At 44.5% G+C, this 144,179-nt stretch overlaps 1 protein-coding gene and 1 long non-coding RNA gene across 2 annotated transcripts; both read left to right on the top strand.

Moving 5' to 3' along the window:
* The first annotated feature begins 34,970 nt into the window (after positions 1-34,970).
* On the top strand, positions 34,971-139,538 carry LOC113012614 (MAM domain-containing glycosylphosphatidylinositol anchor protein 2-like). Its single transcript, XM_026152907.1, has 11 exons — positions 34,971-36,761; positions 78,779-78,918; positions 91,499-91,667; positions 95,719-95,915; positions 98,029-98,161; positions 101,772-102,044; positions 121,361-121,690; positions 123,235-123,549; positions 128,859-129,131; positions 132,696-132,844; positions 138,007-139,538. Exons 1-11 carry the CDS (start codon positions 36,689-36,691, stop codon positions 138,334-138,336), a joined length of 2,382 nt encoding a protein of 793 aa, XP_026008692.1. The 5' UTR covers positions 34,971-36,688; the 3' UTR covers positions 138,337-139,538.
* Positions 139,539-141,322: 1,784 nt separating this feature from the next.
* LOC113012616 (uncharacterized) lies at positions 141,323-141,817 on the top strand. The gene is made up of 3 exons (XR_003270726.1): positions 141,323-141,404; positions 141,488-141,649; positions 141,767-141,817. It is a non-coding gene; the product is annotated as an uncharacterized LOC113012616 (long non-coding RNA).
* The last annotated feature ends 2,362 nt before the right edge of the window (positions 141,818-144,179 follow it).

The raw sequence follows: 144,179 nt of genomic DNA, 5'->3' as shown, positions 1-144,179 counted from the left end.
TCTTTTTACTTTGGCCTTTGTTTCTAACTAGTTGGCTGTTCTAGCTTGTTGTGTTGTTACCTATTGTTTGTTGTCCTGTTTTATTGTTTTGTCTTAATTGTCTCATGCTTTTACTGACTGTGAAGCACCATGGTCAACACTGTTTTTAATATGTGCTATATAAATAAATTTTGATTCTATTTGATTCTATTTACATGCTTCCAGCTCCCGTTTCTGCTCGGTGACAGCTCGTACTTTTCCTTTTCCTCCCTCGCTCACAGACACATCACGGGTACAGCAGTCCATCCTCCCTGCAGCACGGACTACACTGCCCATCAGGCTACATGCTTTAGGGCTATGCCTGTAACACTCTGCTATTGCCTTCATATTAAATAATTTTTTGAATATTAATTTTTAAAAATATTTCTTCATGTCATTATGTGGGCTGCAAGTAGAGGTGACATGGGCCGCGAGACTGAGACACAGACATTAGAGCCTCTTAATGCGTTTTCTGTTTGGGTTTCCACCAAATGTTTTGGAATCACCAAAAACAGAGAGAGCATAGCTGAACATATGAAACAGGAAAATACCGCCGTGTAATCCATGTATTTCAACAAAGTAACTGTATTCTGAATACCACCTTTTTAAATGGTAACTGTAACAGAATATGGTTACTCATATTTTGTATTTTAAATACACAACGCCGGTACATGTATTCCATTACTCCCCAACACTGTGAACAGAAACTGTCATGGTCCGCAGCCCGGTGTCCAAGGAGCTGATGGGATGCCCACGCCCACGGGTGTGGCTGTCGACTCCACACCTGCATCCCATCCCAGGCGATCATCAGGTGGACTATTTAACCCAGCTCAGCCAGCTGCTCCACGCCAGTCCGTTAGTCACCTTTCAGGGGTAACGTGGCCCCACGTGAAGGCGGTTGTGAGATTCTGACTTGCTTTAAACAACGCTAATCCTTTCCTTCTGCGCTCAGGTAACCGTTCGCCGTGTTTTGAGCCCTCACCTGCCTGTCCTCCTGCCCGCCTGGAATTCAGATCACCACCGGTCTTCATCTCCTCTGTTTTCCCTGGAGTTGCCCCGCGGATCCTCCCTCCGGTTCCCACGGCCCAGCCTTGATCGTAAGATTAACAACTCTACCCTGCTTATGCTGTTATTTCCCCGTTTCCCAGTAACTCTCTTCCTCTTTCTGTTGCAGCTTACCGCAGTCCCGACTACGGCGTTCCTGAGTTGTTTACCTCCCGGTCCCTTGGTTTTCCAGTTAATCGGCGTGTTTTCCTTTGACCCTTCCGAGACACCCTTAGTTAAAAATAAAGTTTATTTTGCGTTCACCTTGGCGTGTTGTCTCTGCTTCTGGGTCCAGCTTGTGTGCTGAACTACGGTTCGTGACAGAAACCATTAAAATAGGTGTTCTACATGCAAACACAGAGTCAAAGACTTTCATCCCTGCATACACACTCCTACAGACATTAGAAGAACAAACGACCACAGATAACGGACAAAACATAGAAATGAGTTTAAAATGAACCACATTTTCATCAGGCCCAATTTTAGGCTAGCTGCTTCAAGCTCAAGAGCGTGATCACCTCAGGTGTGTAGCAGTTAGGAGACCACGATCAGTAGGCCGGCTGCAGTTAAGGTCTCAGTAGCTCTGCGAACTATGAAGGAGGATTTATATGTTAATAATATAATTTGAAAATTCTTTCTGAATTTCACTGGAACCTGTTGAAGTGGAGGAAGAGTTGGGGGTGGTGTGCTAACTCCAGCTAGTTCTTGTTAGCAGCCTGGCTGCTGCGTTCAGAACAATAATTGAGACAGGAAAAAATGAAAGTGTGTACTAGAAGAAGGTCAGATGTTTTGCAATGAAGACAGTCCTTCAGCAGACTCACTGGGGCATGCACTACATAGAGTAAATTATCATCAGTGGGAGAGGTTCAGGCAGGGTGGCAAAACATTGCCATTTGAATCCCTCTTTTGACCGTGGACCACCACTTTAGTGCAGGACGACTAATGGGTGGATGTCGAGGACAGGTCCCACTCGGCACTGAGCAGTGCTACGTTTTTGGACCGAGTCTTTCTTCTTCAGTTCAGAGAGTCATGGACTAACCTCTTTAAGATCAGAGAGCTATTTCCTTACTTTCATAAGCAATGGATCAGCCTCACTGGTTGCCATGGTGCAGTGGAACAGTTTATACAAACATTAAGTCGAAAACATATTTAATTAAATTACATGAAAAATCAAGAAAATAACCTGAAGATTTACCAATAAACATATTATAATAATATAGTAATAATAAACTGATAAAAACGTATTATAGTGGGAGGGCTCTGGTCTATGCAGCTACAGATTGCCTGTCTGTCGCAGGTGTGAGAGAGTTGTCCTTCAAAGAGCTACTTGGTACTTTCTAACTTGACCGACAGCAGTTGTACAGATTTTATTTGTAGAAACTGTGAGTAATTGGCACGATTTCTCAACAGGAATGGGACAGGAGTTTTGGTTTGTATCTTGACTGGGACATTTGTAGGACAGCTGGCAGGCAGCTGAGTAAAAGGTGGGTCAGGTGGAGCAGTGACCCTTTGAGTGGAGTAACTGGTATTGGCCGTTAAACTGTTAAACTAAACAGGAAGCCAAGAACACAAAACAATTAAACTGTCTTTGGGTAGGCAAAACCATAATGGCTACTATCTTGCAGAGAGTAGCGGCACCAGGTAATCAATAAGTTAATGCAGAACAGGTGTGAGGGAGCAGGAAAGTCACATAACTCTACCTGCGAATGAGAGACAGATAAAGACTATGGAACAAGGGAAGAAAAACCAGGAAGGAAAAGAAGAAAAATCACTTGTCATGGCAGGACAATGGGAGTCATGGCTACACCAAAGGTTTTAAAAGGAATGCATGGAGACAAAGAGAATTAGTTGCAACCAAAGCAGACTCATTCATTCACTGAAGATGAGCTTACTATCAAGTGATTAATACATCACTGTTCACTGAGACAGAAAAACAACTCCATCCATGTTCAAATAAATAAAGAATGACTCCAATCAGAGAAGGAGGACAAGATCAGAGACAAGACTGAACTCTGGGGTGCTGACATGTACCAACACTTCACAGTAAATGATGGGAAAAATTCCTCGATGAAACCCAGCTAGAGACAACTGACAGAAGTAAAAGTTGTGCATAAGGAGACTTTTATCACAGTGGATCCAAACCAGAGAGAAACACGAGGTTTGGATCAACAAGTCTGTGTGTTTTGTGCCCTGCAGCCTGTCGATGACCAAGAAGAAGCCGTATTATGTTTTTCAAAAACATGCGCCACGCTCTAGTTTGCATATATATGAAGAGTGATTCTTCCTGCAGCAGAATAATGAATTTAAATGAACCTAAAAGCTTTGAAGAACCGTTTAAAAAGCAAGTTGGTATTTCCAACATGTTCAAGCTCGTGTTTTCTGCACAAAGATTCTTTAGGGCATTAAACTAAGGCTTGTAGGAGTTAGTATAGGTGATTATGACATGTCAACTAGCTACCCCAAACCCTAACCCCTAAATAATAAGAGGGTGGCTGGAACGAGTAAAGCATTTCTCACATTTGCAGCACACAGTATCTGCAAGTTCCATGCACAGTTACTTGTTGCTCTACACATGCTTACACTTGTTCCCACCAGTTATTGTGTGTGTTTGATACGGGACGTTTTTAGGGGGCGGCCTGTATTATTCGCTTGTTCCCCTGTGGTGGTCGAGGTTGCCCTGTCAGGATGTCTTTTTGGTTTCGTTGTTCATATTTGACTATTATTGCCGCTGCCTTCGTTAAACTGCAATTACTTTCTGCGCAGTGGGGCAACACAAATACTATCTCTTGATAAAAATATTGTTTACACCTTTTGCAGTACCTTATAATAATAATATACTTTAGTACAGAAAACATATGACATATGCTTTGTTTTTGATCTTTTATGAGAGTCAGGACAAAGGGTGTGTACAAATTATGATGGCAACAGGAGGGTTAATATTGTGAAAGATTAATTTGGCCACTTTGGCAGCCCCCTACCATTAATGCCTCCACGTTTTCCATCATATGAGCATTTATTTCATCTCTGAATGTGATCACATCCTGGGTAGTTCTCCTCCTCGCTGTCTTTTATAATTACAAATTGAATCCTGATTCCCTCACCTGATTACTGAAACTATATTAAACATTCAGACTGAAACTCAGTCGGTGTAGCGCCATGACAACACCATCCAACAGCGGTGTGATGAAGAACAGCATCGATCTGTCACATTACAACTGCTGCTTTTTATGTTCTCCTTCAGGGAACCACAGAGTTGCTCTGAGCAGAGTGTCAATGAATAAAAGATGCTTTGTTCTCGTGAACCTCAGGATCTAGTGGCACAGTGTTATCCCCCCATTCCCTCACACACACACACACACACACACACACACACACACACACACACACACACACTCCCTCAGACATGCCATGGCCTCAAGACAGGCACCATCCTCTTCAGAGTTCCTCATGAATAACCTAAAAGCCCTCAGGTTGAAAACAGGTACAAAAATCAGCTCGTTCTCCTGCATTTAATTTATAATTCAGGACAGATTTTACATTTATTTTTTACAAGTGATCATAGCTTCGAAGACAAAACCTCCTCTAGCTGAAACAAAGTCTGTTAGCAGCCAGATCAAAGGCAACACTTCCGTCAATAATTCACAGGACATGAAACAGAAGGAGGAGGAAGAGGAGGAGGAGGAGGAGGAGAGGGGTTTGCAGACAAAGGAGAAACAGAACAAAACTGATTGATAAATCGGGTCCCGTGAGAGAGGCTGCTGGTGACACTGAAAAAAAGCTCTTGGATTTATGTAAGCATCTTGCGTGTATTTAACACAATTGCCTCATGGTTTAAAGTTAAGTGTAACTATATAGTGCAGAAACTACATGATATGCAGAGCGGGTAGATTAAATTGTTCATATATAGCAATGTTAAATCTCGCGACACTGCACGGGATTTCAGTCTTGCACCTTTGGATCGTGGTGTGAGGAAGGCATCCATCTCAGTCAAGTCAAGCAGCCGCCTCTACTTCTTTTGGTAAACCGAAAAAAGTATATTGGGTGGTTGTTACATTAAAAAAGCCTACCTCGTAATTTGAACACAACATTTTCATGTTTCTATGTTGAACGTAATTAAATCACGTAGGATCTGTACGAAATTCAACAACTTAATTTGTTCTTGTTGAGATGACCTGATACAATCTAGTAAGAGTGGTTAGTTGCTGGATTAACAAGATAACATGAGATTTCAGACTGCAGGAGAATCACTGGAGTTATAAGAGGCAGATCACTACACACACCACATGTATGCTGTTGCTTTTTATTGTGGTTTAACCTGTCAAGGACAAAAACATACAGAAAATTCTGCATCAAGCCTTGAAATCATAGCTTTCCTACTTCTGTCGACCCTGGATTGGTGACATGGCGCTTAGTGCTGTTGCCTCCCAGTAAGAAGGTCATGGGTTCAAATCCACCATATGGCTAGCTTGCACTGGTTTCTCTCTGGGTATTCTGGTGTCCTCCCACAGTTAAAAGTCATGCAGTTATTAGTGCAAGGTTCTTTGGTCATTCTAAATTACCTGTGAACGTGAGTGCAAATGGTTGTTTGTCTGCATGTGATAGACTGGCGAGCTGTCCAGGGTGTATTCTGCCTCTTACCCTATCACATCTGGCCCCAACAACCTCGATAATAATACGAGGATGGAGTGACAGTTGTTGTGACTCCACTGGAGTTTTATGTAAACCAGACTCTAGACTTTGTTGAACATTATTTGATATGAAGACTACATTATGTGTTTAAGTGACCCAGTAGTATTTGGGTAAAAGTTACTGAATAGTGTTGGAATAAATATTCCAAGAGCTCATCTTAATTATGTTTCAATCATGTTTCACCTACACAAAATGCACAGGTCTATTGAATATGAGTAAGTTGTGTTGATTTAATTCAGTTGTTTAAGTGGCTGCCAAAGCAAAACATTTGTTTTCAACTAAAGTTGAATTAAGTAAATCCAACATGTTCTTTTTTTCAGTCTATAAAATTATTTAGCGTCACAAGAGGCTCAACATGCGGAAGAAAGCTCATAAAATGTGGCGGCTAGCAGGACAGTCATGGTCTAGCTTTGCAACGTGCACTGTTTCATTTAAGCCATACCATATCAATATTAACACAAGTTAATACACAACACAAGTGCATATGTAATATACATCGTGTGCTATGTGGAAGAACACTGGATGCAGTTCACGAGTCTTCCTCTAATGTGTCTCTCCGTCCAAATGTCCTTCCCACGTAAACCTGCTTATTTTCACCTCTGTTCAGTTACTCTGCTTCTTCTTCTCGTTCTCTATCAGTTCCTGTGTCAGTCCATGAATGACGTGCATGGAAGTACTTGCCAATCAGGCACTTTTCTGCATCCACAGTTTCATCAGTTTTGATCAGCTTTTAGCCAAAACCACAGACCCAAACCATGACAGAGCCGCCACTGTAGACCTTGTTGAACCTCTCTCCTGACCTCCTCTATTGATGAGAGTTTGAACCAAGAAGTTCATCACTCTAAAAGACCTGTTGACACTTCTATTCATTCAGGTTCTTGTGTACATGTCAGACTTTTCCCTGTTTTCCTTGCTTAACCCTCACGTCATACTGGGCTCTTTTTGTGCCACTTTTTTCATTCGTATGAACGCCATTTCCGCTGTGTTGGGTGTAACATAGCCAAACTTGCCAGCCGGTTTCGTTTTTGTAAAAAATTCAAAATTTCAGTCTGATTTTCTTACATCAGCCTAACACGGCTTAGCAGCAAAAATACTCACACTTGACACCCATTGAAAACCATTATAAACGCTATTTTTCACGGCAAAAAAATTACGGTCAAATCGATCGTGATCGGTTATGTTTCCGTTTCCGTTTGCAGTACTGGCCTTAGAGTTGTAATTTTTTTATTTGTCCACCGGGTGGCGCCCTTGCTCCACATTTGACCCCGGGCTGGAAAACAGCGGGCTGCTTAAACAGACCTGCGGGAAACGAAGCCTCATTTCCGGCGTGCAGCAGCGGCTTCGCCCGCTGATCGGGCGGGACCATTTTCGGCCCCTAGGACCGTTTGAGGGTGCTTTTTTTTTTTTAATCAACAGGAAATGACGTATTTGTTGTGACGTGGTACCGGACGTGTGTGTTGGAAAAAGGGGTCCGACGCAACATGCCCTGGTCATCGTCGCGAGTTAACTTGGGAATCACCTTGTTGGTGCAACACTATTACATCCTCCTGAGAATGGAGGAAATGAAAGCATTTTTCAGTTTAACTTTTATTGTGATTTGTGTCCACTACAAAGGACTTGAATGAACAGGCTGGGTCTCAGGAGGATATGCCTATCAAACTGTGTTATCATTGACTTTTTTCATAGATTCAACTAAAGCTATGGGAACAAGTCTGTTTTTGCAAGAGGCTGTTTGTAGCAAAGTGCCTATAGATGCAGTCTAAAATTAGACAACCAGTTTCCAAAGAGGATCTTTGTAAGACCATCAGAAAGCCTGGAGAACTATTACTCAAGACCACTTTTTTTTTCTTTTTTTTTTTAAATGTCAAGTATTGTTTTATTTTCATTTTATTTATTTATTTATTTAGGCAAAAGTAGATCTTAGATGTACTTGAGTCAGTTTGATTTATCATCTGCTGAGACCAGCTGAGTGCCTCCTAATGACTTAGAAAGATATAATTCTAAAATGTTTGTTTTCATCAACAAATAAATAGTCAATTAAGTGTTAGTCACACCTAATTAAAATGTTGCTGTCCATGTCTGACTTTTTTTTTTTTTTTGAGACCACTTTAAAATATTACAAGAATGTCTGGCTCCTTGGACGCAAAATATGAGATGTGGCTCACTGTCACCCAAACACCGTGATGTTAGCAGCTAAAGACGAAGAGAAATAAGCACCGAGGCACTTTTGTTGATCTGACACGGTCTGACCTCGTGGCTGAGGTTAATCGCTGGTACAAATAGAAGATGTTTCTCTCCTAAAATAAGCATCAGAAAACCAGGATATCCAGTTTCAACACTTAGAGCATCATCACAAAAGTCAACATCTGTATGTATTATTAACAGAGCAGAAATCTGGCTTTCATCAATAATTCAGAGTGCTATTAGGATGACTTTTTTCCCTGACTGAGGTCTAAAGTTTCTCCATCTATTCATCTATAAAGCGGGCGGAGGACATGGGTTAAAGTAGGCCGGACCTTGCGTTGAGTTTCCTGCGAGTTACTCTTCTGTGGGCAGCACCCTGCTTGGAAATTGAGTAGTAGAATAATGACATTCACATTTGCAACTCACACCTCAAAGTATTTCAGGTATTTTTAAACACAACTTTTCAAATATCAACCACAAACTATAATGTGCAATTTGTCTCCAACTAACTAAAGGTAGCGATACTCGACACTGACATCTCAGAACTGCATTGAGCTTCTGAAGCATGCAGAACGCTGCTCTGAAGTGTGCTTCAGTCACATCACTAGACTGTGGATAACTGGGTTTTAGTATATGTCACCCCAGTTCTGACAGGTGGTTTACCTGCTGCTTCTAATCAGACGATGAATTTAGCCTGGGCTATGATTTTAATGCTACCTCTGCTAATTATTACAGCAGACACATGCACATGTATCCATTAAAAACAAACAAACAAAAAAGATCAGTCATTATTGTTTTTGCATTACCAAAACAGGTTAGCCATTCACTTAAACACCGAGATCCAAAGTGTGATTAAATAAATGATTACTGCTGGGTGAGCTCCACTGAGTCATATCGACAGAGAGCGTGCCGCACTGCACTGCACATTCACTCAAGTGTCTCTGTAGTAAACACCTGCTTTCAGTGATAAAATAGACATTTTCAGTTTGAGGTAGAACATTTCTAACCTTGGATCTATTTGTAAGTGACAGAAGCAGATCAAACCTCATTGATGTGATCATTAAAACTGTGTTTCAAAGACTAAGATGATACATTAAAACAAATTTTCTCTCTCTGACCAACTACAAACATTTCTGTTTTGTTTCTGTTCATTTCTACAAGGTTTCAAGGACAACATCATCACTGCAGCTCATTAGTTTGTTAAAATAGATGAGACCACCACAGAAAAGTCATGTGTATCTACAGCTGAAACTCTGTGAATCACTGTTGGTCTTTAGGTCATAGATGACTGCAGTGAGCGTCTGTGATCAGTCAGTCCAGGTTTGTGTTAGTCATAAAGTCTGTAAGTTGAGTGGTATTCATTCTGTTGTTTGTAGACAATTTTGTTAAATATGTTGCTGAGAAATTAAAGATTACAAATTGCTCTATAATCATTAATTACCAATGGATCGAAGTGTTTTCTTCAGGGTGATTACAGCACATTTAAGAGAAATGGGGAACATGACCACTTAACCTTTTCACTCTTTCTCCAGGGTGTTTTTGGTGAACTGTGTACATAAATAGTTTGGAGAGGATCAATATGGTCAGTAATTTTAGACCAGACATCAGAAAACCTGTCCACACTTCATCACATGACAACAATACTATCCCCCTAGGCTGGTGGAGAGTGACCGAGCTAAGATCCTGTGGGACTTCCAGATTCAGACGGACAAAATGGTGGTGGCTAACCAACCGGACATAGTGGTGGTGGACATACAGAAGAAGACGCCGTAGTGATACCGAATGACAGCAACATCAGGAAGAAGGAACATAAGAAGCTACAGAAGTGCCAAGGACTCAGAGGAGAGCTGGAGAAGATGTGGAGGGTGAAGGTAACCGGTACCAGAGCACTTGGTGCGTTGACCCCCCCAATCTAGGCGAGTGGCTCCAGCAGATCCCAGGTTGAGGACCCGAGCTTGAAGGAGAGACCGCCCACAGGGGCGAGCGGGGAATTCTGTTGTTTGTATGCAGTGTATACGTTTAAATTTCATAATATGTGTATCCACCGTTGTTACGGTTTAGAGGAGGACTCAAGTGCAGGACTCTGGGCTCAGATGCACATAAGAAAGATTTATTTACAATTCACCAGGTGTATATACAAGAAGGTGCTGGGGGGGGGCGAAGCTATGTGCAGCTGAGTGAGGAAAAAGGGCTCCAGGGAAGTCCAGGGGAAAAGCACGCGTTCTTCAGATAATCCACACACACGATCACAGGTTCTCACTCCATCACTCGCCACACGGGAATCACACGGGGGGGAAATCCAGGGAGCTCTGTGGACAGGGAGACGGGGTTAAGTACAACGCACAAAAGAAACACACTTGACTTGACTTGCTGTAGCTTGGCTTCACTAACGCGTGGCAGACAACGATCCAGCAACGAACAGCAGTCACCTCCTGGCTTAAATGCTGATCATCTTAATGAGACCCAGGTGTCTCGTCTCCCGGGGGCGTGGGTCGCGGGCGTGGGCCGAGGGCGTGGGCTGAGTGCGTGGGCCGAGGGCGTGGGCCCACAGTGAGTTCCGCCCCGGCGAGAGAGAAGAGGAGAGAGAGAGGAAGAGAGAGAGACAGATAGAAAATGCTGATCAGCGTGCAGCTGATCCGCCTGGCCGTGACAACCGTGCCAGCATTGACATGTCACTTCTTGGTATTTGCTTTGATGATTGAACAAATGAAAATATGCACTAATGATCACCAGTTATTATAACTGTGGGAGGGGTATTGCAGTTGCAGCTTACAGACAGCTGAGAGCAACAATTTAGCTTAGATAGATGGTGACGTCAGCAAAGACATCCTTGACCTCTCCAGCACAACAGCAAAATAAAAACAGGACCAGAAATGTTGCCCAGCTTTATGTGGGCTGATCTCAGAGAGGGTCCTCTTTACAATGGCTGGAGCCAGACATACAGTGGGGGGGGGGGGGGGGTCTTCTGTACCAGTGTGTTGTGTTTCCTCACTGAGGCTGTCAAGCAATGTGACATCAAAGATCTGAGGTACGGGTTTATAGTTTGTGAGAGTTTAGATGCCACCCCAGGCAGATTGTGGTGTTACTGAAATGATCAGATATGTTCTCACTGTACTGAATACACTAGACCGGTTGGTTCTGGCTGGCTAGTCCTGCAGCGTGCATGCAGAGACCTGAGAACCTGCCAGCCATATGCATTTGGTACTGTGCTGTGACAGCCTCGGTATATTCCTCAGTGACTGTGTGGTCATTGTAGGTGGCTGCATATCTGAAGCTGCCAGTCTGTAGTGCTGAAGCAGTCCTTCAGAGCGTAGGAGGGCCCTTCTGACCACGCTCGTGTCTGATTTTGTGCATGTCTGATGACTCTCGCTGTGGGTCTGTATGTGGGTCTCAGCATCATGGTGATGTGATCAGAGAGACCAGGGCAGGGGAGGCAGGAGGCCTTGTCCCTTATAGGCTGTGTACACCAAGCCCAGTAGGCCATTTCCTCTTGTTGGAAAGTCAACATGTTGGTGCTGATTGGGCAATAAAAACCTTTAAATATGTGTGAATGAAGTCTCCTGCTCTTCCTACTAGGCACTCTATAGGGCATCAGTTACTGATGGACTCGTGTCTGTCACTGATGTTGGCAGTGGGAGGGGTGTAAACAGCAACAAGATTAACAGATGTAAATTCTCTAGGCAGGCAGAAGGGTTGGCACTTGTGACTAAGAAAACCCATCACAAGTCTTACCTTCTTCTATAAAGATGTAGTCAGCAGGATAGTTTGTCAGCCCAGCGAGCTAAATGGCAGAGTCTAGGGTGTTGTTGAAGCAGGATTCAATCAAAATAAAAACACAACGTCCCTTACATCATGCTGTGTGGATCTTAGCAGCTGTCTGGTCTGACGTCATGAGTTTGGACCTGTTTCTGGGTCCAAACTCTGCTTCAGGTCCCAAAGTCCAACGATCACTGCAGCATCACTGAAGCATCACTGAAAGTTAAAAACGGTCTAAATTCTTTCATCTGTAATAAAATGATCGGCGTTGCTGCTTTATCAGGTGTAACTATGAAGTTTAACATCCAAGCATCCATGAAAACAGAATTTATTACATTTAACAGAGTTAGAAGTTAGCAGGAAGTTAGCTCGCTAGCTTCCACCTAAACATGATATTGCATGTTCTGACTGAGAGATTTCTGAAAAATTCAAACGTACAGCTCTGTTATCACTTCCAACATAAATGAAGACAGAAAACTAAACAGCAGTGACGTTTGTAGGGTTACTGAAGTTGGACTAGCTGCTATATAATGATGTGCTACGTGGTAGCTAGCTACACAGCTATGTTAGCATAATATAAACACAGTGAAGCTGGAGGATGAACGCTAAGGTTTTTCCACTTGAAGTTAACGTGAGGGTTCCCGATGGTTAGGGACAAATGTAATCGCATGGCAGGATGCTGTAAAAGGACCAAACTTCAGTCAGGAGAACAACTGAGATAATCCATCCCAGGTTAGTCATTAATATACTGCTGCATGGGCTGGGCTGTAGCTACATCGTAAGGGTTTAAAAACTGAGCTTTAAAATGAACAGCGATGGTAAAAACCGAGAGAGGCCGACAGTGATCACTGACTGTTTTTAGAGGCTTGTTCAGATTGAATAGAACAAGATACAAAGCCTTAAAATGTGTTAAAAACACAACAGCCTCAATAAATGCAGAGTAGTTTGGACCCAGAAGCAGGATTCATCACTTAAAGACTGGATTGTGATCTATTTGGTTGTCTGCTGAGAGTGCATTGGCCAGAATAAGGGATGTTATTGGGTCCTGTTTGGGCAAACAGCTAGCCAATCCGCCGCTTTCTCTCACACCACTTCTGGCCCCTTCTATCTAAGTGAGATATGTTGGTGTAAAGACCTGGTGGAGAAGTCCCAGGCCCCAGTGAACCTCTATAACTTTCAGCTCCAAGATGAGTTGTTCGGTTTTCTTTCTTACATCCAAAAGGAAGCGGCAACAATATCTTGTAAGCAACATCATCTTGGTTAAACTACATGCACTCATTTGTAAACATGTAGACATTAAACACTATTTAAACACTGTTAAGACCCTAGACACTAAACTGTAGATAAAGTTTAGACACAGAGAGTGCAGCTGCTGCATTTGATTACGACGCCACCGTGGGATCAATTTTCTCATTGGTCCATTATGTGGTCTCAGCATATTCTGAAGAATTACAGGTAATGATGCAGATGCAGACTCAAAGTCAGGAACATATAAACAGAAAAGTCCTTGAAACGAAGAAGCAAACTAAATCAATGAAAAGATCAACTGGCAGGGAGAACACAGGAAGGAATCAGACACTGAGACAGCGACTGAGTGGAAGACACCACACCGCAGGGCAATTAAGGGAAGTGACACAGTAACAACATGCAGGTGAGAAGAGTCAAAGACAGCCAGACAGGAAGGAAAGTGAAACGGCAGCTCGGTGAATGTTTACTAGACTGTATAAAAAGATCTGTTTCTCTGATGTGATGTTTTCAGTTACTTCCTGCATGGAGTAGCTCAATGCCACTTTATGCTGACTGCAACACCATGTGAGTCTTTACACTAGACACCTGTATAGAAACAAAAACTTGAACTCTGCAAAAACCCAGTATGGTAAGGAACGAGCTAAACAACAGCTCAGACTGATTGGTGAGAGTCTCCAGGTCCCAGCATGCTACTGTATAAAAAAGAGAATCAGTCTGAGTGATATGCAGCAGCTGTGCCAGCAAACACCACCTGGCACCCTGAACTACTCTGCAAGTACATGAACCTACAGAGGAGACATAATGTCAGTGATGCTGAAATAGTTTTAATTTGCTTACAAGCATGAGCATCATCCAGTAGTGTACGACTGAGTGCAAAGACTGTGAAACAGTCCACAGTGGGGATGATCCTGAGGTAATCGATACGATGTGTGTGAAATGCCAGGAAAACCCACCACTGAATCCATATGTGGTTTGAACAGATCTGCACTCAGTCATTGAGGTATTTGTAGTAACTGTTCATTTAATGTGATCTTCTTGAGGGTGTGACTCACTATGAGGTCAAATTGCATTCTGACACAAGACTCAGGACTTAGCTTCAGTAATGGATTTGCTACAAGATTATTTTGGAGAGTGCTGATAATGGCATTGGTTTGAATTCTGCTCAGACATTGGTTGTTGTGACCCCCCCCCCCCCCCCCCCTCCACTGCTGTTTGGTGACATCATTCTCACAGGAAAATAAAAGTGTTGCTGTTGTTACTTCTGTTAATGAACACAGTCTTCCCCTTTAGGCATGACAATATATTTACAACATTTGATTGTTGAGCACCAAAAACTATTTAAAAGCTTTTATCGAGACAGAAATGTGATAGCTAAGCATCACTACCCATCTTCAATAAGGAAAGCTGACCCACTGCTGCACATGTGTTTGAGGGGGTCTAAAGGCAAACACGACATGTTTAAGACTCTTTTCAAACCTTTTAAAGCAAATCTGGAGCAAAGCTTGAAAGCATCGGTTTGCTGTAGCTTGTCACTGCGAGCCTTTAACCTCAAACAAAATGAGTTTGTTGCCAGAATGAAATGATGAGTTAAATCTGAGGGACATTTTGCTGTGTACAAAGCAGAAAGAGTCCCGCCCCCATTCTTTTCTCTTTTTTCTCCCCGTTTTCTTTTTCTTTCTTCTCTTTCTCCATTCTGGTCTGAACCCCGTCTGCTCTGCCACAACATCCACAAGACAACAATATGAATAATACAATTAAGTAAATAAATCAAATTGGTTTAAAGCGTGTTCTGTGTTAAGGCTGGCTGCATTCAGCGGAGGCCATATTTGCAGGTGATTACTAAACATTACTGATATAGCATGACAAACACAGTAGAGCTGAGACCTACCAGCGATCAACTTCTTCTACCTGTGCCTGTGCCGGTAGCTTTACACCATCATGGTGTCCAAGTGGAAGATCCACCGTTGTAGTTAATTGGAAAGCTGTATTTGTCCTGCATGTTTGCTTAAAGAGCCGACCAACATCCCTGCAGCAGCCGAACCAACATGTGCATTTTGCCTGGAGACAAAGATATGCTTACGCTTACAGTTGATTCTGAGTTTGTTTTATTTTTAACTTCTACTCTTGCACATGTCCCTCAGGTACATAAACAAACTAGACTCAAAGTGCTGATTTATGCTGTTATCAGCCTGCCAGCTGACACCCAGCTTCACCAGGAGAGCGCTACAATGCAGAGCAGTGGTGCTTCACACACTTCCGCTGTGGACTCATTCAGCCTGGACTCACTGTCCATTATAATCTTTGAATGACTTGAAGTTATCGTGACATTTAATATAATTTTTTATATTATACTCCACAATTCCACTGATTAAAACAAATCTAATAGAGTCAGAGCATGAGGCCCGCATGTCAAAGGTCACTTTCTGACCAGTCCTCATCTTTGACAGTAACCTCCTATCTTCCATGATCTGACACTTATCACACAGCAAAGCTTCGTTTCTCTCGGGAAACTACAACTGTAGTTAGTGCCTACATGTACCTCCTATTTCCTTTTCCTAACCACTTTCCTCTAACCTCCACGATGTTTTCAAGGTCAAGGGAAAGGTGGGCAGGAGAACCGATGAGGACTAGAAAAGAGAAGATCTGCTGAGAATTCGAACATTAGACTGATCTCCTGGATTCCCACTGAAAACACAATGAGCCGTGCAGACGGCCATCTTTGCAGCTGGCCTTGTGTTAGACATTTTCCTTTGAGGAAGAGAAGATTTAAATCAGTTTCCTAAGATGTGAAGCACTCGGTCTGCTGCACTGAAGTGTGACTGCTGTGGTTGTGACAGGACAGCTGACTTAATGGAATTTGAGAAGTTTTCAGATCAGGTGCATGAATGGATGGCTGACAGCTCCAGTGTTGTCTCTGTGTTGAAACTGTCAAGGATCGCTGTGTGGCAGGCTGGAGGAGGACCCAAACGCAAAACTCACAGACACGGGGATGAACTCAAAAATCACAGCTTTAATGCTGGAATGGCAGAACATAGGAAATACAAAACTAAACTGGGAAAAGTAAACTAACATACGCAGAGAGACACAGGGAGATCCACACAACATGAGGGACGACGTCACACTGAACAGAGGGAGACGCAGACAGAAATACACAGAGGGTTAACGAGGGAAGTGGGAACACACGGGGAACACAGGTGACACTGATAATCATAACGAGACAGGGCGGGGTGAACTGAACATGACATGTACGGGCGTGAGAGTCACAAGGTAAACAGGAAGTGCACAGAGGTTCAGACAGGAGGAGAGAGAGCGCGGGGAAAACACAGACATAACGGGCTGGGGAAACATGAAACAACCACAAAGGGAGACGAGGGCTCATAAATACATAGAGGGCACACAGGGGGAAGAGAGAGCACGGGGAGAACTTAGACATAATGGGCAGGGGAAGCATGGGATAAAACATAAGGAGAGACGAGGGCTCACAGATACACAGAGGGGCACACAGGGGGTAAAAGCCATGAAGGGAAAACACTTAGGGAACAACACAACAGGGCAACTCAGAAAACATGGCCTAAGCAAGGAACAAAATACAAACGTACAAGGAAACTAAGAACACTGGGCCAACATGGCCCAGGACCATGACAGAAACTCTTCAACACAGAGACAACACTGACAACTCGGTTTACTCTGGCACAGCTGGCTGCCGGCGAGCACGCCACTGCAGCCCCCTTTGGCTTCTGCTCCGTGGCTACTGGGTGACCCCTCATCTGGGGCTCTCCTCAGCTCTTCCCAGGAGGGTGGCACGGATGCCCCTCTGCTGGTCCTCCTTGGGCTCTCGCACTCTGGGGCCTGGATGTCCTCCATGCCTGCTTCATGCCCTGGGGGGCGGGGCTATGGCTCTCTACATCCTCTTGCAGACCATTACATGTGGAAACCATTTGAATACAAGCGTGCTGATCCACACAGGTGTGCACACAGGTGTTCACTGCTCGTAGACTTAAATCACACCTTTCTTGGCTGCTACTTCAAAGCACATTGTGCGCTGTCTGTCCTGCGTGCTGCACAACAACATTCAATATTTAGTATTTACTGCTGTTTACACTTAGCTAGATTAACATGATGTTGTTGTGTTTAGTATGTTGCTCTGTTTTTGTTTTGTTTTTTTTGCTTCTTTTCTTTTCTTCTTCTCTCAACAGGTGATCCAGGAGATTTTTTTTTCTCTTCTTTCTCTTTTTAAGTTTCCTTTCTCACTGTCCCTCTCCCCTTCTGTTGTTCTTTTCCTTCATCTTTCTTTCTCCCTTTCCTATCCCCCAGTCATGTCTGTCCCGTCTGTAACAACTGAAAATAAAATAAATAATAACAACAAAGGTCGGACCAATACGATCAATCGGACCAATACGATCGATCGGCCGTGATGATCCATTTGGCAAAGTAAATCCATTGGGTCTCCTTGTCGGTCTTCAGACAACAGTTCTGACGGCTGTCAAGAAAAACATGTTATTTTAATCTCACGGTGATATCATTTACATACACTGTCATTAGTTCATCATTACTTCATTAGTCTGCATCACTTACCATCAGTTATCATCAGTATTATCATGTATCATTCATTAGTTATTTCAGAGCATGCAGAATAGAACACATTTTAGATACAATACTCTATCATGTGGTGAAAAACACCAGCATAGCTGTACCTCCAGGCAGCCCAAGTCAGATGAGGATAGCGACCTTTTTCTGGCCTGAACTGACAATCTCACAAAACTACACGCTCATGTACAAAATTGGTTATATTCCCAGATACTGATGAGTGGAAACATCTGGGAAAGTGTTATTGTTCTGATAAGAGGAGTTCCAGGAATTGTCCTCCTGACGTCATTAAAGGCTATAAAGCTTTCTGTAAAGAGCAAAAGGGGAAGACCAAAGATCGAGGCTTCCCACACTTGTACTATCTGTGTGTGTGTAATAAATCACTTTTTGAGACCTTCGAGGACTCTGCTCCTGCTTATTTTTCCTTCCAAATAAAAAGAACCTTTACACGGCTAAAGAACCAAATGGGACAGGAAAAACAACTCTTCCGTCCCTTATGCTAAACAAGTGTTTAGAGTTGGCCTCACTTATTGCATCTCCTCAGGAATAATACTGGTACCGCTCGGGTCAGTTAATTTCTGCTTTATTTTGCTCAGCAGTGCACACACAGTGAGCAGCATGTTTCAGCTCAATCTGTTATAAACCAAATTAAAATGACTGATAGTAATGGGATTGTCTTATTATCTTAATGTTGCTGACAAAACTGTGGGTGTTTACACCTGCATTAATCACATGACTGGTACAATAGCTTAACTAACATAAGAGTTAAATGGATTTAGCCTATTTTTAACTGTTGTGCTAAAACCGATCAGCAGAAAGGTCTGTAAGCTGTTACAGGCTAAATGGAGAAAGATTGTTTGGCAATATCTTAGATTTTGGGAGGGGGGGGGGCATGAAGAAATCTCTTTCTCCCAAAGCTATCTTCACCTTTTAAAAACATCGTGTCTCACAAAAGCGACATGCAACTGTTTCTCAATTTCTCTGAATACATCACTTTGGACTGAAAATCTAAAAATGTCATCTCCTCTCCTCAGTTTCCAAAGATTTTTCCTCAGTTTGTGATGAAAAATATCCTAATTTTGTGAAATGTCCTGAAAAGCGGCGAAAATGGGCTTCCTCTGTGGCTGGCCTGTCCCTTAGAGATAGGGTGAGAAGGGCTCAGAGTAGAGCCGCTGCTCCTCAACATTGAACGGAGCCAGCTGAGGTGGTTCGGGCATCTGACAAGGATGCTCTCTGGGTGCCTCCAGGGCAGACCCAGGACAGGCTGGAGAGATTATATCTCTCGGCTGGCCTGGGAACGCCTTGGTGTCACCGGATAAGCTGGAGGAGGTGGCTGGGGAGAGGGAAGTCTGGGCTTCTCTGCTTGGGCTGCTGCCGCCGCAACCCAGCCCCGGATAAAGCGGAAGAAGATGGATGGATGGTGCTGAAAATGCCATCACTTGCATCACTTAATGAACTTTGAATGGTCAGCACGACAAGAAAAACAACTACAAAGTGGCAGTTCTGTCTACCTACCGTCCTTGCTTCCCAAATACATCCTGACTTTATAAAAATATTCTCACCTTTGACAGGTATTGTTACTTTCCAAATGTCACCAGGCAGAATATTGAGGTTTTGCTCTCTCTCTTGCGTCTCCTGCTCTCAGATGCTGGATGGAGGTGTGTGCTTCTGTCTGCAGCATGTGCTGCCAGCATCCTTCGGCCCGTTGTGTGGCTCTGTTTCAACTAAACCATTAAGCATGGCTCTGGCGTCGTGTTTATTTATTGCAGGAAGTGAAACATTGTTAAAGCGCCTTCCTTCCCCGTTCTTGCTTGCTTTGACCTTCAGCAGTCTGAGCTGTGTCTGCAGATATCTGCATTAATGAACAGTGGATCAGCTGATGTGTATAAAAGATGTCTGGATCCTTTGAGGATGATGTGACCTCCCATACACATCCACACAATGTCCTTTTCAGCAAATTGGTCCTTTGTGTTTAAGAATCTGTTATGAGTGTTTTCCTTCCCACATTTCTGTCTTTTCTTTTTCTCTGGATTTTATTACTGAAGTTTGATTATTCTCCCTCTCATTCTTTTACTCCTCTTGTTTTTCATCTTCATAGTCTCCCATGGTGAGACTTGATGGCTCTACAGTCCCTCCTGTTAAACAGAGAGCTGTTTGTCTATGACTAATTGCTCTGTTGTGCTCCTCTTCAGAGACCAAAATGGTAAATGGCCTGTATTTATATAGCGCTTTACTAGTCCCTAAGGACCCCAAAGCGCTTTACATATCCAGTCATCCACCCATTCACACACACATTCACACACTGGTGATGGCAGCTACATTGTAGCCACAGCCACCCTGGGGCGCACTGACAGAAGGGAGGCTGCCGGACACTGGCGCCACCGGGCCCTCTGACCACCACCAGTAGGCAACGGGTGAAGTGTCTTGCCCAAGGACACAACGACCGAGACTGTCCGAGCCGGGGCTCGAACCGGCAACCTTCCGATTACAAGGCGAACTCCTAACTCTTGAGCCACGATCGCCCCATTAGCAGCTCATACCATTCGTCAGGAGTTGGATCTCTATTATAGAGTCAAAGCCTCTGTGCAGACACGTTATTCTTGAAATGTTCGGAGGTTAAGAGCTTCTACATGAACACACACACTCGCACTTCTTCTGGCACACAGGCTTTTCCATTAATAAGCTCCTGGGAGAGTTTAAATATTCTTTGAAGCTGATTGAAGCTTCAGACGGACTGTGGGATCTATTTTTTTGGTCGTGAATCTGAAATTATCAGCTTCATTTTTTGCTTTTTGTTTAGTTTATATATGTTGCCATGAGTCTAGATGTTGGGTGTCAAGCATCCTCTTTGCGTAACCCACCCTGATCTCATTGCTTGTCCATTTATGCCTTCTTGTTTCAGCTGCCCACTCCTCACGCTGGTTCATCAACACCTCACACAGTTAATCCGGCTTCAGTTATACATCTTTCGCACATAGGACGAGTTCTTGTGATTGCAAATATTAGTTATGACTTGAGAGTCTTTGTATTTTGCTATTCATTCAGAGTGACGCTGAAAAACTAGTTCATGCATTTATTACTTCCAGGCTGGGCGACTGTAATTCATTATTATCAGGAAGTCCTAAAAACTCCCTGAAAAGCCTTCAGCTGATCCAAAATGCTGCAGCAAGAGTCCTGACAGGGACTAGAAAGAGAGAGCAGATTTCTCCTGTATTGGCTTCCTGTTAAATCCAGAATTCAAAATCCTGCTCCTCACATACAAGGTCTTAAATAATCAGGCCCCATCTTATCTTAATGACCTTGTAGTACCATATCACCCTATTAGAGCACTTCGCTCTCGCTCTGCAGGCCTACTTGTTGTTCCTAGAGTATTTAAAAGTAGAATGGGAGGCAGAGCCTTCAGTTTTCAGGCCCCTCTTCTGTGGAACCAGCTTCCAGTTTGGATTCAGGAGACAGACACTATCTCTACTTTCAAGATTAGGCTTCAAACTTTCCTTTTTGCTAAAGCATATAGTTAGGGCTGGACCAGGTGACCCTGAATCCTCCCTTAGTTATGCTGCAATAGACGTAGGCTGCCGGGGATTCCCATGATGCATTGAGTTTTTCCTTTCCAGTCACCTTTCTCACTCACTATGTGTTAACAGACTCTCTGCATTGAATCATATCTGTTATTAACCTCTGTCTCTCTTCCACAGCGTGTCTTTATCCTGTCTTCCTTCTCTCACCCCAACCAATCACAGCAGATGGCCCCGCCCCTCCCTGAGCCTGGTTCTGCCGGAGGTTTCTTCCTGTTAAAAGGGAGTTTTTCCTTCCCACTGTCGCCAAAGTGCTGCTCATAGGGGGTCATATGATTGTTGGGTTTTTCTCTGTATCTATGAAGCGCCTTGAGGCGACTTTTGTTGTGATTTGGCGCTATATAAATAAAATTGAACTGAATTCCTTGTTTATGTTAATCACAGCTAGTCCTCTCTAACTCTAAGTTGCTCATCCTTCAGTTCTCTGTTGATTGGATCCCCTTGTGTCTCAAACCCTGTGTTAAGTCTCCCGCGCCCTTCATCTGTTGCAGGTCTGCGTTTCTTGTCAAGTTCTTGTTGTCAGCTCTGTCTCATGATGTTTCCTGTTTTATTTTGAAGAGGTCACGTGGTTTCTGTGGTCATTGTGTTTGAGTTGTACTTTCCCTGTGGTGTCATCATGATCCATTTGTGTCAGCCATGTCCTCATGTGTCTCCGCTTTCCCTGATTGGCTCATGTGTGCAGCCAATCAGGTCTTCCTGTGTCTTCCTGTGTTCATTGTTGCGTCGTCTGTGTTACCACCCCCATGTCTTCATAGCTATAGTCGTCTCAGTCATAGTCACAGTTGTGTACATAGTGTACATAGTCATAGTTTTCTTCGTGATAGTCTTCTGAGTTTTCATAGTTGAATCACAGTATTTAGTTTCCCAGTTTAGTTCTAGTTTTGTTTCCACTGTGCTTATTGCTTTGACTCGCTGTCATCAGCCATAATAAAGGCTCGCTTTTGGTTTAAAGTCCAGCTCCATCTCCTCGCCTGTGTCTGCCTGTTGGACAAGCAGGTGGAAGACAGACGTAATGATGGATGCAGCTATACCGAGTGATGCAACATCAGGAAGAAGGAGCACAGGACTTTCCGAAAGTGTAGACGGGGTTGGATCGCCACAGTTTCCACATATCTCAGTTTTCTACATTCAATAATTTATTCTTAAGGCTTTTTCTAATTTTCCTTCTCCTGATTACATTATAAATTATTGATTAATCTGTACACTGTGCAGGCAATATGTTGTCGAGCTGAGCTTTAAAAAGGAAGCTCGTTGTGGATTCAGCATTAGCAGAACATTGAACTCTAACATGAATAACTGACCAACCCAATATCAAAGTGTTTAATAGACATGTGTCATGTGTGTGGGAAGCAGGCAGGATGGAGGAGCCAGAATGCAGGCTTAGACAAAACTGAACTCAAACTGGAACTAAACAAGCAGGCAGAACACTCGTGACACAGGGCGACATTTACTGTGTCCAAACCTCCTGAGGCCGCATTTGTAGACCGATTACGTCACAGCGACGCGCCCAAGGCTGTCTAAATTCGTAGACTCCTCCGAATCTGGCCGACAAATGTGTCCTCCTTTTCCCCAGGTTTGACGGATGGGTCAGATGTGTCCTTCGTGGCTTAACCTATCCCAGAATTCATAGCGCGGCCCAGCCCATTCCAGTTTCCAACAATGGCGGCAGCTAGTTAGTTTTAATATTACTCTTTCTGGGTCACAAAATAAACTTTTAACATATTTTCAGGCGAGAATGTAGCTGTGTAAACTTCAAATATCTGCTCCACCGAGACAGCGGTGACGCATATCTGAAGGCTCGTCCAATTTCACCGCCGCTCACTGCCTTCTCGGTCTTCGGAGGACCCGGCCCACGTAAACTAATATGCTACTCATTTTTATGGTGGTTTTATTTTAATGGAGAGAGACAGAAACCAAAGAAAAACACAGCTATGCTCAGCATAGTACAAAAGCTGGCCCATACTCCGACGGAGCACTGGTGTTTATACTGCACTGGCTTCTCAGGAGACAATGGGCTGTAACACTGCATTAACATGGATGTTATAGAAATCAGAGTAATAGCAGATGGTACTGCCAGTTTGCTCTACAAAGTAGCATAAAAAAGTAATGTTGTGTAATTTACCTCAACTACATTTACTCCACATGTGTAATTCTCATTATAAGCCCTGGAAATGGAAACCCAGAGAAAGATGATGAAACACTGGTTCTTAAACTACACGATTTCAAACTGCTGAAGTGGTGTTATTGACTCGCTACAGGATTCCCAGAGCGACTAAAAGATAAATGCAGGCACAAATTAAATTCAAAGAGCAGTAGAGGGAGATAGCTGGGTGTCTTTTTTAGTAATTGTATTGATTAAAGCTGGGTCCTCCTAGCTATTTGAGCAGATTCCCCCAGACGAAGCAGTGCTGCAGGGAAACTTGTTAGTATTAATGCGATTCTTCAGAATGTGGATAACATGTGAACTAAAGCTGATGGAGGAGACTGTTTGGTATTCTGCTGCTCATTTCTACTGCTTTGCTGTAATTAAAGTGTGAAATTAGAGAGGTTTGGTCACACAGTGACTGAACGTGGACGCCTGAAGAACTGAGAGCAGCTCATGGCAGCAGCTGAAAAGAGCAGCTGCAGTACACAAATACTCACATTCCTGCGTACAGTTGGCACGGTTCAAAATAATACAAAGCTTTATTGTTGCCAAATTTTATTTGGAAATTCGATAAAGCATTTCATATGAAATACTGTTTTCCTGAATTTATAAGATACTAAAGACTCTTTGAGGATTTTAGGGTAAGTTGAAACTTGAGCTATGATGATGTCACCTCAGTTTTGAAATACTGAGAGACACTGGTACCTTTGAGTAATGGAGATGGTTCAGCTACAGACTATTAGAGTGTTTTTCACTCTGTGTTCAATCATTAGTCATTATTAATCCACGGCAGGGGCGATTCTAGGATCAGAGCTTTGGGGTGCCGAGCACCCAGAGAGCTGCTCAGCCAGCAAGATAAACTTTACTCGTCACGATGAGACGTCTTCCCCGTCTCTGTCAGTCCCTGCATCCTTAAATGTCTCCAGTTGTCCCGAGTTCCCTCTGTTCCTCCCTGTCCTCATCATCTGTTGTCCTCGTCTCTGTTAACAGTCATCATAATTTTACCATCTCTGTGCAATTCTGCAAATTTCTTTCTTAAATCATAAGATTCTTAAATTCATCAGGTCTCTCTGTGCCTGGGTCCTCGTCACGAAACATGACATCACTGTTTTGTACATTTTAACACAATTTAATCCCACATCTGTGAAAGAAAAGCAAAACACTTTTTTAAAAGTCTGTAACAAAACCATCAAATCTGATAAAGGTTATTTAAATTCTGCAAGAGAAGAGTGGATTGGAATAAAATAAATACATATCCTAACCTTAATAACTGGGAGGATAATGAATGATGCTCACAGTGAGTAAGAAGTAAACTGAGTGCATTTTTTGGACAGGAATTCACTTTTAATGTGTTTGTATAATATAATACAGATACATAAATAAATACACTCCAAAAGCAACAGGACGGTCAAATGTCGCTGATTTTACTACAGAGCAGGACGGATTGTACTGATTTGGAGCTGTATAAGAAAACTGAACTGAACTGAATTTTTCCAGGATCGTGTGAATCTCAAAAGACTAAGTACTCTCCGTTAGCAGCATGTAGATTTTTACATTAACATTTCTTTAGAATGAGAGAAAAAAAATAGACTTAAAGTTAAAGAAGTGCCTACAAAGTATCTACACAGTTATGTACAACTTATATACAAGTTATAGGTGCCATATAAAGGAGCAGGTGAGATGTAATCAGTGGCACTAGAATTACTGAGCTTTTTTTCCCTGGTGCAAGTCCCTACTACTAGATTTACTAGCCCTGCGCAAATTTGCGTAAATTCCCCTGAACCTAACACCTCCTAGCACCCCGCAGAGATTTTCACAAGCCTTCAGCTCCATTGTTCTCCTGCTTTTGTTGTGCAAACACACCCTCCCCCAACCATGAGAGATTCAGGTCTTTGCTTCCCTGCAAAGCTACTTTCCTTCCTTACCTGCAGCGTACAATACACCATGGTAGCTTCTATGTTCAATATTTCTCATATGCAATATTAGTTCTTGTCAGTCCTTGTCACTACATTGCATGCCTGTCCATAAACATATATACACAGAGTTGTCCATATATTTATATATCCACACCTTACATAATATGCATAAAGTCTAGTTATACACACACACATATACAGTGGGGCAAAAAAGTATTTAGTCAGCCACCGATTGTGCAAGTTCCCCCACTTAAAATGATGACAGAGGTCAGTAATTTGCACCAGAGGTACACTTCAACTGTGAGAGACAGAATGTGAAAAAAAAATCCATGAATCCACATGGCAGGATTTGTAAAGAATTTATTGGTAAATCAGGGTGGAAAATAAGTATTTGGTCACCTCAAACAAGGAAAATCTCTGGCTCTCACAGACCTGTAACGTCTTCTGTAAGAAGCTTTTCTGTCCCCCACTCGTTACCTGTATGAATGGCACCTGTTTGAACTCATCATCTGTATAAAAGACACCTGTCCACAGCCTCAAACAGTCAGACTCCAAACTCCGCCATGGCCAAGACCAAAGAGCTTTCGAAGGACACCAGGAAAAGTATTGTAGACCTGCACCAGACTGGGAAGAGTGAATCTACAATAGGCAAGCAGCTTGGTGTGAAAAAATCAACTGTGGGAGCAATCATCAGAAAATGGAAGACATACAAGACCACTGATAATCTCCCTCCATCTGGGGCTCCACGCAAGATCTCATCCCGTGGGGTCAAAATGATCATGAGAACGGTGAGCAAAGATCCCAGAACCACACGGGGGGACCTGGTGAATGACCTGCAGAGAGCTGGGACCAAAGTAACAAAGGTCACCATCAGTAACACACTACAACGGCAGGGAATCAAATCCCGCAGTGCCAGACGTGTTCCGCTGCTGAAGCCAGTGCATGTCCAGGCCCGTCTGAAGTTTGCCAGAGAGCACATGGATGATACAGCAGAGGATTGGGAGAATGTCATGTGGTCAGATGAAACCAAAGTAGAACTTTTTGGTATAAACTCAACTCGTCGTGTTTGGAGGAAGAAGAATACTGAGTTGCATCCCAAGAACACCATACCTACTGTGAAGCATGGGGGTGGAAACATCATGCTATGGGGCTGTTTTTCTGCCAAGGGGACAGGACGACTGATCCGTGTTAAGGACAGAATGAATGGGGCCATGTATCGTGAGATTTTGAGCCAAAACCTCCTTCCATCAGTGAGAACTTTGAAGATGAAACGAGGCTGGGTCTTCCAACATGACAATGATCCAAAACACACCGCCCGGGCAACAAAGGAGTGGCTCCGTAAGAAGCATTTGAAAGTCCTGGAGTGGCCTAGCCAGTCTCCAGACCTCAACCCCATAGAAAATCTGTGGCGGGAGTTGAAAGTCCGTGGTGCTCGCCGACAGCCCCAAAACATCACTGCTCTCGAGAAGATCTGCATGGAGGAATGGGCCAAAATACCAGCTACTGTGTGTGCAAACCTGGTAAAGACCTATAGTAAACGTTTGACCTCTGTTATTGCCAACAAAGGTTATGTTACAAAGTATTGAGTTGTATTTTTGTTATTGACCAAATACTTATTTTCCACCCTGATTTACGAATAAATTCTTTACAAATCCTACCATGTGGATTCATGGATTTTTTTTCACATTCTGTCTCTCACAGTTGAAGTGTACCTCTGGTGCAAATTACTGACCTCTGTCATCATTTTAGGTGGGGGAACTTGCACAATCGGTGGCTGACTAAATACTTTTTTGCCCCACTGTATGTCTATATCTAGATATTAGGGATGGGTATGGAAACCCGGTTCTTGTTGAGAACCGGTTCCCACTGTTTCAATTCCTTGGAATTGTTTGCCATTTTTGCAAACGATTCCCTTATCGATTCCAGTCGCCCCAAATGACGTCACCACGTCGCGGAGCGTCATTTACCTGGCAGGAAACACGGCGCGTAAGCGGCTCAAACGCTCAAAAGCTTGGTTACACTTTAAGAGAACGGATGACAACAGGGCAACTTACAATACTTGCAAAGTAGATATTTCATTTAAGGGAGGAAACACTACGAATATGCAAAAGCATTTGCTCACAAAACACACGATGACCTTAAATGAATGTCGTGTTTTTAATTCCGCTCCGGACTCGTGAATCTCAACCCAGCAGCAGCGGTAACGTTTGCACGTCCTCTCCTGTTAATGCGGCAGGTAAATAATCAACTAACAGTGCATATTATGTTAGCGCGATCTGCCTTATTACAAAACCATTACTGTGCATTTAGTGACCATGATGAGAGAGACAGAGTCTGGCTCAGATGCTGGCAGTTCTCGCTGCAGTCTACCGGTAGCATCTCCTTTCAGGCCGGGATAGACGAATGTCACCGAGCAGAGACTCAGTTTGTGGTCAAAGGCTTGCACCCGTTTGCCACAGCAGATGATTTTCGGTAAGTGAATGTGTTTAATTGTAGGCAATTAAGGATCTCTTAAGATCTCACTGTTGGGTTTGTAAGGCCATGTTACTCCTAAATTTCTATCTTGTTCAAAGAGAAGATATAAAACAAAGTTCTAAGCTAATCGACCTTAGTGTTCTCCTTTTTAAAAAGAATCAATAAAGAATCGAATCGTTAAACAGAATCAAAACTGGAATCGGAATCGTGAAAATCTTATCAATACCCACCCCTACTAGATATAGATATATATCTAGATATATATTGTTTGCACTTTCCATACTGTGCTCTTTGTACAGTTTTTATTTAGCTGCTTTTGTCCACTTTTCTGCAATGACAATGCAGATTTTCCACTTGTGGGACAAATAAATGCAGATTTGCTGCGTGTGTGTGTGCGTGTGTGTGTGTGTGTGTGCAACATTGGCATTTCTTTACTCAGATTCAAGGCAGGTCAAACCTCTGTGTTACAACCTACATACAAAAGACACACGTTCACAATATATGGGTACACAAGTCTGTTTTATTTCAAAGAGTTTCAAACTTTACAGCGTTTGCAGACCCAGTGTCCATCATCCCTGGGTTTGGCACTGGTGAATTTGTGACATGTTGCACAGGTAAACAGGCCACTTCTAAGCACTGAAGTGGAGAATACCTCTCGCTGTGCAGTTTCTTTTGCAAGTTGAGGAAGTTCACGCCGGACTTTATTCACCGTGCCCCGTAACGGCGTTTTGCATTGCAGCAGTCTGTGCGACAGTGACAGTGAAGTAAAGAAATTGTCTGTTGTGACGTTTCTCCCATCATCCAAAAACGGCTCCCTCAGTTTCATGCCCACGTTCTCTGCCAGCCTCTCTCCCTTCTGGCGACTGGGGTCTTTTCCCAAGTAAGGAGATGCACTGCAGACATATTTGGTGTCCGTGGCCATCCAGAACTTGATCCCAAATTTGTCTGGCTTGGTTGCGATATACTGTGTGAATGGAAAACGAACCTTGGTAGGGAACAGCTGTTCATCTATGGTCATGTGTTCTCCTGGAGTGAAACTCTTAGCACAGTTCTTGTTGAACTTTTGAACTTCACCCGTTGCCTACTGGTGGTGGTCAGAGGGCCCGGTGGCGCCAGTGTCCGGCAGCCTCGCCTCTGTCAGTGCGCCCCAGGGTGGCTGTGGCTACAATGTAGCTGCCATCACCAGTGTGTGAATGGGTGGATGACTGGATATGTAAAGCGCTTTGGGGTCCTTAGGGACGAGTAAAGCGCTATATAAACACAGGCCATTTACCATTTCTGACCAGCAATCCACAATGGCACCAACAGGACACATGATTGCTCTTACAAACAGGATTGAAATGAATGCCATCAGTTCATGAACTGACAAATTCCAGTCCGGCTCTGTTCTGTGGGCTCGATGGACCGTACACTCCCTGATGGTCTGCAGCATTCCCACGTCTAACAGGCAAAGGAAGCTTTGGAGCACACTTGTAATCTTACGCTGTTGGAAGATAAACAAATAGAGAATGGTAAATTTACATGAACCTCACTCTAAATGGGTTTATATAAATATCATATGTAATATGGCAGTGACAAACCTTAGCAGACTCTGTGGGTCCAGCTTGTGCAATGAAGCACGAGCGATTTGCTGCTGCACTGGGCTTTCCAATGTCCTCCTCTACCCACGCAGTGCCGTCTTTTGCCGTGTGGCTCTGGCTGGGCTTCCCAGTACCACGGGGCCTCTTCATCTTCCGTGGAGGCATGTTGGGTTCTTGTTCCGTCTCCTTTTCAGATTCTTCTGAGGAGGTATCAGTGGCCTGCTGGACAAATGAAACCTCTCCTCCATCAGAAAATCTGCTTCGTCCATTTCCTGAAGCAAGGCCAAAGCCTGTTGCGTGGAGAGGTTCTTCCTGCGTGGCAGTGATACGGAGGCCATCCTGATGTGCGTTCTCAGAAATGCGAACAAGAAATGATTCTCCCGCCTGGGTCGGTCTGCTTTTATGCACAGCACTGTGCTGTAGTCAAGCAATGCCACTTCCTCACATACACAGTGGAACAATGGAAGATCTGTGCTGAGAGTCAAGGAAGCTGTGAATGTGTGTCTTTCATATCTGCAGGTCAGTCAATGTGTGGGATATTTTGTATAGATACAGCAGACATTTCTGAAAGTTGTAACACAGAGGTTTGGCCTGGCTTGGATCTGAGCAACTCTGAGTGAACAAATGCAAATGTGCCAGGCCTCAAGGATAATGGGTGGTTTGCACAACCAAAGCTGGAGGAGAAACGAGCTGACGACCTGTGAAACTCTCAGCAGGGGTGATTAACACCTCGGGACTTGCACCATAAAATAAAAACCCCAGTAATTCTAGTAGGTGTTGAGTTGAGGGAAGTTACGCAAATTTGCGCAGGTTTAGTAAATCTAGTGTTAATCCCCCTTTCTCTCCTATTCACAAATGAGGGGGAAATGCCATTAAAGTGTTGTAATGGTGCATGGAGCCGCTGCTGCTCTACATCTCTTTAGTGGGAACTGATTACTACTCGTAAAAAAGAAAAACTTCTCTGAATTCTTATTTCTGTGTCTCCATCTCATTCGGTCTTGCTCTCCTTAATGCTCCCTCGCTGCTATTTTTAATTATCAACATAAGGTGATTTGGTCACGAGCAGCCAATCCCTGGACAGGAATGGCAATAATGTCTTTAGTATTCGTTCCTTTTGAGTAAGGCTGGATTACGGTGGCCCCTAGAGACAAAGCACGTACAAACTCCAAAACACATGCAAATTCCAAAACACATGCAAACTCCAAAACACTTGCAAACTAAAGAACACATGCAAACTCCAAAACACGTACAAACTCCAAAACACTTGCAAAATCCAAAACACTTGCAAAACCCAAAACACTTGCAAAATCCAAAACACTTGCAAAACCCAAAACACGTACAAACTCCAAAACACTTGCAAAACCCAAAACACGTACAAACTCCAAAACACTTGCAAAACCCAAAACACGTACAAACTCCAAAACACTTGCAAAACCCAAAACACTTGCAACTAAAAAACACATGCAAATTCCAAAACACGTACAAATTCCAAAACACTTGCAAAATCCAAAACACGTACAAATTCCAAAACACGTACAAATTCCAAAACACTTGCAAAATCCAAAACACTTGCAAACTAAAAAACACATGCAAATTCCAAAACACGTACAAACTCCAAAACACTTGCAAAATCCAAAACACTTGCAAACTAAAAAACACATGCAAATTCCAAAACACATGCAAATTCCAAAACACTTGCAAAATCCAAAACACATGCAAATTCCAAAACACGTACAAACTCCAAAACACATGCAAAATCCAAAACACGTACAAATTCCAAAACACTTGCAAAATCCAAAACACGTACAAATTCCAAAACACTTGCAAAATCCAAAACACGTACAAATTCCAAAACACGTACAAATTCCAAAACACTTGCAAAATCCAAAACACGTACAAACTCCAAAACACTTGCAAAATCCAAAACATGTACAAATTCCAAAACACTTGCAAAATCCAAAACACGTACAAACTCCAAAACACTTGCAAAATCCAAAACACGTACAAACTCCAAAACACTTGCAAAATCCAAAACATGTACAAATTCCAAAACACTTGCAAAATCCAAAACACTTGCAAAATCCAAAACACGTACAAACTCCAAAACACTTGCAAAATCCAAAACACGTACAAACTCCAAAACACTTGCAAAATCCAAAACATGTACAAATTCCAAAACACTTGCAAAATCCAAAACATGTACAAATTCCAAAACACTTGCAAAATCCAAAACACTTGCAAAATCCAAAACACGTACAAACTCCAAAACACTTGCAAAATCCAAAACACGTACAAACTCCAAAACACTTGCAAAATCCAAAACACGTACAAATTCCAAAACACTTGCAAAATCCAAAACACTTGCAAATTCCAAAACACGTACAAATTCCAAAACACGTACAAACTCCAAAACACTTGCAAACTCAAAAACACATGCAAATTCCAAAACACAACGGAAGTGCTCCAGGACGCTAGGGGCAGTGTTGAGCTCGATTTGCAAAATAAACGGCAAGTTTGTCTGTATGGGACGGTCTAGTCTCCGTCGCGCTTCCCAGGTTGCCTAGCAACCGTGATACTAACCGCTGGAAACGTGTCATACAACTTGGTTTGACAGAAATGAGGGAGAACATATTTTGTTCATTTGTTTGTTTGTTTCTACATGAGCTTTGTGTGATTTGATAAGTATCTGAGGCTGAGACCACAGGACAGTAAAACATGATTTTTGGGCTTCATTTCTGTACTGAACAGTTATTTAAGATTAGTTAGTAAATAAGAATTAGCTAATGTTGTTCATGAGACTAAAGTCATCTCACTTTGGTAATGTAAATATAATATGGCCAATATTATAGTTATTATATTAATCATTATTAGCTATTACAGCAGTGAACATGAACTCTGTGTCAAATACTGAGCTTCAGTACAGATTCAAGTTGCAGTTATGTCTTATCACCTTAAATCTTCACTCAAAGACAAGTATCTTTGACAGTGCATATATAGATGTATCATATATAAGAGACAAATGTTGTTCCTTCATGTTGTCATTACTAAATTTGGCTCATTGCTTACATATATTTATAAAAAGAAAATGTACAAGCTGTGATAACTGTTTCTGATAAAATGAAGAGTAGACTGATATATGAAATATTCCTTTATTGGGTGAGAAAATCAGACCATGTCATAACTGCTGTAAGTCACACAGAATAGATATCAGAGCCTTAAACAGGCTGACTTCTGCTAAATGGGTCAAACTGGGCAGAAAGTCTACAAACACATAACATCCTTATAGAATATGATGTAACACTATAGATCAACTTAGCTCAGAATATATAAAGCATATAAACAGTTACAGCAATATGATGCAACACACACAGCAGCTACTGATCCAAAATACTCAAAGCTTCATAGAACTGAAACCAACATTTATTTTTAGCTCCATTCTGCTGCTGATACAGACTTTAGGTTTCTGAACATTAAACTTGTTGCTGCCTTTCATAGTGTGTAACTTGAAGGCCCTGAGTACTCTGAGTACTTTCTCCCACACTGGAAACACTGGGATGATCACATTATTTGAACATTGCCTAATAAGACTGATTCAGCACAGACAGTTATGTTAAACTTTCCTAGCAGTCCTTCACAAACAGGGAACAGTCTGTCTATTCTCTCCATCTGTCAGCTGCTGCTGGCTCTTCCTCCTCCTCTTCCTCACACACTGCTGAGTTTGTCCTGGTGGATCATCAGGGCTGCAAAGCCTCACAGATGATGTGCAGCAGTGGGTCCCTCAGTCTGTCCTCACTCTGGACACTTGCAGTCGTCACACATGGAAATCAAATGTGTGATAAGCTGCAGGATTCAAACACAAGTGTAACTTATAAACACATGTTCATACTTTTATTCCACAATCAGAGAGAAAGAAACAGAGAGAGAGTGCAGGACAGACAGACAGGTGACAGTCTCAGGTGTACACACTGCTACACAACAGCACCAGAGAAGCAGGATTTAGTGTTTGTGTTATTACGAGTGCTAAACAAGAAGAGTTCCAGATGGTGCAGTGGACACATGTGTGACTGCTGTGATTAAAGCATCTTTCTTTCAGCTTAACGAGTGAACCGTCAGCTCGTTCAAACACACGTTAAAGTGCGTTTGGCTCGACACCACCGAACAGAGGCAGCAATATAACACAGCTAACATTAACAGTGCAGTGAATCTTCCTTGTGCTGTGATATTCAGGACTGCAAACCGAGCAGCATCACTGACTTTCAGCTTGTTGTGTTTGTGGATATATGACTGACTTTAATTATCCACAAAATCATCACAATCTCTGTAAGATTAAGGTCGACTATATATATATTTATTAAAGTAAAGGCTTTAAAACCAAGTTAATTCTGAAAGTACAAACATCGCTAATGTCAACTTTCCCGACATGTGGCCAACAATAATGGTTTCATGTTCTTCATTAAAAAAACATTTGCGCATAAATAAGTGACATAATATTCAGCACTTACTTCTGAAAGTTTACTCTTCCTCCGCTCCGCTTCCACCGTTTTTTTTCGGCAAAATTATCCACACCACCACCGCACTATGAAGTCTGGGATATGTTGGGCCATGAAGGCTACACCGACCCATCCTTAAAATTCAGGGAAATTATGGACGCATTTCAGGGCCGCATTTCGGGCAGCCTTTGAATTGGGAAAGCCTTCTCTTGTCGCCTTAAAATGCGGCCTTTAAGGCTGCAAACCCCAAATCCGGTCATTGGTACTTCCTGGCTTGTGTAGTTAGTAGGTAACAAAAGCTCAACACTGCCCCTAGCGTCCTGGAGCACTTCCGTTGTGTTTTGGAATTTGCATGTGTTTTTTAGTTTGCAAGTGTTTTGGAGTTTGTACGTGTTTTGGAGTTTGCATGTGTTTTTTAGTTTGCAAGTGTTTTGGAGTTTGCAAGTGTTTTGGAGTTTGTACGTGCTTTGTCTCTAGGGGCCACCGTACTGGATAATGGGAGGAAATTAAGAATTCATCTCGGAGCATCTTTTTTAATTTAGCCTGAACTCAGACTGAGACATATTTACAACAAAGCTCTCCTGATCTCAAAGACAAAAATCCTGCACCAGTTCCTGGACCATACAAGAAGAAGCTGTGGCCTTTGTGCAGAGATCAGGTTTAAACTTGCATACAGCATCTGGAAACAAATTATGTTTTTAGCTAACAAAGGGCTAAAGATACCATTTAAAAGTGGTTCTTTGCTAATGTTATGTGCAGAGACAACACTGGCAGTCAGTTTCTCCAAGGGCCAAATGACAAACAGGGAATGGAGTGCAGGGCTGCAAAAACACACTGAACATGAATTTTGTATCTCAGCAAACCGCTGAGTGCACATTTTGTAAGAGTAGACTTTGCAGACATAATAATTGTTTTATTTATTTTAGGCTTAATTAGACTTCAGATTAGAAAAGTCTGGTTACACAGAATCAGCACGAATCATTTTAACCTACCAGTCATTTTAGCTTACAGCCCATAATAGTTTAGCAACAGGTCTGTGTCGTCGAAGAGGGGAAATCAATACAAGCACGTGTGTCCTCATCCATGTTTTATTGACATCATCTTTATTGGCGTTAAAATCCAGAGCCTGTATATAAGCCTGACAATAAGGATGGATGCATGTATAACCAACACGGGCTGGTGTAACGGAGGAAGTGTGCTCATGAGCGAGAAGATGCAGAAGCTGGATGAAAACTGGTTTTCTTTCTTTTTTAAACAAATATTTATTCAAATATATCGTTGATCGTCCGTGTTCAGCGTTAAGCACGGAGACCTGGATGCTGCCATCCCGCCACCATCGCTGAGCTCAGGCTCCCTCTGCTCTGCTGAGACCCGTGGAGGAAGCAGGAGATCGGACACGTGCGCGCTGAGGGCTCAGGCTGTCATTTCCAGCGCGCGTGCCGCCCACAGGCTCTGCGTGTCTCGTGAGGAGTGCTGTCCTTTCTCTCCCCCCACAGGTGTAAAACAGAAGCTGCTCGTGACGCTTTGCGCGGCAGATTCCTGCTCGTGTCCATCCCGCTGCAGTTTGTCAGGAAGGCACCACAAGTCACTCTTAACAATAATAGCCTCCGCCTAACACGACGACTGTCGCTATATTAACATGAACAATGAACAATATTACACCTACTTTAAAAAGGTTTCTTTACTTTATGAAACATACATTTCAGTGTTATGTGTCTCACTTATTTTATCCAAACATGAAATTATTAGATAAATGATTGTGTGACACGGGGAGAGGGGACAGGTAATCTGTGAACACTGACACGAGCAGAAACCAGGTGAGTCCTGATCCTGATGAGAGTGAATCACAACCAGACTTTGTCTAACTTTGCAGGTGGAGGTTTTGGCAAGAGAGGGGTAATTGGTCCGGGTGAAGCAGCGTGGTGTCCAGGTGAGGTGATCCGAGAGTGGTGTGACGGGAGGGCAGGCAGGTGAGCGGATCCAGGATGACTGGGGGTGTAGAACACAGGGGTAACACTGCTGTGAGCAAACATCTATGACGGTCAGCACTAACTGTGGTTACTTGAAGACCCGGTGGAGAGTTTCCAGGTGGAAACCGTTATTCGGAGGTAAAACCCCGGACTCACCCGGACCATGACACCCTGCACCAGTAATTCCCATTTAACAGCTGATTAGGGAGAAATGTATTACTTAATAATAATTATTATTATTATTTTATAATAAGCGCGATATTTTAGCACAGTGAAATCCAGAGACTGTAGATTTCGCTGCTGAATCAGCCATAAACACGGCGGATGAGCTGGCAGGTGACTTTTATTTTGATATACAAATACCGGAAGTCCTTCCGTTCTCCGTTCCCGCGACTTTACTGCTCGGTTGGCTGAGTGACGTCTCTCACCGACCGGTGAAATACACCGACAAATCGACCGGACTGACCGCTTATCCGTCTTTGCTGGAACTCACGGACTGTCCCTCTCCTCTCCCCGGCCTGAAGGGCCGAGCCGCTGACACGGAGCGGTAGCGCTTCTCCGCAGGATGATGGATGTATCTCCGGTACTGACCGACGGACGCGCATCCCGGTGGACTCGGCGGACGGTCAGCGCACACTTTTGACCAGCTCAAAGAAGACTGACGCACCGGCTGTTTGCTCCTTCAGTTTTGATCCTTTCCCCCGGAATGTCATCATCAAGGAGCGAGTGAAGCATCTGCTCTCGCCGGGTGCCGCTGGACGTCCTTCTCCTCAAGGGTTTCTGGCGCTTTTAGCAAACGTTAGCACCGGTATGAGCGGAACCGCATCTGCCCGTCATATCTAACCGGGGTCGGAGGCTGCTAGCAGGGAAATATTTGGATCTGTGGATGAGATTGTGTACGGAGCGGAGGAGGACGGAGGAAGAGCAGCGGCAGCAGCGGAGAACCGAACATCCACCCTCATCCCCGGAGGGGGGCAGAAGCAGCGACGAGGCCACAGGACGATGTGAAGATGGGGGTAGTTTTCGGTCTCCTGTGGCTGTTTACCGGCTTCCTGCAGGGCGTGCACGGCCAGGGCGTGTACGGTAAGGACGTCATTAGCATACAATTCAAATATTTTGAGTTACCACATGCACGCGCACCTTACATGTTACGTGAATGCGATTTTGAGTGCACGCGAGCGGAGTATTACAAACAGCAACTTGACCTTGTGAGGGATTTGGCTCCTGTGCGTGTGCGTGCGTGGCTGGTTCGTGGTTCATTCAGTCACACTCGTGCCTGGCATAAAGGCACAACAGGTAGGCTGCTACACAAACACAGATAAGCACACCTGTGCATACAGGGACAGCCGCAGTGCTAATCCTGCATCGTGGCCCCAGCAGTGCCGTTATTAGATGGCACTGTGGGTTCGGTGTGTGCCGGTGGGTCTGTATGAAGCAGCCTGCAGCTCCGTGCAGCAGGAGATGGCGACACGATGCTGCTGCTGCTGCTTTCACTGTGTCAGTCCTGACATGACCGGGCACTGGAAATGACTGGAAATGCCGGTTCTTTTACTGGTATGCTGCTGGTTCGTTCCTGTAGTTACTGTAACACATGCCAGCTCCTGCACGGTGGCCATTCCTCTACTGTACATAAACCCCGATCTTCTCATTTTGCCTTACTTGCACATTTCAAATAATCTGGTGTAATCTGGTGTCATAACTGTGTCCTGCTATACTTTGGTCCTCCAGTAGAAATCAAGTTGCATGTACTATAATACTGTGTTGTTTTTCTGCTTATTTCTGTGTCGTGGCTCTTAGTAAATACAGTCAGTGTGTTACTGTAGACAGTGTGCTGGTGCTCAGGCATCTGCTGTTTCAGCCTCTTACTTTATAAATGCCCTTTTTACAAAACTGCATTTTCCAATGTCTATTTTATAATTTTATATTTGACTTTTACATTTTGCCCAATTCAAAGCATGTAATGGCCAACAGTTGTATTTTGATGGTTGTGCTAGGCTGCACCCTGAACAGCAGCATCGCTGACCTGCTTTTACAGCCAGGTAACCAGAGTTTAGTCCTACACTTTTCAGTGTTTGCTCATTTTATGAAATGAAATACTATGACAACATGTCAGTGCAGCCAGCCAATCATAAGTGATAATACCCCACCACTGAGCTTATAGCCAGCAAGCTACTTTGATTTCAAATGTACAAGTCATCTCCATCTTTGTCTGACCACAGAAATTTAATACAATTTATTTATACAGCACCAAAATAAGCAGTCGCCTCAAGGTGCTTTGTATTGTAACGCAGACCCTACAATAACACAGAGAAAAACCCAACAATCATATGACCCCCTATGAGCAGCACTTTGGCGACAGTGGGAAGGAAAAACTCCCTTTTAACCTCCGGCAGAACCAGGCTCAGGGAGGGGCGGAGCCATCTGCCAGAGATTAATAACGTGTATGATTCAGCGCAGGCCACGGCCAGAGTGACCAGATCATTAGTTTAGCACATGTCCACATGTCAGAAACATGTTAGTCCTTGATATGTCTGTGTCGAGTCAAAGATCTCTGTGACATCAGTAGGTGTGTGGTGCTGTGTGTAAGTGCATGAGACATGCAGCAGGAGTGTGTGAGTGTGCTGCAGAGAAATACTAAAATGCAGCATGTGGAGGTCAGCGTGGACGCTCAGTGGACACTAGTGGATCCGTGTGTATTTACTTTTGTAAAAACACATGGCTGTGCTCAGCATAAAACACAACCATACCTTCAGAGCCTGAAAGCTGAAGCCCAGGTGGGCGCCCTTTAAAGCTCTTTTCTGTGGCCATCATTTATTTCCTGCAGAGGTTTATGGAAACTCGTCCTTGGTCTTGACCTCAGCAAACTCTTCTCTGAGGAGTTTTTGGGCCCACACACTCATTTTCTAACCCATTTTATAAATGTTGGTCATGGAGGATTAGCTGGTATGTTTACTGGCAGTGATTAGTGATTGACAGAGTGACATCACAAACCCGTGAGTTAGATTACAGTGTGAATGGTTGTCTCTGTGTTAGCCCTGTGACAGACTGGTGACCTGTCCAGGGTGCACCCTGCTCGCACCCTATGATAGCCCCCCGCAACACTGACAAGGATAAGCTGAAGAGAACGCATGGGTGGATGCATGGATGGATGGATGCATAGATGGATGGATGGATGGATGGATGGATGGATGCATGGATGGATGGATGGATGGATGGATGGATGGATGGATGCATGGATGGATGGATAGATGGATGGACGCATGGATGGATGGATGCAGGTGGATGCATGGGTGGATGCATGGATGGATGCATGGATGGATGCATGGGTGGATGCATGATGGATGCATGGACATTACTTTTGTATTTTTCGGTGACCCTGTCTCTATAATTATCAGTAAACAATGCAGTTTTTTCCCATAGACTGTATAAACCAAGTGAAGCCTTCTCGTGCAGAGGTCTGTGTGAAACTCAGTCCCCTCTTACTTCAGTAAAAAGAAGATAAGATAAAGAACTTTATTGTCATTGTAGTTATACAACGGAATTTGTGTGGTAGCTCACAGAGGCCAGCAGCAATAAAACAAGAAGCAGCATAGTAACATAATAACCATAGTAAACGTAGTAACAGTATCAAATATAAAGTAAAAAGTATAAAGTCAAACAGTGTCATATAATATAACAGTATTTACAGTGTGGTAGTTGAGTGCAAGCATCAGTGCCCAGTAAATGACTGTACATTAGCAGCAGACACGACATATTGTTGTTGACTTCATCAGCTCGGTCACCAGACTCAGGCTGTTCAGAGTTCACCGTTCTTGTTGTTTCTCTGATAAATAATTGTCCATTATGCTGGGGTGAATATATCCCAGAATCAGAATCAGAAAGGGGTTTATTGCCAAATGTTGAGCAGGTTTACAACATTAGGAAATTGCTGCGGTGCTTCAGTGCAAACATACTGTCATAAATAGCACTTAAATAGACATGAAAAAATAAAAGTAGGAATAAGAATTAAAAGTGCTACGTAGAAAGATATATGCATGAGTGCAGGTGGTGATCAGTGCCAAACATGGAATGATGCAGTGAACACAGCGTAGGGTCATGTGTTAGTGGCGGGGACAATCATGTGGTTATTGTTCATGTGTCCAACAGCAGAGGGGAAGAAACTGTTCTTATGGCGAGAGGTTCTGGTGCGAATGGACCGGAGCCTCCTGCCTGAGGGGAGCAGGTCAAACAGACTGTGTCCAGGGTGAGAAGGGTCAGCTGAGATCCGAGCTGCACGCCCCAGTGTCCTGGAGGTGTACAGGTCCTGCAGAGATGGGAGTCTGCAGCCAATCACCTTCTCAGCAGAGCGCACAACACGCTGCAGTCTCTGTTTGTCCCTGATAGTGGCTCCAGCGTACCACACGGTGATGGAGGAGGTGAGGATGGACTCGATGATTGCGGTGTAGAACTGCATCATCGTCCGTGTTGGCAGGTTGAATTTCTTCAGCTGCCTCAGGAAGTACATCCTCTGCTGGGCTTTCTTGATGACGGAGGTGATGGTGGGCTCCCACTTCAGGTCCTGGGTGATGGTGGTACCCAGGAAGCGGAATGAGTCCACAGAGGTGATGATGGGGGGGAGTGGGGCTGTGTGCTTCCTGAAGTCCACAATAATCTCCACTGTCTTCTGGGCATTCAGCACCCAGATATCCAAACTAACCAAAGAAAGTCACATCATTCTGTTATCATTCCCTTTGGCTAACCTAAACTAATGGAATAGTTTAACACTGAGAAGTTCAGTTTGAGGACTGTTTCATGTAAAAAGCTGTGTAACCAATCACACTCATCCATCATGAACCTTTAAATGCTGCCTAACTGTGTGCAGCATTAACATGTTACACCTCAAACACACAACAAAGAATAAAACAGAGGAAGGATTAAACTAATCTGTTGCTAAACATGATATGAAAACACATCATTACAGAAAGTGTTCTCAGGTTATTAAAGTTTGACAAATAACATCCGAAGAATCTCACCTGAGAAGTGTAGAGCGTTGTACTAGTTACAAGTCATAGTTACTAGTTACTCCTTCAAATAAGTAACTGAGTTAGTAACTGAGTTACAAGATTCTAAAAGTAATTAATTACTTGAAAAGTAACTATTGAGTTACTTTAAAAAAATGTTTAGCCCTCTGGGGTCCAGGGTATAATTGATTTCCCCAGTTCACCTTTAAAAAAGTGGTCGTCGGGCAGAAAGTGATCCCCGCCCGCGGGAGCGCGCAGCTGCTTAAAGCTGCAGCGCCCAGATTACTTACAGCTACTTCTGCAGCTGATGTAAGGTGCAGTCAGCTGAACACAGCTTCAGTCGTCTGTTTGTTGAAAAATAACGGTAACAGCGTTGTAACGATAGAAATAGTAATTAGTTAGATTACTCTTACTGAAAAAAGTACAAACGGTCCACGCTCACAGTGCTGGTGAATGTTTGAGCCGTGCAGCCACTGCTTCTTGTTTTGGCAGATAAATAATAAACTTGTGAAAATATTCAATGACGATCAGTGGCAGCAGATTTAGGAAATGTGTGACTGTGACATCGAGGCCTGTGGAAGAGATCGATCAGGCGTGTGACCTTTTCATGGGTGGGTTGCTGTTTTTAAGAGTTTTACAAACTGTTGTGCGTCAGCATCGCTGGTGTTGTCAGTGCCAGTATTGACATGACCTTGGGATAATATTATGATCAGATTTTGTTGTAATTGTAGATATCAGATGGTAGTTTCAGTAATCACCTGGAGCATCTGAAGAGGACGTACCTGTTTATCAGTGTGCTGACAGCAGACTGTTGAAAAACCTCACAACAAAAGAATGGTTGTTGTGCAGCAATTTTACTCATATCCAAGCAAACATGTGTGATGGTGTTGAGAGCACGATCGTGTGTCTGCTGCGTGTCGTCATAGATGCTGTGTAAAAGAGGCCAGTTTGCACATCATTTCTCAGCAGTGAGTTGTTGCTTGTGAAGCGCACTCATGTTCTTGTTGACTCTAGGTAATAAATGAGATGTGAAGCAGATGTTTTAGACCAGAGCGCTATCCCCTGCAGCACGTGTGTCACAGCCGTCGGTGTGGCACGCTGGGATGAGAGCGTGCTGTGGACACACTGTCACATGTTCTGACCTGAGGTCAACCAATCGCATAAAGTACATGAAAGAAAACAACTAATACTTTATTTGTTCATAACTGAATAACAATAAATGACTTCACTGTTTGGTCTGTGATTACTAATAATAATAATAGTAGATAAATACTTTGATATAAATGTAATTTGATTACAGATTACACCTACACCCTCAGCTTTGACGTGCTCACACCCAGCAGTGCTGGGGTCGCCACTGCAAAGAGTGTGAGTGTGTGTCAGTGTGTGAGTGTGTGTGAGTTACGAATAACCAGGATGTTTGAACTCTTCTTCGGTCCTTACAGTCTGTAAAGGAGCACATCACCACGGTGATGTTGGTGAGAAAACTGGAGATGATTTGTTGACATAAAACAAAACTTTTAATTCTTTTAAACACATTGTATATGATGCTGATTCTTTCATTTAATCTTTGCTTGTTGTCTAAATATGGATCACTAGGATTGGTGTGTAATCTGTTTAATCTAATAGTCTTATATCCAACGATAGGGAAATTCACAGCTTTGCTAACCAGTCGCCACGAGTCGTCTAAAATAGATTTTGTTTCAACTATTTATATGTGATGCAGATATTTGACAAAATATTAGATAAAAAAGCGAAGCTCTCAATTTACCGGTCGATCTACGTCCCTACCCTCACCTATGGCCACGAGCCTCTCTGCTTGGGCTGCTGCCCCCGCGACCCGGCCCCGGATAAGCAGAAGAACCACTAGTGCTGGTTAGCTGGATTAGCATATTGGCTGTCACTGATTGGTCAAGTCCATATCTGTTATCAGCTGTATTTTTGGGGATGCACGTATAACTCACAGCTATGTGTCATGTGTTTTCTGAGGTATGGCTATAGTAGCAGTGTGTTCACACCAGGCTGATGCATCTTCACACAGGCCAAGAAGAAAAGACAACAGCTGTCACAGCTCTCTGCTGTACTCGTGCTGGCTGTGATGATATCTGTGGGTTTCCAGAAAGAGTCCAGCGGCTGCATCTGTGTCAGTGACACAGGGCAAAACTCCAGGTGACTGTTGAACAAGTGAGCACGTGTATAAATGGGCTGTACCATCAGCTTTTTACATTTACTGATGTACAACAGTGAACCATGACAACTGACAGGCAGAAATCATCAAATCCAGATGTTCTTAGTGCGCCTGAGCTGTCAGGTGTTTCATGGAAAAATGTAACTTTTACAACAGAAGGAAGTTACGTTGTTGACAAATGATGTTCGTCAGTTACCTTTTTTTGATGAAAACAAGGTGATGAGATAACCCGGAGCGTGAGCATCAAAGTGCTCACCATAGCTGTTCACGTTGGTCTTCTGTGTGTTTCCCTACTAATAACACACACAGTGTGTGTTTGCTTTGGGTCTGACCGTGTGACGTCACCTCACACCCAGATTATCTGTAATCTTATATGTGACAGATTAGAGAAGAGGAGGCGTATTACATCACAGCCGATGTTACTTACATCGGTGCTGATGCGTCTGCGGGGCCGTGCAGCTAAAACTCCATTTTTACCAAAACTGGTGTTCAAACAGAAGCTGTGAGGCTGCAGGAGGACAGGGAGGAAGGACAGGAAGGGGATTAGGTAGCAACATCTGTGTGTTTGTATTGGAACATTTGGTGAATGGAGGCCTGATTGTTCTGCTGGTTTCTGCCACACAGGCTTTGGGACGAGCTGAGCTCAAATGATAAGTTGACTAATCTATGAGACAGAAAATTAATTTCAGACTTGATTATCTTTTAGCTCAATTTGAGAACGAAAGGAGGACAGTGTCTCCGGTCCAAACTACAGCACGCTGTCCACGATCAGACTTACATTATTTGAAAGTGTCGCATTTGTCTGTTGTGTTCCACGACCATCGTTTGCAGCTGCAGCAGGTAAACTGAATGTTTGTTGTATACTTGAAATTTCCTGCTGAAGTCACGTGTTTGTTTCACCACATGCCTTTGGGATGTACATCTTCCTGTCACAGATGCTTTGTACGTGTATTGCAGTGTGAGTTTAGCGCTTCTGCAGCATGCTGGTCGCTGAGCAGATGGATGTGTGCGGGATCCAAACAGCATGACCCTCCTAGTTCACTGATCCCCCTGCACTGACCTTTTCTTTTTTATGAGATAAATATTTATGAGCTTTTTAAACTGTGGATTTATTTGATGTCCATCCAATTGCTTCCGCTGATCCTTTTCTGGGTCAGGGGGGCGCTGGAGCCTATCCCAGCTGTCACAGGGCGAGAGGCGGGGTCCACCCTGGACAGGTCGCATTCGCACCCACGGACAAGTACATGTCTTTGGACACCGTGCTGCCCTTTAGTGGGTATGGTTGTTTTAAAAATGACACCACGGCTGTAACGGCTGTAGCGTTTGTTCAGTTTCAACCATCTAAGTGTGCACTGAACACATCAGCTTTCACACACGGTCACACTGACACACGGTGCTAACAACAACAAATTGTTGCTTTTAGCTTGAAACAGACCAAATGATGAAAACTGAAGGACGTGTGTACAGTTAGTAGAATCTGTCTGAAACACAGTGGCAGCTGGACTTCCCCCTGCAGCAGCTGCTGTTTGTTCACGGGCTCAGCTACTGCTGCTGATGTCCTGAGCAGAGCTTACAGCATGTAAAGGCTGCCAGCTTAGCTAGCTGGACCTCTGCTTTGTGGGTTGGATCTCATTTATAAGAAGAACGTGAGCACAAAAGCCAAAAATCCTGTGAGGAGAAAAACATTTATGAAACTTGGATGTAGGGCTGTTCGATATAACCATGCATATCGGCTCACGATATAAAAACGTCTGTCGGTTCATTTTACGCTGTCGTTTGTTTTGTGGTGTCGCAAAACAAACTGTTTACGGCAATATTCGTTCATGGCTTTGATGTCACTGTAGAAGTTCTTAAACCTCTCTCTTTCTCTTATATTTAACATAACCACACTACGGACGCACAAGCGACTGTTTTTGTGCGTTGTCGTTAGCAACAACAATCGTCTGGCTCCGCCGTCCGCTTGTTTATTTTCCACATAAACCTTTCACAATAAAGCTGAAGATCCTGCTGAGATTTTCCAAAATAAACTGACTCACGTGAAATAGTATGCAGAGTGTTTACAGACGAGAGGCTGAAAAGAGCCGTCAGGTGCTCAAAATGAACCTTAGAACGGGCCGTGTGGTAAATACTCACAAAGAAAACTGTTGTGCAACACGGGACTCCAGGTACACGACGCCCAGCTGCAAACACGTCACGGAGGCCGAGCTGCCTGACAGTCACAGAATTAGCTGAAAATGTTTGTGATGTATATCGTTGTCGGGACGATCTTATATTGAGATATGAGAGTTTGGTCATATGGCACAGCCACACCCAAATGCACACGGTGGGCCTTTATGGATCAGTCAACCTGGACATGTGTGCATGTGGGCGAGCCTTGTACGCAGAGTTTCAACCAAAACACAGCAAAGATCTTACCTGCTCACTGTTCTCTTCTTTACTTTACAACATAAAGCAGCTTGTTGTGATTTGGTCCAATAGAAATCAAATGTAATTGGATAATTGAATTTTCCCCTTTGAGAGTACATTCTCTCCCAGTGCCTTAGAAATTCCAAATATGCTGGAAAATCTTTGTAATATTGATTAAAACTTCAGTTTCCTTCAGAGGGTGAACTGCCAGATTAAACTGTTTGAACAGTGACAGCATCACTGGCTAGAAGGAGCAGCTCTCAGACCCCAGCGTTAGTCCAGGACCTGCCTGATGACACTGAAGCTGCAAGTGTGAACCTCGGTTCGTCCGATGAGTCAGCCGCTGTCATCCTTCGATGGCGGCTCAGCCTGCAGTCAGTCGGTGTTGTTGTTGCTGTGCTCGCTGGCAGTCAGATGTGTTGTTTGATCTGTTGTTGGTGACACTGATCTGATTTCACAGCCATATGGGCTCATTTTCTGCCTCATAAACTCTCCTCAGCACAATGAAGTTAAAGCTCATTTGGATGGAAAAGGTCAAACACAAACAGCCAGTCTGCCGCACACTCGCTCTGCGTTTGGCAGCCTTTCACTCAACGACTCCAAACCACAGGTTGAGGAGCCGACGGCGCCTCCTGGAGGCCGCTCCGCTCACTGCAGGCGCCACACTTACTCACACAGTCTGGAGAATCTGAGTCCAGATCCATGTGCAGGACTGAGCACAACATAAAAGCACACGAGTCATCAGACTGAACACTTTTTGTTGCCTTTTATCGTCTGATTTGAGCAAATATGAAGATTTTACAATGAGTATGTGTGTCGTGGGTGGGAGTGGGTCTAGTCGGTTTTCAGGCTTTCTATACGCATGTTATTGTAATGCAGATCAAATTCAACTGAAGCTGGTACAAGGTGTCATTTTCTCTTGTGAGATCCATGTTTCGTTCCTGACAGTTACGATTCTTAATCATAACTGAGATTAAAAATCAATCGGCCGGGTTGAACATAAAGAGGATTTAATTTAGTGAGTAGCATCCTGTATGAGCAGATGATGATTACGAGAATCGTTTGTTACTCTCTCTGGTCTGAAAATGTTTCTTTGTTTGTTTGTTGTGTGGTTTGTGGTGTGTAATGTCCCCAGTTACGCACCTTTGTTAGCCAACCAGCTTTGAACAACCAAAACATAAATAAAAGAACATTTTATCGAAGAACATCCAAACACTGGAGAACGACCGCTGTCCGGACTCCTGATCCCACACGAAGTGTTTGTGGGAAACATAACAAACGTCTTAACCGACCAATCAGCGAGCATTAGCAGAGTGCTAGCATTTTACGAGCGCTGTCAAGTCATCTCTAAAAAAGCTGAAGGATGTAAGAGTTTTTGGAGGCACTCACACTATACTCGCAATATTTATATATGTAAATATAGATATATTTGATGTTTTTCAGACAATGTCTAAAATAATTGCTCATTAATTAGCTTTTGAGTATCTGCTGCTCGACTCTGCTGCTCGACTCTGCTGCTCGACTGAAACCACCTTCTCTAAAGTGGGACCGACATCAGTTTCTGACTGCTGGAAATATGTCGGTGCAGTGGGTCCAATGCTAAAGCTAGCCTGGACACAGGTATACATAATCAGACTGAGGAGTGAAGATCTGGTACACCTGTTGTGTTCATCCCCAGCACTGACTGATCATTGTGGAGTTTAGTTGAGTTTGGAGGAGGTGGGTTTTCAGTCTGTGTGTTTCTAATGAAACCTTTGTGAGGACTGTCTTCTCCCTGCACTGAACCTGATTTGTTCCCAAACCACACAACATAAGTCTGGACCTGGTACGCTCTCCTGGCCACGTACGTCTTCATACAAGTGCAGCCTCACACTGCTCAGGAATCTACACAGAATCTGTGTGTTTGTGAAACATCTTTGGTTACACCTTCAGTTACTGCAGCAGGACCGTTCAACACACCACACACTTATGTGACAGATAGATTTCAAGGCACTTTGCCTAAAATGCAAACCTAAACCAAAACGAAGTGTAAACACTTGAAACAGCCTGACGGTGCAGACGTTTCCTCCCAACAATAAATCTGTGATTATCCGTTGTCTAGAGGACATGAGCGACTTTCTGTCCAACATTATTTAAATGTTAAAATCCCGCGACATTGTGTTTTGTAAGTAATTTAAAACAAACACATAAGATGCTATCCTCTGTGCTGTTGCATGCTGGGACAGCAGGCTGAGGGTCGCAGGCGCCAACAGACTCAAACTGATCACAGGGACAGTAAAGCTGTGTGGATGAAGCTGGACTCTGTCAGGCAACACCTCCCACACACTCTGTGACGTGCTGGCCAGTCACAGTGAGAGACTGAGATTACCCATAATGCACCACTGACCGACACAGGAAATCATTCCTGGTTATCGCTGCACAACTCCTCCATCTGATGCACAGCACACAGTGCAGCAGTTACACGTCCTCTACAGACGAACAACAGACACAACGTTTGACAGTTTAAAATCTCACTCATATTTATCTAACCTCTGTAATACTCTGGATATTTATCATCTTGCTATTCGTAGATATATTAGAGCTAATTCTTATATTTGGTAACTTTATTGTCTGTTCTCAGTCATCCAGGTCATTGTAGTCTAAGGAGCTTGGAAAGAAAAGCGTCTGGACTTCGTTAAATTGCGCCTCTCATTCGAGAAGCTTCTTCAGTTCTGTTTGTTTGTAATATGTTGTATTCATTGATTTAGTTCAGTCTGTTATTGCCGTAGAGAAACTGTAACCACATCATGCAGGAATTAATAAGATATTCTAATCCGTAACTCTTAAAACTGGAAACATTTCTGCGTAGTCTGTGGGGGTCGATTTGGTTCCTCCGAAGCCTCCAGTGGTCATTAGAGGAACTGCATGTTTTCGTACTTCACCTTTAGCTTCATTTTGCAGCTCAGGAAACCTTCACTTTGCTTTACTTTTAATAACCAGCATTTCCACCAGCATGTGAGGCAGGCTGCCAGTGGCTGACGAGCCTGGAGACAGAGGTGGCATTAGCTGATCGACAAACCTCCTACAGATATTGAACCACATCACACGCTTCTCAGGCCTTTTTTGTTACCGTATCTGTACTGTATATGATGTTTGAAACGACTCTTCAGTACTAATATGAATCTACATAATACTTCAGCCACGTACACGTGAAACATCCTCAGTTCTTTTTTAAATATATTTGAAGTAATTTGCAAACAGGGGTGAGAGGTGTAGTAATGCTATCTCCTACTAGTATTAGCAGCTCGTAGTTAGTATTATTATACAATTTACTATTTGCTTCATTCACATGTCCTGGATGGACCCTTTATAGTGTCTTACCCAGTTCTCATGGCTGCCAAAGCTTTGTTTTGGTACTCTTTGGAAGGTTGGTAGTTTGATCCCCAGCTCTGTCGTCCTTGGGCAAACTACTGAAGCCTCCTTTGAGTGGCGCTGTCACTTGGTGTTCACTCTCTATGGTAGAGATCGCCTCCTGTTCCACAGTGGTGTTTTCGTGTAGCTTATCTGCGTAGCTATTTAATGAAAAACCTTTAGATATCTATCTTCATAGTAATCTTCACATACGTCATCCCAAACACGCTCTCTGTGTACTCACTCGTTAATTTATTGTCACAGTATTCTCTCACTGTGTCTTTAGGGATTCGCTAGCTTAGCTTAGCTCGAAGCAGACTCGCTAGCACCACGGCCTCTTCACCCATCCTACCTGCACTTTCCTGCTCATTGTGTCAGATGTTTAGTTACTCCTCGGCCTCCTTTAGCAGTAATGATACTTGTAATAAATGCAGCATATTTGCAGCTCTGGAGGCCGGGATTACTGAATTGGAGACTCTCTGTAGCCGGGGGAGCCAAAGGTAGTGTAGGCCCCGCTAGCTGTCCCCCAGCAGACAGAGGTCGATCATCTTGTTAATAATTTCACCTCCTCACTACGTACGACTCTGGATACTGTAGCTCCTGTGAAAACTAAGGTCTCTAATCAGAAGTACCTGACTCCGTGGTATAATTCTCAAACACGTAGCCTAAAGCAGATGACTCGTAAGCTGGAGAGGAAATGGCGTGTCACAAATTTAGAGGATCATCATTTAGCCTGGAGAAATAGTTTGCTGCTTTATAAGAAAGCCCTCCACAGAGCCAGAACATCTTACTATTCATCACTGATTGAAGAAAATAAGAACAACCCCAGGTTTCTCTTCAGCTCTGTAGCCAGGCTGACAAACAGTCAGAGCTCTTTTGAGCCAACCATCCCTTTAACGTTAACTAGTAATGACTTCATGAACTTCTTCACAAATAAAATTTTTATCATTAGAGAAAAAATTACCAATAATCATCCCACAGATGTAATATTATCTACAGCTACTCTTAGTACCATTGATGTTAAGTTAGACTCTTTTTCTCCAATTGATCTTTCTGAGTTAGCTTCAATAATTACTTGTTTAGTGAAGGTTACAAATGATCTTCTTATGGCCTCTGACAGTGGACTCATCTCTGTAGCTTCTCTTAGGCAGTATCATCAGAAGGCATAGCATACATTTTCACTGCTACGCAGATGACACCCAGCTCTATCTATCTATGAAGTAGGGCTGCCACGATTAATCGACTAGTCACGATCATGTCAAAATCGTCGACGACTAATTTAATAGTTGACGCGTCGTTTGAAGCTTTGTAAGATCACAAAAGACGCAGGAATAAGTAATAGGATTTAAGGGTGTAATAACAGACTGAAACAGAAGATGGCAGCACTGCATGTACAAGGATGCCAGCTGCCGTTAAACCCTGAAGAAGAAGAAGCAACTCCGATATCGTAGCTGTGTCCAAATTCAGGGGCCACATCCTTCGGAGGCCGCATTTGAAGGCCGATTACGTTACAGCAACGCGACGAAGGCTGTCCAGATGCAAATGCAGCCGACAAATGCGTCCTACTTTTCCCCAGATTTGAAGGATGGGTCGGGCGTATGGCCCAACCTAACCCAGAATTCATAGCGCAGCCCAGCCAATTCCAGTTTCCAACAATGGCGGCAGCTAGTTAGTTTTAATGTTACTCTTATTATTCTTTCTGGGTCACAAAATAAACGTTTAACATATTTTCAGGCGAGAATGTAGCTGTGCAAACCTCAAATATCTGCTCAGTTTATCAAGACACCGCATATTTTCAAAAGCGCTCGGACGTTTTCGGAGACGTCTGTTACCCACTAGCTCGATAGCTAGCCGGGGTTCAAGGCTCACTAGAGCCCGTGAGAACACCGGACTCCCGGCAAATCGTTTTCAAACCCACCGCCGTCTTTCGCTACTCAGGTTACACTCAGGTTGTTTGGCTTTTTCAGTATTTTATTTGTTCCTGAGTAAATCGGTTTGGCTGAGATTAAAGTTATAGTTTTTACACAGCTGAATAAATGTCAAAAAGAAAACTGATTATCAGAAGTGTGAGATGCTGGAGAATATACTCCAGTGTCCTGTTATATTTTAGATAGCAAGGAGTTTATTAAACTTCACCGAAACAATCTGCAAATGTCATTAAAATTTAATAAACTATCATCTTGTCTTTACTTTTAGTTAGCACAGACCTTAAACACTTAAAGCTGTCAGCTAATGATAGTTATATAAGAGCAGATGCTGCTGGTGCAATAAGCTGTACGTTTTACGTCCAATGGATGATGATCTGATTAGTCGACTAATCGCAGAAATAATCGACTATCAAAATAATCGTTTGTGGCAGCCGTAGTATGAAGCCAGATAACACACACCAATGAGTTAAACTGCAGGAATGTCTTAAAGACATAAAGACCTGGATGGCCGCTAACTTTCTGCTTCTTGATTCAGATCAAACTGAGGTTATTGTACTCGGCCCTGAAAAGCCTAGAAATATGGTATCTAAGCAGATTCTTACTCTGGATGGCATTACCTTGGCCTCCAGTAACGCTGTGAGGAACCTTGGAGTCATTTTTGACCAGGACATGTCCTTCAATGCACATATTAAACAAATATGTAAGACTGCTTTCTTCCATTTGCGCAACATCTCTAAAGTTAGAAATATCCTGTCTCAGAGTGACGCTGAAAAACTAGTTCATGCATTTATTACTTCCAGGCTGGACGACTGTAATTCATTATTATCAGGAAGTCCTAAAAACTCCCTGAAAAGCCTTCAGCTGGTCCACAGCAGATGGCCCCGCCCCTCCCTGAGCCTGGTTCTGCTGGAGGTTTCTTCCTGTTAAAAGGGAGTTTTTCCTTCCCACTGTCGCCAAAGTGCTGCTCATACCTTACAAAATAAGCACCTTGAGGCGACTGCTGTTGTGATTGGATGCTGTATAGATGAACAGAGTTGAATTCCTTCATACAGCCCTGCTTGTTTCCATGCATACATGAGTTTTTTGAAAGAGGCTCTGTAGATGTGCACTCAGTGTGTGAGTGCTACATAAGTTACAGCCCATTTACCATGAGCTGAACTAGCAGAGAGCAGGACACAGAGACAACTAACCCTATGAACCTGAGAGTGTAGTTAGCCAATGAAATGAGCAGCTGCCCTTTCAGTAAGAAGAACCTTTCCAAAGACATGCTTGTCAGGTTAACTGCTGATTCTAAAGTGTGCGTTTGTGTGACAGTAAAGGGTCATTGGTCTGTCCGTGTTAGCCTGATAGAAGAAGTTGATGAGAGGATGTGCACCACGAGAGAGCTGCAGGGGAAAGGAAGTCTTCATGCGCTGGATGTTAAATGCAGAAGCTACTTCTGTGCCTCACAGTGCTACAAAGAGTCTGCATAGCTGTATGAGTGAAACCGTGCAACGACGTGGAACGTGTTGTTGTAAATTTGTTGTTCTATGTGAAAGTAAGAAGCTCAGATGAGTTTGTAAATCAGATAAAATAAAGAGCAACATTTGACTCTGACACACTGTAATGAAACAGCTGCTTCCTAACATGCAGCTAAACTGGAAAGTTTGAAAATTCAACTGGTTAATGGAATTTTTCAAACTAATGGCTCCAGATGTGCAAATGTGTGAAAGCTTGTTATCTGCTGCACCACAGATAAACATAGCTCTGAAACACGTTTTCATTTTGATGTGTTTTTGTGCGCTCCATCAATGTGTGCGTCTGTGCTTCATGCAGCAGAAACACATCAAAGGTGTCAGGCTTTGCTCGCTGCTCCTTCAGGCTTCACTATCAAAGATATAATTAAGCTAAAGAACACCTACAAGCACTTTATTATCTCCACATTTTCTTTTATCTTCCTGCTGCCTGGATTCCTGCAGTTTGTTGTCGAGGATGAAGAGCAGCGAGTCGGCTAGTGTTCAGCTATAATCCTGAAGTTTGGGATAATCCAGGTCCTCCGGGGCCAAGGGGAGGGAGGCAGCGAGCAGACCCAGACTCCTCTCTGGTGACAAAACTCCACAGAAGTCAGGAGGCGTTTTGGCTCATTTGAGTGTCTGTGACATTATGATGAAGAGAACCACAGGAGAGACTGAAGCACACCTCTGAAGATCTGCTGATCTGTTCTTATGTCTTTCCTTAGTCTCCATCATGTTTCAGTGTGCCAAGTGTGAGCCAACAGTTTAGGCTTCAGGCTGCTGTAAATACTTTACTCTTGGTCTCTATATGATCGTCTCATGCACAGCTGGCAGGAAGTAAAACTGCAGATGAGATGATGGTAAAAGATCAGTGGGGATCAATTTGAAATGTAAATCATGTAGCTACTCTCTCAGTGTCCAGGAAAAACACGCCGATACATTCCTGTGCATTAAAGTGGCCAGCACCACCAACAAAGGTGAATGCAGGAAAGAGTTTTGGTGCAGAGCTCGGACAGTTCGTATTCATCACACGGCCAGCTGCTCGCCCGTGCAGCACTGTCATAAATGGACTGGTTCCTATATTCACCTCTTCACACCCATACCAGCACTTGTTTCTGTGCTTAACTGCTGTCTATGTAGCACTCACACTGCGATGCATTGGAGAGTAACCTGGACTTAGTATCGTGCCCAAGCAGACTAGAGCAGTCTGGTTGAACCAGCAGCCTTCTGATTGGTAGATGACCTGGTCGTTTGTTCAGAGCGAGGTTGGCTCACATTCATACGGAGCTCCCTGACCTGGCATTTCAGGTCTTTTGATTTAAGTCCGTGCACTTCCAGATGTGTAGTGAAACTTGGAAACAGCCACACCTGTGGGCGAGATTCATCCAGTCTTGATCTTGGCCTAAACCACGAGATGAAATCAGTGGCTGAGGTGAGAGATCAGGCTTATCTTAAAGCTCGGGCTACAGTAAAGATTAGGCTCAGGTTGTAGGTTTAGGTTAGGCTTCGTTAAGCTTGGTCTGGGCTTGTTTCCAGCGTGATTGAGAGCGTGCTCTCTGAACAGACTGCAGCATGTGTGGAGAGGAGCTGCTCCACATAGAAATCTGCATATTCTCCTCTTTGAGGAAATAATTAACTGTGCATATTTGACCTCTTACTCTACGTTCTCTGGGCAGTCGGGGTTAATTATGATTGTTTGATCATTACCTTTGTCTCCCAGCTGTGCAGCATTTTCTCACACATACAAAACACCCCTGCCCTCTCTCCCCCTCTCTCATTCTCCCTCCCGATGAGTTCCTGTGTTTATCAAGCCATTAGCTGTTGGTTTACTGTGTTAATAAGTGTTAATGTGCCATAATGAGAACAAAGCACCGCAGATTACTGGAAGCACTGTTGGCCCGCCTCCCGTCTCCTGTCAAGAGGCTGCGCAGCGGAGAAGGAGGAGGAAGAGGAGGAGAAAGAGCAGCATGACTCGGGTTACCACCTCAAGTCTGCTGCTCAGAAATATGAGAAGATGAAGACCTGGTCTGAGCTTCTTCTTCACTACACGTGTCTTTTAGCGTGGCAGCATGCTGCACATTCATGCTGCACGGTACACAGCGTAATAAGTGTCAACATTTCCACACTCAGATCTCTGCAGGATTACTTTCCTTAAAGCAGTAACAGTGGTACAGTGCTGACGCAGTTCTAAGGTCGTAGCAGCTTCCAGTTTGCATTCAGGAGACAGACACTATCTCTGCTTTCAAGATCAGGCTTCAAACGTTTAGCTAAAGCATATAGTTAGGGCTGCACCAGGTGACCCTGAATCCTCCCTTAGTGATGCTGCAATAGACGTAGCTGCTGGGGGACTCCCATGATGCACTGGGTGTTTGTTTTTGTTACACCACCCTGCATTTAATCATCAGTTATATTAACCTCTGGCTCTCTTCCACAGTGTGTTTTCATATTGTCTTCCTCCAACCAGCCGCCCCTCCCTGAGCTCTGCTGGAGGTTTCTTCCTGTTAAAACGAGTTTTTCTTCCCCGTTGTCACCAAAGTGCTGCTCATAGGGATCATCTGATTGTTGGGTTTTTTCTGTTTTCTTTATTTTATTGTCAGGTCTTCACCTGTATGTGCTGTGTAAATGAAAGTAAAGCCCCTCTGGTGGAAGTCTGCTGGTCCTGCTCCATCATGGGAGGGTTAGAGGTGCAAATGTGGCCAACAAAAGGTCCAGGTAGCAACAGACGTGCACCTTGGGAGAAATACACGTCGTGCTACAACTCATACTGAAAATCCACGGACCATATCGGCCATGTCGAATTTCACAGCTTGCTTCTCATTTTCCATAAAATTCAGTCGCAGATTTAGGAATTGAATGGCTGACCATGTGATGAACCTGGCTGTGCTGCTGTGGGACATTTAAGACCCTTTAAGTTCATAAAGGTTTCAGTTGTCGGTGTGTTTGTGTTGCTGCTGGCGGCTTGCTGTTCGTGAGCAGCGGTGCAGAGACAGTGATGCATCACGGCTCGGTGAGCATCTCTGCGTGTCCACCAGCCAGCGTGATGACTTTGCTTTTCCACTAAACATTTGGGTGAAGAAGTTACCCAACGTGTCTGCTCTGGGTGGGCTTGGCTGTGCTGAGCAGTGGAGGAGAAGTAACATCTCCAGAGGAAGAGGAGGCAGTAAACTGAGAGAAGAAGAACTCCTCAGGTGTCGCTTTCCTTGGGTTGATGGGTTGATGGGTTAGAGAGGCCACGCAGTGAGTAGCTGCAGCATTTCTAAGCCTCAGCACTTCAGATGTTCCCACCACTGAATCCTGTCTGTGACAGACAGTTACACACTCTACTCTCATGTCTCTTATCTTGTATTTAGGGCAGAGAACTGGAAAAATGTCAGAAATGATCTCTGATACATTAACTCCAAGTCACAGCTACAGATGTTTTACACATGTGTTTTTTATCGTGTCTGTCTTTACGGACAATAACCTGCTGCTGCTGAAGAGGGCCGAGCTGCCTTCCTCCTGACAGAGCTGCAGCACACGAGTCAGCTGTCGTCGCAGTTCTAGCGCTCCCATCCCAGCCATCGACTTATTGCATTCAAGTTCTCATTTGTTGCTGTTGAGCATCCAAATCTCACACATGCTCATTCTTACAGGTAAATGTAGGCAGGCCGAAATTCCCCTTCACTGCGGGTGATCTCTGAGAGATTCACCGAGCATCCCTGTGAGGTTTGTGCTCCTCAGCTGGAGGTAAGACAGCCTCTGACAGGCCGTGTGATGCATGTGTAAGCGTGTCACATTGATCTTGTGTGCGAGTGTGACTGCGTGTTCGGCTGTGATTCATACGGAGGCAGAGGAAGTGTATGTCCTCTCAGTCATCACCTGACACAGATATAGATCCCGTGTGTGCGTGAATCAGCGTTACAGAGCACACTTAGTCACGCGAGCTGCTCGGAGAGCTGCGCGCCTCGCGGCACGAGCACAGGTAGTCGTGCTGAAAACGTCTCGTGGAAGATTTAATCCGTCGTAATGAGCCTCGGGCAGAAGGGGGCGTTTACACCGACCTCCCTGTGTGCCGTGCAGTCACATCTCCGTGCTGTTTAAACCCCCGAACAGGCCACTGATGAAGCTCACGGGTGAGAGTTGGGCTAGTTTGTATTTAACCACACGCTAAACAAACACCATTTCAGAAACTACAGGAAGTTCTCTTTCAGTTCAACTACCTTATCTGAAGATTGACTTTTGTTATACCCAAAGTGCGAGATGCAAGCCTGAGCCCGTCACCGGTGACAGGGTCGTCTGCACGGATATTTCCTGTGAGAGTCAGACTACTTCAAACGCTTGTTTCAGGATACTTCCTCTGCTCGTGGTTCTGGTGATGGTAGCGGGTAGATATACCTCAGCTGTTCCATCTTTATGTCTGCACAGGGCAGCCAATCAGAGTTGGTGGCTTCAAAGGGAGAGGAGTCAAAACTCTTCCTCCTCAGATGGAAAACCAGGTGCTGCAAAGCACACAAAAGGAATTTACATTTCAGGAAAGTGCTAGGTGTGACAAGGAGCAGACACAGACTTTCAAAGTAAAACAGGAAACAACACAGAGATGCGGGGTTGACAAGGGGACACAGCAGACAGGGGAGACCGAGCAACTATGCAACACAGAGACATAAACCATAAGACAGAGAACTCTAGAAATTATAAATAATATCAAAACCAAAGTTCAATAACTCTGGGTCGAGGACCCGGGTACCCTAACAGGAGGTCGTTTTAATTCCTCACTGCAGGACTGGCGTGAGCAGGGCAGATAATATTGCAAGTAGCCATCGTCCCCTACAGTCTAAACGGGTGCAATGGCACGCATCCTTGTAAAAAGCTGCAGTGATGAGGGCTGGCTGAGTGAGGAAGGTGAGCAGATGTGATGTGTGTCGCGAGGATCAACTGTTGGGCTTTCAGGAGCGCGTCGATCAAAGAAAGAGCAAATGTGCCGCAGCATCGCAGCGCCTCATCTTCAGCAGCTGAAATCCCACCTTGGGGAGACTCATCTCTCCCAGTGTGAGGATTAAGGCCAGATTTGGAGAATAATACATCGCGTACAATGTGCTTATGTAAGCTGTCAGCATGTGAGTGCAGGCTCGTTCAGGCTCCATCCACCAGGACGTGATCGAGGCGAAATCTGAGCGAACAAGTTCAACACGTTGTCATCGCTAACCAACACCAAATGTTGTAACTGAACATCAGGGTCAGGTTGCAGCAGCTGATGGTGAATCCACAGTTGTGTGTAAAGTCTTCCATCTTCCTACTGAGCTGTGCCGCAGCTGTCAAACATTAGAAAGCTCTCAAAGCTCTTCTTGCTGTTGCTAAATTTTCACCCTCCAACTGAAAACCCCCGATTTCTGCATCTTTCAGTTTAAAGCTCTGCCTTCAAACAAATACAAAAATGAGAAGAGTTGTATTAAACTGCATTAAATTAGAATCCCAGGCAAACTGTGCAGCGCTCTCTGAGCGCCCAGACACAGTAGCTGCGTCCCAAAACGTCGGCTGCATCCTTCAAAGGTCGCATTTGAAGGCCGATTACGTCACAGCGATGAAGGCTGTCCCAGTTCCTCGACTCCTTCAAATGCGTCCTTCATCTCCCCGAATTTGAAGGATGGATCGGGTGTGTCCTTCGCGGCCCACCATATCCCAGAATTCATAGCGCGGCCCAGCCAAACTCCAGTTTCCAACAATGGCGGCCGCTACTAAGTTTTAATATTACTCTCATGATTCTTTCTGGGTCACAAAATAAACTTTTAGCATATTTTCAGGCGAGAAAGTAGCTGTGTAAACATCAAATATCTGCTCGGTTTATCAAGATATCGCATATTTGCAAAAGTGCTCCGATGTTTTCGGAGACGTCTGTTACCCACCAGCTCGATAGCTAGCCGGGAGCTCGAGGATCACTGGAGCCGCCGAGAACACCGAACTCCCGGCACTTCATCGTTTTCAGACCCCCGCTGTCTGTCGCTACTCAGGTCAAACATGATATATAAGTCACTCGGATAACTTAAAAATGTTATTGTTGGGCTTTTTTCAGTGTTTGATTCGTTCCTGAGTAAATCGGTTTGGCTGAGATTTATGTCGTTAGATTAGATAAAACTTTATTAAGAATGAACCCGACGGAGTTACGGCACGGTGGGGGTCAGCCATGTCTCCGTGAAGCACAGAGTGCTGCAGTCCCTCATGTTCTGAAGACGAAGCAACTACAGAAACTGTTCAGAGAATGCAGACAGGTGTAGAGACTCCAGCAGGCCCACCATGGTTGGATTAAAGGGGACCAACTGTGTCCTTATATTTCTGTCCTGCTGTTACAATGGTGGACGCTCAGACACTCAGGTCAGAATATGTTCAGTTATGTTCGGTTTCAGACCGAGGCGGTGTTCGCACTTTTGATCCCGTCTGTACTTTGTTACAGTTTTCACCAAAAACATGTCCCCAACACACACGTCGAGCAGGAGCAACAACGACACCAAGTACGAATACAGAAGCGCATGTTGTCGATCATTACCTCGTAGTATTAGCATGTATGTATGAGCAGGCCATCCATCGTACAGCATTCAAAGCTGAAACATCCATTTAGTGAGTAATGACTAAAATGATCTATTGACTGATCACAAATAAAAACATCGATCCATCAGTTTTCTGACCAGGTCGTCAGGGTCATGGGGGTGGAGCCTGTCACAGCTGTCTGATCCATCTCAGCACTCACACTCATACCTGCGGTCAGTCTGGATTTGCCCACGAGTTTAACCCCGTGTGGGCGGTGGGAGGAGCCTGGAGTGAATAACAAACAAACTTCCTGGCGTTCAGGTTCAACTCACATGATTGGATCTGCGTTGGAATGAATGGACACGTCTATATATGTGTCCACTGGTCTGTCTGTGTGTCCACTGGTCTGTCTGTGTGTCCCCTGGTCTGTCTGTGTGTCCCCTGGTCTGTCTGTGTGTCCACTGGTCTGTATGTCCACTGGTCTGTCTGGTGTCCACTGGTCTGTCTGTGTGTCCACTCGTCTGTCTGTGTGTCCACTGGTCTGTCTGTGTGTCCACTGGTCTGTCTGTGTGTCCCCTGGTCTGTCTGTGTGTCCCCTGGTCTGTCTGTGTGTCCACTGGTCTGTATGTCCACTGGTCTGTCTGTGTGTCCCCTGGTCTGTCTGTGTGTCCCTGGTCTGTCTGTGTGTCCCCTGGTCTGTCTGTGTGTCCACTCGTCTGTCTGTGTGTCCCTCGTCTGTCTGTGTGTCCACTCGTCTGTCTGTGTGTCCCCTGGTCTGTCTGTGTGTCCACTGGTCTGTATGTCCACTGGTCTGTCTGTGTGTCCCTGGTCTGTCTGTGTGTCCACTCGTCTGTCTGTGTGTCCCTGGTCTGTCTGTGTGTCCACTCGTCTGTCTGTGTGTCCTGGTCTGTCTGTGTGTCCACTGGTCTGTGTGTCCTCTGGTCTGTCTGTGTGTCCCCTGGTCTGTCTGTGTGTCCCCTGGTCTGTCTGTGTGTCCACTCGTCTGTCTGTGTGTCCACTGGTCTGTCTGTGTGTCCCCTGGTCTGTCTGTGTGTCCCCTGGTCTGTCTGTGTGTCCACTCGTCTGTCTGTGTGTCCCCTGGTCTGTCTGTGTGTCCACTCGTCTGTCTGTGTGTCCCCTGGTCTGTCTGTGTGTCCACTCGTCTGTCTGTGTGTCCACTCGTCTGTCTGTGTGTCCCCTGCTCTGTCTGTGTGTCCTCTGGTCTGTCTGTGTGTCCCCTGGTCTGTCTGTGTGTCCACTCGTCTGTCTGTGTGTCCTCTGGTCTGTCTGTGTGTCCACTCGTCTGTCTGTGTGTCCTGGCTGTCTGTGTGTCCCTGGTCTGTCTGTGTGTCCACTCGTCTGTCTGTGTGTCCCTGGTCTGTCTGTGTGTCCACTCGTCTGTCTGTGTGTCCTCTGGTCTGTCTGTGTGTCCCCTGGTCTGTCTGTGTGTCCTCTGGTCTGTCTGTGTGTCCCCTGGTCTGTCTGTGTGTCCACTCGTCTGTCTGTGTGTCCTCTGGTCTGTCTGTGTGTCCCCTGGTCTGTCTGTGTGTCCACTGGTCTGTCTGTGTGTCCCCTGGTCTGTCTGTGTGTCCACTCGTCTGTCTGTGTGTCCCCTGGTGTCTGTGTGTCCACTGTCTGTCTGTGTGTCCACTCGTCTGTCTGTGTGTCCCCTGCTCTGTCTGTGTGTCCTCTGGTCTGTCTGTGTGTCCCCTGGTCTGTCTGTGTGTCCTCTGGTCTGTCTGTGTGTCCCCTGGTCTGTCTGTGTGTCCACTCGTCTGTCTGTGTGTCCTCTGGTCTGTCTGTGTGTCCACTCGTCTGTCTGTGTGTCCCCTGCTTTGCTCCCTGACATGATAACATGTGAAAATGAACATTTTCTCCCTGCCTGCTCCTCCTCCATTTGTGCTGTCGGTATCTCGCCCGTCTCTCTCTCTGTCAGAGAAGATGAATGCTCGTCACTCCTCCCCCTCCTTCCCTCTCCCTGAGCGGCGATGTGAGTTGGATGGATGTGTGGCTGTGCCTGGTGGTGCTGCGGCACAGGAGCAGCAGGCGGACTGATTATTACAGCGCAGCACGCTGATGATGTGAGATGCGTGTGGGGTGGATATCAGGGCCAGCAGGCAGAGCATCCCCACGCTGAGTGGGATGTTTCCAAAAGGAAACCAGAGAAAACAGCCTGTTCTTCCTCATGCCAGATTATTGGTGGAGCTCGGAGTGTGATGTCAGATGGGATGTTAGTTTACATCACAGGAAGCGAAGGCCCCGCTCAAAGGAGACCAGGGAAGAGCTCTTATCTTCACATTCAGCCCAGTAGCTGCAACTTTACTCAGTTTGTTTGGAAGAAGGTACAGTCTCATCCTACAGGACAGCTACAGCCTCTTCAGATAAGAAACCCCCCTCTCTACTAGGACCTCTAAAACATGTGAGAAAGAGCCTTGTTAAGGACATCCTTTCCACCAGGTCATCCTCACAGTGTCTCAAACATTGTCAGAGACTCCTCGGTGCTCTTGGCTTTGTCCTTTGGGTGTGCCCTCTTGGTAAGCTTCCTCTGGGGCTCTGGAACCTTCTCTACTCTCCTCTCACTCTTTTTCTTTTCCTTTGAAATCTCCCCAGCAAACCTCTCAAACGCAAGATCGTAATTTCTTTCCAGGAAATGTCACAAAGTCGTTAACGTTTGCCAGAAACATCTAAATGTTCTGATAGGTATTCAGTATTTCCAGTAACCCGGGCCTGAGGCTGCATGTTTAACAAAAGCTGGAAATGTCTGAAGGACTGCTAGAACCCTCATGAGAACACTTTCTGCTGTAGGACGTTAAGAGCGGCGGCCCAACGAGCTTTTAAACTCTCAAAGAACTTTTTACTCAAGGACTCCCCGATAACGCTGACCTCTCTCAGCTCCCAGGAAGCTCTGGAGGTGGCCATGAAATATTTTCAAGAACCTCCAAAAAACTGCTTTTTAATTCAATTCAGTTTTATTTATACAGCACCAAATGAGCCCTAATGAGCAGCACTTTGGCGACAGTATGAAGGAAAAACTCCCTTTAACAGGAAGAAACCTGGCTCAGGGAGGGGCGGGGCCATCTGCCTCCTGTTGGGGGTGACGGAGGAAGACGGGACAAAGACACGCTGTGGAAGAGAGCCAGTCATTAATAATAGCTTTTTCTGGACGTTTGGCGTTTCCCAAAGAACCGCGTTGTCTTTCCAGTGACTCGTGGACCCGACTCGCACCTGAGCAGTCGCAGCGCCCTGGTGGTCGTTAGGGCACATGGTGACTTTCTACATATTAAACTGTGATGGCTCAGGCAGCCAATAACATGTGGTCGCACAACAGTGAATTATGTTTCGCTTCCACTCTCCCGTCTGCTTGTGTCTCATTAAATATGCAGAAACAGCCTCGTGCTGCCAGCCAATTGGAAGTCTGGTGTTATTTTTAACCGTCCCACGCACCTTTCTTTGAGAAATCCTCCACTTGCATAACAGATGGGGGTGAAGCCTGAGATGAGAGAGGGAAAAAAGTCGACTTTCAGAGTGAACCTGTGCCCAGAGACACATTTAGATGTGGGACAGGAAGTGTTTTATCTAGCTGCATGTCTATTTCCTCCATTTCTCCTGATATAAATAAATGAAAACTGGATGAAATAGCTGCGGAGCCTCACGTCACGCTGCGTGTAGACCCAAGGAGTCAGACCAGGTCCCAGATCGTTCAGCTGCGAGTGCATGTGGTTCAGTCTGCGGTTAGCTTGCTGAACCAGGGCAGCAGACTGTGTGGTTATTTCACTGTCTGTAGGAAGAACAGGACAGCTGAATGTCTGTGGTTAGCTCCACGACTGTAGAGGAGCGCTGTAGCAACAGCAGCACAGCCTGTGTGCACTGTCGTAACGATGTTGGTGGTTAGCATCCATGAACTAAGTATTTGTCATATAATAACACGAACAGTGTGAAGACTGATCGGGTCCTTACATATCCATATAAACCAGGTCAGAGGTCACAGCTAAACTGTGCACAAGCTGTCATCTACACACATAATTAACATGCACAACATCTGCTGTATGAACTGACACATGCATGCACACACTCACACAGAGCTACACACAACACGAGGCTGCAGAGAGCAGCTCTGCTCTGCTGGAGGATGACTCACTGTGTGTCACACACACACACACACACACACACACACACACACACACACACACACAGCGGGTAAATCAGGGCGAGCTCCTGCTGCCCTCAAAGACTTGCTGCTCTACTGTACAGGCCTGAGGCTGACTGTGTGCGAGCTTGCTTTACTCGTGTTGTGGGGACTTGAAGCGGTTTACAGCAGTCCAATCCTGGAATCGGATGACGTCAGCAAACGATACCAGGGGCTGGTTTTTCTCTGTGGTGCCAAATGTTCAAAGCTGTGCGATGAAGAGCTAAATGAGAATAATACAGTGTTTTGACTTTGGCCTTGACCTTGACCAAGCAGACTTGGTAATGTCCCGCGTTACTCTACATGCGCAAACATGATGTTGACAATAGTGGCGTCTTTAATGCACAAAAATCTGAACTGACCTCAAAAATTCTGCATGAAGAAGAAGAAGAGCGTGGAGTGCTGTGCAGTCTGACGAGGGCTGATTTTATCCGCTCAGAAATGTAGGCTTGTTAGGAAGCTCCACAGTAAGTCTGCAGGCAATGAATGGAAGTCAATGTACTGTTCTCCTACTGTGTGTGTGTGTGTGTGTGTGTGTGTGTGTGTGTGTGTGTGTGTGTGTGTGTGTGTGTGTGTGCGCAGCCTTCAACTTTCCCCTGTATGGATAGAAAGATTAGAGTGTTAAAGGGGAGGACACAGATCCCTGATTCTCCCTGCAGGGGGCCTGCGTGGTTTAACAGTCCCACAGCTGACCCACAGCTGACCCCACAGCTGACCCACAGCTGACCCACAGCTGACCCACAGTCCTGCAGTAATGGCAATAACATGCATAATGTAGATGCTCTCATACGCAGCTAACACGTGTCTGAACATAGAGATCACTGTGACATGTGCACTGGCTGTAAGCTTTGTATTGGTACTCGACCGTCCACAGTAATGTGAGGCTGGGACTGGGCGATGTATCGAGTTTTTAAATATATCGATATATTTTTATACGAGATGTGACAATATTGTTTATATCGATATAGTCTATGTTACGTTATAACTATACTTGTGGAGCTGCAAGTTTGCCTCTCTTTTGTCCACTTTTGTGTCTACGCTGCGTTACTCCACCTCGCCTCTCCTTCAATGAACACAACCATTAGCGGTTTTTGATACGGGCGACACGGGCGGTTGCCCGGGGCGGCATCGTGGTGTGGGCGGCATCACGGGCATCGACAAATAATAAATAAATAAATAAAAATTGCTCGTACTCATGCTGCCGGACGTCATGCCAGCGCATACTGGGAATGGTACAGGCACCGATCGGTTTCCTATCGCCCATTTGCTGGGAGTACTCCGTTTGCGAGGTGCGCCTGCTGCTGGCGGCACGGGGAGGAGAGGGCGTGGATACTCGTATCCGTAATGTCCTTCCACCTGTCAAGTTACCAACACTGACAAAAATAGAAACTCATCAGTGTCCAATAGATTTCACAGGTAGGACAATAAGAAAGACAAAGAAAGGAGAGGAAGAGTGAGGAGAAGGAAACCAGAGAAGCCGACAGTAGCAGCATGTGTTTCTTCATCCATCAGCATCAGAGGAACAGCTGGGTCTCAGCAATGACCAGAGGGCCTGATGCTCATTTCCACCTGTTCGAGTCTCCGCGGGCAAAACACCCAACCACAAAAGACTGATCCGTGTCTCGTAGCTCTTTATGGAGATAAAATAGTGACTCTATAGTTCTACAAAGGAACACTGCAGTAGAAACAGATCCAGACCTCCAGGCAGTACCTGCAGCTTGTACTAGTAATCATGCTCCACATTGTCTTTTTCCTATGTGGTTACAGCAGACCTACACATGCAGTTGTGCTAAAAGATCGTAAGAGGGTGGCTGTCAGTTCAATGTGTAGACCAAGGTTTTTCAGATTAACAGTATAATGCAGGGAAAGATCGACACACGGAGGCCGTGGAGCGAAAACACCTGTACAGGTTCACAAAGTCCATGCAAGGACGTGCACTGATGCAAACGAGTCATGGTAAATGGACTGGTTCTTATGTAGCGCTACTCTTCTGAGCACTCAAAGCGCTTTACACAACTTGTGCATTCACCCATTCGAAGTGCTGTCTAAGGAACATTCACACACATTCACACTCCAACGGATGCATCGGAGAGCAATTTGGGGTTAGTATCTTGCCCAAGGATATTTGGCATGCAGACTGGGGGAAGCCAGGAATCGAACCACCAACCTTCCGATCAGTAGATGACCTGCTCTACTGCCTGAGCTGCAGCCACCCCATGAGTGTGTGAGTGTGTGTGTGCCAAGTGTAGTGTCATGACAACCAAATATGTAACTTGATCACAGGAAGCTTTGCTGAGATGTATTTATATGATGTGCAGAACAGACGCAGCTAAAACAGGGCGATGCACACAGGCTGCTTATTGCCAATTAAAACTGGAAATACCCACAGTGTGCGCGTTCACGTGTGTCAGCGGAGTAAATGTAGGCACGAGTGTTGTTTGGTCTTAGGGGCAACCCAAATTAAAAATGGTGTTTCAGGGAGCAGGGCCACACAGCAGCTGAGCTCGTCGGGGCTCCGACAGTTTTCATTATTTTTGCTGTTTTGTTGTTTTTGGCTTTAAACCGACTGCTTTGTCCAGGCTCACCGACCAGTCACAGCTCTACTCTAAGCCACATTCAGACACAGAGACCAGTGCTCTGACTGAGTAGGCTGCATTATCAGTTTAACTTATATTACAGTTGGACCTTCTTTGTTCTGCTGACTGTAGGTTGGTCCAAGAGTGTCAGCGTAGGTATGCTTTATAGCACAGGCCTCTAGAACATCACTCTGTAAAACAGACTCTTACTGTTTTACTAAAGACGTTGGCCAGTAATCACTGAGGACAGAACATTGTGCCTGATGCCTGTTTTTGGAGCCGTAGGTGAAGATTGGTGAGGGTAAAGAAGCTGGACGCGCTCCCTCCAGTCTCATGTGAAAGAGACAAGGACGGCCTTTTATCAGCTGAGGAGCGCAGCTAAAACCACAACAACGTTTTATCCCCGGACACTGCAGAGGTTCCTGTCCATGCATGTGTGTCTCCACACACTGATTATTGTAACGCTCTTCTTTCTGCTTTACCAAAGAAAGTTCTAGAGCTTTACAGATGGTACTGAATGCAGCTGCACTGGATGGAAACTCTTCACTGGTTTCCTTGTGAGGTTAGACATGAAGGTCCTGTTGCTCAGCTACAAGGCTTTAAATGGTTTCATATCTCTCTTTTGCACCTCTATGTTCCTTCCCGTGCTCTCCGATCTCAGGACACTGGCCTTGTAAAGGTTCCTAAAGCCAGAAGAAAAACTGTTGGGAGCTGTTTCCTCTTCTTTGCCTGCCTGGCCTGCAGCAGGCCTGCTGTGTGGAGCTTTTCAAAGCCAATTCTGTTTTTCCTGGTTCTTATGGTTGTTTGAACTGGGTTGTTTTTGTTGATCTTTTTTATCTTCAAACAGCACGGTGTTTGAAAGAGCTTTATAAATACAGTCGTTATTATTATTAAACATTAATGACCTTTGTCTTGTTTTCTAGACACATTTGTGATGAGCTGTAGTTGTACCTGCTGAGCCCACTGACAGACAGCTCTATCTGTAAACTCTATACTTCAGACCTGTGGTGTACAGATGAGTAGGAACATAAAACTTTGTTGTCACTGAGCCGGCTGCAGTCAGACTTTATTCATGGAAATAAACGTACTTACACCTGTTGTGTTGTGTCTGTGTGTGTGCACCTGTGATGCTGTTGTGGTCCTGTAGGTGTCCTGCATCATGCTGCTGTCTTTTCAGACGAAGCCTGACTGCAGTGCATGCTGGGACAGAATGGGTCCATCGGGGTTTGCAGTGTTTTGTGTCTGTGTTTGATGACATCAGCAGGAAAACATTCGCAGAGGCTGGATAATGGGAAGAAAATGAAAATCTAAAAATAGAATAGAGAGGAAAAAGTAGGACAACCAGATTATCCACACCTCCTCACCCCCTCACTGTACTGATCGCTGCGTTCACCTTCACCTCGCTCTGCTGCCCTTTCCTCTCGTTGCTTCTCCTCGTTCATCATTTCTTCCTCTTTGTTTATCGTTGTCTTCTTCCCTCCTTTCTTTGCCCCGTCAGTGCTTTAGCTTTCTCCTCTCCCTGTTTCCTCTCACGTCTTTCTGGGCTGCAACTGTTATTTTTCACCTTTAGTTTCTGTCCCCTGCTGAGCCAACGATATTGAAGGCTGAAGGTTCAGGCTTGTTTTAATGGCACATGTTTCACACAGTGGGAGTGCATTTTGCACTGGAGCTCAGTTAGAGATGTTCAAGCCCTCTTTGATGACTCTCAGTGTTTTCATACTGTGCACATCCACCCACAAGTCAGAGTACTGTATCTCACAGATGCAGCAGGTCAGGCAAAAATAGAAGTGAAGTGTAAAAATAAAAAACATCAAGTGCTACTTACAAGATGCCTCCCAGCTGCTGACACAGAAACTCTGCATATCTGCAGCACACTCCTCGATAACAGTGCACCACAATTGTACCTGCAAGGCTTGCAACTGGCTCCACACCGGGGCGGTGGTCCAGTCTGCAGGCTGCACCACTCAATTAAAAATCCATTTCCTTCTGACCTTTTTCTCTGACGCTCATTTATAATTTCACAACTTTAATTAGCCGAGCAGCACGTCGTCACCCGAGGTCTGACCTGGACTCCACGTGGCTGCTGTCTCACACTTCTGAAACCTACACAGGGACTACTGGGAATATGAAAACTCTAATGGGGAACAACTTCAGCGATACAGCCATCCAACCAGCTGAGCTCATAACATGTAACATGTAATAATAACATGTAATCTTTGGTGAGCCTCCCACTTCTTTCAGTCTCTGTGAAAGCTGGAGTCTAATCCTTGATTAGTGTTTATTCTACGAAACACACCTGAAGACAGGTTGGTATACACGTACAGGACAATGTAGGCTTTTTATTGTGTTCACCCAGCACAACAAAGTCCTCTCGTACACGGGTGAGGAGGCGATACGGCATCATCAAATCTCTAAATTCATTCGTTACTTGAATTCTGAAGGGTCTGAGTGGAAACTCATATGCTGCTTTATTTAAAAGGAATAATAAGTTATTGATTATATATATTTAGTGATTTAGTTTGGAACCCAATATAGCCAATTACACTTTTTAAACTTTATATTTAAGCTTGTATCAGACATTTATGCAATATAATGAAATAAATGGAGAATAAACACAAAGAATGTTAAATGCTTAAACTCAAAGAGAATTTGAATAGTTTTAGCACAGCTTCTCTCCTGTGAAATGCAACTTTTTAAATTTTGATTCACGATTAAATATCATTCACTTTTATTCTATATTAATCACATTTCATTTTGCATGAAACAGACTCGAGACAAAGGTAAAATATACACACGTAACATGTTTATTGAACATCTTGAACATTCATGTTAACAAAACTCTGTAAACATGTCTCCTCTCTCGGTCACTCTGGAGGCTTCAAGTCCTTGAAACGAGGAACCAAAGCTGTGTAAAGGTTCTCAGCGATATTAACAGGTCTGCAGTTTGTTGCAATCCACTTGGTGTCAGTCAATATGTCCGAGGTCGACTTACTGCGTCCCCGATGCTCCGTGACTGGTTTGTCGCAAGCTGGGTGATGCGTTAGCCAAAGTGCTAGCAGCATCCCGACACGTCAGTGTGATATTTTAAGCTGGAAGTGCTTCGGTGAAAAGAAAATTCCTTCTTGCACAATGTGATTGGTTCAGCTGCCCGTCACTGCCAGATCAGATGCCCATTTGCGCATGTACAAAGGTAACTACTTGGACAAACTGCCCGAAATGCGCTGACAGAGACATTTCAGGGATTTTGAGTCATTCTGCACTCCACATGCGTTAATAGCGTTAAAAAATTTTATTGCGTTAATCGTGATAACGGCTTAACCTGCGTTGACGCGTTAATTTTGACAGCACTCATTTAAAGATATTATTAATTAACAAAGACCAAAAGAAATGTACAAATGAATCTGTATACAGACATACCTGATGCTCCATTTCATTCCTAACAGTTCCTGTAATAAAGTAATCATTAACGGAAACAAAGGGATTGGATGGGTGTAGCAAACAGAAGACGAGTCAAAGGCCTGTCTGCTAAAAAGGTGAAGAGTGAAGTATATAGATCCAAACTGAAGCTCGACATGTTTAAGATTATGACCCGTGAAATAAAGTTTCATAGGTTGCTGTGTGTCTTTGTCCAACCGGTTCTCACTCCCAAAGCGTAACATTTTACGCTAGGTGACAAATCGTCACCATATTACGTTTTCGGCTACCCACCACGTTCCTAAATGACGACCTCGGAAAAAGAGGAAATATGAGAACCGTCTGGACTGAACCTACACATGTTCGCTCTTTTTCTTCAAATCCCTTAGAAACACGCTATTTAACATCATTAAAGTCCTGGTTAAGGTCAGGAATAAGGTTATGGTCGGGGCTAGGGATAAGGTTAGGTTTAGGGCTGGAATACAGGGCTGGAACGTCTACTACCGCGGGAGCGTCATTGCACTGGATTCCAGCCATAACCCGCCGCGTACCATAAGAACGCCGAAGGTCTCCTTTCGCGTTCCTCAGGAACGCCGCCGGACGTGACAAAACGTCGACATGTTACGCCTCGGGAGTGAGAACGCTCTGCTTTGTCTCATCTTCCTCCCCTCCAACATGAAACCAGCCCTCTCTGAGCCACTTTTCCATTAGTACCTACTCGGATCAGCTCAGCATGGTTTTCAGGGTTTTCCAATAGGTCACAGTACCTGGTACCAGGTGCGTCTCTAGTTCCTGCTCGGCCAGGACGTCGTCAGCCTGCATGCCACGATTGGCTGGTTAATGTGGGGGCGCTCGTGGCTCAAGAGTTGGGCGTTTGCCTTGTAACTGGAAGGTTGCCGGTTCGAGCCCCGGCTTGGACAGTCTCGGTCTTTGTGTCCTTGGCCAAGACACTTCACCTGTTGCCACGATTAGTCAACTATCAAAATTTAATAGTCGACGCGTCGTTTGAAGCTTTGTAAGATCCAGAAAGACGCAGGAATAAGCAGCAGGATTTAAGAGTGTAATAACGGACTGAAACAGAAGATGGCAGCACTGCATGTACAAGGATGCCAGCTGCCGTTAAACCTCGAAGAAGAAGAAGCAGCTGTGTCCAGGAACCGCATCCTCCTGTGCTCGCATTTGTAGGCCAATTACGTTACAGCGACACAATGAACACTGTCCAAATTCGAAGACTCCGACAAATGCAGCCTACTTTTCCCCAGATTTGAAGGATGGGTCGGGTGTGTCCTTCGTGGCCCAACTTATTCCAGAATGCATAGCGCGGCCCAGCTCAGTTTCCAACAATGGCGGCAGCTAGTTAGTTTTAATGTTACTCTTATTATTCTTTCTGGGTCACAAAATAAACGTTGAACATATTTTCAGGCGAGAATGTAGCTGTGCAAACCTCAAATATCTGCTCAGTTTATCAGGACACCACATATTTTCAAAAGCGCTCCGACGTTTTCGGAGACGTCTGTTACCCACTAGCTCGATAGCTAGCCGGGGGCTAGGTCACTAGAGCCGTGAGAACACCAGACTCTGGGCAAATTGTTTTCAAACCCACCGCCGTCTTTCGCTACTCAGGTTAAACATGATATATGAGTCACTTAGATAACTTGAAATGTTGTTGTTTGGCTTTTTTCAGTATTTTATTTGTTCCTGAGTAAATCTGTTTGGTTGAGATTAAAGTTATAGTTTTTACACAGCTGAATAAACGTCAAGCAGACAGCTGATTATCAGAAGTGTGAGATGCTCCAGAATCTACTCCGGTGTCCTGTTATATTTTAGATAGCAAGGAGTTTATTAAACTTCACCGAAACAATCTGCAAATTTCATTAGAGTTTAATAAACTATCATCTTGTCTTTATTTTTAGTTAGCACCTTAAACACTTAAAGATGTAAGCTAATGACAGTTATATAAGAGCAGATGCTGCTGGTGCAATAAGCTGTACGTTTTACGTCCAATGGATGATGATCTGATTAGTCGACTAATCGCAAAAATAATCGGTGACTAGTCGACTATCAAAATAGTCTCTAATGTAAATAAAAATTTATTTTGTGAAAACAAAATTTGAAACTGTGAAAAAGCACAAAGGTTTTAAAGGCTCTTTCTGTGAAGGCAAGGATGCCACAGCAATGAGGCAACTTTTACTGTGAAAGAGCCAACATTTGTTTGTAAAAGAGCAGTGAAGGATTTGAAAGCATTACTGTGAAATAGATGGAGGATTTGAAATGCCAATGAAAACCTGGATGATAACAAAGAAGCAGAGTCCTTCCTGAAGTTCCTGAGTTAGAACGAGTCACAAAGATTTGATTTTATTGCAGTGGTGAATATGTATTCCCATTTTAATGGTGCACTATTTCTCTCAAGCAAAAAGGTTCATAACTGTGAGAATTTGCTTCTTTTCTTGGTCTCACGTTGAAGTGAGTATTTTTGCAGTGATTTAAATTGTGCTAATTGTTATACATCTGTAGAATAATATAGACACACGCAGGGCTATAACCAGGCCTGCAGATCTGATATTGTGTGAAGCTTCTTCCTCTAGTCCTTAAATGGACTATTGCAGTGTGTCAGATGGCAGGGATGCAGCAGAAAGGCTTTGAACAGTCAGAGGACGGTGCTCTTTATTGCGGATCTCAGGGACTCAAATGCCACGCTGCCTCTTCTCCGTGTGGTTCCCATGACGACAGGTAGAGAACATCCTGCGGGCTGCGACGTCTGTTCGAGGCTAACAGCTCCCCGACAGCCTGTTCAGACGCACTTTTTGAGCTTTCAGTAAAACAAAGCCAGCTGCTCCTTTGTGCTCAGTAACAACACAGGAGCTTTTTTTAGTTTCAGAATAGAAAGTCAAACGATGAATGTGTGTCAGGCAGCCGATCAGAGCCGGGGCCGTGTTTTACACGACGCTTTGAAGCAGAAGAAAGTTGCTGAAAGAAAAGTTTAACCATGTTGATGAAGTGTGTTAAACTGTGGAGGATGTTGGTAAAAGAGAAAATAGCCTGCTGACAGCACAGACATCCTCACAGAGCAGCTCTGAAATAACAAAGATACTGACGTATCCTCCTTCCTCTGTAAGAAAGGAAAAGGCCTCTTCCATTTCTTCAGACCTTCTTCTTGCTTTTTATTAGTTTATAAGAGGTCAGTGGCTGAGCAGTTCACATGCAGTAATTTAGTGACAGAGACATGACAACGGCCCGGAGACTGAAACACAAACTGCATAAATATATTCACATAAATACACAGTTCATTTTTTACACTGTTGTTTTTTACTGACATTCATACACTGCAAGAAGTCATCTATAGAATCTACCCAGTAAATCTGAGGTAACAGTTTGCATTGACTTTTTTGGGGTAGATTTAGTTCAATATATTGTGTATAAAATAACTTCAATAAAAAGCTATGAAATAATTAAATTGGGTAAAATTTACCCCATATTTACGTATCTATTCAACAGCTACTTAATCATTGAAATTAGGTAAAATTATCTCGTTTGCTAGTTGGTAATACCTGATAATTAGTAATAAAATTTAATTATTATCAGTTGATAAACATTACCTATTCATATAAGGTAAAATGTACCCCCCCCCCAAAAAAAGAAAAAGACATTCAAATGGTTCCTCATCTCAATGTTTTTATTCCATAAAAACACAGAATAACGTGCAACACAACAGCTAATGCAGACAACACTTTCAAAGGCCACTCAGTCCATTTTAAAAGCCAAAAGCACAGAGACTCTACAAGTTGTTTCTGTGCATGTATGTTATCAAACATATGGATAGATAGAACAGAACACTAACACCAACATGCAATAGTTTCTGTGCTTGCTGTCAGAAGAAAAATTACAGCTCCATCAAGCTATGTCCTCTGGGAACAAGAGGGGAAAGGTGTGTGCATTGCATGAGCTTATTTTTGAGGCCGTGGACCTTGTTCAGTAGTTTGGCCCCGTCAAGCTCCAAAAAACAGTTTTTGAAAAGTGTCAGATGTGTTCTTCGGCTCCTTCGGATATTCAAGGTTGAGGGCATATATCAGTCCCATCAGCAGTACACATGCCTTTGTTCGGCTTCCACATCCCTCCATCACTTGGTTTCCCTCAATCACAACGGACACATCTGATGGATCCTCCTCAGCCATGATGTTGTGTTGAACCCAGGACCTTCTTGCTACCCACTGCAGCCCTCCATAATTACATATTTGTGAAAAAAGTCAAATAACATAGGTCATTCAAAGTGTCCAGCAGAGGTCTCATCTTGGAACCAGCAGCTCCTCCTTTGGCAGGCATAAACTGCAAAAGACCTGGTGTGTACTCATCAAGTTTCAGCATGAATGTCTCCACCAAAGAAACTGTGGTGATGCGTCTGAACTCTTCGACATTTGTTTGACATTTGTCTTTTGGTGGATAGGAATAGTTATCTCACATACTCACCTGAGCCTCAGTGAATAATGCTGGCCACCTTTCTTTTAACTCACCCACAGAGGGGCAGAGGCTGACCACTCCAAGTCTTCGGCTAGAGAACGTTTTATTCATTTTTTCTGCAATTATCTTTGCGTTGTTTTTCTTTGTTATTTCATAAATTAATTCCAGCCTCTCTTTCTCCAGTGTCTCTTGGGTTTCTCCAGTAGGATGCAGAGGGAGATAATTAACCTCTGCTTTTTTTGGCTTTTTTACATTCTTTGATGGCACTGCATCAGCTGGATGCTTCCTTTTTAAGGCATTAATTTCAATTTCTGGGTAAGAAAATTTTCGAGATCTTAGCTTGGCACGGTAATTGTGCATCTTGTTTTTTATGCGCTGCTGCCAGCCATATAAGCCGGCAAATGATCCTGGCTCCTTAAGACACACAAACTTTGAATAAGCAGATCCTTTCAGCCACTGAGAGGATCTGCTGATTGGTTGGGTAAGCAGTGTACGAAAAAATTACTTTTGCAAGGTCTTGCATTGTTGCTGATTTAACACTGGCATCCATGAAAGGTCTTCCAGTGTTGCGATATGAGTTGTTTGCCTCAGCGAGGATTAGTTGTATGTCTCGGGAAAACTCCGGTACTTGAAATGGCACTGGCCACGCAGCAGGGCGACATGAATCAGGGAGAATGATGGTGTCACTGGAACTTGACGATGCGCAGTCGGACGCCTGTGAGGGTGCATCATGATTGGCAGGGCAGATGTCCGTTTCAGTAGTACTTGCAGGATGGGTGCTCACTGAAGTCGAAGAGGTCAATGCAGACGATGATCCTGATTCACATGCTGGTTGTAAGTCAAGGGTGATTACTGGCTCTTTAAGGATCACTTTAACAGTGGCCTTGTCATACAAGTCAGCAGTCGAGATGACACTGAAAAACTGATTGTCAAAGTCTTTGTCTTGGTATAGCAGTCCAAATTCCCCGTGTATCCCCATCCACTGTATTAGGACTTCCTGTTGGAAGTGTCAACTTATGAATGCTGTGTTCTTCTAAAACGACTCTTAACTGGACTGCCATTGTTGTTTGGTTTGTGTTTCCTCAGCTGTAGAGACAGAGAAAGAAAAGAAATTGAGACAGGTTATTAATAGTTGATAAGCTTACATGCATATATTTTCTTCATTATCTTCTGCCAGAGAAATAAAAGCAGAGATTTAGTTCAGTAGAATTTGGAATAAATAATTTTTGATTGGGAGATAAGGGCAATAGAATAGAGGAGGGTTAAGTATGCACGTTTCCATTTTCTTTTTCAATGTTATATGTGTTGTTCCTGTTAAATAAACATTACAATAAACAAATAAGACAGGACGCCCGCCCATATAGTTGTTGGTAAAATAATATATTTTTTCAATAATTTCAATAAGTGCACAAACATTTGATATAACAGAAATAATCAACCCATTACACTTACTCTGATGTGCAAACGAAGTGTTTAAGGGACACCATACGGCCATCTGCTGTATTGTATGCAGCCATGTTTCTTTCAGGTCAGAATGTTTAAGGATTTCTGTCTCTCCTGTGGGCTCTACTTTGAAACTCCTCAGGTGTTCACAGCCTCTAAGCAACTTCAGAGCAAACACAGGAGTTCTGTGCACAATGACTATTTGATGGATTTCTGCCAAGTCAGGTAGGCCTCCTGTTGAGCCAAACGGCAGCATCATGCCAATATTATAGTCTGTGCCTAAAAGGGTTGCTTTATTTGTCATGTTCACAAAGTCTTCCCTGGAGAACTTCCTTGCAAGGGACTCCTTAATGCTGTCTTTTAGAACATCGACTGCCACTGGAGTCTTCTGGGACACTGACAGTGCTGGCCTTTGGTGGTTGTAATCGTGGGTATGATACGCAATCATCGATTGGTGTTTTCTCACCATTGTCATGAGGATGTTTCTACACCCAGTCTGCCTCACAATCCTTTTAAAGAATCGATGTTTGGCTTCAAATCGCATAGTCCAGAAATGTACAAGTGGCCCGTAAACAGTTGTAAGCAAAGGATAGTGCTCGAGAAAGTGATGTCTTGGTCTCAGTTTCTCCTCTGGGAACACTTCTAAATATCTGTAACGGTGTTCTGAGATCTTACTTTGTATGTATCCTATTGTGTGATCTGTGTGGAGAGGAGCCATGACAAGCTCAGCAACATCTTTCAGGGTCATCAAAACCTCCCAAGCAGGCTCATCTTCTGGTACTTTGTCACCAATCATGAGTGGTATCATTCTCAACAAACACCAGTTTTCGTGTGCATTACCTCCTACACTTTTTTGCGCTGTGAAATTTGGGGCAATGGGTTGTGGACAGTTTGTTTTGTCACTCCATTTGTAAGGAAAGCAACGGATGGAACGGTTGAGCTGCTCACGAGATATGTATTTCTTCCTGATTAACACATCAAGACAGAGTGAAATTTCAACAGGTACAATCCCTTCAAGCAAATCATGCAAAGCATCTGGGGGATAACCTGATGTAGCATGAAAGTGACTGAGTCTGTCTGAGATTGGACACAGTGGTGAGCTTCTGCAGGATCAGACAGTGCTGCTTTGACATGGATGGCATAGTTGGACTTAGTCCGTAGAGGAAACAGTCCTTCTCCTACTTCATGCTCCTGGATCTGTGACCTTTCGCCAATGCAAAAGCGACAGAAATGTGAAGCTGAAAAGCTTTCAACAAACCCGCCTATTGAGTGAGCGCCAAGATTGTCAGCGACTACAGCAAGTGCAGTGCCCTTGACCACTTTGCCCAGACTTGAAACAAAAATACCATTATCTTCAAAGGACTTCAAAGCTTTGAGCAGTGGGTCCAAAACTTCTGAATAGCCAAACTGGTTGACATCATTTGCATAAAATGGTTAAGTAAATGGAAGTCAGTGTAGATCTCAATGTGGCAGGTATGTCTGCAAACACCCAATACACAGCTGTGACTTTATGCTTCTTGCGGGATGTTCCCAGAGGGTTGCATATCTCAAAGTCATCTATATAAAGGATGAGTGAGAGTTTAAGTTCGTCTTCACATAAAAAGCTGTTTGGTCGCCCAGATCAGGTTTGCCAGAGGTGTACCTAATCAAGCCATGTAATAACATCATGTGCGGGAACACAATCGTGCAAAGGTCACATGACGAATCTCTGTTCACACAGTGAACAGCATTTTTTTAGTCTCCCAGATTACTCAAAGTGCTCTATACAACATGCCACATTTTCTCTAAACTGAGTGCTTCTTAACTACATTCATACATATTCACACTCCTGACATGCAGACTGGAGGGGCCAGGGATCGAACCACTAACCCTCTGAGGTGACCCGCTCTACCTCCTGAGCTACAGCCACCCAGTGGTAAACATGAGTGAATCCTCACTAGATTTTGGATAAAGTGTACAGTCACAAACCTTTCAAACCTGCATTTGAAACGTTGGCTACCATAGCAGTATAGCATTGCAACATGGCATTTGGGTCTTCTAACTAAAACAGGAAAATAGCAACACAAACAGTGCCATCATTGCCAGACCTGCATCTGGTTGACAGACACTCTGCCATGACACCGGTCAGTCAGAAGTGCCAGCTTGAGAGACCTGTCTGCTACGTGGGTGAACGAGCTAAAGCTCAGGATCCACCTTGTTGTAAAAACTCTGTTTCAGCCATTTTTTCTGCTCTTGGATCTGTATGATGCCATTTACAGAAATTCTTCCTGAAAGGGTCATCTGCCTGTGAGCACAGGTGGCTCTCACCTCTTCTTTGAACCTTGTGATAATGAGGCAGCCAATCAGAGGAAAGAAGTCAGTGGGGAGGAGTTACAAAGGCGTTTGTTAGACAGGGGATGCATTGAGGGGCAGCCCCTGTATAAGATAAGGACTTTTATATCTGTGAATCATGAACTGTGAAGTCCATCATACGTATGGAGCTGGGACTGAGCACAACAGCTCTCCTTCACTGTGTGCAATACTATTACACTATTTACATATAATATACTATTTGAACTCCCACCAGTAAGTACTTGTATCACCACCCTGTCCAGTGTTTTTGTATATATGTAAATACATCTTTTTTATATTGTAAATACTAGCAGATTGCTCCACTCTTTGCTTGATCTCTACTTTCCTTTAATTGCTTTGTTTTTACCTTTTAAAAATGAGACTTGACCTGGAGAGCTCTGCACAAGTGCACAATGTGCATGGACTGCTGGTCCTGTGTGCAAATGCAAATCTGTAATCTTCATGGTTAAAGTTGTACAGGAGGAAAAAACTCGATTATTCAAATACCAAAGTTTAAACCTTAAACCTTAAGTTGAACTTTCAATATCTTTATTCAGAGATATTTTGTGCTGCAAAGTGGGACTAAAGTTTACCATAAACGTTGTCATGAGACAAAAGCTGCTATTGAATTAAGAGGCAGTTACATGCAGTCTGTTTCTGGCAGTTAATTGTGATAAATTGTCAGAAATTGCATCCATTGTTGTCTACATGTTATAAAAATCCCCAGTTAACTATTTGTGCTGAGCAACCTTCCTGCTCTATAGGAACCACTGATAAAGACTCATTCAGACTGATGCACATGTTGGCACAAGTTATGAAATAAATCGTGATGATATTCCCGTAGCATTTAAATGTTTAAAATAAATATTGAAACTTTGTGTCCATAGTTTATCCTCGGTATCATTTCTACCCTCACCTGCTGCTGCAGTATGGAAGTCGTGCTTTGACTGCGACATCACTGCACAGACATGTTGGTCCACACTCACATGAAAAGTATCATGCGTGTTGTTCAGCACATCCATGATCTACTATTCCACTAGCCTAAGACGATTCTGACACGTTGTCGTGCTACGTGGGAACACTTTGGTCATAAATGGATGGGCGTGGTCAGCAGCAATATTTGTGTTTTGAGTTTCCTGTGCTTTTTGTCACTTTGTATTGTGAGTTATGTTCTCATTGTTGGTCTTTAGTTACTCCCTTGAGTCTAGTTTGTGTGTTATGTGCCTGGTATTTCCCTCTGTGTGTTACTTATCATCTCTAGGCTTTTGGTTCTTATAGAGTTCTCTGGTTTATGTCTCTGTGTTTCTTAGCTGCTCTGTCTCCACCGTGTCTAGTCCGCGTCTCAGTGTTATACTTCCTGTTTTACTTTGAAGGTCTGTGTCTCATCTGAGTAAATCCTGCTTTGCTTCTCTGTCTGTCAGTTCTGATTTCCTCCAGCTGTGCTCTCCTTCTGTCTCGTTCCGACACTTCTGCCCAGAGCGGTGGATGTTTTCTCTTTTTGGGAATCCAGTAGATTTAGTTTCTGAAATACTCGGACCAGCTTGTCTGGCTCCACCAACCACACACCTCATACGCAGTCCATGAACAAGTGTGTGTAGCTGGCTTGTGCAGCAGCATATTTGGTTGCTGCAGTGCCATCATGTGGACAGAGTGATAATGACAGGAGGAGGCAGGAGGTCACATGAGCTCAGATGGATGGATCCAAACATCTCACACACACACACACATGCAGATGTGTTTTCAGAGACGACTCTTGTATATTAACCTTTTGTATTTGTGTTGTTGTTCACAGCGCCCCCTACAGTGCGAATCGTGCACTCTGGTCAGGCCTGTAATGTGGAGGAGGAGCGCTACAGTGAGAGGGTGTACACTATCAAAGAGGGAGAGACTCTAGAGCTGCAGTGTTTGGTGACTGGACACCCCCGACCACAGGTAACAACATGCTGGGTATACTGGGAACACTTTGACTTTGTGTGCCAGTCAGTGGAAGAAAACAGGTCATGAAGTGGCAAAGACTGAGTGAACAGAGTGGAGTTTACATTCACACTATTCCACTCTGCACCCGTGTTGATTCGTCGGAGCAGTCAGTAACAAAAGCCTCCCGTTATCCTCGGCCTGCTGAAGTGCCAGAGCCCCCGCTGAGCGGAGCTACTGTGGAGCCTTTGAGTTTCAGAAAAGACGGCAATCACACAGCGACGAAGAAGAAGAGCAAGAAAGCCCGTGAGGCAGAGAAGAGCCACTGCTGTCTGTGAATGAAGACATTTACCAAGAGTGAAGACGAGGAGAACGGCACAAGGGGAAGAAAGGAAAAGGATCTCTAGGAGACTTTTAGTAAGCGCAGCTTTTATTCCACACAGCTTTATGTTATTGATCGTAAAGGCCTTTCAATCCATGACTTGCTGATGCTACGTCTCACAGACTCACACTACACACTGTAGCTTAGCAGTGAACAGCTATGACTCTTTCAAGGATTGACTGTCATCAGAGGAGCAGCAGTGACTGTCTCAGAGCTATGACTTCATGCTGTCTGCAGCTTTGTACAACCAGCTTCAGGAGGTCGTCACCTGGAGGAGTCCCAACACTCTGCTGAGCGCCCATTGCTTTGCTCTGCTGTAATAACCCTGAACCAGTGCAAAAGCACTGCAATAATCAGTATATTTCATTAATCCATTAATAAGAAGAGCTTCTGTCTCATTAAAGACCAACAGTAATGTTCAAAAGAGCAACAACAGAGGATTGTAAAATGAGCGGCTCGGTGGTTTTAGTACTTTCAGTGCGTACACTAACTGCCCTCTCATGGTGTTTATGTGAGATTTTATCAGTTTGTGAAGAAAATATTGTCTTAAATGCAAAAATAATAATAATAATAATAATGGGTTGCATTTATACAGCGCTGTACTATTCCACTATTCATTCACTCTCACATTCACACGGGTGGAGGCAGCTGCAGGTGTAGCCACAGCTGCCCACAGTTTAATGGAGATTTTTTGTTGAGTGAAACTATCGATGGTGGATGGGAGGAGCTACACGTGGGCTCACGGTAATGACTCCGCCTCTTTGCCTTTTGCGTTAGTGTGCAGACAGACTCCTTGTTAAGCTAGGGCAGCATCTGCTCTGTTGTTGTTGGTGTCTGTTGCAAACTGGAGTCTGCTTGGCTTTGATGTCGCATGCTTTTTAGTCACAAATGTTGCGCTAACGTGGTGAGCTCTGTAGAGTTTCTTCAAACGAAGCATCAAAGCAAAAGCTTTTCTTTTTGTAACCAACTCACCTGATGAGTCACTGTAGCCCTGTTACATTTATGTGTAGGAGAACAGGAGTGCTGCTGCTTGTTCTTTCCGAGTCGGGATCTTCCACTGGAACAGCCCTACAGTCGGATTTCCCACAGTCCTCTTCGCTTTGCCAACGCCTGGCGTCTTCCAGAAAAAGCAAATCTACTGTGTCTGCACTGGGAAAGGTCTTTTTTACACTAATCTGACATTGTGAAGTTGATTGCATGATGTCGGGCGATAGAATAATCATGTGTGCTTGGCTCTGATTTCCCATCAGCCTCATTTTCACCGTCCTGTTCTGTTTGCCAATGCCTGTGTCTGCATCTTCCAGAAAATCTTAATTTAGGACAGAAGACAGAATTCGATGTGCTGTTCAAACCTAACCTTCATAATAACAATAGTAAATGAAACCACTGTTTAGTGACTTGTTGAATAAGCTCTGCTGTGCCGTTCAGAGACACGGACTGGACCTGCCGCAGCAGCGTGTTTAAGCAGACATCAACAGCATTACATTATAGTGATGGATCAACGCCTCTGTCTGGATCTCTTGATTTTGCTGCAAACCTCAGTTCTGAGGCATCAGCAGCAGCTTTGCATGTGTATAACATCAACAGTCTGGAGACAGGAACTCTTCAACAATATCAAAGAGTAGAGAAAGAGGTGCTGCCGTTGCTGTTGGCTGGGAACTGCTGCAGGATGTCTCTGTGACCTCGTCACAGATCTTGTGTCTCACAGAGACAGTAGGACGGGACGTCCCCTGTTTGGACCAACACTTCCACTGTGTTTTGGTCAAAGCACTTCTCTCACGTGATTTTTCTCAGGAGTTGTTTTCTCCCACCATGAAGTGCTGTCATTGGCTCAAACTGGGCATTTCTCAGGGTGGTCAGAGCAAATGTTCACTGGTATAAATCTTTCATCTTCTAACCTAGTGAAGAACTGTGGCTCTTGTCATAACTTTACATTACATTCTTTAAGCTGGTTCCTTCCCCTCATCGGCCCTTCCCTTCCTTTCTTTGCTTTGTGATGCTGATGGTTTGAGTCTGTGCTAACGCGATGAGGTCGCTGTGACAGTGGCAGTAATCCCACTTACCCTCGCTAAGTGTGAAAAGTCTTAAAGTTGTCTCCTGCAACTTTAAGTGCAGTTTGCTGTTGGTGCGTTATGAACCCTGCACCTGAACCACATGTCACAACCAGAGGCCGTTATGTCTGCATCATTTAGCAGCTACTTCAGGCTTCCCAAGGTGAAACCTTTTGCACGACTCAAAGGCTGATGTAGTTCAGCCTGTTTCAGCCCGGTGTGTTTCCCATCAGTCTGTCGCTGTGGTCGCACTGACTCCATAAATCATTTTAAATGTTTGTCAGTAATAGCACAAATGAATTTTGGTGACTGGATTAGTGATCTCCATGTAGGGACACTTGCTGTCTGACTCCATCACAGGCAGATTTAAGCATGAGGGCTCCAGTGTTGCTTTTAGCTTCAGAGGAAAAGAAATCAGCTGCGTCCCTAAAACCCCGCTGATGCAGTAACACTGATGGAGGGGAACACCACCCTGCTACTGCTCTTATACATGCAGCGAGGTTGGAGCAAATGCCAGAGCAGACACGGCTGCATTACTGCTGAAATTGAAGTTTGTCACTTCCTGTTAGCACCAAATGCTGCACTGCACCAGCTTCTTATTCTGGTGTACTGGAAGTGGAGCTTTTTGCAGTTCTAAGCTTGTTGGTGTGAAGTGCAGCCAAATAAAGGCTTAAAGTCCAAACAGGCTGTTCTTCACATTTCTGCTCAGTCTGAGCTCTCAGACTCTCACTCGGGGCCCATTCAGGCCTTCTTACTATGCTGACGTGCCTAACGTTCACTCACTCCAATGCTCCTCCCACCATCGGGAGTAAGGCAGAGATCAAACTTGCAGTTAGTAGACGGTCCGCTCTGTTCATAGCTCATTAACAGCTCAGTTAAGTTCCCCAACTGTTCCTCCCTCCACCCTTTCTTTGTCTCCTCTCTTGTAACCTGTCCTCATTTTTGTCTCCTTTTGTCTTTCCTTCATTCCTTGTGCTCGTTTCCTCTCAGATGTCTTCTTCCTTCTTCGTTTTGTTAATCGTCTCCTCTACTTTCCTCTGTTGCCATGTCATCACTGCATCTCACTGCATCTCCACCTCATGTCCAGTGTTGGTGTGGACATTATCAGCAGCAATCAGCTGTTGGAGTGACTCCCCACCTCTCTGTGTCCTCTCTCTTACCCCCGTTCTTCACTTCCTGCGCTCTCCTCTTTAGTCCGTCTCTCTCTGCTGTCAGACTGTTGCAGCTATAAATAGAGCAGCTGCTGGCACACACACACACACACACACGCACACACACACGCGCGCGCACGCACGTGCATGTGCACGCACACACACACACACACACACACACACACACACACACACACACACACGCACACACACACACACACACACACGCACACACACACACACACACACACACACACGCACACACGCACACACACACACACGCACACACACACACACACACACGCACACACACACACACACACACACACACACACACACGCACACACACACACACACACACACGCACACACACACACACGCACACACACACACACACACACGCACACACACACACACACACACCTTGTTTTCTCTCTCTGCGTCACCACAGAGCTTCCTCTGCAGTTTCCTTTCATCACTCGTTTTTCCTCAACACCTTTTGTCTCCCTTCTGGCTCCACTTTGCAAAGTTACGACAGGAACTGCAGACGCTCTGATTTTAAAAGCATTTTAACGAGCTTAACCATCAAATCAAATCAAATCACTTTTATTGTCACGTCACATGTGCAGGTACATTGGTACAGCACATGTGAGTCAAATTCTTGTGTGCGAGCTTCACAAGCAACAGAGTTGTGCAAAATACAATAATGTAAACAAGCAAAATACAAGAATGGCTACATCTGAAACTAATAAATATATGTACAATATATAATAGTATATGCATACTACCATGTGGTGCAGCTGATGGTCAGTAGGTCCAGGCGTTCAAACACTAAATATGCCAAGCTAGTAAACTGTGCGATGCAGTAAGTACAGTGTGTCAGAGAAATGGCTCTGATGTAGAGGAATCCACAGATTTGTCGTCTCGGTTCCCCAGAAACTTTGAAAATGCAAATATCCCAAACTTTCTCTGTCGCCTGAAGTAATCTGAAGATGGATGATATCCACTGATGTTCCCACTGTCACATGCATACAAGCTAACACTGTCCCCTGAGGCGGTTACTCTTTCCCAGCTGTTTGAAGACTACATGCTTTTGTTTTTGGTTGCTGAAGGTCAAAGGTTAAACTTTGGGTTAAACATGTCACCTACATCTGTAACTTTACCCAGTCGTCCAGTCACTGTGGACGAGGGGCGGAACAAACACTATATTGACTCTGGGGCAGTTTCACTGAAATGCTCTTCTGTATCTTCAGGCAAAACCAGACTGGGTTAACAACTCCAGTGTGTTTAACTGGGAGCGCAGCAGACGGACCTGGGCAGGAACGCACTGACGTCCACTAGCCTTTCACTCGGTTTGGCTATTCTTCACAAAGCAGGTCTTTCGACAGCATCTTATACACAGTTGGATGGAGAGACTAATTTTTCAAGGCAGGAAATATTACAGGTTGGTAGCCTGAAGATATTCAACCTCAGGAGAAAACAGCAGTTGCAGAGGACATGTTATAGTTCTGTTAAGAAGGCAACATAGCTTCCACATGTTCAGACTGGAGGTGGATAACAGAGAATAAGCTTTAGTGCCACCAGTGCAGTACAAAACCCTTGAACTGCCCCGAGCAGAAACTACGTCACGGTGCACACGCTGAACTAGGATTTCAATTTAGGGAGTGAGCTGCTAAACCTGCACCGAAACAATTCAATTTCAATTCTTTATTTATTTGTCACATGTAGTTATAACTAGTACAACACACAGTGAGTACTAAAAAGTACTCCCCCCCGACTGTGCATCTTACTAAACTTATAATAAAAAATATCTATATAAAAGTATAAAAATGTATAATATCGTGCAAAATATTACGCTGTAATAGTTAAGAGCTATAGTGTACGTATTTACGTAAATACAGATGTATATGATAAAATACAAATAAAAATAAGGATAAAACTCAAAGGAAAATTATATACTGTGTATGGAATTGTCCATCATGTTGTCCGATTTGTGTTTTGATTGAGGAGTCTCACTGTTTGTGGGTAAAAACTCCTCCTGAACCTTTCAGTTCTTGTTTTCAGGCTACAGAGGCGTTTCCCTGACCTCAGTGGCCTGAACAGTTTGTAAGCGGGATGGCTGGAGTCGTTAGTGATCCTGATGGCCCGGGATCTGCACCTTTCAGCGTAGATGTCCTGCAGTGTTGGTAAAGATGTTCCCATAGTGCGTTCAGCTGTGCGCACGACCCTCTGCAGGGCTTTCTGTTGCTGTACTGTGCAGTTCCCGTACCACACCGTGATGTTATTACACAGGATGCTCTCAATGACCCCGGTGTAGAATCTCCTCTGGATGTTCTTGGAGATCTTAAACCTCTTTAAACGCCTCAGATGATAGAGGCGGTGTCTGCCTTTGCTGATGAGGAAGTCCGTATGTGTGTTCCAAATAAGGTCCTCGTTGATATAAACACCGAGGTATTTAAAATTAGAGACTTTCTCCACAGGGTTTCCATTGATCTGAATTGGGGTGTGAGTTTTCTCGCCTCTCTGTCTCCTAAAATCAATCACCATCTCCTTTGTTTTGCTGATATTCATGGAGAGGTGGTTTGCCACACACCACTTTGCTAATCCGTCCACCTCGCTTCGGTAGGCCCTCTACCGAACAGTGAAGCTGGGCAGGTATTACATTCACAACAGCCTAAATTTGGACAAAATAATTTTGTGTTTCTATGATGAGCGTACGGAAATCGAGTACGATCTGCATGAAATTCAACAACTTTACACTTGTTACATTTATCCTTGTTGACATGACCTGATACGATCTAGACAGAGTTGCCTGGAGTCGCGACATCACAAGATCGTGTGAGATTTCAAACCAGGAAGCATACATACTCCCACCATATAGGCAGGAAGGCTCATGTGGTGAGAGCACAACACTTCTAGTCAAGACATGTTGTGATTAGAGATCAATCAAAAGACCTTTGAACTTTGTTAGAGCACTTGATTCTTTGTTTCTACTCTTTGTGACAGTCTCTAAATTCTTTGTTTCCATTTAGAAACAGTTAATGGTTCATGATGCTGAACCAGGATACTGAAGTTCAAGGCTACCAAAGAGAGCTCATACGTGATGCCACGATGTTTACAAAGGGACGTGTGCAGATCTGCGAGTGGCTCTACAATCAGAATCAGAATACTTGATTAATAAAGTAATATATTTCAATCATTCACCAGCTAAATTAGAAACCAAAAACTTGGAGACGAGTTCGACCTTGTTTTTGAACTTGTTGTGTTCAACGTTTTGTTTTTCCATGGATTCACTCAGATTTAGCCTTTCATTGGTCCAGGTCTGACCCCATGAACATGAATCACCTGTGAGGAAGCTGAGACTACGCATGCATCGCATCAGTGTTTGTTTGAAAATGATGAACAGAAGGATTTTTGAACATGTTGCTAAAACCAGACGTGCAGAGATGCATAAATGTGTCCAAATCAAATCAAATCACTTTTATTGTCACATCACATGTGCAGGTACATTGGTACAGCACATGTGAGTGAAATTCTTGGGTGCGAGCTGCACAAGCAACAGAGTTGTGCAAAATACAATAATGTAAACAAGCAAAATACAAGAATGGCTACATCTGAAACTAATAAATATATGTACAGTATATAATAGTATATGCGTTTCTGGATGTGTATACTAAATATTTTTCTACGTGTGTGTGTGTGTGTGTGTGTGTGTGTGTGTGTGTACACATATTTTACAAATTAAATAGAGTAAACAATAAATAAAATATATAAAATATACAGAGTTGAATATGTGCAAAACAGTGGCGTTACTGTACAGTGTGGAGTGCATAATGTTGAAGTTCCAGTAGTGAAGCTGAGGTGTCTATGACGTGTTCAGCAGTCTGATGGCCTGGTGGAAGAAGCTGTCTCTCAGTCTGCTGGTACGGGACCGGATGCTGCAGAACCTCCTTCCTGATGGAAGCAGTCTGAACAGTTTATGGCTGGGGTGACTGGAGTCCTTGATGATCCTCCCCGCTTTCCTCAGGCAGCGCTTCCTGTAGATGTCTTGGAGGGAGGGAAGCTCACCTCCAATTACCCGTTCAGTGCATGAAAGTGTGTCTCTTAGTGTACCCCACAGAGGATAGGTAGGTCTCTGACTGTCTGCTGCACCCATGTTCCAGACGCAGATGAGGAAATGATCGATGAAGCTATAACATCTGTCTGTGAGGATAGTAACAGGTTGCTGTCAGTTATGTGACTACAGCAATGCTAACTAGACTGTGCCGTCACTCTGACCCAGCATCTATGGACAGAGTATTTTTAGACCATGTATTCACTGTTTTGAGACTGTTAACTGTCTGTCTGCACTAACAAGCAATACAAAGTCAGTTTCAGTCCAGCTGGCAGTGGAGCAATCAGCACGTGGGACAGAAAGGGGGAGGGAGGGTTGATGAAAGAGAATTTGTCTCACCTGCCCCCACAAACAGGTAGTCAGTAAGTCATATACAACATCAGGGGGACTGAAAAAAAGACATTAATGAGAACATGCCCCTGAAGTTGGTAAACACTTCCCACAGTGGGACTGTGGGTCTGTCACAGTGTTATCTTTACCATTTAAATATCTAACATGCAGCAACAGTGACCTTAACCATAACCCTGAGTTCTCAGAGGTCACAGGGTTATGGTCTTTGTAAACCACCTCTAATACCAGCACATGCTTCAGAGGGGTGCAGAGCCCGAATCAGAGGCGAGGCTTCCTGGTTGATCACAGTTAAGCTCATGGGAAGTAAACTGGTTCATTAGTGCCGTCCTCCTGTAGCAGAACTGCATGAACATCCACCTGGAGCGTGAAGCGCTGATCCAGACAGAAGCCAGAACAGGAAGTGGACACAACAGATTGCTTACAGTATGAAGCTCCCTCAGAGGACCACACAAACTCTGCAGTCAGTTATGAAACCACAGAGGAGACGTTTGTACAAACGTTGCAGCAAAAGAACCCCATCAAGTCCTTATTGGTGGGAAGAATACTGATACTCCTGTCCCAGCACTGTGCTGTGATACATCACTGTTGCCTTTACAAAGTCACATTTAACCACACTGACAGTAAAACGTGTTCCAGCCAAACAATCAAACAGGTCATAATGTGCTGAATATGCACATCCTGTACTTGGTACAAGCTACCAAATCATCCAAACATGCTGAACACCTTTCCAACCATGACTATGTTACACCTGTATATTCATATAGTCCAGATGGAGCAATGAGTGCAGAGATCTCATGTGCACACAGTAAGAGTGGGACCTGCCTTTACCCCGTCAACAACAACTCACATTTGCACACAAACTAAATCCCATCCTCAGAGCAAAGGAAAGGACGTTGTTTACTTTGACTGAACCAGTTTAAAAATATTAGTTTTATCAGATTTTCAGCTCATACAACAGGTCATCTGAATCCCGGACATCTTGTAAGCCATGTTTCGCCATAGCATGCCCCAAACTGGCTGCTGCCAAAGAGCAGCGCTAATATATACAAGAGTCCGCTGCATCGTGACAGCAGTACAGCTTCAACAAACATGACACAACCGGCTTTCTGTGGTCAAGAGTTGCAGTTCCCAACTGACTGCCAGAGCCATGGCAGCCCATCCTCCCAGTCCTGACTCAGTTCTGGTCCAGTACACCCTGACCCTGTCCATGATACATGCAAACCATGTTCAATACTCAACTGCTTCAGAACTTGCAAAAATATACAAGAGCCCCAATCACTCCACAAGCTTTTCTTAAGTTTCCAACAAATAAACCTCTGATGGAGAATAGATCCTCCTGCAGATGTTAGCCACAGAGCCCAGGGCAAACCTGGCTCGTAAGGCAAAGGGTGGACTTAACAGTCACGTATCATCAGTTATGGCCAAAACATTAATGACTGGGTTTCAGCTGCAAATCTACGATGGACCAGGGCGTCAGAGTGATGAAGACGGGCCTCTCCTTTTCACACAAAAGTTGTTCTCAACAATCACTTTGTGCTAGCATGACTCCATACAGCTGTGTCTGACACAGGACCCACTCTTACACTCGTCTCTGTGATATACTCCAGAACTCTGAGCTTTCAGCCTCAGCCATGCCACCCGTCTACACTAGACAACTCCACAACAATCTTTGTGAGTCCATCTGATCGAAGCTAAACACACTTATGAAAAACAAGGGTTATGTGATGCAACTCAGGTGCACCTTGTGGATCCTTCACATCGGGACGGGCTGCTTCCTGACATCATCCTGATGCAACTGAAAATGAAGAGTGAAAGTGAAGAGAAAGTCCGTTTTGGAGGAAATGCAACAAGAACATGTGCAGGTTCAGTTTGGTCTGCTCACAAAGGAGAGAGGAACAACATGGAGTGGCAGCTGTGTGACTCACTCAGGATGGAAGAAAGACTTGAGACAAACATTGTGAGAGAAACTATGCACCATCTCTGTTTTGTTGCTTTTATTCATAACCTGCACACACATCAGAGGACTTTGTGGGAAGTAGAATAGTGCTGAGGGGAGTCCAGGTGCCTGACAATAATCCTGACAGGAACAGAAAGTGATTAACATGTAAAACCAGCTTCTGGGGAGATAAACATGATGCTGATTCTGCTCTTGGTTCAGTTCGGTTTGATTCATTTAGTGGCCTCAATAGAGACATTGTTACCCAAACGTCCTTGTATTAATTATAGCTAATGATTAAATGCAGAATGGTGTATGAACACACTGTGAGTGAAGAACACATGCTTGCATCACGGAGAGCCCACAGCTCGCTCAGGACCTTAATTTAGTGATTTTCTTAAACATTTAAGTTGCTGAAAAAGTGTGACGATGCCTCAGGTCCTGATGTCGGTTAGTTCGCTTTACTGCAGAATGCCTCGCAGCACCGATCTGAAGCCGCAGTTATGGAAAGCAGTGTCCCAGTATCACGTGGTGGGAATGATGAACCTCTGCAGCACGGGCAACAGAGATGTTCTAGCTTTCCTCTGGAGAGCTCACCAGTCGTCACTGGGAGACGGATGGATGGAGAGAAAAGCATGATGGAGGAGGAGAAGAACGCACAGAGCACGTAGTACGGACCGAAAGAAATCCTGCAGAGGCTGAACGACACACACCACACACACACGCACACACACAGACCGCAGCACCGCACGACACAGACATCAAGACAACGCCAGGACACACACACGAACATCAACACGCACAGACACAGCACACACACACACACACAGACACACACACACAAACACACACACACACACAGACACACACACAAAGACACACACGCACAGACACACACACAGACACACACACACGCACAGACACACACACACACACAGACACACACACAGACACACCACACACCGAACACACACAGACACACGACACACGACACAGACACAAAGACACACACGCCAAGGACACAGCACACAGAACACACACACGCACAGACACACAACACACCACGACAGACACAACACGACAAAGACACACTACCCAGACACACAACACAAGACACACACCACATCGCAACAGACAACACACGCACAACAGACTACACACACAGACACAACAGCACACAGGACACACACGCACACACAACACACGCACAGACACAACAACACAGACAACAACACCACCAGGACAACAAACACAGAACCACACACGCACAGACACGCGCACACGCACAGACACCAGAACCGCACAGACACACACACACACACAGGACACACACACAGACACACGCGCGCACACACACACACACACACACGCACACACACAGACACACACACGCACAGACACACACACAGACACACACACACACAGAACACACGAACACACACGCACACACGCACACACACGCACCACACACACACGCACCACACACAGACACCACACACACAGCACAGACACACACCACGCACACACACAGACACACGCACACACACACGCACACACAGACACACACACACGCACACACAGACACACACACACGCACACACACACAGACACACACGCACACACACACGCACACACAGACACACACAACGACCACACACGGACACAACACACACACCACACACACGCACAACACACACGCACACACACAAACACACACACACCAGACACACACACCACGCACAACACACAGACACACACGCACACACACCGCACACACAGACACACACAACGTACAACACCACAACACCAACACACACGACACACACACACACGCACACCACACAGACACACACACAAACAGAACACACCAGACGCACACACCACACAACACAGACAACACAAGACACACAACACACAACAGAACACCACACACACGCACACACAACACACAGACACACACACACACAGACACACACGCACACAGACACACACACAGACGCACACACACACACACACACAGACACACACACACGCACACACACAGACACACACACACACACACACAGACACACACACACAGACACACACGCGCACACACACACACACACACGCACAGACACACACACACAGACACACACACACACACACACACACACAATAATCGATTACATTGAACTGACCTCAGATCAGAGGATGTAAGGACAGTTGAACTCTTGCTCCGCCCGTCTTTGTCGGCTGATGCCAGGAAAAACAGCAACATTTATCTAATTAGTTTGGAAGAGCCAAGACCACGGGAACAAATCCTGCACAGATGTTGAGCAGCTGTTGCTGTTTGCATTACACTGAAGTCTTGAAACAACATTATAGAGTACACTGGGATATTGCTTTATTTATTTCTAACTGTTTGAGTTTTCTTAAAGGCTTCTGGTGTATCGATCAACATCCTTTGCCCGACCCGTGATCTTCTGTTCCATAGTTGATGGTCGTGTTTCAGTTTTGGCTCTTTGTCCTCTAAATGAATAAATATTTCCCTGATGGAGAATAACATGAATGTGTAACCTGTGTTTTGTCATTTAAAAGGTAAATAATGTCAGGTATGTGTACTCTGTGCAGATCCGTTGGACTAAAACTGCTGGTGGAGCGTCAGACCGCGAGTCCTCGTTGCACAACGAAACTCTGAGGATCCAAAACATCAACCGCCACCAGGGGGGGCGTTACTACTGCAAGGCTGAGAATGGATTGGGATCCCCCGCCATCCGCTCCATACGAGTCGACGTCTACTGTAAGAACCCTGATTCACACCAGCCGTGACATTCTGGAACAGACATGCGTTTAGATAGTGGAAATCCTCGGCCCGTGGTGCGGCTCCCGTGACCTGCTATCATTCCTGATTCCCAGTGCACAAAGACGATCACTGGGCAATCCCAAAGAGAGCACAACAACACACGTTTCACGACTGTACTGCCGAGTAGCACTCAGCCATCCAGCGCTGACACATGCCCGATCACACCGTTAGGCAGGCTGACACAGTATGGAGGGTAATTAGCAGCAGCCAGTGAGTTCTGACTAACCGCAGGTGTGGATGGGCTCAGCTTTAGGGTAGGATGTTGCCCGCCGGAAGCACATGCTGTCACAGCGTTACACGGCTAGTGCAGACTTTGCCTGTTGGATGCACTCAGGGTGCTCTGTGTTGGCCACTTTATGCGGCTCCTTTGGTTTTCACCTCCTGTCTTGTTTTGTGATGGTGGGATGGTGCCGTGATCATGAGTAAAAACTCATTTACAAATCTCATGAAGCCACATTTTATTCAAACAGGACACAGAGACACAACACACCTGAGAAAGTTGGAATAGGACTTTATAAGCAACGGTCCGCAAACATCTGGAAACTGAGGGAGAGACCTGCCTCAGTCCTTCCTGATATAGCATCACAGTAGCTCCAGGTATTCTTTGTGATCTAGATGATGACATGTAGATCTGATCTAGATCGGGCCCAGCTCTGTAAGCCCTAACACCCCCCCAAAGATAGAGGATTTTATTCCTGAGTAGAAGCTGGACGGTCCTTGTCCTCATTGGTCCAGGTGACATAGCATCCGTGTTGTCCAAAAAGAATTTCAAATATCAGTCTGACCGACCTTTAAAGTTTCCACATCTGTCACAGCAAACTGTTCACAGACGAGTGAAGTTGCTTCTGCAACGCTGCCGCGGCTGTTTTCACTGCAGTGTTTAATGCAGGCATCCAGTGTTGATTTGTTTGGGATTAATGTCATGCTAAAAAATGGAGCTGTTGCCACGATTGGACGAGAGGCGCAGTGCTGTCTCCGTATGACACAACCATCTCTGTGCTGTGGGAACGGAGTCGGTAATCAGGGTCAAATACTTTAACCACCTAAATCCAACATTCTCGGCAGTGCTCGCTGACATGGTGTCGAGCTGTTGTCTGCTTTTGTGCAAGCGTGCTTTCATTTATCTGTTTCATCGTTTTGTGAATTCAGCTGACGAAATGGGTGCAAATGTTTCTGTGAGAAGGCTGCTGTGAGTCTGTGCGTGATGATGACCCAAGTGACTGACGGGTCAGTGATAATAGTGCTTCACGAGCAACAGGTACGAGCAGCGTGAGGATTAAACGTCTGCGTTAGTCGGTATCTTCCTGCTGATGGTGTCAAAGTCCTGACCTACATGTGTCTGCATCACCTGTGTTGGTGCTTTCTGTTGCTAATCGTGCCGTACGAAGCGGAGGCGTTTCTCCCCTCAGCGACAGCGAGCAGGCTGACGGTGTCTCACAGAACAGGTTTCCTCTTCATCGTGGTGTCATTGCTGTTGCATGTAATGTTTCCTCCAAAACAAAAAGAAGGAAACAAACATACTTGTTGTATAAAAGCCATAATGTCCTGGAGCATGTAGCTTCCTGGGATTGCAGGGAGGTACCTCGACGCATCGCAGCTGAGTGCTGCCTGTGAGGCACAGAAGCTTTTACACAAAGGTAACTGCAGCAAGAGATGAATGGTTTCCTTCACTGCGCCTTACCCTGCAGCCAGCACAGCCTCACTGCGCAGGCTGAGCTGTGGGAGTAGCATGTTGTGGCAGCAGATTGTTTGGGCCTGTGAGTAACTGCACTGGCTGCTTTTTAGAGTTGGACGTTGCTCTGTGTGAAGTGGATTAGTAACCATTAGCCCTTCTGCCCGTGGCAACTTCATAACCACACTCATTATGACCGTGGATCACAATTGGCCAGCTGCAGTCAGCTGATCGGGGAGCTCGCTGTGTTTCCACACACTTTAAAAGCCCTGGGCTCTGCAGTAATTACCCAAACCACAGGAAAACTGACCCGCTGTTTGGAAAATAGAAGGAGGTGTAAATTCAGACTCCACAGGAGGAAACAAACTGCCTGTGCAGGGCTGCATATATCCACTAAGTAAACACATCCAGTGTGCAGTAAAGGGCTGAAGTGAAGTGGCCTTCTGGCTCTGATGGCTCATGCTGCACTCAGGTGCCCACTGCACTCTGTTTGAGATGCTTAAAGGGACAGCGAGCTGACGCCTGCTGAGGCTGGAAGCTTCTCCTGGTGCGGAGAACACGAGGAGATTAGACGTGTCCACCATCACTGAGCTGCAGATGCTGTCAGTGAGCCGCTCAGTGTGCAGAGCAGCTGCTTCATCAGAGAGATAACTCCACCCACCCGGCTGCTGGATGTTTCCATTGTAATCTTCTTCTTTAACATTCTAATAATCATAATAACATATGACTCCTCCCCCTCCTTCTCCTCTCCCTATGACTCCTCCCCCTCCTCCCCCTCTCCCCATGATTCCTCCCCCTCTCCCTATGATTCCTCCACCCCTCCTCCCCCTCTCCCTATGATTCCTCCCCCTCTCCCTATGATTCCTCCACCCCTCCTCCCCCTCTCCCTATGATTCCTCCCCCTCTCCCTATGATTCCTCCACCCCTCCTCCCCCTCTCCCTATGATTCCTCCCCCTCTCCTCCACCCCTCCCTATGATTCCTCCTCCCCCTCCTTCTCCTCTCCCTATGACTCCTCCCCCTCTCCCCATGATTCCTCCCCCTCTCCCTATGATTCCTCCACCCCTCCTTCCCCTCTCCCTATGATTCCTCCCCCTCTCCCTATGATTCCTCCCCCTCTCCCTATGATTCCTCCACCCCTCCTCATCCTCTCCCTATGATTCCTCCCCCTCTCCTCCACCCCTCCCTATGATTCCTCCACCCCTCCTTCTCCTCTCCCTATGATTCCTCCCCCTCTCCCTATGATTCCTCCCCCTCTCCCTATGATTCCTCCACCCCTCCTCCTCCTCTCCCTCTGATTCCTCCACCCCTCCTCCTCTCACTATGATTCCTCCCCCTCTCCCTATGATTCCTCCACCCCTCCTTCTCCTCTCCCTATGATTCCTCCACCCCTCCTCCTCTCACTATGATTCCTCCACCCCTCCTCCTCCTCTCCCTCTGATTCCTCCTCCTCTCCTCCACCTCTCCCCATGATTCCTCCACCCCTCCTCCTTCTCTCTATGATTCCTCCCCCTCTCCCTCTGATTCCTCCACCCCTCCTCCTCCTCTCCCTCTGATTCCTCCTCCTCTCCTCCACCTCTCCCCATGATTCCTCCACCCCTCCTCCTCCTCTCCCTCTGATTCCTCCTCCTCTCACTATGATTCCTCCCCCTCTCCCTATGATTCCTCCACCCCTCCTACTCTCACTATGATTCCTCCCCCTCTCCTCCCCCTCTCACTATGATTCCTCCCCCTCTCCTCCACCTCTCCCTATGATTCGTCCCCCTCTCCCTCTGATTCCTCCACCCCTCCTCCCCCTCTCCCTATGATTCCTCCCCCTCTCCCTATGATTCCTCCACCCCTCCTTCTCCTCTCCCTCTGATTCCTCCACCCCTCCTCCTCCTCTCCCTCTGATTCCTCCCCCTCTCCCTATGATTCCTCCACCCCTCCTCCTTCTCTCTATGATTCCTCCCCCTCTCCCTCTGATTCCTCCACCCCTCCTCCTCCTCTCCCTCTGATTCCTCCTCCTCTCACTATGATTCCTCCACCCCTCCTTCTCCTCTCCCTATGATTCCTCCACCCCTCCTCCTCTCACTATGATTCCTCCACCCCTCCTCCTCCTCTCCCTCTGATTCCTCCTCCTCTCACTATGATTCCTCCCCCTCTCCCTATGATTCCTCCACCCCTCCTTCTCCTCTCCCTATGATTCCTCCACCCCTCCTACTCTCACTATGATTCCTCCCCCTCTCCTCCCCCTCTCACTATGATTCCTCCCCCTCTCCTCCCCCTCTCCCTATGATTCGTCCCCCTCTCCCTCTGATTCCTCCACCTCTCTCAGACCTGGATGACCCAGTGATAACGATACATCAGAGTGTGGGTGAAGCAAAGGAGCAGTTCTACTTTGAGCGGACAGTCTTCCTGCGCTGCGTAGCAAACTCCAACCCTCCTGTCCACTACACCTGGAGGAGAGGCAGGGAGGTGCTGTCGCAGGGCTCAGACTCTGGGGTGGAGATCTACGAGCCGTTCTTCACACAGGTGAGAGACACATTTTCATCTCATCTTCAATGAAGCGTTTTAGTTCATGACATGAAGCTGTCGCTGTTAGCAGCATCAGGTCTGTGGGAGAAGCACAAGAGTTCATTAAAAAGAGACGTTAGAGCACAAAAGCAAAGCTCGGTTTGAACAGGTACAGGTCAGGTTTTACAGCTCGGCATCGTCCGTCCTGCCCGAAGTCAGAAAGTAGCCTCCAACAATGGTGCTCCACAGCTGTTTCTGCACACAGGGCTAGCACACCTAGCAGAAAAAGTCACAGTATTGTCCCAGATGTTTTAGGACACGGTGTTGTACAGAGCTCTGAGACAGGGAAACTTGCGTCCTTGATGTTGTCGTCGTGTTAACTTCATGCTTATTCAGGATATTTACAGCTAAATCTTAGGCAGCAGATGTTTGCAGGTGTTGTTGTTGCAGAGTGTCAAACGTCCTGAAATGACTGCATTTGAATAGGAATTATTCTGATCTCATGCCTCGCTGTGTTCCTGCGACGTGGTTCGCACCACCCTCAGTGACAGCACACACCTCTGATCTCAGCTCATCTCCCTGAACACCTGAATGCAGATTCACTGAGATGATTAATCAGTGTGTTCAATACAAATGATCAGTTTGTCTTTGAGTCTCTAACAGTCGTTTAACGTAATCCTTTTCACAAGTTTACCTTTTGATGAGCTTACAGACGTCTGCTTATGATCAGCAGGATGGGAGAAACACTAACAAAGCGTTTAGTTTAACGCTGCCATGATTCCTGTTGTGTCCAAATTACACATCAGCCCTCGCGTGTTGGACAGACGCAGACTTTACTAAACTTTCTTTTTGTCTTAATAATCTGCAGCAACTAATGTGTTTAGAAGGAAGTGAACTGAGCTATAAATGCGTCTCCACAGAGAGATTCAGTCATTTAACTGTGACACAGACTCCAGCAAATTATTCTTCCTCATTTTGTGTTTGCTCCCCTTCCACAGAGCTTCATCAGTGAAAGTCTTTTTAGTTCCAGCCTGGTTTCCTTTTTCTCACTCAGTCCTCGGCTGTGGCCAAAAATAGCTGAAAGTTGGATGTTTTTAGCCTCGCAGTGACGTGCAAAGCACCGCTGATTTCTACAGCCTGGTGAACAAATATGTGTTTATTGGCTTGATGGAAAAAACCCTTAAAACTTGCTATGAAAACAAAAATCTTGGCAGATAAACCAGTTTGTGATTCCAGTTCTGAATCCAAATGTTCTGTGTTCAACAGTTGGGAAAGTCATAGTTTAAGCCTCATCCTCGTCCTCCTGAGGATTAAAACCTCTGCAGATGGAGAGTCCAGATTTGCCTTTTTTCCCTTTGGCCGAGGTTTGGATTTAATTTGGAGCAAAGGGAAGCCAGCCAATCAGGCAGCTAGTTAGTGGGCCGTGTAATACCGCAGCGGAGATAACATTCACGGCAGATTTGAACGCTGTCGACTGTAATGCCTTCAGCCCAGAGCTCACCGACCGGTTAACCCCTCCCCCCTCGCTTCTCATGGGCTGTAATGAGAAGCTTATCTCCTCCTCCTCTTCCTCCACAGCCAAAGAGTTGGCTGCCATCTTTGCACAAACATCCCATTTAAATGTCATCTAATCTCATCTCATCTGTCCGTGAGGCGGAAGGCAGCGTGGAGGCTGCCAGTGGAGATAAGAGAGATTTGGCAGTGAGGTGGAGACGGGAGGAGGAGGAGCGCGAGAAGCAGGAGGAAGAAGGATGAATTTGCTGTCTGTCAGTTTACTGTAATTATAGTTACACGTCACGAGCACAGAGACATCTCCAATTATTTGTACTGCTGCGTGCACATCTGTGAGAGAAACACAACAGCAGCTGTTGTTCCCTGGATGAGCAAGATGTCCCGTTAATCACTTCAGTGCTGTTTGTGGAGGACATGCGTGTATTTCACTGTTCATTTGTTATTGAAAGGTTTAGTTTGAGTATTAGACGAATCAGAGCAAACATAAGATGGTAGTGAAAAGAGAATCAGAGAGGAAACCCCACGGTGTTCGGAGCTGATCGCTGACCGCAGGTGTTAGACGCGTGGCACACACCTGTAAGAGCTGAAACAGGTCCAGTGATGTGCGTCTGTGTTTCAGGGAGAGACAAAGATTCTGAAGCTGAAGAATCTGCGGCCGCAGGATTACGCCGACTACACCTGCTTCTCCTCCGTCAGGAACGTCTGTGGCATCGAAGACAAGAGCGCCCACTTCACTCTGAGCAACAGGACAGGTACACAGAAACCCACAGAGCTTCACCCACAGTACAGAGATCAGCCGTGCTTTTATCAGTAGCACATTCATGTTGTTTTTAACCCTTTAAGACCTACCATAGAACCAAGTCCTCCACAGCATGTATATTTTTACATGCTGTGGAGCCATTTTTGGGAGCATTTCAAGTTGCTATACAGCAATACAACCATTACAGCCCAGATTTTAACAATATGTCTGCATTAGGTGCATAGTAATTACATAAATTGCAAAAAAGTGCAATAAACTACAAAAAATGTAAAATCGTTTTTGCTTTTTTAACATATATTTCTAGTTAGAGAAATTTAAGAGGCTTATCCCTCAAAACTGTAAATGCAAAAAAGTTGCACAAAATAGTTTCCCACCACAGGAAATTTATTTTAAGTGTCTTCATAGTTTTATTTTTGAAATACACCAATTTTTATACACCGCTGGAAAAACGAAAATAAATATTATACTGCAAATTTGCAAAAAAAAAAGCAGCATATGCATCAAAATAAACTATTTCCAGCAGTGCAATATGAGTCCTCAGCATCCCAGAAATGACACAGGAAGTCATGAAGTCAAACATAACTTTTAAAAACACCAGTATAGGCTCATGAGGCCCTGATGGTAAAAAACTACATTTCCGCAAAATGACGTCACTTCCGGTTTCGGGCAGGTCATGGCGGACATGTGATAGTTCGCGCTGATGGACGTAGGAAGTGTTACGAACAGCTGATCGGATCGGCAAAGTGTGTTGCTGGAATATTATGTTTTTGTTGCTGCAAGTGCTTTTTATGCAGTTTTTATGTGGAAGGAAACTGTGACCGAGGACAAGCTGATGGCATCAGATGTAAGAACAACTCCACCGGTTTCATATGCAAAAAAATGATTGCGCTAGCTCACGTGGTTGCAGTGCTACCGAGATTTTAGAATAGTTACGCAAAACGGAGCGTGCCCGCTCTGACCGGCTTTAAAGGGTTAAAGACTTCATTATATAAAGTTAGTTTTAATGCTTGGTCCCCTGAGTCGTGGCAGATGGCCCCGCCCCTCCCTGAGCCTGGTTCTGCTGGAGGTTTCTTCCTGTTCAAAGGGAGTTTTTCCTTCCCACTGTCACCAAAGTGCTGCTCATAGTGGGTCATGTGATTGTTGGGTGTTCTCTGTTTTCTTTGTCGTGTCTGTTGAACCTTACAACGTGAAGCTCTTGTTGTTGTGACCTGGTGCTGTGTAAATAAAAGTGCACTGAACTCTGCAGCAGTTAAACACAGACAGTACCATTAACCTTTTAGACTAATAAAAATGGAGCTTTTGGTTTAGCTGTGCACTGAGCTTCAAACGTGTCTCCAGGAAATGAGCCGTTGGGGCCAGCCTCACGCCGTCAGCTGTAGTCTCTGTCCTGGAGGGCGCCACTTGGATGTAGCGGCTCGATCTGCTGCTTGACGTATGAGAGTACTCACATTTTTACAGCCTGGCGTTGCTTTTCTGCATGTTTCGTTGTGAGTGTGTGCGACTGCGCCTGTGCGTGCACGCCGTGATGGTAGAAATGCAGCTGTGTGAGGCGCCGTCGCAGATCTCTTCTTCTCTTTTTAAACCTAGTTGTGTACTTGTAATCTGTGTGCGTGCAGTCACATGCACGTTCTTCATGAAAGGTTTTCCTCTGCTCGCTCAGGCTGCCGCTCTTGACCGGTACAGTAGATCCCACCGCCCCATGGCTCGATGGGATTTACATGATGTCAGCTTAACAGAGGTCGACTCAGCTATTTTTACCTCCCTCGTTATTATTTCTGCATTTAGCTGCTTTTCTGCAGCTTGTGCTGTGCAGCTGGTGGAGGGAGTTGCTGTCACGGTTCTGGGTCCGTTGGACCCAGTATTTTGAGTTCATTATGTTTTGGTACTTTTGCATCATGGATTTTCCTTTATGTTTCTCTGGTACTTGGTGTTTCTGTTATCTTGGTGTTTTTTTTATATTATGATCTGATACTGTTGTGATTATGATTATTATTTAGTAGACTTTGGTCAGCGTCTAGTCTGTCTCTGTCTAGTCTGTGTCTTAGTAAAGTGTGTTTTGTTTCCTGTTTTACTTTGAAGGTTCTTGTTCCTGTCTGATGTCAGTATTCCGGCTTCGCTCTCCCTGTCTCGTTAGGTCTTATTTCTCCCAGCTGTGTCCCCCTTCTGTCTCTAATTCCTTGATGACTCCCTCAGTGTATTTAAACCCAGTGTGTCTTTATGTCAGTGTCGCGTCGTTAACGTCTGTTCACCCTCAGATTATGCCTGTGTGTTTTTGGTTTCGGTGTTCAGTCCTCACTTCATGTTTTCTGGCCAGCAATAAAGCTGAGGTTTTTGAGTTGCATTCCGTTTTCCGAGTCCTGCATTTGGATCCTCCTCTCTGCCTGCCCGCACACAGAGCCCTGACAGATGCTGCCTTTCTTTTACAATAAAAGCTTTTCTGCTGTGTTTCAGCAGCTGGGGGCTCCATCACTATGGATTATTGAAGCATGAGAAGATATTTAAAAGCTTTCAAAGTATAAAAACATGTAAAAATGACAGCCACGTGCCTGTGAAGTGGCCAGCCCGGCCTGAAAAAAGCTGCATTTTATACAAATCTCCTTTCACACGTTTTTAGAAGAAAAAGAGTTAAAAGCTGCTGTTATCCATGTCTCACAGACCAGTGCATTATGGGTAACTGAATCACTGATTGTGGAGACATCCTGTTACAACTTGTTATTATAGAGAGTGTGTAACTTACATGAGTGAGCCTCTCTGTGGGTGGTTGTGAGGGTGTCACAGTCGTTTCGGTCTGGTGGTGTTACAGACAGAGCTGAATAAGATGGATATGAGAGAAGGACAGTAAAGCTTCAGTGTGATGCTCAGGAAGGTCAGAAGTTTCTATACCAGAGGTGGGAATGACACTGCAACAATGCAAACAACAATCACGACCAGTTTTCAGACTCAGTGAAAGAGTCGTGACAGTCACAGCTGAGAGGGGATCCACAGCCTGCTGCCACAGGTCGTCAGGAAGCAACACTGTGTGCATCACATTTACACACAGCTGTTACACACTGATGACAGCAGCGCTATCATTACTGTCTTAGCCATGTGATAACAGACTTGCAGCATTAATATTGATGGCATCAGTTTAACACTTAGCTGTGATGAAAACGTTGCTGTGTTTTTAGTGTGGGACGACAGGAAAGCAGCATCGTTGGTATTTACAGTGATGCAAACGATCTAATCTGATACTTAGACTTCAGCCTTCTTCACCTTTAAAACCATGTTTTCATTTCTTATCCTGTGTTGTCCTGATACTGTTGTTCTTTGGGTCAAATTACATGAATACACATATTTGTTTGCTAAAAATCAAATGCAGAAGCTGTGGGGAATGTTCAGAGTTAAAACACAGAACATAAGTGAGTAAAATAATTGTTTGAATTCTGAAGTAAAATAGTTGCTTCCTTTGTTGACATGTTAGGAAATTGTGACCTGATTGAAAATCATGTAGTTTTTGGGATTCTTCACATTTGTAACTCGATTGAAACGTTTTGACTTTGTGGAAGGTTTCTTGCTGACTTTGACTTCCTCCTCATTTCCAACCCTTCCATCTCCTCCTGCAGCTCCTCCATCTGTCAAGCTCCTCCTGGACGACCCCCTGGTGGTGAACGCCGGCGAGACGATCACTTTGGTCTGTGTGGCATCGGGCGGAGACCCTCATCCCAGTTTAAAATGGATGAGACCCGATGGGCAGCAGCTCCCCAGACGGAGCGTGGTCAAAGGGGGCACGCTGACCGTTCCTGCTGTTGCTATTGACGACGGTGGTGTCTACAGCTGTGTGGGGTCCAACAACGTTGGGAATCCCGCCAAAAAAACCACCACCATCCTGGTCAGAGGTAGGTAGAGCCTGAACGTTTGATCCTCGAAACATCTTGAAAAACGAGTCTTTGTCTGTCTGTGGAAACATCCGCAGCTCTCTTTGTCACACCCGAATTTAAAGCAATGACCTGCAACAGTCAGATTTCTGTTCATGCATAAAGAGCTGGCTGGTGAACAGCTGACATGGCCCTCCCCTCACACTGTGACTGGTCCAAAGTGGCGTGGACTGGGTTGACTGGGATTTATTTCTATCACAGTCTCATGTGAGCACACTGGTCTCACTGGGAACTGGTTTCAGCTCTGATGTCTGAAGTCTGTGTGCCTCTGACAGTAAAAGAACAGCGCTGCCATGTTTAGATTGCACGGGCTGCTGCAGAGTCGGCCCGACACATCAGCAGAGCAGCATTTATCTGTGCAGAGAGACTCTGAGTGTTTCAGCTCCTCCTCGCTGTGTGTCGTCCTGTCCTGCAGTGTCGTGACGAATTGTTCTCAACTTCATCAGCACGTTTCAAAGTTTGGATGACGCATCCTGCCGGAGATCGTCCCATTTTACCTTTGAAGAAAAGTCAAACATGAACCATCACTGAGCCATGGGACTGTACCTGTAGCCACCTGTACATTAGAAACCCATGAACACGTTCAGGTGCTGATGCCAGAGGAGGGTTCAAACTCTGCACTCCCTGACCCAGCAGAGCAGTAGCCCAGTTTGTGCAGGGACCTTTTCCTTACATGGTTTAAACAAAGAGGACCTTTGATTTGAAATTTGCTGGTTTGAGAGGAGTGGCTTCTTCTATGTTTTGCTGTGGCACTTGTTTTGTTCTGTGTTTGCTGGTTTGATTTAGTTAAATATAGAAAGATGCCGGAGAAACAAGGTCTTGTCAAAAGACACAACTTTGTGTTTGTGGAACACTGACGTGCTCCTTTGAGAACAGTATGTTTTCTCTTGTGCATTTCCTCCCTCTGTCCAGTGGCGTTTATTCAGCTTCATGAGTCATCTCAGTGGGTGTATGTGTGCGCTGTTCCTCCCTCCGTGAACATGACTACCGTCACGAAAAACACCCAAATATTCAGTTCAAGAGAAAAGCAGTGAAACGTGTCAGGTGTTGTCATTGGCACCGTGATGGTGATTGTGCGCCACACTCATCGGCAGACACACTCACTGCTCGTCAGTGCTGCAGCTGACATCTCCCTCTCTATACCGCATCACAGTGGACGTCCGCTTTTTTAAGGGCTTCAGTTCCTGAAGTTATTTTCTCCGTTTCAGGAAATCCTCATAGACTCAGTGTGGAAGAGTGAGCCAGGCCAAGCAGCAAGAGGAGGTGCATCATGACCATAAACATTTGATCTGGACATAAATGAAAAAAGCACTGCTGCATCAGTGGATTGTGTGCATAATTAGTTTTAATTAGAAAGAACTACTCATCCCATGAGCCATGATCCCACAGTGAGCGGCTCCTTTTGACCTGTGATCCTTTTCACTGTGTTTGACTGAGTTTGTATGGCTGTGTGCTACGTACAGCTGCTGAGACAGTACAATGATGCAGTACCAGTTCCCTGTGAGTGGATCACATCATCAGGTGTGATAGCTTCCTTGTTAATAACTGTGAATTCCTGGTAGTTGACTGTGCATCGCTAATATTATGTCTCAGCCGCACAGAATAAGTAGCTAGCAGGGGTAGCGCTTGCTAACGTTAGCTGTGTCACCCTGGGTGAAATTTGACCAAACCCCCCTCAGCAAGTGTCACCTGGCAGCAGCTGTAGCGGCAACAGCATCATGCTGAGGCTAAAAGACTAAACTTCACCTGTAAACGTGCTGAACTGTAATTAGGGTTGCCAACCGTCCCTTAAAATACGGAATCGTCCCGTATTTAGAAACAAAAGTACACGTCCCGTATTGAGCTAATAAGGGACGCACTTTGTCCCGTAATACAGTGAGAATCAAAAGTAGTCTATAAATGTTTATGGAATTAACACTTTGTTTGAAAACATAATTCCCAGCCCCTCTCCTGCTTTGTGACCAATGAGCTGACAGCACACTTATGACAATTCGAGTATAACAATTCAGATTATCTCATTGGTCGAGGAAAGGTCGCTTACAGAGAAAATACCGGAAGACAACAGATGACCACAACAACAAGCATGGCCAACAGGGAAACAAACGCCGACACTGCGGTGCAAGTCTCGGACGACAGTACACCTAAAGCTGGGCAAACACTGTGCGATTTTCAAATTGCACGATTGACTCGCAGGGGTTAGAAGTATGTAGGTCACGATGCAGGTCTCACACTATACGGCCCGATGCTCTGATGCGACCTGAGAGCTCACACTGTGCCTCCATAAAATGAAGGTTATAACAGACAATCTGTCGCTCGCTCTGTCTTTCACTCACACAGACACACCACCATCAACTTTGCTAAATTGCTAATGAAATGGCCTGCATTTATATAGCGCTTTTCTAGTCCCTAAGGACCCCAAAGCGCTTCACACTACATTCAGTCATTCACCCATTCACACACACATTCACACACTGGTGATGGCAGCTACATTGTAGCCACAGCTGCCCTGGGGCGCACTGACAGAGGCGAGGCTGCCGGACACTGGCGCCACCGGGCCCTCTGACCACCACCAGTAGGCAAACATGGGGTTAGTATCTTGCCCAAGGATATTTGGCATGCAGCCAGGAGGCAGCCTGGGATCGAACCACCGACCTTCTGATTAGTGGCTGACCTGCTCTGCCACCTGAGCTACAGCCACCCTAATGAAAAACATGATCAGCCAGCTGTGATTAAGCAGCGATGTAGATCCAACTATTTTAACGGTTGTTGTGGTCGTGATAATTTTGTGATACCACATCGAAAAGGCTCGGATGAGCTTTCTAAAGTTCTACAAGTTGTGCCTCCATCACTTGTGTCCAGATCACACGCTGCACAGCTGTGCTGCTCCGTCTTTTTCACCGACGTTTACGTGTTTGCGCGTGCGCAGTGTGAGCGGCTGCGGTGACACCCTCACGAGCGATTGATGATCGGGAGCTGGTCGTGAGGTGTTAATCGCTTCTCGTTACCCCACGTATACTACACGACGCACGATGAAGGCCAAAATCGGTCTGATCACCAAATCCGTCGCACGACTCAGAAATCGTCTCAAAATGGGCCAAAAATCGCACAGTGTGAGCCCAGCATTAGAGCAGCAATGTTTGTTCGCTCAGAGAAAGAAAAATAGGCTGCAAAAGCACAGGGAGGAATGGGAAAAGGAAAACACCTGGCTGGAAAAAGTTAATATGGGCATGTGCAGTGAATATCAGCGCTATGTGGCCAGAAGTGTGATAATATAACTTATTTTGTGTAATAAACATCTGTAAGGATAGATGATTACAACAAATAGATGAATAATACATAAAAGTAATACATAGATGAATAATGATGATGAGTTAAGATGCGTAATCATGGGAACAAGCGGGTTTACAAACAGGAGCAGCTGATTAGCATTAGAAAAGCTGAAATAATACCTCAGCTGAAGCCAATTGTACTAAATGCACTATATGTGCACAGTTACAAGAATATTTTTCTTTCTATTGTTTTCTATTAATTTATATAATTTTAAGTTAAGCAGGACAGAGTTCTTTTAAAGAAAGATTTACTTATATTCTCAAAAGTTAAGCATGACAGGCTTCTGTTTAAGAAGGAGACCTGTTTTACTGTGTTAATGTTGTCATTTTGAGCTAAAAATAAACGGCTAAATGATCATTTGTTTCCCATGTGTTCATATCACAAAGAATAGAATACACATCTACTTAAATCAACTTCAAGTCAAATGGTTAAAAAATAATTTCACACACAAAAAAAGAGCTACCACACTGGGAAGCATAGCTGGACTGGCCATCGGGCATACCGGGCATTTGCCCGGTGGGCCGCTGGCGATTTTTTGTTTTTATGGGCCGATGGATTTTTTTTTTTTTATATATTTTTTTTTTAGGAAGGGTATATATAATGAAAGGTGTTGGATTGGCCAATTGGTCATGATCGACTCTGGGCTGGACCAATTACAGCCGAGGAGGCTGGATGCATCCTCCCCCTTGTTTAGCAATCACGTGATTTTCGTGCATTGCATGCCGGGAACTCGTGGCAAAACAATCCAAGTACCGCATCAAATGCAAGCATTTGCAGCACCGCAAAACGTTCATTCTCCGGTTCCAATACCTTCTTTTTTTTCTTTGCCGCACAAAAAAGGAATGTACAAAACAAAAGGAGAACAATGCCGGTCCGTACAAAGACAGACTCGATGAAAAGACAAAGAAAAGATACGAGGAAAAAATCAAAGGAGTGAAAGAGTGGACAAAAGACGTCAGCGTGCTGCCCAACTTTCACCACGCTCAGATTTATAATTATACGGTTCTTAGAGTGAGTGCATACACTCATGAAGTTTAGTAACTTCAGGTCACTGCAAGGAGCCCAGGTACAGTTTACGGACGGATGGGTACAGGACCTTGAAACGCACCGTGTAGAACGAAAGACTATTGTACATATCATAAGTTTACCAGTCTCACAAATCGTCTTCATAAATACACATTCATTAACAGTTTATTAATAGGACCTTTGAGCTCAACGGTAATTAATTAGTTGTGGAAATAATTTCTGGTAGTGTAACAGTGTTTATGTGGTATTATTCCACTTGCCACAAATATCAGTGTAATGGGGAAACAGCGCCCCCCCTCTCGGTGTGGCTGGCTGCAGTAATCGCTGCCAGTCTGCCGTAGCCATACGAGAGGTGAGTTGTATTGTTCCGCACACAATATAGCTAAGTAGTACAGACACATAAAACATGTTTGATTAGCTGAAGAGCACCGAGTGTAATAAGTGCTTAGTGGACACGTGTCCAACACCAGTTTTATATATTTTTCATTTGTTTATTAATGTGTGAAACTGTATGCTAAAGCGGAATGCTAATGAGATGTTCTGCCGTAGTGTGCTGTGCGGAGTGGTGTGTGGCGAGCCTGTGCACTGATAATACACCGTTGTTTCCATTCAGGAAATAAAGTGGCAACGATCGATGAGAGACTCCTTGTCTTTTTAAAAACACTACACAACGCAGAGTCGAGGAGTCTGGGCCGAACTGTTGCAGCGGGATGAAGCAGAAACCGGTTACAGTAGCATTACAGAAATGTAGCAGTGACAATAATATTGTATGTTGTAATCGCAATGGAAAATTAGTGATACAAACAACTGTTTTATCTTGTGAATAAAAGTATATGGTTTTGTCAGTGTACCATGGTTATAACAGAAGCGAAACGCAATATTGTGTCAGGACAATTCACTATTTATGCACAATAAATAAAGGAGCATAGCGCGACCATTTCTGTTCAGCGCCAGACTTGCTTGTAACCTATATCACCAATTATGTTAAGAAAAATGACGCATTAACTACAACAGCAGACTGACCTTTGTGGAAATGCTTGGAGCAGACTAACCTGTGAGCTGGAGTGTTCTGAGATGTTATATTTGGTATATCCAGACCATCCGTCGGCTCTTACTTCGGAAACATGGCTTAAAAATTTTCACTTCAACGACGTAATCCGATAAAAAAAAACGATCTCTTTACCCGTCGGCTTCCCGTGGCTGTCATGCGACCGGCTATTGCAGTTAATAATACAACAGCTTCTTGCCATTTTTTGGGTTTCTTTTTATCGCTGTGTAACTGAGTTCAATTGAAAGCCTGCGTGCGCTAGTACCTCTTGCCACAAGTTCCCAGAATCCTTTGCGGTTTTATCCCTGAATGACGTCACATTTCAATCTTTATCCTGGTGGGCCGGTCTCTAGTCAAAATGCCCGGGCCGATTTTTTGTCCCAGTCCAGCCTTGCTGGGAAGGGTGAAGACAACTGGGTTGCCCGGCCCTGGCCACGAGGTGTCCCTTATTTATTTTTCAGGGAGTTGGCAACCCTAACTGTAATTGTCGCGGCCTTTTACGTTCCAAACACCAAAAAGGTCCAAGAAAAGGCCGTGGGTGGCAACGGGAGGTTTGTTTTAGAACGCACTTCTGACTCCATTGTTTAAAAATCATATGTGGTTTATTTCGTGGAAAATTATAAACAAAAATCAGCCAAATAACTTCTTAAAACTTAAAATTAAACGAAAGTTAACTTAATTTGCTTTAACAACTTCAAAAGTGGTCAAAAAATCATTTTCTAACCCTCCCATCTTCCCATCTGACATTTGGCAAACAGAAAACAAAAAACCTCTTTACCACACCCATCCAGGGTGCTCTTAATCTCTTGATTAATGGGAGGGTCCATAAGCTAATAAACCAATCACTTTCCAAAAGCTTCTCCAATAAAATTAATTACAAATTTACATAACAAAACCAGGTCAGAATATTCTTACACCTTCAAAGAAAAAACAAAAATGAATACAAATTGCATTTTATAAACATTCAACAAAAATAGCCACAACAGTAATACACGGTCCTTTCCATCTTTAGCTGCATAAAATGTGCTGATTGTTCACTGGCTACTGTATCGTTTGCACCTCCACTTCACATGCAGTCTTTTCTGCTAACAGGCTGTGAGCAGGATTCAAAGGATGTCTCTTCCTCTTTACAAGTTTCCACTGGTGACTCAGGAGTTATCCACTCAACCTCTCACGAGTGTCCCTCTGGGGAGAACAAGTGCAGCCACTCTGCTACAAGTGATACTCAGTACACAGAGTTACAATCAGTTATTGCCTCATCCAGCAGATGATGGTGGATGAGAAGATTTCCCAAGCTTGTGCAGCGTCAGGTCGAGCTTTATCCAATCTGAGAAGGTTTTGTATCCAGAATGACTTCATACAGGTGTCAGGCGTAAACCAGTGCTTTGTAACTGTTTCTTTGCTGATGTGAATCCAGCAAATAGCACTTTGGTTTGAGTTGGTTTTAAGAAGATAGAATAGAATAGAATAGAATTCAACTTTATTGTCATTGCACATGCACAGGTACAGGGCAACGAAATGCAGTTTGCATCCATCCAGATTATTTACACAGAGCTATACAGTAGTGCAGTTAAGATAAGTGAGGGTGTGGATAATTTCTACAGTTCAGTCCATGTTATTATTGTGTGTTTGAGGGTACAGTTGTCCATTGTGGGTGTGTGTATGTTCAGTCCATGAGTTAACGTGGGTCAGATGTCAGGAGGCAGAGTTCAGGAGTCTGACAGCTGTGGGGAAGAAGCTGTTCCGGTACCTGGTGGTCTTAGTCCGGAGGCTCCTGTAGCGCCTCCCAGAGGGCAGGAGGGTGAAGGGTCCATGTGATGGGTGACTGGGGTCTTTGATGATTTTCCCAGCCCTTTTCAGACACCGCTTCCTGTAGATGTCTTTTATGGCAGGAAGTGGTGCTCCGGCGATGCGCTGGGCAGTTTTCACGACCCTCTGCAACGCCTTCCGGTCCGAGGCAGAGCAGTTCCCGTACCAGACTGTTATACAGTTGGTCAGGATGCTCTCAATGGTGCAACGATAGAAGTTCACCAGGATGTCTGCGGACAGGTGGTTCTTCCTCAGAGTCCTCAAGAAGAAGAGGCGCTGGTGAGCCTTCTTGACCAGCTTGGAGCAGTTGGTCGTCCAGGTGAGATCCTCGGAGATGTGGACACCCAGGAACTTGAAGCTGCTCACACGCTCCACAGCCGTCCCCTTAATGTGTGTAATGTATGTTTGCACTGATTGCCGATCACGCTTCAACTGAGTCGTCCTCGGTCAGAAGGAATGGTACTCCACAGTGATGTAGTTCAAATAACTTTACTAAAGAGGTGGCAGATGACATCAACAGGATGTACAGCGTTGGTAGGGAGGCATTACAGTATTCACATGCAGGTAACGGGGGTGTGAGTGTGTATATGGGTATGTGTGTGTGTGTGGTCATCTGTAAACAGAAAGAACAAACATTTGTATTAACCACTATGGATAGCAGTGTACCCCTTATACAGTACTGTGGGTTTCCAGCGTAATGTTATACAATCTGCCATAACCTCATGGCCACTAGATGGCACCCTAAGACCATAAATGAATTTCTGGCTTGTATATACATTGGCAAACCAGACCTCTGCAGATTGCAACGATTCAGAGAATAAACATAGTAAATAGTTACATCCACCTACAACCACAATGCTTGACAGTAAGTCGTATATGGAATGAAATATGGGCTGAACACAAGGCTGCCTGTAGTAGGCCAAACAAAACGCATCTTAGCGATAGCAATGGGACTAGCCTCTTAGCGATAGCAACGAGACTAGCCTCTTAGCGATAGCAACGGGACTAGCCTCTTAGCGATAGCAAATTACACAGATAAAGTCAACAAGCCTCACTCTCATCTTACAATACTCACATGGTAAGCACGCACGCAGTATTAACTCACACCGAATGCACGTTAATACGTTACTCCTCCGACACACCTCTCATCTGTGCAGCGCTGCGCTGAACACGTTCCCAACCGGAAGTACAGATACCGAGGTGCATCATGGGTAACGTAGTATAAAACAGCTACAGTGAACAAGCGGACTTTTAACAATGTGGATGGGTGGATGTGGGTCAGCATTCCTCCTGTAGTCCACGATGAGCTCCTTGGTCTTCTCGGTGTTAAGCAGCAGGTTGTTTCTGTCGCACCACTCAGCCAGACGATCCACCTCCTCCCTGTAGGCGGCCTCATCGTTGTCACTGATGAGGCCAATCACCGTGGTGTCATCTGCAAACTTAATGATGGTGTTGGAACCATCAGCAGGTCTGCAGTCGTGGGTGAAGAGGGAGTAGAGGAAAGGGCTCATCACACAGCCTTGTGGTACACCGGTGTTCATTGTGATGGTAGATGAGCAGCGGTTATCCAGCCGGACATGTTGGGGGCGGTTGGTCAGGAAGTCCAGTAACCATTTGCAGATGAGGGAACTGATACCCAGGTCTGTCAGTTTCCTGATGAGCTGTGAGGGGTGGATTGTATTGAATGCTGAACTGAAGTCTATAAACAGCATTCTGGCGTAGGTGTTGTTGTTGTCCAGGTGTGAGAGGACAGAGTGCAGTGCGATGGAGACTGCATCCTCTGTGCTCCTGTTCTGGCGGTATGCGAATTGGTGGGGGTCCAGGGTGGGGGGGAGACAGGATTTGAAGTGTGCTAGGACCAGCTGCTCTAAGCACTTAGTGATGATGGGGGTGAGTGCTACTGGGCGGTAATCACTGAGGCAAGATGGGTTGGAGTTTTTGGGTATCGGGACGATGGAGGTGGATTTGAAGCAGGCCAGTACCACAGCGTGGGCCAATGACAGGTTGAATATGGGTGTTGGACTTCCTCACTGGCAGAACTCAGGTGGTGAGGGTGGGCAGGTGCTTCTCCAACAGCATCACCATCAACACAGGAGCACCTCAGGGATGTGTCCTCTCGCCACTGCTCTACTCCCTCTACACTTCAGACTGTGTGGCCACCCATGGCTCCAACACCATTGTGAAGTTTGCTGACGACACAGTGGTGTTGGGTGCCATCTCCAACAACGATGAGGCGGCCTACATGGATGAAGTGAAGAATCTGGCATCGTGGTGCCAGGACAACCACCTCCAGCTGAACGTCAGCAAGACCAAGGAGCTGGTGATGGACTTCAGAAGGGGTCAGCACAGAGACTACAAGCCCATTATCATCAATGGAGCTCCAGTGGAGAGGGTGCAGTCCTTTAAGTATCTTAGTGTCCACATCTCCTCAGACCTGACATGGGCTGCCCACATTCAGGTCCAGACCAAAAAGGCTAGGCAGCGCCTGTATCACCTACGACAACTGAGGAAGTTCAGGGTCTCTCCAAAGATCCTCAGGATTTTCTATACAGGCGCTGTGGAGAGCATCCTCACACAGAACATGACATCGTGGTTTGGGAACAGCTGTGTGAAGGACCAAAAAGCTCTCCAGAGAGTGATCCGTACAGCAGAACGCTGCTGCAGGATTGCTCTCCCCCCGCTTCAGGACACCTACACCAGGAGATGCCGGACTAGAGCAGCGCAGATACTGAAGGACCCGTCCCATCCAGGCAACAAACTGTTCCAACTTCTGCAATCTGGTAGAAGGTTCCGCATCTTCCGGGCAAGGACAGAGAGACTCAAGAGGAGCTTCTATCCCCAAGCCATCCGTGCCCTAAACACACACACCCGCCCTCTCACATCATCTATAATTGACTGAGACAGGACTCTTCCAGACACTAAACCAAGGCACAATGTACATTTCAATTCCTTTAATTTTAAATATGTTTATATTGTCTATCCTGTAAAATAGTCAGATGTCTATTCATATTAATGTACAGAATTCACCTGCTTGCTGCTACTACTGCACATTCACCCAGTGTATATAATATATGTATGTATATATATATATATAATGTTCTTCCTCTACACCCCCCCCCCCCCCCCCCCCAATTTTTGCACATGTCGAGGAGCGTGTCAGGCTACATTTCACTGTGTGTTATACTTGTATAACTATGCATGTGACAAATAAAGAACCTTGAACCTTGAACCTTGATATGTCTGTGAGCACTCCTGCAAGCTCCCCAGAAGATGTCAGAGGCATCCTGAGAGCTCGGAAAGAAGAGCGTTTGTGAAGACGTTTCACCTCTGAGAAGCTTCTTCTGTTCTAGGGTCAAATGGTTTTAATTGTTTTCATCTTCATCTAAACTAAGTGCTGGTTGGCTATTTTCATCCTCTCTCTCGGATTGTTCTGGTTCAAACTGGAAAGGTTGAACAGGAGCCATTTCCAGTGCGCCGCTAACTGTGAACTGGATGCAGTGCAACCGTTTGACGTCACTACCCAGAGTGCATTGAGAAGTAAATAACAATGGCGGCCTACTGGTGAATCATTTTATATAAAATGTGCTTAAAAGGAAAACATCTGGTGTATTTTAATACCACATATATGTTATTGAAAGCACAGAGCATATTTCAGCTCAAACATGTGTTAACAGCCGGGTTCCCTTTAAGGACACGCTGCACGTGGTGATACCCAGGCTAATAACCATGTGGGAATTACCTCGTACGTGCAAACAGCTTTATTCCCACCACCTGTGTTAGATTTGGCACTTTTCATAGATCTTAATAAAGAAATGGGAACAAATGTGTTTTTGTTTCCAGCTGGTTCTTTGCTAAGTTGTCTGTTATATGTAGTTACAACACTGGTTCAACTCTTAGTTGTTTTATGAATGAGTCATGGGTCAATATTAAGTGGCTTCATTAAACAAAGGAGAAACAGTGAAAAAGCAGCCAGTGTCCACAGATGAAGCTGCAGGCTGTCAGAACAGCAGCGTAGTATAACGAGCTGTGAATGTCAGAGTCATTCACACGTGTCACCATTTTTCCTGCCTCCACACATAAACCTGACGTTACTGTGTATTTGCTCCCTCATTGATCTCACCACATGACAGGTGACATTTATGAGCAGCTAATCAGTCGGCAGTGGTTTCACGGTAGAGCCGACGCAGCGCTGACAGCACATGTATGTGTGCGCAAAGGACTCGTTTCATCTCGAGCATGTTGTTCTCTTTAAGCTGCTACAGTACAGCACTAACATCACACATACGACTGTGTTCTGACAGAGACGGAGCTATGTGTGCGTGTGTGTGTGCACGACTGCATCCACCTCTAGTTATGCAACAGACCTTTTACTGACGCAGTAAAACACACACGCAGCGTTTTGTTCTGAGGCGTTCTTGCTTTAATCTTAATGAACAAGGACAATCAGCTGCTCGCCTCACACACTGCAGCTATTTATACACACACACAGTCAGCATATGTTAAGGTATTTGTAGTGATTTGGGGGATGGGTTTCTTTGTCTTAATCCTCATTTTGATTGGTTACATGTATCTAAACCAGGCAGTCAGTTTTGGGGCTGCGACTTCCCTTAAAGGCAAGTCCTTCAAAGTACAATGTAAGGTTACGATTCAACTACCCAATCTAACTGTTAGATTTGTATTGTTGATTGTCATTTATGCTTAGAAATATTTACTCATATATGCTTAGAAGTGTATATAATCATTGGTGAATTGAAAGGATGTTTCATCCTAAAGTAACAGCTCTGTGTAGCATGAAGGGGGAGTGCGTTCACTCCCTCTACAGAGTGTTCCGGCATAGATTACACACCTCCTAGGAAAGGCCGTATCTTCTCTTGCTGATATATGGTATAGCAAACACACGTATATCTGTTTAAGTATAAGAGCCTTTTGTTCAGATGGACCGCTAGACTCCTGGCACCAGCTTTGGGGAGTCTTCACAGGGTCACATCTGGACCTCACACACACACACACACACACACACACACACACACACACACACACACACACACACACAGTATTCTTTGTTCACATGTATACCTATGTAAGATGTCATATGTTAATGACCCAATGCATATTCATGTAACCACAATAAAAGGAGTGCTATGGGGAGCCTGGCTGAGAGTCTGATGGAGGCTAGGTGGTGGGACGACACTTGGCTCCAGCCAGATTTCCCTCATGCATGAGTAAACCAGCCTGCTTGTGTCTTGCTTTGCAGTGTAATTATATTGTCTTCAACGTTCCAGCGGATAGGTACAAGCTACAAACCTATCACTAACAATAATTGATAGGTTTGTAGCATAAACCTATTCGCTGGAACGTTAAGACAATATAATTACACTGCAGGCAAGACGCAAGTAGGCAAACTTCTTCATGGTACTCGTGCACGGGAGAGAACCGGACAGGCACCGTTCCTTCGCTTGACCCCAGTAGCTCTCGTCCGTTCTCCCGTATCACTGTCCTTTTATTGAGGTTACATGAATATGCATAAGTTCATTAACATATGACGTCTACATACACAAAGAGTACCTTGCCTGTGTGTGTGTGTGTGTGTGTGTGTGGGGGGGGGGGGACTGCTGATCAAAGGGTCAAACATCCTTGGTCAGGAAGAGGGTAGCCTCCCCCTCACCCTAGATGGTTCATCCTAGATAACACGGTGAGGAAGTCCTGCAGTTCATCTAAACAAAGAGCACTTAGACTAGAACAGACGCAACTACGTTAATCCTACCATAAAATAATAAGACACGGTATGACCTCTCATGCTCCCAAAGTGCTGTCTAATACACACAAAGTTTGCAGACTATCAAGGATCAAAACCTCTACCAATCTACAACTAATTACAAAACTCTAAGCATATATAAGTAAATATTTCTAAGCATAAATGACAATCAACAATACAAATCTAACAATAATCATTTTGCAATTAAGCATATTAATTTGACAACATCCAAGGGATTTGAAAGAACTTAAAATTAAAGTCTCTATTTGTCTTGAAGAAATCAAAACTATGTCCAAGTTCTTGGCCATTTTAAATGTTCTACTGCATTTATTGCTACTGAGTTGTTTTGGGAGTTTACATGCACATCATTCATGCAGAGAAACTTACAACAAGAAAAAAACAACAGCAACAAAACATCTGTACTATTGAGTGTTTGTTACCAGCAGTAAGGCAAGAACTTTGCTTCCAAATATGTTCACTGGGAGGAAGTCCCTGGTCCCCCGTCTTCATCTTGGTCTGTTTTCTTATTGCATCGTGTTTTTGTTGCCTCCATACCTGAAGGAAGACACTCGCTCTCATTGAGGAATCCGAATTTTGCAGATCAAATTTTTGTGACGTTTCAGGCGTTTCTCATGATGCAGCCGCAGCTTGGTTAGTCATGACTAAATAAAGTTAAATAGGCAAACATTAGAAAGTTAACCTGGTTTTTATATTCTATTTAAATCTAAAAGGAAATTTCTAACTTCAACTATGAATTGTTACCACACATAATTTGAACATAATTAGTAAGGGTTCATTTCATTTGCAGAAACGATCCAACCTCTGAGCCAAAACTATCGTAACAGATTTCATTTAATCATTAATAAACACACTGCTTTACCTACATTAGGACCAATCAAAGTATCCTTTACCTCCGGGCACCAATAAGTACAGTATTAAAGATCTGTGCGTGATAAGGCAAGCTGTACGATTTTAGAATGGATTTCTTAATTTTAATTTCCACTGATGTTACGAGTCGATTTAACATGAATGGTAAAGGATAGATTTCTCACCTTAGTCCTGATTTTGATTGATATATGTGCCATATTTCTTAATCTTAGACATATTGATGTAGTACCAGAGTACACTGATCATTAAAGGTTTTGTCACTGATCTCAAGGGTGGATTTATCCTAAGTACAAAAGCATGCCTGTGTTTAAAAACTATAGTCATTGTTACACCTGACTCATTATTGTTGGCGGCGTTTCTACACAAATACACTCCGCTTTAACCTAAATGGGGACATTCAATGGGAAACTTTCTTTAGGGAACTGGTGAATACAATAAACTCTGATTATTAAACATTTGCTTGTGTTAAGGCAGACCTTCCCAAAGTGTGGGGCCCGCCCCCTAGGGGGGGCGCAGAGCCATTGCAGGGGGGGCGCGGTATGAAAAGGGGAAAAAAACAAAAACAAAAAAAAACAACGCTTGTGCACTGCTAGCATGTTAGTCCCCAACCCCGGGCCACAGACCAGTACTGGGCCGTGAGTCGTTTGGTACCAGGCCGCAAGAGTTGAGGCTCGAATGTGAAATTTATGGTTTTCAGGGTTTTTATCGTTAACTCGGTTTCCCTGGGTCTTTCCCGTGTGTTATGAAAGAATTGTAAAGATTTACACGTTACCATAGCGACCAGAGAGCATAAAGGGGCAGAGAGGAGGATGTTACTCAGTGTTACTGGGGCATTTTAGGAGGAGGCTGCTAATAAAGTTATACAATTACACAGTGAATTCGGGTTTATTATTATATTTACAAAATACCACCGTTTGTGTCTCGGTCGTATCATATTATATGGTTGTATTTATCGGCCACACCTTAAAGGCCGGTCCTTGAAAATATTGTCTGACATTAAACTGTCCGTGGTGCAAAGAAGGCTGGGGACCGCTGATCTAAAAGGTACTTTTGAGGCCACCATCATTTGCAGCTGTGGATCGTCTTCTTGCACAGACACGCTCTGTTCACCTGGTTTGTTCACGAATGGGCCGTGCATCCATTCTTTTGAAGTTCGGGGGCTTTTTGTGGTTGGGAAGTACCGCTTGAACTCTTTTGAAAGCAGAGATGTGTGGTCTCGCACAAGCTGGGAGAATTTTGCCTCCATCTCTTCCCAAGGCCCTGCTAATGCTTGAAACATGTCAAATATCCCTCTGTGCACTTGGCAACCCCACAATTCAAGTTTGGCTTTGAATGCAGCTACTTTGTCAACTTGAAGGGACGATTTGCGACCCTGTCACTGAAATGTGCTGCTGGTTAGGACTTGTTTTTCCTGAAAGAAACCTCAGCAGTAGCTCTTGTAACTCCAACTCTGGCCAACGATGGACAGGCAGCCATCCTTTAGCATCCTTTACCATTTGTGCCCAACATCCATCTCTGCATCCATCAAAGCTGCTCGAGCAGATATGAGTGTAGGGGTGCTTGCTTTGATGTAGTTCATGACTTTAACTACGTTATTCAATATGCCAACATTTCCCTGTGAATGACACACAGACTCACATGAATAATGGATTAACAAAACAAGATTCTGGTGAATCGTTGCATATTCATACAACAAAGTGATTTATCCAAGATAATCTGAACGTGCTGGTGAGTGTGAACTGGTGTAACTGGACCGCTTTATACATCAGACATCGTCCTGACGATCCATCATCATCAAGATTTCTTTGCTAATGCACTAAAGGAGCTATAAAAACTCCTACAGACACTGATCACACAGATTCAAACAATTCATGTACAACAAACATGAAAATGTGACACGAGTTCTGTAGGATCAAAGGCAAAGCATCATCGATCCTGTTTGTAGTGACAATAGACAGTTTTAGTGTTACACTGGTGGGTAGCACTGTTGCCTCACAGCAAGAAGGTCCTGGGTCCACAGCCGCCATGTAAGTGGCGTCAATGCAAACATCCTCTGTTGGTCTCACCCATTTTCCCAGTGCAGCATTCATCAGTGTCCAGATTGGAAAAAGTAAGCAACATCTAAAACGCAGTAACTCGTTTACACTTCTTTAACCATCTTGAGCAGTAAAGTCTCAGTTGGAGCCACTTTGGTACTTTGTAAACGTTGTTATTTTTTCATCACCTAGAATGACGTCTGCAATGAAGGAATCAGAAAATGAAGCGTTTTCATCACGCGTGATGCCGCGGATCAGTCTGGACAGAACAGTCGTGATGAGGGTAATGAATCCTGTCAGCAGTTAGAGTGAAGAGCAGCACGTTGCTGTGGACGGTCCCAGGATTAAACTGAACAAATGGCTTCAGTAATAATTAAGCCCCATTCAGACGGATTAGTTGCTCTACAGCAGGAAGGGTGATTCTAATAATTTAAAATATGAAGAGACAAGACAAAATATGTGGGTGTCATTGCTCTGATAGGAACTAATGAGATACTGACGTGGGAAACAAGCCTACACAACGACCATTGTGCCACCAAACAAATTACTGAGTCAGGGCTCCAGACTAACCTTCTGCCACGGTTTTTAAAAAAGGCGCACCACTAACCCTAACCCATTCCCCACCAGTTAGGCACACCCAAATTTTTCAACTGCATTGCTTAACACCGCAGTTTTACATGTGCACTTTTTTGTGGGGGAAATTGCCGTCCACACAGACAATATTAACTTGTAAATGATTCACTAACAATGTTGTCAACACAAAGTTCTTTATTTAGAGCACATTTCTAAGGAAAGATAAGTTACTGAAAAAGTGCTTGTGCTTAAAGTGCGTTGGCACTCTTTGGCAGTATTGTAGACAATGTTAAACTTAATCATCACATCGGCTCCTCTGACGACCTGCTTGCCGCTGAAAGGCAGTGTTAGAGGGGACACTTGGGCAGTTATCGCAGCATATAATGTGTTTCCTGGATACACTGTGCTTTTTCAGCATTCAGAGGTTGATGGCTCCGTGTCAGAGCTGGCTATGAATTTCAGACAGATCAGGCCTTAACTTAACAAAAAATGTATCAATAGTTCTTTTCATCTTTTCTTATTACCCACAGCTACATCCCCTCTGTCAGGCCTAGGCTGCTCATGAGGGCTGGGCATCATCACTGATTTCTATATTCAATTCTGATTCACAAGGTCCTGATTCGATTCAGTTTTGCCTGAGACAGTCAGAAATATTATAATTCTGATCATTTATCAGAACTGATACATGTGGGACTTTGACAGAGGTGTGAGCATGACAGTAGAGGCCTTTGTGTCAAAGTAACTGAGGATAAAACAGAAAAACATGAAGGAGATTTTCCTGGCCTGGATTTTTATAGCAGAGAAACTTAAAAATATTCTGCAATATTGCATAATTTGAAAAAGTTTAAATTTCTTCAGTAGTGAACAGCAGAAATGAGGCTTTCTTGTCTGAGGTCATTTAAGTAACAAAGACAGCAGCCGGCAGCGCTGTAAGCAACGGTAGACTGATGGGTAATAAGCGAATGCAAAAAACAGAGATTTGAGACGGGAAGCTGTTCTTGACGTGCAGAGAGAGAGAGCTGTGCATGAAGTGCATTTTATCGTGGTGGAAGCAAAACAGCAAAAGTCAGAGTGAATTAATGGCGACATTTATCAAATGTGAATTGTAGCACGATATATACATAAATGTGTGTGTGTACAGGTACGAACCCTGTGAGTAGACTGACTTAGCCTTAGCTAAGGAAGTAGAGCAGGTCATCTGCCTGATCTAGATCCTTCTGCCCCAGTCTGCATGCCAATGTATGAACTGAATCCTGAGGTCCTCCTGATGCACTGTTAGATAGAAAACAAGTGCTCGGGGCTACGACACCTGTGAAGGGCTTTGAGTGCTCCACCAGCAAAGAACCAGTCAGTTTAAAATGGAAACAATTGTGAATTCAATAAGTTAAATCGAGGTGACGCAGATACTAAAAATCTCAGAGGAGTTCGATTCACAGTGACTACAACCTCAAGGTCAAAGGTCAACTTTTTGGAAAATCCTATGAATGCTTTAATTCAAGGACAAAGTGGTGCAGCATTTAGGTGTGTCTGCCAGGAGGGAGCACTGCTGTCATTATTTTGAGCTTTTGCTGCAAACTTTAAAAAGTATATTAACCTCCTGGGACCTGCGCCCACATATGTGGACATCACATTTTGGGTCATTTAGACCAAAATACTGTCCACGAGGACATTATGCTGCCACTGTTCCATCAAAATTTAAAACGAATAATGTGTGGCTCTCATTGTTCTTAGGAACAAAAATCGGGTAAAAACAAATCTGGTGATTCTTTGTTTTTAGATTCATCGGGTCCAATATTCAAACATCAAAGAGAAATTAAAAATGCTGCTGTGGGAGAGTTCGGGTCTTTGGAGGTTAAAGATTTACTAAATACAATTTGAACCCCAACGAAACAAGAGCATCCAGGGAAAGCTGTGGATGCTCTGAAAGATGATCATAAAACATCCAACCCCTGAGTCTTTATATAGAGGGGTACTTTGTAATATAGCTAACATTTCTGTTCAAATGCGCGCGTGACAGATGCTAATAGATAGTAAGAACCTGACTGGTCGTCGCAAAAATTCAGTTGCAGGTTTTGAGTTGGACACTGTTCATAAATCCGTCAGGTTGATGCTGCAGCCTTTTGAATAATTTAAGGACCTGAGTTCCACAAAACAGCGGTTGTTTCTGGTAAATGTCAAACTTGTTGGACCCTCCGTCGGCTTGCTGCTGAACTGCTGCTCTTTCAGTTCATTCCTAGGCTCAGATTGGCTCATTGAGTCAGATACTCTGTTCGGCAGTTCATCGTTTTTGATATTCATCTTGGTCCACGCTAAGGCTGTCCCCATAAATACCCCCAAATATCACCTTTATTTGGATACATAGTTGACAGCTAACTCACACTTGTAATAAAGTTACTCCTTTTCAGCTCCTCTTCACACACTCGTGTTTGATGTCTGGTTTTAAATTTACCTGGCAGATGAATGGTCTGTTTTTGTCCTGCTGGGAGTAAAATTATTTATGAAGAATAAAGCTGAACGCTTGTTGTCGGAGACGTTCAAGGACTCACGCTCCCTCAGATAAAGCACGTTGTTTATTTCAGTCGCACTTATTTAAACGGACACTCAGCCCTCACTTCCACAGACACATCAAACCACAACACCTGAGCATCTTCATCTTCTTTACTGCATCTTCTTTGTCAACTTACAACCGGATTGTTCTCTGAATATGTTGGAAGTTCGGTCAAGGACACTGATGTGTTTTAGTGTTTGTGTCCTCTACTTCATCTTCTCTGTCCCCAAATGTTTGTCTTTCTTTGTCCATTATGTCACGTAGGTCTCCGTAAAGGTCGCTTTTGGATCACACCTGACCCTTACCACAATGATGACAATATCCAGATTGGACGGGAGGTGAAGATCAGCTGCCAGGTAGAGGCCACGCCCCCAGAGGAACTGCAGTTCAGCTGGCTGAAGAACGGGCGGCCTCTGAGGAGTTCAGAGCGGATGGTCATCACCCACACTGACACAGACGTCTCGCCGGGAACCACCAACCTCGACATCATCGACCTCAAGTTCACCGACTTTGGCACCTACACCTGTGTGGCATCACTAAGGAACGGAGGAACCCCAGAGATTAGCATTGATGTCAACATTTCATCCACCACAGGTGAGGCCAGCTCTTATGGTAGGTGGAGTTAACAAACAGCTGCCAGCTCAAATATGCACGCTAATGAAATACACACTAATCACAGCTGCCCCGGTGACTTGGCAGCCCCTTCGAAGCAGCTGTTGTGATCAACGCTAGAGCCTGATTGGACATGGGGCTGCGGCACTGAAGGCCAAGCAGTCGGTCACCCCTGAACCACGCTCAGCCAGCTCGTCAGCTCTACATAGGGCAGCTCCTCACAGCTGCTGATGACAGGCATTCAGATAAAGCGTGAACTTTGCCGCACACAGAACTGAGGCTGATTATAAAACCGCCCACTCCTCATATCGGGTTTTCAGAAATAATATCTTGCAGCTCTGAATTGTTTTCTTTGAACCTTGTCATCTGTGACAGCTGTTTGACGCATCCTGCATCATTTCAAAAACATACAGTGGGAATGAACTCATGTACACTTGTCACTGGCTGGTTTCCTCTGTGCCACCAAGATTAAAATAATAGTTGTTTAGTCCTTGAACTGTGGTACAAAGCTCTGAGCTTCTGCAGATACAGAGAGGAGCAGACCTTCAGACAGATGTCAGGCAGATGAACGACTGCCGGCGGCTTCCTGTTTGTTCATGACCTTGGCAGAGTGAAAGAAACAGTCAGAGAGCCCGAGAGGAGGCGGGGGTAATCGAACTCCCGCTTTAGTCCAAACTGTGCGTGACGCCTGCTGACGCATGAAGGTCACGCTTGGGTCACTCCTGAATCCCCATAAGGAAAATAAATGCTAGAACAGTCCAGCAGCTCTCTCAGTGTCACTCTAGACGAAGGACGAGTTCTCCATCAGACACGAAACAAAAACATTTTGTGTGTGGAGGCAAAGTTAACCTCACAGATGAGTCAGAAAGCAAAGGCATTATACCCACTGCAGCCTTATGAGGGGCGCCACAGCAGGACGCTCCACGTCACCCTCCTGGTGCGCCTCCTCCAGCTCGTTAGGCAAAAGTCTGGATTAATGCTCCCTAATTAGAAAGCACTGGACTTTATTCCTCTTCCTTCAACAACCACGCGCGGTATGAAAAGAAAAGAAAACACTTGGACACTGCTGGCATCACGGACAGGTTTTTGACGGGGCGCCCACACCAACGCAAAGCAGGAGACGAAGCATCGCTGAATCGTCCACACGTGAACGCAAAAAAGGAGTTTTTAAAAACTTGTTTTCGGTGATTCGAAACGCCGTTTACGTGGACGAAAGGTCCAAACGCATAGAAACGTTTTTAAAATACCCGTGTAGGTGCGGACGCAGCGTAAAAGAGTTAGTAGCTCATTTATTTGATTTATTTATTTGTAATTTAATGCAGTTTACATTTTTAGTTTAAGTGTTTACTAAATGTTTGAAGGGTGAAACAAACTGCAGTGGAGTTTGAAACAAATATGTGCGTGTGTGTTTGGAGGATGTGTTTGTGTGCGGGGGTTTCTCATGCACAGCTGTAGACCTGCTCCTCTTTTATTCTGAAGGGTCCAAACCTTGGCAGTTAGCAGATATCCTGTCTCTGTCCCTGTAGTTCCTCCAGAGCTCACCGTCCCCAGGGGGCGCTCTCACCTCATCGCTCAGGAAGGCGACACCGTAGACCTGCAGTGCCTGGTCTCTGGAAAACCCAAACCCATCATCCTGTGGTCTCGGGTGGAGGAGAGCGGGGTGGCGGCGGCGGCAACGGCACTGATGCCAGACGGCTCCGTTCAGACGGAGAGCTACGACGGCATCCTGAGGATCAGCAACGTGACCAGAGAGATGAGCGGGACGTACCGCTGCCAGACGAGCCAGTACAACGGCTTCAACGTCAAGCCCAGAGAGGCCTTGATACAGTTGGTGGTGCAGTGTGGGTAACACGCATACGTCACTCAGCCGCCACACACACAGCTCCACGATGTCACAACATTCAGAAACATAGTTTTATTCATCAGTGAGCTGTAGCCAGGAAGCAGAAGGCTGAGTCAGTTTCTCAGGCATCAGGATTCCCAGACAAAGTTCTTGAAGTTCTTTCATGTGTCTCGGAGAACGTGGAGGCAGATCTGGGAACAAACCATCATTGCTCCTGTAACAGGTGTTCATTCAAACTCAACGTGGCTCCTCTCACTGACGTCCACTCAAAGAGTTGAGTTTACAGGCTGGCTACGTTCACTCTGCAGGTCGTGATGCTCAATTCTGATGTTTTTGTCTGCTTCTTCACACTACAAATAAAATGCGACAGCAAACGCGCTCTAGTGTGAACGCTCAACACGCCCGCATGCGCAAAAGAAGACGTCACACACAGCGCGCTCTGTTTAGACCCAGAGCAACAGCATGTTTGACTGATGGCCTTAATATAAAGACTTCGGACTTTACGTTTCCCAATTTTTGCTTTAAGTTATTTTGTTATTTACATAATAATGTAAATAACCTAATAATGATCCTTATTGCTGTTTTAGAGAGGAGCGCTGTTTCAAAGGATAGCTGCAGATTTCTGTCAGAATCTGCAGATTATACAGAACAAATAAAATGTTTACGTTGTCTTCCCAACAGTTTCGCTGGATGTCCAGGAAGCGTTCACCATGTCTTCTCCGGCGCTGATAATTGGCGCCTGTCTTGTGTCGGTGACGTAAAAGACGGATTTAATGCGACCTGACCATCAAGCAGCAGTCGCTTTCTGAAACATCGGATATGTGTTGGATTCAGTACCACACACGAAAGTGACCCAGATCAGATTTGAAAATATCAGATTTGTGCCGTTCACACTGTCACACCATGATCGGATAGATGGTCGCACAGGGTCAAAAAATCGGATTTGATGCGCTTTCGCCTGCAGTGTGAACGTAGCCTATGAAGTGTCCAAAAATCTGTGAGGGGCACGTTTGCTGAGCCTGGTAGATGAGTGAGGCATTGACACCACAGCACTTCCTGCAACAATAACTGTAATTAACAGGAACTCTACTTGATTTTGTTGCTGTAATGAGCTGAGGTTCAGCTCCTGCAGGACTCGTGTACGTGATTATTTATCAGAGGGGAAGTCTGTTATGCATAATTACTGCACGTTTTCCCGTCAAAGATCTCCTTGCAGCTCACACCGTAACATCTGCTGCTCATGTAAACAGCCACCAACAACTGCTGCTTTAGCCCCTAAAATACCCAGAATGCATTGTGGAGCTGACTCCTAAGCCCTGCAGAAGAAATGTCACACTGATCAAACCGATCACCAGAGCAGACAGCTCCAGATCAGTTTGATACAAACAGCAGATCAGTTGAAAGACACACCGACAGCTGCAGCTCAGCAGGTACGCGTTTCACCGCCGCGGGCGCTCGGGCCGATGCTGACGGACACATGCTGCCTGCCTGTCTCGGACAGAACTGAATCCACCACCTTCCAGTCACGCTCTGTCTAACCTGCAGGCTGCTGCGTCGCACAAAATAGCATCACAGGATGTGACGGGAAGACTTGCAGCTCCTGGCTTCATGCCGCACTAAAAGGCTGTCAGAGCAAATCTCCTCTGCAGCTCGGATGGGCCTCGTTCTGCAGAGCGCAGACACTCACAGGAAATCAGCAGCCCGGGCTTTGAGTTTAAGGAACAAAACCTGACTCATAGTTTGAAAAACAAATCTTCTTAGTGATGCTTTATTTTTCCTTTTCGTTTCCTGACAAGTCAACATTATTAAATGCCGAGCAGATTTCATCCAAATCTGACATTTCAACAATGTTATCAACAAACCAATCTAGTATCTGAAGACTAAGAAGAAGGTGGCTGAAAATGTAGGTTGAAAATAAAACCAATTATTAGACATGTTTTAATAGATTAGGAAAACTCTGTGACCCCACCTACACAGTACGGTAAAGACTCTACAGTAAGACAGTCAGACCTCCCCGTATGAGCAAACGCTTGGTGACAGTGGGACAGAAAAACTCCCTTTGAACAGGAAGAAACCTCCGGCAGAACCAAGCTCAGGGAGGGGCGGGGCCATCTGCCGGGTTAAGGGTTAAGGAGAGGGAGACAGGACGGAAGAGAGACAGAGAGGTCTATTAGCACATAGTGATTGAATAAGAACCAGTGCATCATGGGAATTCCCCAGCAGCCTAAGGGAGGATTCAGGGTCACCTGGTCCAGCCCTAACTATATGCTTTAGCAAAAAGGAAAGTTTGAAGCCTAATCTTGAAAGTAGAGATAGTGTCTGTCTCCTGAATCCAAACTGGAAGCTGGTTCCACAGAAGAGGGGCCTGAAAACTGAAGGCTCTGCTTTTAAATACTCTACAACAAGTAAAATAATGATTTAATGTTAGACATTTTCAAACATTTCATATAAAAAATGAATAGAAGAATAGAGTCACATAAAAACATGGCACAATGTTTTTTCCATTTTCACTGAAATCAGACTTTTGTAGACAGAAGGTGTTTAATGGTGTTCAGCCACAGTAAGCAGATTACAGTCAGGTTATAGGTGGATTACTCTGAAATAAGTGAAACAACGTTTAAGTCACAGCGACACAGATTTAACTTCTAAGTGTACGTGAATAGAAAATCTCCCTGAGCCTCGAGAAACCTGCTGACAGACAAATAAACACGAGTAAATCTGTGAGCGAGAAGCGAGCTGTACAGCACAAAACCTTGTGAGCAACATTTCAAATGAGCTGTTTCAGGGTTCACTTTGACAATAATCCCTCACAGGCTCTTACTGGATGTGACTGGATTACAGAGGAGACAGTGATGTGTGGTGGTGACAAGTTAAACAAGTTAACCTTTTTTGATTATTATTATTATTAAAGTGCAATTCGAAAATGGTTTTTTTGAAATGAAGACTTAAAAAGCATTTTTAAAATCAGTTTATTAAATTGGAATTCAAAAATGAATTCACAAATGCAGATTTTATTCTACAATTCATTAATTAAGCACAGAACTGTTTGGCTCTTGTGGTCCTCCGTACTGTAGCAGCTGTTTAAAATCACACCAAGGGACGGGGGGGGGGCTTGGACGTTTGACCCATTGTTCTCTGGAAAATATTACAGCCTAGGAGAGCAGCTGCTTTATTAAAACCAAATGATTACAAACTTCAAATCAATTAAAATACCTCTGAGGCACAGGAATGTGCAGGTCTTAACTCAAAGCTGGTGCTTTCTCAGGGTTAATGGCAACATGTGCAGTAAGTTGCCTTCAGGTGAATCATGGTCAGTGCATCTCTCTGAGTGCATCCTAACAGCAGCTTTCATTTGCCAAAGACAGTATGATGTGGTAAACATGGCCATCGCTGCATTGTAGCATGAAAAGCGTGACACAGATGCCCCGAACTGCTGAGCGGATGTTGAAACAACAGCCACTCTCCCGCCTACAGTGTCATTAAAGAAGGTTGCTGCATGAAACAATGTGAAACAAATTCCACTAAAATCCCAGAATCTCGTTTTCAACATTTTTATTATCTTTAATAAAATCCAGCATTGCAGTGATGCGCACATCATTGCATTCTGTTGAGATTACCTCGTACATTAAATTGTTCTTCGTTTGGCCCTGAAGTGTCTCGTGGAGCAGCTGCTCAAACTGCAGGAAAGAGCAGAGTTCATCAACAAGCTGGGACTGGGTCCAGCAGTGTATTATGGGAAAGCAGGGTTAGAAGTCTTCTTTGACCAATCAGAGGGCTTGGCTGAAGGTCGGCATCAGGCAGAAGCGTCCGGTTGACCTTTACATGTTCCTGCTGTGTTTCCCTCTCAGTAGAAGGTCGTGGAAACATGTCCAGGGGCTCGAAACGAACCTCAGACCTGTGTGTGTGTCTGTGTGTGTCTGTGTGTGTGTGTCTCATGTACACAGGATGAGTTGTGCACCATCTCAGGAAATCACCTGTTTGAGTGAAACCTGGATCCTTGAGTGGAGCAGACTAATGGCTCGTGTGGTTCATGGTTCAGGTGCCAGAGTAACGTTTACTCTGCTCAAAGCCTTTTCATACGTTACAAGCTACATTCACACTATTGCTTTATTGAACTTAGCAGAACAGTCGACGTGTCACCATAATTTGGGGCTCAACATCTTGCCCAGAAACAGCAGCTCAGTGAAGACCTTACAGGACTTTGAGTTTGTGGTTGCAGGATCCTCGGGCTCGCGGGGAGATATTCTCTGGGCTTACGAGGCAAAAACCTTTTTGAACCTTGTACATCTGGCGTAAACACAGCACTTCAGAACAAAAGGGTGATTTGCTGAAAGTGTCCTACTGTGTCAGGACCTGGACACGTTGCTGTAGTTGATGCAACCATAAATCCTGTAGAAGTTCAGTGTGGGTGCAGCAGGACGAAGATCCAAACTACACCAGAGTCCACCTCTGATTGGCTCCAAGTCTGGACTTACATCCGATTGAGATGAATTCAAACCCTCAGTGCAGGTACAATAAGAAATGAGGAAGTGGCACCGTGGCTTCAGGGCTTTTTCCAGTGAAACCACGGTGGCGCTCGCTTCAGTTTTACTGAATAACAAAGTCCATTTGTAAATCTCGGCCCTGTTAGAAGCCAAAAGGACCAGGAAATGCTTACCTACCTTCCCATTTACAGTACCATTGCAAACCCTATGAGCCGGGTCACTCCTCACTCATTACGCCACGTTTGAGTGCTTTTGTGCCACCTCCACCCGTCCTGACCACGAAAGTCAACTTGTTTTTCTTCTCTGAGACATTCGTGAGCTTTTACATCTTATTGGTTCTCTCCATCCTTCAGATGATGTTCCTGTCTGCAGAAAGGTCGCAGGACGGCTGCTGCAGCTGCTCTTTTCTTCTCTTTATTCCTTGTTTGGCATCAGGATGTTAATCTGTGAAGTGACACCTGCAATTCGGCTCAAAGCTTCTGTTAAAGTTCTGCTGGAGGGATTTAAAAACACAGTGCACCTCAGCGGAGCACCGCAGCACCAACGCACATCTGAGTTTAAATCCTATAAATATGTAAGAGGCTATTTTCAAGCCATTCTGGCTTCATTAACAGTGAAGTGAACACAGCCCTGAGTAAGATCTGGATTTGTATGATTGAAGTGCAGGAAGTGATGCCATTTCTCCATTATTTTATTTATATATAATATTTATGCTGGTTTTCATTGTGTGAAGTTTGTAATATTGGTTAAAAACAAAAATGAGACCAAGTGAAGAAAGCCTGAAATCAGTAGTGTCAGAAACCTCCCTGGCTCTGTGTTGCAGTCCCTCCCGCCGTAGAGCCCGAGCACACGGAGATCCGTCAGGCCCTCGGCCGGGCGTTCAGCCTTACCTGCCGTCTGCTGCGAGCTCATCCGGCTCGCCTGCTGCGATATGAGTGGAAGCTGGGCACCCGCCTCCTGACTGTCGGACAGTTCAGTGACCAGAGAGACGACACGAACTACCACGTCAGAGCTTTGAACAGGGAGGGCTATGGCGAGTACACCTGTGACATCACCAACGAGGCCGGGGCAGGACGTTGCACGTTCCTGGTCACAGGTGAGCTTTATTATTTTTTGAGTTATTGCACTTTAGTCACTTTATATTTAACATGACCTGAGTCATCGTAGATTTTCCTGAATTGCTTGACTTGTTTAAAAAGTGAAGACATTTGACTAGAACTTGGTTCTCGGTGAGGTTTTCAGTGGACTTGGTACCTGTAGGTTTTGCTTATAATAACCAGTCCGCTGTAACTGTATGCCAGGCGTTTATTAGCAGCCAACATGAACGTCCGTACACTCGTAACAGGAAGTACACATAACATCTAAAGAGAACCACAGCGACACCTGCTGGAACTCTCCGTAACGGCAGCAACAGGAGGCAGTATGGACAAACATAACATTGCTGTTATCTACAGTACCTAATCTGAACATGTTGGCTTAGATAATGTGACCTGATCATATCTGGGACACGTCCCTGTTGATTATTGACCAATGGATGATTTAAGGCTGACTTTGTACTCGTCTGGAATGAGTTCAGACCTGACTTTTACGCGTCTTAATTTTCCAACGAGCTGCTGTCACTGACGACACGCTGCCTGTAGGAGTGCTGCAGTTCCCTACTCTACATGACCTCATTGTCAGCTTAATAAGAAAGGTGTAGCTGCCTTCATGACAGCATTGAAAATATTACTATAGGGATTTCTAAACAGTTTTATGTACCATAGTGTAATACAGCCCAAGGTTATTAGTCATAAGTGGTTTAAGAAGCCTTATGTCGGACACTTGATGTGAGCCTGACACCTCCTGCTGCTCTGTAAGATCAGTTGGCCCACAGTCTGACAGCTCAGGAGGCAGAGCAGGTCAGCAGGTCAGCTGCTGATTGGAAGGTTGGTGGTTTGATCCCTGGCTCCCCCAGTTTGCATGCCAAATATCCATGATACTAACCCGACTTGCTCTCCACATCCATCGGAGTGGATGAATGATAGTTAGAAAAGCACTCAGTGCTTGTGTGAATGGGTGTGTATGGGGTTAATGCGCTTTGAGTACTCCAGGAGAGCTATATAAGAACTGTACTAGCATGCACTGAAACCAGTGAACCACTGAAACCAGTGAACCTATATACACCATTGTCACAGTAATCATAGGGGCACTTGATTGCAAGATTAACTAGTTAGCTGGTTAAATAAGGCATAGCAGGGTCCTGAGTGGAAACAAGTTCTCCATAACTGAGGCTCTGCCAGATGCTCACAGCTCCGGCCACCAGGCTGACGTGAGATACCAGAGAAGCTGAGGTCTGTTCTGAAAAGATCCATCCCATCCACGGTGCGCGCTCAGCTACAGGAGAATAACAGCAGCGAGTGTATTCCCATCCAGAGCTGAAATTGAGCAATTCTGGAAGAACATCTGAGAGAGAGAGGTGTCACATGACACTAACGGTGACTGGTGGACTAAAGGATGAGCCGGTCGCCATCACCAAAGCAGACAAGCGCAGAGCTGGACAGCAGCAGGACCTGACACGCTGAAGAAGCTAACAGCACTACATGTAGCACAAAGAAAGGGTCTGCTGACAGCGGGTACTCAGTCATGAAGGATCCTTTAGATTACTAATGTGTACACACACACACATATATATATATATATGTACACATGTGTGTGTGTGGAATGCTTAACTTAATAATTTTAGCAGTGTTTGTATCCCGAGCTTCAGATGTTTCAGTTTTTTTGTTGTTATGAGGATTTTATCTTAACGTGAGGAAACGAATAAAATCATAATTTCATGTAACTGAACAAGCATGGGGAGAGAAGGCAACATTTAATATGTTTAAAATGTTTTTTTAAACCTTTTGGGGTTTGAATCATGGTAACTCAGCTCGTTACGTTTTCAACAAATACGTATCAACTTTTGTGGAAAATAAAAGAGAAGGCGTCGGACGAGTAATCCATCTCTTTAATTACACAGGTCTGGTTTTGTCTCACGTGAATTTGGAGTTGTTGTTGACTTCCAGGCTGAACCGACTCTGCGGGTTTCAGTCTCTGAGTCCACTTGTGTCTGCGTCTTCTCTGAAAGCTCCCCTGCAGAGGCACCCTGTCAGCGCCCAGAGACTTCCTGTAAAACCCGCCGCTGTGTTAAGCCTCTTATCAGGGCCGACCGCTGAGCAGCAGCGCGTTTTGCAGGCAGCAGCAGAAAGTGCTTAAAGAGTGGAGTTGTAAGCTCAGGATATAAAGATGATAGAAAATGGTGGTGATTATGCCAGACTTGTCATTTGCTGAGGTGAAGTTTGCGTTGTTAATCAGGTGTGAACACACTGGTGGCATTTTAAACCTTGCTCATCCTGCAGCGACCAATGAGACAGCGTAAAGCTTCAGAATAAAAGTGACAGAAGCAGACATGAAACTGTGAGACAAAGTGCCAACATGACGACTCGCCAGACGGTCTGACTGCTCCTCCCACCGTCAGACAGATGAAACAAACAGAATTTTAATAGGATGATTCATTTCTGTCTGTTGAAGTCACAACAGCAAAAGTCATTTTGTGTGTTTTTAAAGCCCTGATTTCTGCTGAAGTCTAACATAAATAATCTTGTTGTCACACAAGCAGAACACACACCATTGGTTTAAAACAGTCACGTAAAACACAAGAAAACATGAGACGTGAGAACACCAACACAGTGCTGTGCTGCTTCCTGTTGCATTTACTGTTAGTCTAATGGCATAAGGTCACAGAAGAGGGGCCTGAAAACTGAAGGCGCTGCCTCCCATTCTACTTTAAATACTCTAGGAACAACAGCAGGAGTGAAGTGCTCTAATGGGTGCATACAGGACTGTAAGGCCATCAAGGTTAGATGAGGCCTGATTATTCAGGACCTTGAAAAGAGATCATGGATGCCAACGGTCAAACCAAACAAGTCAAAAGCTGTGGCTACCAAACAAATGAGACTGCAGCCACTGTCCCTGGATCAACCGTCAAGTAAGGCAAGGAGCTGCTGATCATTTCAGTTGTGCAGGGAGGGTCTAGCATGCACTGTGCACGTGCACAGAGATTAGTTAAATGCCCTCAGCCAACTGCTTCAAGTCCCCGTAGTAACACTACTGATCAGCTGTTTGGAGTAAAATAGACTCAGTGGCAGAATTAGCAACAGTATCACATAGAAAGAAATCATGTTGCTGTTAGCATTATATATTTATGAAAATGTAACTATACTGCCATCAGCTAATCCATCTTTGTTTATTGATACTTATGTTGATAAAAGCAGGTTCATACACACAAACATACAGAGATGCCATTGTTACAATGTGGTCATGTGTATCACTGACACAGCCAAGTCTGCTTAATATTTTTGAGTCCTGTGAAAGCAACCTGCAAGTTGCTGAGAAAAGCAAGAGTTTTGCTAAACTGGCTAACAGCCTTGTTTTGGTTGGTAGTTCCATCATGCCAAGCATCACCACACAAACACACAACAGCAAGTAATCTGCAGCCAAAGATATAAAAACGACCCATCGTAACACCAAGTGTCACACACTGAAAAACACGGTGACGACATTGTTTTCTATTCATGAGTGAAAAAGACATCCTGGACCTGTTTCCAGCCCTGTGTGACCTCTGACCCAACTGCCTCCTCAGGAAAAGCCAACCCTCCAGAGTTTTACTACGACACCTACAGCGCTCTGTGGCAGAGCAGGCCGCGAGTCTACGGCTTCAAGCTGCAGTGGACTCAGATGGAGCCGAACGCTGTGGATCGAATCCTGGCCTACAGACTCGGCATAAGGCAGGTCAGTGCAGCAGGTTTGTTATTTGAATGCAGCAATCAGTCGTCCCCACAAATGTCTTCATTTGCATTTTGTTTGTCCGAACTCAGGGGAGGTTTTCCAGAGTTTATAAGGGTCTTTGAAATGTCTAAAATCCATCTATATGCACGTTAGACTTTACAGTTATGGATTATGAGACTTGCTTATAATCCATAACTGTGAAGTGAGTTATGAAGTTAGAAATATTTAATTGAAAAAGTCTGTTGTAACCACTGAGGACTGATTTGCTGACTTCCCCCAGGCTGTATTTACAAAGAGCACGGTGACCACATGTGAGGTGGGAGGAGATGTTTCAATCGGACACTAATTTACTGAAAAAGCCTTTTGCCTGTTTTTTGCACTTGATTCTGAAATGAACTGAGTGCACCGCAGCTTTTTAAACCACCCCTGAAACTAGCCATGCATACGAGGGGTGTTAGCATAGTTAGTAGACAGACTCTAACTATTCTAATAGCTGTGCTTCGAAGCAGCTTTGTGATTAAAGGAAAACAACCAGTGTGAAATTATAGCTTGCAAAGAAAAACATGCTTAAATTAGGAACTTTAAGTTGTCATGAGAAATAAGAAAACTACAACTCCACAAACTCGTGTCTGCCTTTGTGTTACTGTTCTAGATTCATGTACGTTGTTCCCAATCCCACTCTGGAATAACAACATTAACTTCCACAATGTCCGATGTCGTGGTGTCAGGATCATCTTCATATACTGTCTTATGTGTTTGATACAAGTCAAATATTAAGCACCTTCAGTGCGCCAGTAAAATAGAAAAGCACTGTATGAGAACCAGTTTACCATGTTACCAAAAATAAATAAATATGGTGATGTACTAGACAAGACAAGACGCTTCACCCGTTGCCTACTGGTGGTGGTCAGAGGGCCCGGTGGCGCCAGTGTCCGGCAGCCTCGCCTCTGTCAGTGCGCCCCAGGGCAGCTGTGGCTACAATGTAGCTGCCATCACCAGTGTGTGAATGGGTGAATGTGTGTAAAGCACTTTGGGGTCCTTAGGGACTAGTAAAGGCGCTATACAAATACAGGCCATTTACCATTTACTAGTTAGCTTTGCAAACAGGTGGTGTAGCAGCTAGCACTGACACCTTGCAGCCAGAGTCCTGGGTTTGAACCTGCCTTTGGCTTCTCTGTGTGGAGTTTGCATGTTACCCCATATGGGTTCTCCTCAAGCTACTCCAGCTTCTTCCCATAGATCAAAGACGCGCGTGCTAGGTTCCGCATTGGCTGCAGGATGAATATGGATGCAAGCGTATATGTCCTCTGTGTTAGTCCTTTGGTGGACCGGCAACCTCTCTCCCAGCCTCTTGTGGGCAAGACTCCAGCCCTCTGCGATCCCAGTTAAAATGGCATTAAGAAAATGGATGGACTGATAGTCACGTTAACTGATAGATGTCAACTAAAAAGTTGTTGTTTCTATACCTCGTTGTTCCTGCATGTGTTCTCTTGGTGTTCTTGCTCCATTAAGAACATCACAAAGTGCCATGCATGTAAGAAACTCCGTCCCGGGTCATCCGTGGATCGGGTTTCCTCCGAGGCGTGGGCACCTATCAGCAGAGATTGTCCATAACCTATAGAACTCAAAGGAATATTCTCAAGTAATAGTTAAATATGCCATTCAGCGTGTTAGTTACAGTGCCGGGAGTAGCTTGGGAGAACAAGGAAACAGACTGCTTCAGGTTGCCTTCCCAAACCAACTCAAAGTTTATTCATCAGACAACAGTTTATATAGAGGAAAAAGGTTCGTGTGTCAGCAGATTCTCAGTTCAGACCGGTACAGACCAAATAAGGAAGTGCCTTCCTGCCCTCTGAGCAGAGAAGTATCCTTTGTATAGTTTATCAGTTCAGCTACAATTTATGATTATCCCAGTGAAATACACTCCTAGACATAGAATACAGAGTTCTTTCATTAGTGAATTCTGAAACAAACCACCTGGCCTTTAACAAACCTTTCTCTAAGAGATAAAGAAGGGAGGATGGGAGTAAGGGAGTGATCTCTGTGGTGTTTTCAACCTTGAGGCACCAGCCTGTGATTCTTACACATCAATTCTTGGGTCACAGAGAAAGAGAAAAACAACTAGTAAATGGGCCTTATTGAGCAACAGTTTTCCTGTATAATATCACTATAAAACAATATCCTGTAAATGCTCCCATGGTGCTAAAATACATAACAATGCAGTTTGCAGCAGTGTGCTTAAAGCATGGGGAAACCAAACTGAAACATGCCTCTGCTTCTCTGTTCTTCTGTCCTCGTGGGGCCTGTAACAGACTTTTAGATCTTATGGGGCATTCAGTGTTTTCTCTATAGTTGATTTTACCCTGCAGAGTCACATGGAGGTAAAGCCCACAGTGACGGACCACATAGTGTATACGAGTGAGTGTGGGAGAGACAGAGAGTAGGTGGCAGTATTCCTCCTCCTTTCTCTCTGTCGGGCTTCACCTGCAGTGAAGCTCTGCTAAAAATCAGTGGTTGTGTAATTGTTGTAATTGCAGGTGATCTGTAGGGATTAACAAATATTAAAAGGACATTCATTCAGTTTTTAATGTTTTTAGAAGGTTTCAAAATTCTGGGAATATTTTCCCTGAAAGTTGATTGTGGATGTTTTCAGTGGGAGAAACGTTTCATCACTCGTCTAAGTGACGTCGTCAGCCTCAGCCGACCTTATAAACACTCAGGGCTGCATTTATTAACAGAGAAACACTGTTCCAGAAATATATACAGATCTCCAGCACTGTGGCTCCCGTGGCGATTCCCCTGAATCCCACAGTGTGAGTGTAGTGACTGTGGCTCCAACTTTCCCCGTGCTCCCAAACCGTGACTCCGATCCCTGGCGACACAAAGAAACACACATGTGGGCAAAGGTATCCACACTGGTGAGGTTTAGCAACACTGAGAAACACGGCCGTGCTAACCAGGGTTAACTCAACGATCCGGTGTTGACCAGAGCTGAGCCGCACTGCTAAATATGACGGTCATGAAGAAGGTCATCAGCACAGTTGACGTCTCCCGTATGTCCTGATGTATCAGAAGTTGGTAGTGATCCCGTACGTGTCAGGACTATCGGAGCAGCTGAGATGCATTTTCTCTAAACACCGGGTCTCTGTGGCTTTTAAACCCCAAAACACGCTGCACCAAAAACTGGTCCACCCCAAGGATCGGGTCCCTCGACACAAACAGAGTAACATAGTGTACGCTGTTGAGTGCAGGAGGATTGTCAGGATTTATACATCGGGGAAACCAAACAACCTCTGGCTAAGAGGATGGCACAACACAGCAGAGCCACCTCGTCAGGCCAGGACTCTGCAGTCTATTTACACCTACAGGCCAGTGGACACTCTTTCAATGATGAGGATGTAACATCCTGGACAGGGAGGAACGCTGGTTTGAGGGCGGAGTCAAGGAGGGAAAGACCATCTCTGAATGGAGGAGGGGCCTAAGGGTACATCTGTCACCATCTTACATGCTGTGATTGCAGCCATTCCCCACCTCTCTGTGAATGGGACTCATTGATCAGTGTTCATGACATTGTGTCTGTGAAGGTTCTCAGTCATCCAGCTCACCTGAAACTCTGGCTGATTGGGACCCACACCCAGTTTCACACCTTGGCTCAGGCGATCAGAGGATCATCAGGGGTTCTTTTGTCCCTCTGTGGGGGGAAACTCCCACTGGGTTTATATCTGGGACTCTCCACCTTAGAACTGAAGAAGCTTCTCGGATGAGAGGTGAAACGTCTTCAAGCAACTTAAAGAAGTCCAGACGCTTTTCTTTGCAAGCTCCTTTGGCTGTGCGTGACATTGTTCCTTCAGTGGGCTGGCTTCAGTCATTATGCAAATGTCCTGCTTATAAGGTTGGAAACCTGCAGTCAGCTGAGACCGAAGACGTCACCTGATGATGATGATGAAACGTTTCTCCCACTGAAACGTCCAGATGAACAGAATCAACCTTCTGGGATCTGCCTCCCTTAGTTTTCAGCTTCATATAATACACACTGATCACATGACTTGGTGTGCTTGGTATGGCAGAACAACACACACACACACACACACGTGTATGTACACACACACACACACACACACACGCACACACACACACACGTGTGGAAAATGTTCCTGCAGCACAGATTCCTGAAACTCTACCTGAGGTCCCTGCAGCAGCAGCCTGGCATCATAAAATAAGGAGCAGGAGGAAGATGTGTTCCCATGGCAACTGGCTCGTCTTTTCATTCTGCAGAGCTGCTGAGAAACAGAGAAAAGGAGGAAGTGCTGATGGGGAGAAAAAAGTTATGAGGAGGCAAACAAAGTCGGGGAAGAAATATCAAAATGTTTAATTTGGGGGAAGGAAACTGAGAGATGACACAAATCAAGACACAACAATTTAAACACTTGTGCCTCAAGTATTCCCATACAGAAAATCACACCAAAGCAGAATTCAGAATTAATATTTAATTTATTCGTTGTACTGTACTGACTGCACATAATGAGGCACGATGGTGGTGTGGGAGGCACCATAGAGTGACAGATCAGTCACCTGTTTATGAGCCATTAAAGAGTCCATGTTAGTAATCGTGTTATATCAAGCAGACTGAAGAACAGAAATGACCTATGACCTTCTGATACATGTTACATTTCTGCAGCACATGTTTTGTTCTTTGCAACATTGTAGCTCCTGTAACGTCCTGCAACAATGAGGTGTTGGTCATGCACCATAGACAGGCATGGATTAAGGAGAACCTGAAGATCTCATTGCATTGTGGTGAAGATCTGCATAATGTGATTTAAATTGGGTGATAGGAAACTGGCCTTAGTGGAATATGTGCTCAGTTACAGCTGCTCTAGTGCATCATGGAAACAAATATGGCAATAACGCTTCCACAATTTCTCATTCTGCCTCAGCTTAGAGTTTCTGCATAGCTGCTGCTTGTCGACATGCAGTCACGTGTTACGGTAAAGTTAGCCACAGTAGCTGCTTCAGGCTAACACGCAGAATGTTCCTGTTGTTGTTGCCCATTAAAAAACCAAATGAACATTTGGCACGCTGTGCTGAGTTTAGGCTGATCTGTCGAGTTAATCGAAATGAATGTGTTATTTGGATGAGTTGGAAAATCCCGCGTTTTGTTTCAGATGGGTCAGTCTCGCTGGTGGGAGCAGGAGATTCCCATGGAGGGAACCATCCAGAAGGGGGAGCTCTTGACCTACAACTTAACTGAACTCATCAAACCTGAATCCTACCTGGTCCGCCTGACACCCATCACCCGCTACGGGGAAGGAGACTCCACTGAGCGCATCATCACATACAGCGGTAGGCTGCCTCGTTTTCTATCGTTCAATCCCCGAACAAGAGCAGGTACACAAACACTGCCTCGCAAATCTTTCTGGAGGAATTTACACGCACAGCTGTTTGCAACGCTGCTTCAGATCACTGAGGTTCACGTTCATGCACAGCTCTCTTAAGGCTCGCGACAGTGTTTCAGGCTGGGTTGAGGTCTGTAACAAACCTCTTTTTTCCAGGTATTCTTTAGTAGATTTGCTGCATGATCATCGTCCTGCTGTATGATCTAAATTCAGCAAAACGTTACATGTGCTTTATATTGAAGGTAAAACCCTAAAATACAAAGCAAACAGAGAAAAAACCCAACAATCAACTCGATGCATGCTGGGTGCCAGTGGCACCACCATGCCTGATGTTGTGGGGACATGCTGTGTTTGGTTTTTGCCAGATACGGTGATGTACATTATGGCCACAGGACATGACAGAAGTCTTACGGTGTGTTCAGATGCAGCTTGGCAAACCAAAGCAGTGCTGCCATCTTCTTCTTAGAGAAACAAAGAAGCCTTCCAAGCAAACTGTACTTGCTAAGGGGTTTTGAATTTTACTGTCATGAACTTCAACATTTAACATGCTAACTGAGGCCTGTAGAGTCTGAGATGTAGCTCTTCATGCGCTGCAGCCATGGAGGCAGTTAAGTCATACAGGACTTTTCCTTCTCATCCCTGCCATACATCCGTGCTTCAGATCTCCATGAAGCTGGCCGTGGTGTTTCAGCGTCTAACGAAGACGCTGGTGGGCTTTCCATCACCCGATGAGTTTTTTTTCACTCATCTCTTTTCACTTCCTGTTTGTCTGACATGTATTTAATCAGTGATATTGTTCGACTCTGGCCTTCTCTCTGGTTCTGTTTTAAGCCACTGATGAAACAGCCTGTAAAGTGATGTCAGGAAGCATGAGCTGATATGAGAAGGCCGGTCTCACAGAGGAGGGCTTCACAGGGCCGCTTAAATGCCTCAAATGTTGAATAATAATTTATATCTGTGTCGAATGACTTAAGATAACAAGACTTTTAGCTGGAAAGTTAACACTTCAGCTAAAAATGCAAACAGTTGAAGTGTGACAGGAATCCTGGTGGAAAGTGCAGACAGGAGTCAAAGTCAACACAGAAACATGAGTGGAGTAAAATCAGGCTGACAGAGAAACAACCTGCTCACAGCAGGAGACGCTGATGCACACGTAAACATGACCTAGTCTGCTGCCTGATGAGGACTTTTGACTGTCAGCGAACATCCTGCCACCTCCAGATCACGATTTTACCTCTGTGCCACAAACACAACCATGATGGTAACTGCACTTTGTAATAATAATAATGATGGATTGTATTTATACAATGCCACTATTCATTCACTCTCACACACTGGTGAAGGCAAACTATAGTTGTAGCCACAGCTGCCCTGGGGCAGACTGACAGAAGCCAGGCTGAGATATCGTGCCATCGGCTCCTCTGGCCAACACCAGTAGGCGGGAGGTGAAGTGTCTCGCCCAAAGACACAACGACCGAGACTGTCCGAGCCGGGGCTCGAACCGGCAACCTTCCGATTACAAGACGAGCACCCGACTCTTGAGCCACGATCGCCCCATGTTTGTGCAACATGCCCTTTTTCCTCCACCTAAATGCTTTGTATCTAACATGCACACATGAACACATCAGAGAGCAACTTGCTTATCTTGCCCAAGGACACTTATGCATGTAGACTGGACAATAGACCCTGTGCACGAGACAATGCTAACTTCCTGGTTTGAGACCGGATGTGGGGTTGTGCATTTCCGGTAGCTTTACTTTGCGGTCAATCGCTACTGCGAAGATATATCCTCCACAATCATGTCCAAAACTGGAAAACGTAAAGATGGCGTTAAGTTACAAAGAGCAGAAGGTGGGAACACTCACCGCTGTCGTGTCATAAAAAATCTAATGATCAATTTTGACGTTTAAAGAGTTTAGATCGATCAGCTGTTTATGGTATTCATGTGTCCCCCTAAAACATGACTTGTAAATGCATTTTTAAGTGTCTAAATAATAATTTTTTCTACTTCTTATGAGGTCATTATTTATCTTTTGACCTGTATTTGCTTAAACTGTAGTGTAAATTCATTTATTAAACTATAATTAAAAGATTTTCTGATTTTCTTAAAAGTCCACCTATACCCCTCACCTGATTTTTGTGTATTCCAGTGTATTGCAAGCGACGTTTCGAGTTAGAGTGGATGTGTGTGGTACTGCAATTTAATACACATTTTCAATACACACGGCCGGAAGTCATTGTGATTGGTAGGCTATATATATAGGCGGTACCTACAGAAACGGCGCCACAACTTTCGCGCGCGTGCCCTTTAACAAGTGTATGTCGACGGCAATACGAAGACGGATTAAAAACACAAAGGTAAGCCTTTTTTAATGTAAAATGCACCATGACTTTAATACTATATGAAATTATAGGTGCACAGGCCTATATTAAACTGGTTTAATTTATGCTTTATGGACTGTTAGTGAGTCTTTGAAGAAGTAAAACGGCCCCAGCGTTTGTCATTGAGTAAATAAAATAGGGCTGAGGACTAACCGCGTCAACGCGATAAAGCGGGCTAACCCGTGTTAGGATTTACTCGGTGTTAAAGCATTATTGTGGCTTAAACGTGTTAATGCCGACATCGCGACTAACGCGATTAACAATTAAACCAGCGCGTCTGAGTCAAAATCCCTGATGTCGCTGTTAGCTAATTTCGGGCAGTTTGTCCAATGTCTGTCATTCTGCTGACAGCCCTAAAATAAAAGCAAGGGTATAAGTGTATTTAGTCGTATTTATTTATATGCCTGAAGAAAAACTTCTTACAGTTTTGATGCCTAAGCTTTCTCAGTACTTGTATCACTCTCTGCAGTCGCCATTACAGAAATGTCACATGTCGCCATTTTGAGTACTAGGCCTTTAACATTTTAAAAGAAGGCATAAATTAGCACTATGAATAAGTCAGCTGTGTTTATGCTGTAAACTACACTACTGCTAGTTCTGCTACTACTGATGATGATGACAATGATGACGATAATCGTAATACTTTATATGCTTTGGTAATACAGCCAATCGTACAGGAGAACATGCGAAGGAGACGATTCCTCCACGGGAGGATGCAGTCTGTCATGTTTCTGCTGGAAGGGACAAACTGGGACTTGATATCCACTACATAAATGCCTTCAAAGGTAAGTTGGTCTTTAGTTTGGATTAGATTTGGAGTTTGTCACTTTGTCTTTTGTCACTCACTTGGTATGCCTCTGCAATTCAGGTCGGGGCATTTTCACGACTGTTCCATTCCAAAAAGGAGACTTTCTTTTGAATACAGAGGTAAACTCATAACAAAAGAAGAATGTGAGCGGAGACACAGAGTTTATCATGACAGCCTGAAGGTGTTCATGTTTGAATTCAAGTTTGATGGAAAACTCTGGTGGTGCGTATTATATCAGTGTAGTTTGATTAAGATTAAATGACACATTGCTTTTGATTATGAAAAAAAAAAGCTTCCTAACTAACTAGTTAGCTAATACTTTTTTGCCTAACCCCACAGTGTGGATGCATCTCAAGAAGATGGGTCATTAGGCAGACTTGTCAACGACAAACCACATCAGTCCAAGTGCTAAGATGAAAATATTAAATATCAATGGAAAGCCCCATCTATGCTTATTTGCAAGCAGAGACATAAGTCCAGGCGAAGAAATAGACTATAATTATGGTGACTCGGATTGGCTCTGGAGATGCAAGGTATTTCTACAATTGTACTTTTTGGAACTGATAAATTGCATACCCTAAGCCATTTTTACATTTGTACCTACTCAAATTGGCTTAACGTGACTTAGGGCATCAGTTTTCACTGAAATTGAGTATCACCTACTGTGCCTGGGGTAACTATAGCAATGCAGCCGAGCATCCAGTGATATAAAATGCCACAGCAAGCATGGACGTCAAGGTGACAAAATGCCTGCTGCTCAGTCTATACTTTAGTGTTCAATTCAGGGATCACGCTGTTAATTTTGGTCGCTATTTCAAACATTTCAGAGTTTCAAAAATGATGGCTTGGATTTTCACGAAGGAGGCGCACTCATAACTTATCGAGTGACACCATTGACCAGCCACCTGGTGGCATTCAGTCTATGTCAAATTTTCTGATCACTTTGGATCACTTGGAACCTTGGTGCAGTAGTTACTGAAAAACTACATGGTACTATAACCTACTGGAAAAACAGGGGTAGGTACTAATGGAAAACAGGCAATTGTGATGGCTGCCACATCAAAGCCCTCTAAAAGCACTAAAAAATATCAGCAGGTATGCAGAAATAAAAAATGGCTTTCGGTTTCTAAATTTTAACAGTGATTGATGTTTAATGTGATTCTACACAGCAAAATCTCCAGTGTTAAATTAACACTGGAGAGTGTCTATAAGGGTCCACACCTCTGAGTGTTAAATACAACACTGTTGAGTGTTAAATTAACACTTTTGACAGTGTTATATGTTTAAAAGTAACCTAGTCAGTTTTGAAGATTAACAATGGCTAACACTGAGCAGTGCTGATTTTCTAACACTGGAAAATAACTCAAAATGTTAGAAATATTCCAGTGTTAGAAAATCAGCACTGCTCAGTGTTAGTCTTTGTTAATCTTCAAAACTGACTAGGTTACTTTTAAACATATAACACTGTCAAAAGTGTTAATTCAACACTCAACAGTGTTGTGTGGACCCATATAGACACTCTCTAGTGTTAATTTAACACTGGAGATTTTGCTGTGTAGCCTCTTTAGTTAGATTCATTTTAAATTTTGTCCCTTGAAGATAAATGGGCCCTAGTGACAGTTCGTTGCTGCTACAGGTGATTGTTTTACTCCTTTAGCAATGGCTTAAAAAATAAAGAAATCACACTGACTATTTGTCTCTTAATCATAGGCCTTAAATTCTCTATACATGACAGTGAATATTTTAAAGACAATAGCTTGAAACTTATCTTTCTCATACAGTTTATTTAATGTTTCAAAGCCTCTTCAAAAATGCACTGTATATTCATTCTCTATCTGTTACACACGAAGACTGAGACCAGCAATTCAGAAGACTGTGAGCTGCCTAAAGCCGCAACCAAACAGCTTTCCAAACAATGATCTGGACCTGAAACATCCAGAGCCTGAAAGGGTAAATATAATCCAGTGTACACTTAATGAACTAATAATTTAATCTATCATCATTCTTTATGGATGCCGTGTGTGTGTGTGTTTGCAGTCACCTGGGTGTGATGTGATTTACATGGACCGTGGCTTGTAGGTCCTTTTCATTGTTTCAAAGTGCAAGTCTGGATAACATCTGAGTGTGTGTGTGTGTGTGTTAACCACCCAAATGTGACTTAGGAGGACCACACTGTTATTGGGGGACTCCGTCAAAGTTTGCTTCATGGTGACATCACTCTGGTTTTAGGAGGGGTCTTCTCGTATGTCTTGACAGTTTGACCTACAGCATGCAGAGCTGACTGCATGTGCTTTGTTTCTATGTTGAAATTTTTTGAAACTCAGGCTTGAACATTAAGATAATAGTACTATACAACTTCTTAACTTGTTTTAGGCACTTTTTACTGCTGTAATGCATGGGCTCTCTCTGGCTGTGTACTCTGGCTTCTTCCCACAGTCCAAAGATGTAGCTTATGGGGTTAGGTTAACTGGTGATTCAAAACTGCCCTTTGGTGTGAATGCAAATGCTTGTCCTTCCATGTTAGACTGGCGATCTGTCCAGGTTGTACTGCCTATGGTAGCTGGTATAGGCCCCAAAACTGCTACCCACAATCCTGATAAGGATAAGTGGAAGAGGATGGATGATTGCAAAGGAATCAGTTGTTAATTATTGTAGCCAGTATTTTTTTCAGAAGAAAACATTTCTTGAGTGGAAAGCCCCCCCCCCCCCCACACACACACACACATGCAAATTAAAGACAGAAGCACAGGAC

Source organism: Astatotilapia calliptera, chromosome 19, assembly GCF_900246225.1.
Source record: "Astatotilapia calliptera chromosome 19, fAstCal1.2, whole genome shotgun sequence".
Lineage (NCBI taxonomy): Eukaryota > Metazoa > Chordata > Actinopteri > Cichliformes > Cichlidae > Astatotilapia > Astatotilapia calliptera.
The sequence above is the reverse complement of the archived record's forward strand: the minus strand, read 5'-3'. Positions and strand labels throughout refer to the sequence as shown.

What these genes read in the sequence shown, in the direction of transcription:
- LOC113012614 (XM_026152907.1), top strand. Translation starts at nt 36,689, where the DNA reads ATGGGGGTAGTTTTCGGTCTCCTGTGGCTGTTTACCGGCTTCCTGCAG. An exon ending in CATACGAGTCGACGTCTACT is followed by an intron (nt 91,668 to 95,718) that starts GTAAGAACCCTG and finishes CACCTCTCTCAG; the next exon opens with ACCTGGATGACCCAGTGATA. An exon ending in GATACAGTTGGTGGTGCAGT is followed by an intron (nt 123,550 to 128,858) that starts GTGGGTAACACG and finishes TCTGTGTTGCAG; the next exon opens with TCCCTCCCGCCGTAGAGCCC.